Here is a 144179-nt window from a genome sequence, read left to right on the forward strand (position 1 = left end):
GGCCTGGGGCCCTGTACCTTGCTGGTCCCGGTCGCACTCCCTGAGACCATGATTGTTACGCCCTGGAAGAGACTACAGTATACAAACACTTCACAATAGATAGATAGATAGATAGATAGATAGATAGATAGATAGATAGATAGATTAAAGGATAGATAAGATAAGATAAGATAAGATAAACTAGTAGCTAGATAGATAGATAGATAGATTAAAAGATAGATAAGATAAGATAAACTAGTAGATAGATGGATAGATAGATGATAGATAGATAGATAGATAGATAGATAGATAGATAGATAGATAGATATTCCAAAAACATTGCACCATTTTTTATTGAGTGGGTACACACATCAGAGGTAAGTGATTCCATGTATATGAAAACCAAAAAAAAGGAAGAAATCCAAAAGGAAATAGTAAAAAATGCGGGTGCTTTATTATCACTAGCAAGGCAGTCACTTTTTTCACTACATGCTGACATATTTGCTATTATGGGGGGGAGCAGAGTTAGATACATGCATACATAGATAGCATATGGCGGTAACATGCCTCGGCTGACCATAGACCCATAATAGTACTTAACACAAATGCCAAATTATTGGGATTTCTAGACTATTGGTGAAAACTTAGTTGTATTTTCATCATATTTGCCTATATGGCACTTTATTGGTCTCAGGCACGCCACCATACAGACGGTATAAATTATTCTAACATGACACCACTTTCATAAATCGCTTTGTGCAGCTTTTACGTTTTCACGTACTCCTGTTCCATTCACTGCAAAAGCCGAACATGAAATCTATGATTCATAAATATGTTTTTTTGCTTTACGTCCCATTAATAAATAAAAGTCATGTTCTACATAACTACAGATGACTTTAACATAAGCAACAATTGTTTTTAATAATGCATTTCTAAATCCAGATGTAAAGCCTCGGAGTAGCCGGGGCCTCTCTGTAGATGGATTTACAAGGGCCGCTCTATAATCCACAATACTTAAGACACTAAATTATCTCCCATTTGCTCTCTCTTCTTAGCTCCAGCAGTAAATTACAGACGTGTAAATCAGAAGCCATCACTGGGCAGAAATGCTTTACACATGTGTAGACCTTTGTGGTATGTTGGAAACGTCGGACATTGATAGTTGATGGAAGTAAAAAACCCTCCTGAAGCTCCTGTCACTTAATGGTATGGCCCTAATCCAGTGCAGTTATGGATCAGGGAGATAATGCAGGAATGTAGACGGGTATATATAGCAGAGGAATATGCATTAAGTAATATACTAGGCTGGAATGTGTAAAGACACAGATATCAGCCGCTTCTAATATTCCCACTTCTAACATTCCTTTAGAAACCAAAAACCAGGATACCCCTGAGATATAAAGGTTACATAGGCAATAAAATGCACCTTTTGATTTTTTTTTCCTTTAGACATACTTTGGTAATACAATCTTCTTACCCCAAATTCCTTTAACCTGCTAAACCTCAGGGGTTAGGATTCCAAGACCATCCTGGGGAATGAATACATGGGATCACTGGATATATGTGTATTATCATAGTCAGAAAGTGACATCCCAGGAACACAAACAAGATGCAATTGTCCCATGAGTGCCTTCAAGGGGTGTGGAGGTGTTCCTGCCCTGTTCTCTGCCAGGCTTCTATATAAAGAGGACCTTTCACCACCTTCAGTTCTCCATTGTAGTTGAATAGGTGCCAGTTCACTAATTCCAGTGTAGTTGGAATTTTTTTCTCTAGCCCCCCACTGTTTCTGAGCAATCAGTGCTGTTAGGGGGAATATAATAATGTCTGCAGGGGCCACTTGGGGGCATATAATCCTGTGCGCAGGGGCCACTATAGGGCATAATTTACGCCAATATTGGGCATAATAGTGTGTGCAGGAATGCACGTGTCCGTGGGGGCAGGGTTGCAGTGTGTGTGTGTGGGGGGGGGGGACGGTTTTCCTGTGGGGGAGACATTATTTCAGAGTTCCCCCTAAAAAATGTTTTCCAATTTAAGCACTGTCAGGAACCTCAAGTTCTAACATGTCTAGTGAAAGAGGACCTTTCATGTCCTCATGCATATGCAGTTTTATATACCGCTAGAAAGCTGACAGGGCGCTGAATTCAGTGCACTGCTGGCTTTCCCAGTATGTGCCCCGATGATGGAGATATCGGTGCCATTAAGGGAGTTCCTGACAGTGTAGAGTCATCGCGAGGCTGTAAGGGATGCCTCCTCTGACAGTACAGGGCTATGTAGAGTACTGATGGGTAAGGAGGGCATTCTTCACAGCCCAGCGATGACACTAGACTGTCAGGAACGCCCTTCTGACAGTAGGGAGAGATCAGTGCCGAAATTAAGGGCACGGATATCGCCATCATCGGGGCACATACCGGGAAAGTCGACAGTGCACTGTTAGCTTTCTAGCAGTATATAAAACCGCATGTGCAGGAGGACATGAAAGGTCATCTTTAACTGTGTTTATATACATAGAATGTGCACTATGCTGTACTGGTTCACCCTTAGGAGTAGCCACATCCTTGTAGGGTAAGTTCACAGCTGTAAATGTTCTCTATAAAAATGGTATAAATTGTCCTGTGCACGGAGGTCATGCTAGAGGTGTGGACACTCCATGTGCTGTCCAATGGTGCACGGTGCCGCCATATTACATCATATGGCATCTAACAGCACAACGTTACATTTATTCTATGTCAGATTGCACATGATAAATTTTGTTTTCATATGGTGTTATAGGCCTGAGACTGTACATGAGCCCATAATCTGGCAATCTTGCTTTCGGGACATCATTTACGTCCAAACAAGAAGCCGGTCATATAACTACTGTGCGCCTTGTTTTCGCTACATTGTTGCATCATTACTTTTCGCACTGCAGACACATTAAACATTACATAAGTGTAATATATGGACCTGGGGACTTAAAACAAAGGGTCTCAGCTGGCGTTTAAAAAGCTTGTAAAACCCAGACACAAGGGGATGACAAACATTTTACTGCCTGCCATAAAATGCCATTAAATAATGCATTTTGCCAAAGATCATAAAAACCTGATAAACCTAAATAGGATGTTAATGTTTTTTAACAACCCTTTAATATTTAGAACACACTAAAACAAACGCTCAATAAAAATGTTGACTGGTAAATAAGGATTTTTTTTTATGTGTCGGGGTGATATATACATTTAGCAATTTATATAATGGAATAGGGTGTTATAAGGGTAGATTCATAGGTCTGGTCACATACAAGGGGTCATGTAGCATTCTATATAATAGGATCTGAGAATATTTGAGAATATCTTGCCTCATTTTAATAAACCTTAGAAAGTTTAATAATATACAGCGCGTTACTGTATGATAGTCACTTAGGATACAGCTGGCCATGTAAATTACATTCAAAGGGACAAACCACAAATTAATAATGATAATCAGATTGATGGCGTCTGACGGTTGGGACCAGCACCTAGCAGAAGAACAGGGGGCTCAAGCTGCTACCTCCCCAATTATATGGAGTGGAGGTTGTAAAGCATATGAGCATTGCATTCACTCCTATGAGAGCTCTTATTAGTGGTCTCATAGAGATGAATGGACTGGCAGTGCGTATGCAATGCATGAGTGTCACTCCATTTACATGGAGCCCTGATTTCATCATTAGTGGGGGGCCAGCAGTTGAACATGACCAATCAGACATGTACACCCTATTCTATCACAAGGGGATACATTTACGACCCCTTTATCGCCACCCAGGACTCTCCAACTATCTAATGTGTATGGTGGAACCTGACTCCCAATCAGAGTATGAAGGATCAGACAGTTGGATTTTAGGGGAATTCAGCGGCTGCAGTGGTATCCGGCTGTGGCTTACACCCCTCTCCCCATTCAGAAGACATGGAGAAATAGAGACATACAGCTATCTAAAGAGTGTAGCCAGTCTATGGGCTCAAGCTGTTTTATGGCGCCATACAACCTCCAAGTTATATGGAGCACTAATATGGCATTTATAGCAGTCAGTGGGGCAACACTATAGTATGGCGCTACAGATACTCCATGCAAACCTTTCTACTACTACATGAGACCTAAATCCTAGAGTGAGACTGTTAACATGCACAAAGACTGTCTAAATGCACCTTATCCATACATATTCACTGACCCATCCACACTAGATATATACAGAATTTTCTATGAAAATAGCAATAGGTATGTGTGTATGTGTATATATATACACAAACATATATATATATATATATATATATATATATATATATATATATATATATATTACACATACATATAATATATACATATATATACATATATATATATATATACACACACACATATTAAATAATCTCCTGATTATATTCCTATGCCACCCCTGCTTCCTCTTGTGTCACCCCCTCTACCTCATAGATTGTAAGCTCTTTTGAGCAGGGCCCTCAGTCCCATTTTGTGGGTTTATTACTCTGTAGTGTCTCATTTTGTCTGTACTTTAACCCTTCGATTTCTAATCGAATATGTTGTATATATATATATATATATATTTATATATATGTTAATACATTTTATTTACATAGTGCCAACATATTCCGCAGCACTTTACATAAATATACAGTCCTATGAAAAAGTTTTGGCACCCCTATTAATCTTAATCATTTTTAGTTCTAAATATTTTGGTATTTGCAGCAGCCATTTCAGTTTGATATATCTAATAACTGATGGACACAGTAATATTTCAGGATTGAAATGAGGTTTATTGTACTAACAGAAAATGCGCAATATGCATTAAACCAAAATTTGACCGGTGCAAAAGTATGGGCACCTCAACAGAAAAGTGACATTAATATTTAGTAGATCCTCCTTTTGCAAAGATAACAGCCTCTAGTCGCTTCCTGTAGCTTTTAATCAGTTCCTGGATCCTGGATAAAGGTATTTTGGACAAACAATTCAAGTTCAGTTAAGTTAGATGGTCGCCGAGCATGGACAGCCCGCTTCAAATCATCCCACAGATGTTCAATGATATTCAGGTCTGGGGACTGGGATGGCCATTCCAGAACATTGTAATTGTTCCTCTGCATGAATGCCTGAGGATTTGGAGCGGTGTTTTGGATCATTGTCCTGCTGAAATATCCATCCCCGGCGTAACTTCAACTTCGTCACTGATTCTTGAACATTATTCTCAAGAATCTGCTGATACTGAGTGGAATCCATGCGACCCTCAACTTTAACAAGATTCCCGATGCCGGCATTGGCCACACAGCCCCAAAGCATGATGGAACCTCCACCAAATTTTACAGTGGGTAGCATGTGTTTTTCTTGGAATGCTGTTTCTTTTTGGACGCCATGCATAACGCCTTTTTTTATAACCAAACAACTCAATTTTTGTTTCCAAAATGAAGCTGCCTTGTCCAAATGTGCTTTTTCATACCTCAGGCAACTCTATTTGTGGCGTACGTGCAGAAACGGCTTCTTTCTCATCACTCTCCCATACAGCTTCTATTTGTGAAAAGTGCGCTGTATAGTTGACCGATGCACAGTGACACCATCTGCAGCAAGATGATGCTGCAGCTCTTTGGAGGTGGTCTGTGGATTGTCCTTGACTGTTCTCACCATTCTTCTTCTCTGCCTTTCTGATATTTTTCTTGGCCTGCCACTTCTGGGCTTAACAAGAACTGTCCCTGTGGTCTTCCATTTCCTTACTATGTTCCTCACAGTGGAAACTGACAGGTTAAATCTCTGAGACAACTTTTTGTATCCTTCCCCTGAACAACTATGTTGAACAATCTTTGTTTTCAGATCATTTGAGAGTTGTTTTGAGTAGCCCATGATGCCACTCTTCAGAGGAGATTCAAATAGGAGATCAACTTGCAATTGGCCACCTTAAATACCTTTTCTTATGATTGGATACATCTGCCTATGAAGTTCAAAGCTCACTGAGGTTACAAAACCAATTTTGTGCTTCAGTAAGTCAGTAAAAAGTAGTTAGGGGAATTCAAATCAATAAAATGATAAGGGTGCCCATACTTTTGCACCGGTCAAATTTTGGTTTAATGCATATTGCACATTTTCTGTTAGTACAATAAACCTCATTTCAATCCTGAAATATTACTGTGTCCATCAGTTATTAGATATATCAAACTGAAATGGCTGTTGCAAACACCAAAATATTTAGAACAAAAAATGATTAAGATTAATAGGGGTGCCCAAACTTTTTCATAGGACTGTATATATATACATATATATGCCTTTCTTCCCTATATAAGCAACTCATTTTTTTGCATTCGCCACTTCTTCCTAAGCACCATAGCAGGGAGTCTCGGTACAGTAGCATATGATCAGCATACAGCTTAATAATGGCGTATTCTTGTGATGATACAGCCTCGCCATCCATTGCTGCAGCTGTGATGTCATTTTCTCCACATTGACTCTGCTGGGTGTAACTCCCACATGCGCCAGCAGGGGGAGCCCAGTTTGCAGAAAATTCTGCAGATCTCCCAGTTTTTATCAAGAGTATTAACATGAAGTGAATATGACACCGCATTTCCAAAATCTTATTTTAATCAGAAGGGGACCAGCAATAACTAGTTTAAAATGAAACTTGATTTATGACAACTCTTATAATATTTGATGAAAACCTTTAAGATTTATTCTCACAAAAACCTGTAATGGTATACTGAGGAAAGTTTTATCACTAGCCACTTGTGACTGATGTCAGCGCTGGGATTTCTCGTGGGACTAGATAAACATGATTTTCATAGACTTTGATGACAAATGACTATTACTTTAATGGTAATTAGTTTATAATGTGACAGGAATCGAGGCCTGGCATCACTATTAAAGGTGCAGGCTACGTCGGGCTATTTCTGTCACAATTTGCTTGTGTTTTTGCAATGAATGTGATTCTCTTTGGGGAGAACTTGTCCTCTTATTTTCCTTTGTCTGGAAACGCGTCAGCTGAAGGGTAAGGCTGACACTGGTCACGACTCCTATCATGCTACCAAAGATCGCCATGTTGCCCTGCAACAATGAAAGGGCCCTATTGCGACCACAAGGGTGCTGCGACTGTGACTTGTACCCACAAAAACATCCAGAAGTGCTTTTTGCAACTAGAATTTGCAGTCACAGCACTCTATTGGTAGTAATGCAACTCCATTCATTTCGAGGCATCCTTGGGGTTGCAATGTAACTTCATTCATTATATTAGTGAAGGAATCTCAGCATCCTAAGGGTTGCAATATAACTTCATTCATTACAATAGTGAAGTAATTGCAGTCATAGCACAATTGAGGTCACAACGTAGCTCCATTCACTTACATTATTGAAGAAGTTGCAAAGTCGTGCATGCAAGACTTTGGGTCCATGTAAAAAAAAAAACGGTTTCCAGGCAAGAGGCTGCATATGGACACTGGTGGGTACCTTTAAAACCCATTCAAATTAATGGGTTTTAAAGCTGACCGCTGGCAAGCCATTCCCTGTCCAGTTTCCCCAAGGTTTAGGACGGAAACCCCTGGGCGGACAGTGGCAATTGTGTGAACGCCCCCTAAAGTGTGACAAAATTTTGCCAGAAAATTCTTATCCACTTTCTAATATTGATAGCCTATCCGTAGGAGAGGTCATCAGTATTGATCTGCGAGGGTCCAACACCAAGGACTCCTGCAGATCAACTGCTCTAGAACAGCAAACACTTCTCACTTGCCATATAAAGTGTAACAGTGGCTTTAGGTACTGCAGCAATTTCCCAAATGAAGTCTATGTGCTATAGTACCTAAAAGCTCACTTGTACAACAAGTCAGCTCTTCAACAGCAGCTGATCTGTGGGGGTCCCAGAAAGTGAATAACCCCTTTAATACATAACACTGACTTTGAAATGTGATGCAAAGTGGTTTGGTGCATTGCACCACCTTGTAAATGGTTTGTTATCTATTGAGTTTGTGACTGTATGCTGTATTTCTCCAAAAATAACACAGGGTTTTATTTTATTTTTTTTCTCCAAAAAAAGAACTATGGCTTATTTTTAGGGAAGGTCTTATTTTCAGGCACCGCAGCAAATTATAATTTCTGATTTGCTCCGGAAGAATGTAAAATGTTTAGGGTAAGTAACTACAGGGTTAGGCAGGGAGGTATGGATGATTTGAACGGGGCGCCATGCAAGGTGGGGATAACCTTGGTGGATAAAGAGTGGGGGTATCTGCTCGTCAGGAGCCACCATTTTAGTGGCAATGGAGACGTGGTCGATAGAGCATTGTGTGTTTGTATGCAACACCTTTATTGAAACGAGCCGTTCTGTCATTCAAACACAGAGACGTTTCCGGAATAATTTCAACGTTGGCCGTCATGGTTTTGTTCCGAAGTTTGACACAATAATGAAGTGGGTGAATCACTTTCAACGAACAGGTTCTTTGAGACCCGGAACTGCACGAGGAGGTGACCGAACGGTACGGACCCCGTAAAACATCGAAAGGGTGCGTCAAGCAGTTGAATGGTTGTTCAACAGTTGCAGCAAAGCGACTACAGAAGATGATTCAAATTTGCAGAAACATTGTTGGAAAACATGACTGACGATATTTGTAATGGCAACATCCAAGCTACACATTGAAAAAATAAAATTTGAGTTTCGTTGAAAAATGAGTGTGTACTTGTTATTTCAAATCATCCATACCGCCCTGCCTAACCATGTAGAACCCTAATTTACATTGACAATTGATGGTCAGTGGGTCTTAGGCTAAAACCCCATGTTGCGGAAACGCAGCTTTTTTTATTGCAGATTTTGTTGTAGCTAAAAGGAATGAGGAATATATAGGAAATTATTATACTTCTACCTACTGCTCAATCCACTCCTGGCTTTGGTTCAAAAAACCACAACAAAATTTGCAACAACAAAAAAAAAAAAACAGCTGTATTTCCAAAGCATGGGACCTCAGCTTTAAAAGAAACTTACTGGCACTCTCTCTCTCTCTCTAAACACTTTATGATGTGGCAGTGGCTTCATGCCCTCTCTATCTGCTCTCCATAACGTTCTCCTTTACACTAAGGAGGTGCTGTAATGTAATGGCTGAGTCTGTGGAAGCGAGCAGGGATGGCACCTGACATCTGGCCATGTAGGTAGCCAAGCACACAGTATGGTAGGGGCCAGGAGTCGGGACCCAGGTGGCAAAACTCGGAAGGCAGATTCAGGAGGTGGGACACTTGGACGGGCCTCGGGAGACCTTAGGCAGATTTTGCCTTACCATGTCGGGAGACAGTGGAGTGCTTCTCCAGGATGGTTGGGAGCTACTTTATGCCTATTCTCCATCTCTGTGACGTCACATGACATAACTTAGCGCTGCAGGTGCTGACTGTAACTAGGGCTTTTTTTTGGACTAGGGCTTATATTCGAGGTAGGGTTTATTTTTGAAGAAACAGGGTAGTTGCAGAGTACTACGGCCCACCTATTGACATTGTAACATAAAATTGTAACTGGACATAACCATGCAGACTTAGTCCATCTGGTCACCATAGATAGGACAGGTCATTAATTTAGGATCAGTAGGGGTACAAGATGCAGATCCTGCACTGATCAGTTGTTCTCTGCACAGTGTACAGAGCCAGAAGCAGACAGCTCTATACACTGAGTAGTGGCCCAGCGGCATTATTACAGCTTAACTCCTATTCCAATGAATGTACCACCTTAGGGTGCATTCACACTGAGTAAACGCTAGCTTATTTTGTAGAGTAAGGGTGCATTCACACTGAGTAAACGCTAGCTTATTTTGTAGAGTAAAATTACACTTGTAAATTTTGCTATCCCATTGACTTCAATGACATTTTACAGGCGTATTTATACAGGCGTATTTTTTACAGGCGTATTTTTTACAGGCGTATTTTTACACTTGTAAAAAAATATCATTGAAGTCAATGGGATAGCAAAATTTACAAGTGTAATTTTACTCTACAAAATAAGCTAGCGTTTACTCAGTGTGAATGCACCCTAAAATTACACTTGTAAATTTTGCTATCCCATTGACTTCAATGACATTTTACAGGCGTATTTTTACAGGCGTATTTTTTACAGGCGTATTTTTTACTGGCGTATTTTTACACTTGTAAAAAAATATCATTGAAGTCAATGGGATAGCAAAATTTACAAGTGTAATTTTACTCTACAAAATAAGCTAGCGTTTACTCAGTGTGAATGCACCCTTAGGGTGCATTCACACGGAGTAAAATGGAGTGTAATTTGGAGCGTTTACGGAGCATTTACGGAGCGTTTACGGAGCGTTTACGTATACGCTCCGTATACGCTCCGTATACACTCCGTATACGCTCCGTAAACGCTCCGTAAACGCTCCAAATTACACTCCATTTTACTCCGTGTGAATGCACCCTTAGGGTGCATTCACACTGAGTAAACGCTAGCTTATTTTGTAGAGTAAAATTACACTTGTAAATTTTGCTATCCCATTGACTTCAATGACATTTTACAGGCGTATTTTTACAGGCGTATTTTTACAGGCGTATTTTTACAGGCGTATTTTTTACAGGCGTATTTTTACACTTGTAAAAAAATATCATTGAAGTCAATGGGATAGCAAAATTTACAAGTGTAATTTTACTCTACAAAATAAGCTAGCGTTTACTCAGTGTGAATGCACCCTTATAGTGGAAACTTAAGAAAAAAAGGATGGATACATATAGGGGGAAGTAAAGACTGGAGATGCTTACGCCAGTCTAAATTCATTCCCCGATACACCAGAATTACTAAGTGGCTCCGGTCTTGTGCACCAGTCAAAATTATTGGCCACTTTCAAGGCACTGCAGCCTTAGTAAATGTAGTCCAGGGGTTGGGAACCTTGGTTCTCCAGCTGTTGCAAAACTACAACTCCCAGCATGCATACTGGCTCTGCTGTTCTTGGAACTCCCATGGAAGTGAATGGAGCATGCTGGGAGTTGTAGTTTCACAGCAGCTGGATGGTCGAAGGTTCCCTACCCCTGATGTAGTCCATAGATAATAAAGATGGCAGTGACTAATGTCAGGAAGCTGCAGCAAGAGTTAATAAGACCAGACTGGTATGGAAAGGGTTGGATACATGTTAAACAGCCATATAAGTCTTTTTACTTCTTTTGAAGACTGAAAATTTAGCTGCGTCCTATTAAAATCCCATTCTCAGGAATAATATTTGTGGCTCCGGTATAATACACAGTGTTCTCCAGATCACATTAGACAGTGATGTTACTGTTCTGGAAATGGTGTTGGGAATTGCGTAGTCAGCACTTTTTAGAAACATCGCCGGGTTACCATGACAACAGGCGAGCCGGTAACACTTCACTTGCTGCTCGCTTGTTTTATTTATTTTATGGCTCTCTATGAAGTATAGGCCGGAGCGGAGGCCGACGAATAACGTAAGCCTGAGGAGTACAGAAAATAATCCGCTAATAATGATATCGGATATTTGGTTGTATCCCTTATATAGGATCAGAATTAGTATAGGAATTCTTAAATCTATACACACCAAACTGGTACTATGGGTATGACGCCATCAGTGTCCTGTCACTTTAAATCATGCCATATATTCGATGCTCCACAACAGTAAGGGAGGGTTCACACGGAGTTACGTGCCGCGTGATGTTTTGTGGCCGTGATTTTGCGGCATCTATGTGCCACATTACGAGCCAAAATACATTGTGTGAACCCAGCGTAAGATAGTGTGAATGTCTCACAGCTGAATGGCCCCCAAAATCCAGACTGGGGTCTGTGCATGCTACATGTCAACTGGTCTATGTCGTCTATAAGGCTATGGCCATACCAGGATTTGGCCGGAACGCAATAGCGACTACACCATCTTGAAAAAGGAGGTGTTTGCTGAAGTCCCTGTGTATGTATAGTAGGAGCCCAGCACACCCCGAGTTTCTATGGCAACAAAACACCCAAGTAACAGGGCCCTCAGGCCAAGCTCACATCATCAGGTTTTTGCAGGCCGTTTCTGAAGCCAAAACCAAGAATGGATTAGAGAAATAAGGATGGGCAGCCCTTTGGCTTTCTACTTTCTTCAATTTCATGATCCACTTCTGGTTTTGGCTTCAAAAACTTCCTGCAAAAACCTGAATATGGAAACACAGCCTTAGGGTGCGTTCACACGGAGTAACGTGGCGCGTGATGTGGCACATATACGGTGTGTGAGAGTTTGCACGCCGTATACGCTCCTATTGATTTCAATGGGAGTTAGGATCATATACGCCACGTTATTTTGCGGGTGTGATTTTGCGCCGCAAAATAACGCGGCGTATACGATCCTAACTCGCATTGAAATCAATGGGAGCATATACGGCACGCAAACTGTAACATGCCGTATACGTGCCACATCACGCGGCACGTTACTCCGTGTGAACGCACCCTTAGGCTAAGACCCAACGTAGCAGGCTGCAGCAAAAAAAGCACTGTAGAAAAAACCGCGGCAGAAACACATTGCGGTTTTCCCCTCAGCGCTTTTCACAGAAAGTTCCCAGAGGTTTCCGCTGTGGACTTTCTGCTTCAATTATACTAATAGGGAAACCGCCAACGTTTCCATAGCTATAATTGACATACTGCGATTTCCAAAACGGGGCGCTCCCATTGAAGTGAATGGGATGTGTTTTGAAGCACTCGCGTGTACGGGTCTAAACGAATGGCGCGCTTACGCCGTGTGAAGGGGCCCTAAAACACCACTTTTTTTTCCTGCAATGTTTATGCCACATGGGACCCTGACTTTAGACTAAGACCAAACATAGCGAAATGTAGCCAAAAAATGCTGCGAAAAAATGCAACGGAAACACATTTGGTCTCCTGTCTGTGAAATCATTGTTGGTCACATGACACAGTAGAGGACCAGAAGGAAGTGAAAAACTCACAAATACACCCACTGTAAGAAGATTACCTGCAATACAATCTGAATTATGTATGTTCAAGTGAACAACATTTTTGTGGGCACCGTACTTTAAAAAGACTAACCTCTGACTGCCCCTGGGGGATGGTCAAATTCTGCATTGGGGCCTCTGTTTGCAGCTTGTTATGTACTGTTCATATATGGAACACAATCATAAAGCAAAATACAATAAGCTCCCTCTAGTGGCGACTACTGGCAGACAGATTTTTTTATCTTTTATCCTTGGATTTGCAGTGGTCTAAATCATAAAAAGATCTTATAATATTAATGAGCACTGAATATTGTATCTACCAAATGACACCGTATTAATAAGTGAGCATTCACTTTAAGCTGCATTTAAAGAGGGTACGGGAAATCGACTCTCCAGCGACGTCATCATTGTCTGCACGGTGAAGCCGTCGTCGCAGTGTGCACCATTTCCATCATGCCTGTAACAGCTGTCCCTTATAGCCTGATTCAGGTAGACAAGCTCCGCTCTTATTTTTCATACAGGGTCATAAATATTAATGAGGACAGCGGAGATAAATATCTTTGGAGTTTGAGATGTCCCTGCTCTTTATTGCTGACGTGTGAACCTTCACAATGTCTTATTCCTGTATCTCCCCCTTCCATCTGCTGTAGAGAGATTTCACAATCTAGCCTGGAGTTTTACTTGAAAGCTCTGTAAAGTCAGTGCAGATACAAATCCCAGATTAGAGATCGCATTTGTGAAGTATCTAGTCTATAAGCGGGCTCAGGACTGGAGGACCTACAGCTCCATAACTCTTTGTAAGTTGATGAATAGCTTTTTAATCAGCGCCTCTTGTTGGAGACGGCCGTGGTTATGTACCATGTCATATTTTTGTGTCACAGCAATGTTTACTTTAAATATATCTGCGCCATGCAGGCATATGACAAATATAGATATGACATATGGGAAGTATTCTAATGGATTAGGCCCCTCTGGATAAGAAGTGCATGCCATTGTAACTACACGCCTGTCTGTCAGGTATATATCTTGATTATAATAGCCCTTCCTGCTGTTAAAGAGGTTTATGAAAATATATACTAGGGGGCAATAAAGATTTCATTACAACACTAATAATACAACAGGGAAAATACAAGGCTTCTGTGAAGGCTTGAACAGAGTAATCCTTGTATTCAGATGTTCTTTGCTGCACTAGTAACATCTTGGCTCGTGGAACCAGCTTGTCACTTTGTAACAGAGCCAAGATGAAGGCCGAGGCCTCGCGTGGTGTACACGCGGAAAAAACGTGGCGGAAAAAAGTCTAGCAAATCCCATCCCCATATTGTGGTAAAATATGCACAGCGGAAACCCTGCAATTCCAAAACCGTTGCAGTTTTGCAAATCACAGCATCTCTATTATACCTACAGAAATGGAGGCGGATTCCCTAAGGCCGGGTTCACACAGGGTTTTTTGGGCCTGACTTTGATGCAGAATCCATGTCAAAATCTGGCTCAAAAATATGCCTCCCATTGAAATCAATGGGAGCCAGTCATTTCCTTTTTCCGCAAACGGTTTGTTCCTGCTCTCGGAAAAAAAGAAGCGACATGCTCTTTCTTCAGGTGGATTCCGCGGCTGATACAGCCATGGACATCCGCCTCGCGACACTCCCTCCCGAATAGGCACATGCATTTGGGTCCAATCCGGAGTGGAATGGCACGACTAGATGCCGGTGCACTGTATGCACTGCACCAGCATCCAGTCACGGCTAGCCGTTTTTTGACCGGATTCTGAGGCAGCCACGCATCAAAATCCGGTCCAAAAAACTCCCATGTGAACCCGGCCTAAAGGTATAATTGATACAGAAAGTCTGAAGAGGAATTCGCCAGACGCTATGTGGGGCCTTAGCCTAATGGTGGTTGTGGCCCATGGACGTAAAGGGGGGAATTCATCTCGCCCTCTACGCCAGTTTTCTGGGTGTAGAGGGATGATATTATGTTGCACATTTGGTGCAAGGCCCTTTCTTGCACTGAATATGCAACAAAACCCCCATTCCGTGTCTCTTTCGCCACATTCTGTAAATGTGGTCAGAGCACAGTAGGCACCTTGGCTTAACAGGTTCATTATAACTCACACCAGTTCCTAGCTGGCGTAGATTTCCAATCTGGATCAGGGATGTCGAACTGATTTATAAGGAGGAGTTTCTTCACAAATCTCTCATTCCCGCACCAATTGGGGCCCTTTATTGAAACTGGCATATGATACGTCAATCTTAATAAATCTGCTCCAATGTCTATGGTCCCTTTACCAACCATGATAGTTATAATACACTTTATCCATGGCAATCAATTGGAACAACATGAATCTCCTGTTCTTTGGTTTTATAGGGAATGTACCGCTTAGGTTCCGTACCAATGTAGCAACAGCCACATGCATACAACCACCAATGATGACACAGTTATAATACCTATATAAGGCTAAGGTCATATTGGCGGAATCACATTAAACCAGCCCCTTATTCATACAATACCTTTCCTTACTCAGACCCAGCATTTTGGTTCAGATTCTTGATATCTCATGTGTACATGCGCAGTACTGTACTAAAGCCTGTGATCAAGAGGAGAAGTACTGGTACTGTGCATGCACCTTGCTCTGATGGTTAAAGTGCTTGCATGAGATTTCAGGAACTGCCCCATGATGTCACCTCCCGGAAGGAAAAGAATTGTGGGTAGCTCTATACAGTCCACCATCAACTTCTAGCAAGGAAATGCTACTACTCCACCATAAACCTCATTTACATATTTTTTTTAAAAAAAAACAAAAACATTTTAATAGAAAATAACACCTATGCTGCCAGAAGAGAGGTACATCTGTAAAGCTGCCACAATGCCCTATTATTAGGGAGGTGGTAGACTCTCTTTAAGGTATCTATCTGGCTTAAGTGCCCTGGACCATATTGGCCATGGAGCCTACCACCCAAAAGGTTATTCTACAACTGTGCAAACACTACATCTGATCATCAGGGACAGAGGAAAATTGAGGTAAGCGCCTAAGGGGTTTACTACCCTTTTATAGTGCTGTCCAACCAATTGCATGACATAGGAAGAATAAAAACAATTTAGACTATCTCTAACAATACAAAGGTGTATCTGATGTTTTACTGTGCAGCAGCTGATTATGCAGCTTTTACCAATATAACTGTTGAAACTATCTGTGAGTGCTGTGTGCAGAATCTACAGTGTTTTTCTATGAGATACTGTTTCACATTGCTCTCTTCTGCCAGTCAGGCAGAAACTGCATCACATAGGAATACACAGAGTGAGGGGACACTAATCTATCACTTGCTGACTTTACATAGGACTGAGAGCAACAAAATTGTGTGATGTGCCTGTGATAAGCCCCAGACATAATCGGAAATGTAATGTTACCATTGGTAAAAAGGATCAAGACAGACAACCATAAATGGCAGATGAAATAAAGGAGATATACACAATATTCATTAATAATAGCTTATGCTGCTCTGTATAGGAAAAATGATACTTCCCATTTTTATCCTTTATAACTCTAGGGCCAGTTTTTCTTGGCCAAGTACAACCATGTAGAAGAAAAACAGACTACAAAAATAAATGGCTAGTTGGCAGCTATGGTTTGGCTCCTTCAGATTTGCCCATCCCTTCAGACTATATTCCCTCTTGCATAGTACAAGACCCCTGGATGGAGACTCATGACAAATCTGATCCCATAGATTCCAATTGGGTCAGTTTTGTATCTGGAGACACCAGTTTCGTTACTGGAATATTCCAAGAGTAGTACACTCACCGGCCACTTTATTAGGTACACCTGTCCAACTGCTCGTTAACACTTAATTTCTAATCAGCCAATCACATGGCGGCAACTCAGTGCATTTAGGCATGTAGACATGGTCAAGACAATCTCCTGCAGTTCAAACCGAGCATCAGTATGGGGAAGAAAGGTGATTTGAGTGCCTTTGAACGTGGCATGGTTGTTGGTGCCAGAAGGGCTGGTCTGAGTATTTCAGAAACTGCTGATCTACTGGGATTTTCACGCACAACCATCTCTAGGGTTTACAGAGAATGGTCCGAAAAAGAAAAAACATCCAGTGAGCAGCAGTTCTGTGGGCGGAAATGCGTTGTTGATGCCAGAGGTCAGAGGAGAATGGCCAGACTGGTTCGAGCTGATAGAAAGGCAACAGTGACTCAAATAGCCACCCGTTACAACCAAGGTAGCCAGAAGAGCATCTCTGAATGCACAGTACGTCGAACTTTGAGGCAGATGGGCTACAGCAGCAGAAGACCACACCGGGTGCCACTCCTTTCAGCTAAGAACAGGAAACTGAGGCTACAATTTGCACAAGCTCATCGAAATTGGACAATTGAAGATTGGAAAAACGTTGCCTGGTCTGATGAGTCTCGATTTCTGCTGCGACATTCGGATGGTAGGGTCAGAATTTGGCGTCAACAACATGAAAGCATGGATCCATCCTGCCTTGTATCAACGGTTCAGGCTGGTGGTGGTGGTGTCATGGTGTGGGGAATATTTTCTTGGCACTCTTTGGGCCCCTTGGTACCAATTGAGCATCGTTGCAACGCCAAAGCCTACCTGAGTATTGTTGCTGACCATGTCCATCCCTTTATGACCACAATGTACCCAACATCTGATGGCTACTTTCAGCAGGACAATGCGTCATGTCATAAAGCTGGAATCATCTCAGACTGGTTTCTTGAACATGACAATGAGTTCACTGTACTCCAATGGCCTCCACAGTCACCAGATCTCAATCCAATAGAGCATCTTTGGGATGTGGTGGAACGGGAGATTCGCATCATGGATGTGCAGCCGACAAATCTGCGGCAACTGTGTGATGCCATCATGTCAATATGGACCAAAATCTCTGAGGAATGCTTCCAGCACCTTGTTGACGAAGAATTGAGGCAGTTCTGAAGGCAAAAGGGGGTCCAACCCGTTACTAGCATGGTGTACCTAATAAAGTGGCCGGTGAGTGTATATACAGAGACGTTGTAGTATGCATGTAGTATTGCTCTGTTCAGCTTATGGATGCCAGACAGGTATGTAACCTTTTTGTCAGGTGTGTCTAACTTAGGAATCAAAAACTTGACGGATAGGACTGTCAAATGTGAACCCCGCCTTAATACCTAGAGAGCCTCCATGAAGACGTGCACTAAAAATCAAAAAGGAAAATCAATATCACATTGGTTTATTAATCTAAGCTACTTCCAATGAATCCAGTTACAATTGTCAAAATTTTAGCACAATTAGAACATTGAGTCAAACTATTCTATATCCACAATAGGGGGAATTGGGCGTACAATATGGGATGATCGAATATTTCACAAGCCAAGCGCTGTGCCTGCTATCACAACATCCATGTAGGATGGAAAGAAATGCAAAATCCCACATGTTTATTCGGAAAACCTGCCACGGCCGGTGTAGAGAATATAACTAATGATATGTATACGTAATGATAATCCATATGTAAATCTTGACAACACACTGGCCACTTTCCACTCCTCAGGAGCGAGGTCTGAAATTAATAGTCTGTTTTCTATGACCTCTGAAATGTCCTTAACCTTTGTAGGATATGATACAAGCCACTTAGGCAGACTTCTAGTCCTCTACAAGAGAAGTGTTATATGATAAATGAATCTTTGACTCTGACCTAACCCTGCGTCTCAAGTAGCTACAGCTATTGCTAAACATATAAGGCAAGGCAGATATAAAGGAGATCGAAGCAAGGGCTGAAATATTCCCATAAAAGGTGTATAAAGTAGTTCTGATATCTATAAAGGGGGGAGAGGTATGTTCCATTTTATTTCATACAAAAAAGAATACATGAAAGTATGAAAATAGAAATTAAAAAATGTGTATTTCAATATAAGGGATCATTCATATAGCGCGCCCAAGGTGCGGAGCCTACATGGTAGCTGTACAAGAAGTGATAAGAGAGAAGATTTCACACATATGGAGTCAGAGGCAGCATGTCATAGAATCTGCCAGAAATAAGGATCATATGAAATCAGATGCATAAGGATGGACAGGAGTATGGAACGCTAGGAAACGTAGATCTGTAATGGAGGAGTCTGCGTGATTCACATGGACACTCTACAGCAGGACACAAAAGGCAAATTATTACGACTTGTACTCCAGTGTTCTGACATACAAGGCGTGCAAAAGCCACATTGTTTTGTGCAAGTTAGGTTTTTGCGCAAAAAAATAGCAACTTTTTTACACCACTTTCCTGAAAGGGAAAGCCTGGTTCACATCTGCGTTCCGTATTCTGTTTGGGGAGTCTGCTTAGGGAACCCCTGAACGGAATACTGAATGCATTAAAAAGCAGTGAGGAAGGGGCAACATGGTGGCTTAAAGGGGCTCTATCAGCAAAATCATGCTGATAGAGCCCCACATATGCGTGAATAGCCTTTAAAAAGGCTATTCAGGCACCGCTAAAGTTATATTAAACTAGCCCCCAGTTTTAAAATAATACCCTAAAAAAGAATGTTATCTACTTACGCATCGTGCATGCTGGGCGGGCATTCAGGGTCCGCTGTCTTCTTCATCCACGCCTCCTCTTCCTGCGATGTCCTCGGGTCCCGTCTTCCTCCGGCGCTCGTGAACTGACATTGCTAAAAAACTGGCCTGGGCGCATGCGCAGTAGCATACTGCTTCTACTACGGCTACTGCACATGCGCCTAGGCCATTTTTTTTAGCAATGTCAGTTCACGAGCGCCGGAGGAAGACGTAGGGTCTGATACATTTTTCCCAGTGTGTGAAACCATAAAGGTACATGTGGACTTACTCAGGAAGATTTAATAGGACTGGCATATGGCACAGTGGTATCTGCAGCATTGCCATTTATAAAGCATCTTAATAATGGTGCGTCGTCTCAGGACTGTGTCATTTACCAGAACCGAAATCTAAGACTGATATGGCGCCAAGTTACCATCCCCTGGAGTTGGGGCTGGTAGATGGGACTGGCCGTCTACACTATCTATGGTAAGGGCACATTCACAACATCCAATTTCAGCCGTGAAACCCAATCTGTGTTTGACAAGATTTACTGGCCTGCACCTTATACGGGAAGAGGAACTCGGCATTATAGTTATCTATGCTGCTCCCATAGGCATACTGTCCCCTAGTTATTATAGTACTGTATATAGTCGCTGGGGGATAGGGACATCTAGCAGCACAAATACCTATCATGCTAGGAGTCCCTCACCTGACATACTGTTCATGCTAGAAAATCCGGCCATCTCACGGACCAAGTTTCACGGCTGAAACTTGTAAACGTGCGCCCATCTTGGCACAATACACGTGTAAAGAATACACTTGTAAAAATAAGACTCCCATTGACTTCAATAACATTTTTTTACACGTGTAAAAACACGTCATTGAAGTCAATGGGAGTCTTATTTTTACACATGTATTCTTTACACGTGTATTGTGCCAAAATGAGCATGCATTTACTGCGTGTGAATGGACCCTCAGTGTGTATGTAATACCTACTAAGAGCAATATACAGGGACAGAGTTATTAAGACTAGCATTTTAGACGTCAGTCTTAATAAAAGCCTGAATCAGGCATGCCTGATTTATCAAGGTGCTCCGGCTTCTTCGTGAATCAGACACATTCCCATGCGCCAGAATGGTCAAAGACTGGTGTAGATTTCCTGTCTAAGGCCCCATGGGCCGGAAACACAGCGCTAAAGCGCTGTGGGAACAACCGCATTGTAAACACATTGCAGTTCTTCCCGCAGCAATTTGAAGAGAGAGTTCAGAGCGTTTTCCTCTGCATACTTTCTGTTATAATTATATCTACGGGAAAGTCGCTTGCGTTTCCGTAGATGTAATTAACATGCTGCGATTTTCAAAACCGCAATGGTTTTGGAAATCGCTGCGTGTCCGCACTTCCATTTTTTCCGCAAAGTGGGCATGGGATTCGCATGAACCCCATCCACTTTGCAAGTACTGTAAAATGATGCGATTTTTCCCGCGGCGTTTTAGCGTTTCCTGGCCATGGCCTAAGGGCTAGTTTTTTGGCAGCGGATTTTGCTGCGGAATCCGTCTCAAAATCCGTTGCCAATAACGGCTCCCAGTGACTTCAGTGGGAGCTGCTTACTTCTTTTTTCCGCTAACTAGTAGCGGAAAAAAGAAGTGACATGCCCTTTTTTTCCAGCGGATTCCACAGCCGACTCAGCCGCGGCGTCCGCGGCATGAGAATCCCTCCCTATTAGGCCCATTCATTCAGGCCTAATCTGGAGCAGAATCCCGTGACGGGATGCTGGTGCACTGCATTGGCATTCCGTCGCGGCTAGCCATTTTCCACCATGTGAAAATCCCCTAACTCATGCCAGAAAACTTATAAATTCTAAATATGTTGAACCAAGGTGTTCCCACCCCAGGTCTCTCTGCTCTGCAATATTTGCAGAAAGGGGAGAGCAAGGCACAGAAGTGGGAAAGAAATATGGTGGAACAAATGGCCACAATACGTTGGAAAACTGGTGTATTTGGGAGAATAAAGTTCCCCACAGTGAGTCGGAAAAGAAGGGTTAATAAGCCCCGATCACGGCTCCTTGTATCTCCTGTCTGAACTCAAGACCAAATCCTAACACTCGGCACACATAGTAAATCTTTAGAAATGAACCACAACAATTGTAAGCTATATAGCATAGCCGTACTACAACAAAGCCATTTCCGGTGTGCAGAGCATCGGCTGCATTCTGCAGACCACCACTAGTTGGCGCCTTTTGTTAACAATATGATTGTGTGAAGAAGAGAAATCAGGCAAAGCTTCTCTGTGCTTTATAAATAAGACATTTCAGGGATCTCGGGGTAACCGTGGTACAGTCCTCGCCTCCTAATATGTGCAACGTACACAAAAAAACAGGGCGAAATCATGTAAGGAAATAAAAATGATGAACTATATAACCATCAGGTATTTTCAAGCAAAAATCCTGTGTGGGGGAGGGGACCGAGAACACAGTGGAGGGAAACACACACTCTGGATAATTGGAAATCCTGTGACTCTTATCAGCTCGGCACATGGACATTATCAGCTGCAAACAGCCACAGGTAGAGGTAGAGGAGATACTGACATTTGCTGAGAAGTCTTATTTCCTGCAACTTGTAAAAATACAATTAAAACAAATTAAAATCTTTTTCTTGTCGTTTCTCAATATATATTTATTCGCCATTATCTATAGAGCAGCGATATATTCCATTGCACATAGTGGACCGCTATTGTTTGCCTGCAGTGCAGCCCACAATCTAATTTCGGTACAATACACACTAGGACAATTTCATAGACAGCCAATTAACCAATTAGTAATCTTTGGAGAGTGGAAGGAAAGCAGAGCACCTGGAATAACATACAAGGAAGGCTGTATACCAACTACATGCAGTACCATTCACACAACAAGGCGCGTATTAATAGGGCTGCTTTAAACAGGGTTCCGGGTAAGGCTATGCTCACATTGGTAATTGTTATGTCCGTTTTCTGCTCCATTATAGGAACAATAAATGAAAATCACAGCAGAGCTGGACAACCAGGGGCATAGCTATATAGGGTACAGAGGTCGCAGTTGTTACCAGGCCCTGGACCCTAAGGGGGGCCAAAAGGTCCATTTGCCACATTAAATATACCACTATCCTATATTGCACAAGGAAGGCAGGGGCCACATTACAGATTTTGAATTGGGGCCCAGGAACCTCAAGTTATACCTCTGCGGGCAACAAAGGTGCCTGCTGGAACCCACTGACTATACAAGAGGCTGTTGGGTTTCTATCATAGGTCCTAGACAGACTGGTCCTGACACACCTACGCCCCCTAGTGAGCTTCGTTCTGGACCCCCTCCAGTTTGCCTATCAGCCGGGCATTGGGGTAGATGACGCCATCATCCACCTTCTTCATAGAGCTCTCTCTCACCTGGAGAAACCAGGGAACACTGTGAGAATAATGTTCTTTGATTTCTCCAGTGCGTTCAACACCATTCAGCCAGGGCCACTGAGGGAGAAGCTGAACTTTGGTGGAGTGGACCACCACCTGTCCAACTGGATCCTAGACTACCTGACAAACCGCCCTCAGTATGTGAGAGCCCAGGACTGTGTGTCTGACACTGTGATCTGTAGTACGGGGACACCACAAGGTACAGTTCTTACCCCATTTCTCTTCACACTGTACACTGCTGACTTCAGGCACAACTCATCCAGCTGTTACTTACAGAAGTACTCCGATGACTCTGCTATAGTAGGCCTTATCACTGATGGTGACAATAGGGAATACAGAGACTTAAACCGGGTTTTTTGTTGAATGTTGCCAGCAGAACCACCTCAGGATTAATGCTGGGAAGACCAAGGAGATGGTGGTGGACTTTAGTAAACGGAGAGGTGCTCCGACCCCGGTGGAGATCCAAGGGACATGCATTGAGATAGTCAGGACCTATAAGTATCTGAGTGTGATCCTCAATAATAAACTAGACTGGGCTGATCACCTGGAGGCGCTGCACAGAAAGGGTCACAGCAGACTCTACCTGCTCAGGAGGCTGAGGGCCTTTGGACTCCAGGGGATACTTCTTAGGGCCTTCTGCAACTCTGTGGTTACTTCAGCCATCTTTTTCGGTGTGGCCTGCTGGGGGAGCAGTATATCCACAAGGGACAGAAATAGACTTGACAGGCTGATCAGGAGGGCCAGCTCTGTCCTGGGGAGCCCCCTGGACCCAGTACAGGTGGTGGGTGACAGAAGGATACTGTCCGTGGTGACCTCCATGCGGGAGAATAAATCCCACCCCATGTATGGGACCTTGATGGCACTTGGCAGCACTGTAAGTGACCGTCTGCTTCACCCCAAGTGTGAGAAGGAGCTATCGCAGGTCCTTTCTTCCAACCGCGACCAGGCTGTATAATCTACATCAGACCAAACGAAGAGCACTCCGCACAGAGAACTAATGATTATGACTATGACGTCTTCCTTCTTTTTTCTTCTGTTCCTTAGCGGCTATGGACTCCTAGTATATCTTCTCTTCTCAGCATATGTGTGTCTATGTCTGTAATATATTACTGTGTATTATCCTGTATCTGTATTACTATACTGCTGTAAAATGCTGAAATTTCCCCACTGTGGGACTATTAAAGGATTATCTTATCTTATCATTTTATTAGAGCAGGCTCTGGCAAATAAACAAATAAAGGTCTAGAGACCACTATAAGCACTTTTTACCAAAATGTACCTGTTTCTGTACCTGCAATGCCCATAGAATAGTGTCAGTTAGTGCCCAAATAATACCTCAGCCCCTATCTAAATAATTTATTTTAGTTTTATGTTTACTTATATACCACCATCATATTCCGCAGCAATTTACAGATATTGTCAGTCACTGTCCCATATAGGGCGCACAATCTACATTCCTTGTCAGTATGTCTTTGGAGTGTGGGAGGAAACCGGAGTACCCAGAGGATACCCATGCAACCACGAGGAGAACATACAAACTCCTTGCAGATGTTGTCCTTCACAGGATTCGAACCCAGGACTCCTATATACCTATATACAGTGTTCAAATTAAACATAACACTGTCATATATTCTCCAAACAATGCTGTACTTCAGAGCCCAAATGTTATTACCATTCTGTACCCAAATAATACCATCATACAAGGCCCAAATACCATTAAACATAATAATGACGTATATTCCCCAAAAATACTGCCATTCTGTGTCCAAATAATATCACAATACAATGCCCAGATATGTATATTGAAAGATCCAAGTAGTATTAAAAATAACACTGCCATATAACACTTCACTTGAATGGGACTGAACTGCGGAAAGGGTTTGTGACTAATGGCTGTGACATGACAGTCTCAAAGAAGAGGCAGCAATGGCAGGATTCCCCCAAACAATTGATCAGAAGCAGTGACTCAAGAAACTGAAGCTGTAAAAACTGCACTCTGGGCTTAGTCCTAAAACTGCTCTTGTAGGTTAAATGTATACACGGCCCTAAGGCATTTGGGCATTATATGGTACACCATAAGGAACACCAATAAAATATATTGCACTGTCATAAAAAGTTGTGGAGACTCAACCATTAGGTTGTCCATGTCCATCCTGATCCGGACTTGGAAAGCACTATAGTCAGCAAAGAAGTGTTATCTGGGGAGGTTCTTCTATTCTGACCCCAGCACACGTGTAAATGGAACAGCGGCATCCTGCAGACATGAAAGATTACTGGGAGGTGTGAACTGGGCTTTAATACAGTGGTTTGGAGTGGGCTGTATACCTATAAATAGCAGGATCTGCAGAAGGATACTGAACAAATGCACCAATAATAGGATTCAGCTTGGTGCCACAATTCTAACTTGCACTTGATGGCAAGCTTGAGGAAGGAATTGCAATAGCTAAAGCCAAATAGGATGAGGGTACAGGCTAATACTGTAGGGAGGACAAAGGTTATGGCGCCCAAGATGAAAGGGTTATGTTCACTGTACTATGTAAACTTTTTTAGGCTAGGCTCACATATGTTGGAGACTTTTCTCTCCAGTGGCTTCAGTATAAAAACAGCAGGCATCCAACGGACCCCGTTATACTCTATGAAGTCCATGTGTTACCACTTTTAGGGTCTGGTTAGTGACATAGTTAACATACATTTTTTTGTGTGAAAGGGCAATTTTGCTGACAAGCAAACCAACTTCTTAATCCTAATACAAATGAGCTTTTTGGCGCAGCCAGGGTATATCCGACAACTGTTTGTGCCTGTGGTCTCTGTACATTGGGACAATAGGAACTGTCAATCTTTACATCAGAGGTCGGAGCAAAGCAGTGACCATAAGAGAAAATGGGTGGTCTAGCATAGGCAGCCATGCCCCAGGTACACCAAACAGCTCATTTGCATATTCATTAAAAGATTAATTTCTCAGTTGCACATTTGCACTTTGATGCATAAAAGCTACGCTCACTATATCACTTACTGTCTGTGCAATAGAATAATAGAATGGTGGTGGTAGATTCACTTTATAGGGATATACCGATTCTCCAATAGCAACATCTGCAAGGAGTTTGTGTGGGTTTCCACTGGGTACTCCATTTCCTCCCACATGCCAAAAATATACTTATAAAAACATCTGACCTTTGTGGGTGTTGGAGATGAGCGTCAGTACGTCAGCCACTATCTCCCCTACTCCACAACACTCCCTGCACCTTGAGTCCCCGTGAGAAAGGCGCATTACAAATATTTGTCATAACCATAATGAGTATGAACCTGCAAGAAAATAGAAGCGTTTCTTTTTACTTTCTAGGTTATATCAGGGCTTTGTGAAGCACGAGAACGACTTATTTTCGGTTTTGACTTACAATGATCTGTTTTGACATTCGCTTCTTCAGATCATTGCTGTTGCTATGTTTTCAACAGATTCTCTCAGGTATGAAATCTGTGCTATTGAAATTAGCCTGCCACCCAAAGACTCCAGGGGAACTGGCAGCCGAGCGGAGAGAAATCATTAGAATGTTAGAGTAGAACTTTCTGTACAATGTATAGATTGAGAGAGTAGACTATACATTTTTTAGATAAAGTCATTAGTCTTTATCGCTCTACCTTCAGACTGGACGGTATAAGGCTACATTGCTATATATTGCTATATTCGACCTACTTAAATAGATTTCTATTAAAACTGTGACGCTTTATGAAAAAATAATTTATAAGAAAACTCAATGTATAATGGATTTAGCAGAACTATAAGCAGCAGTGTACATAGAGGAGAGAGGACCTTGGATTTCATCCGCCCAATCCTTTAGTTCTTAGCAGGGTCTGGCAGGGGTAAGCCAAGCATGCATGTGTATGGGAAATAGGATGAGCTAGTTGTCTGCCAAACTATATGGTGTAGACCCTTGGCAGCACATGTCTGGCCTATACATGCCCACCTTATAATGACCTACCCAAGGACAGGGAGGTTGAATCCCTGTTTTCTATGCATCTAAAGTTTGTCTGACGTTCACTTTTGCAGGTCTGGATATTAGAACTGGATGAAAGATGAGAGAACTGGTTCATGATCCACTGGGTTCATTGAGAATTTTTTCAAAAATTTGCGTTCACATTTTTGAGTTCACCAACCCCAGGACCGCTACCATCTTCAGGGGGATGGAAGATGCCCATAAGACAGGAATCACAACGGAGCCAAGGAGAGGTGACTATGACCATGTTATGTTTCCTCCTCTCCCCTGGACCTCCTATTATACTCTCTGGTACAAATAGACCCCAAAGTATTATATTAGTGGTTCCAGTTTGGACCAAATAGGTTTAGTCTGAAACCAAACTGCCAGGAGAATCTCGTGACGTTCAACCAACACTAGTTATCATCAGAACATTTACTGATGCTAGGTTCACATTACGGAGACCCCATGTTCGTGGACCCCATAGACTATAATGAGGCCTCCTTGGAGGACTTTTTTCCACTGATTTTAAGGCAGATTCTGCGGTGGAGCCTTCTACGAAGACGCCAACGCAAGCGTGGATCCAGCCTGAAGTAGTATTTGTTTGACACAAAAGTGGTTGACAGCTATTGCTCAGTCATATCAGGAGATAACAATAGTGGCTCACACTTCTCACAGGGGCTAACACTCATCCCTAACAGGTCCCACTTCTCCAGCACATGTGTATGTACAGGTTTTGCACCCAAGGGGCGCTGTTTTCATCAATCCTTCATCTATTTCAGTATATGGAAGTATCCACTTCTCAGAAATTGCTATAGAAAAAAATCTTCCTTTTTATCATGAAAGGATGGTGCTCTCTTTATCAGGACCACTACCCAATTCTGTGATCCCCTTGGTCTGGTATAGGCAATTGTCTACCTACATACAGGGCTGTTATGACCATAAGGTGAGCAGTGCACCTGCACCAAGCCCTATAGTAGCAGTGCCCCCGGACAGCGGGATGGTCCTACATTCAGAGTGCCGCCATGTCATGACTCCAAACCATCTGCATCCTCCAGGGACAGATGAGTTGTATACAGTGAGTGCCGTCCGCTGCCATTACAGGGGCCCACTTATGAAACTTTTGCTCTGTTAAACGTCCCTTCCCTGCAATAATCTGATCTGCTATTTTATAGAAATGCACCAATGTTTTTGTCTGCGTCTTCACTGCAGCTCTTGTGGTTTACAGAATATTTTACTTATACGAGAGAAATTAAAAATCAGCAAAAATTGCAGCGAGACAGAAAGTACAGTCTCCTGAACGCACGAGGATGGGAATGACGGTAGTATTGGCATTACTGTGCATTAAAATGCGGCCTCGCATGTGGTTTATGACAGTAAAATACAAATGAGCATGAAACAAACAGGCAGTCAATAGAAAATAGGCTTATGATTTAGTGTGATGGAGAGCCTGGCGTGTATCTCCATGTAATTGTATTTTTATAGTGTATGCGGGGGTTCATAATTAAAATATGGGCCATAAATAAGTGTGGTAATAATGAGAGCATACTGTGAGATGTAATTCCGTATACCAACTGATTGACAAAAGCAGTAGGATACAAAATAAGTACAATTCATACTGACTCCGCAAACACGGCATATACAGCGCGGCTTATAACCAGCCATGAGGAAGTGCGGATATGGAAGAATCAAATCCAGATTCCAAATCCTGTACATTACTATGGGAATCTCCATGTGTCATACTTTATAGCATATATACAGAGGCTGAAGTTGGGCCTACTGTTTGACTACCTCATTATTGGGGCCTGGCAAGTGGAAGGATTGGAGGAGAGCCTATAAGGACACAAAATGGCATTCCGGGGCAACTTCATTAGGTCCTCACCCATGATAGTCCTGTCTAACTGTTCTGTGCTCCATACATCTTATGAGCGCCATGATGCCACTCACGGAAAAAAGAATCGACATGCCCTTTCTTGAGGCGGACTCTGCGGCTGATTCAGTCCCGGCGTCTGCCTCACAGCAGCACCCTCTGGAGTACACCCATTCATTTGAGCCTACTCCGGAGGGGGAAGCCGCGACAGTCATGGCAGATGCATTTTGGCCCGAGGATGACATGGCTTCCCGCGTCACTCTCGGTGCCAAAATCCACCTATCCGCTCCCCGTATGAACGGGACCTCACACTGTTACTTTAATTGAGTTTGTTGCCGAGTAATTACTCCTTGTTCACCTTGGAACATTCTGGAAAGAGGGCGGCACATTCTTTCCAACCAAATGGGTAGAACCCAGTTGAGCCTATTGGTTGTGCCATAGTCAGTATCCGCTTCAGGTGTTCCGATGCCTTTGGGTGTTTTATCCAAAGCTCCATTGTGGGTTGAAATTGTGGGTATTCAAGATATGATATCATCATGTATTATTATTGTGTTGTGACATTATTGTGTGCTTAATGCCTGAACTGTGCTATCACTGCCTACTATATTATGTCATCACAATGTAGTAAAGGCCTGTACTGTGACATCACTGGGTATATTATCCCTGTACTGTGACATCACTGTGTGTATTATCTCTGTACTGTGACATCACTGTGTGTATTATCTCTGTACTGTGACATCACTGTGTGTATTATCTCTGTACTGTGACATCACCTTGTCCGCTATCCCTGTACTGTGACATCACTGTGTGTATTATCCCTGTACTGTGACATCACTGTGTATATTATCCCTGTACTGTGACATCACTGTGTGTATTATCCCTGTACTGTGACATCACTGTGTGTATTATCTCTGTACTGTGACATCACTGTGTGTATTATCCCTGTACTGTGACATCACTGTGTGTATTATCCCTGTACTGTGACATCACTGTGTGTATTATCCCTGTACTGTGACATCACTGTGTATTATCTCTGTACTGTGACATCACTGTGTATTATCCCTGTACTGTGACATCACTGTGTGTATTATCCCTGTACTGTGACGTCACTGTGTGTATTACAGTCCTATGAAAAAGTTTGGGCACCCCTATTAATCTTAATCATTTTTTGTTCTAAATATTTTGGTGTTTGCAACAGCCATTTCAGTTTGATATATCTAATAACTGATGGACACAGTAATATTTCAGGATTGAAATGAGGTTTATTGTACTAACAGAAAATGTGCAATATGCATTAAACCAAAATTTGACCGGTGCTAAAGTATGGGCACCCTTATCATTTTATTGATTTGAATTCCCCTAACTACTTTTTACTGACTTACTGAAGCACAAAATTGGTTTTGTAACCTCAGTGAGCTTTGAACTTCATAGCCAGATGTATCCAATCATAAGAAAAGGTATTTAAGGTGGCCAATTGCAAGTTGATCTCCTATTTGAATCTCCTCTGAAGAGTGGCATCATGGGCTACTCAAAACAACTCTCAAATGATATGAAAACAAAGATTGTTCAACATAGTTGTTCAGGGGAAGGATACAAAACGTTGTCTCAGAGATTTAACCTGTCAGTTTCCACTGTGAGGAACATAGTAAGGAAATGGAAGACCACAGGGACAGTTCTTGTTAAGCCCAGAAGTGGCAGGCCAAGAAAAATATCAGAAAGGCAGAGAAGAAGAATGGTGAGAACAGTCAAGGACAATCCACAGACCACCTCCAAAGAGCTGCAGCATCATCTTGCTGCAGATGGTGTCACTGTGCATCGGTCAACTATACAGCGCACTTTGCACAAATAGAAGCTGTATGGGAGAGTGATGAGAAAAAAGCCGTTTCTGCACGTACGCCACAAATAGAGTTGCCTGAGGTATGAAAAAGCACATTTGGACAAGGCAGCTTCATTTTGGAAACAAAAATTGAGTTGTTTGGTTATAAAAAAAAAGGCGTTATGCATGGCGTCCAAAAAGAAACAGCATTCCAAGAAAAACACATGCTACCCACTGTAAAATTTGGTGGAGGTTCCATCATGCTTTGGGGCTGTGTGGCCAATGCCGGCATCGGGAATCTTGTTAAAGTTGAGAGTTGCATGGATTCCACTCAGTATCAGCAGATTCTTGAGAATAATGTTCAAGAATCAGTGACGAAGTTGAAGTTACGCCGGGGATGGATATTTCAGCAAGACAATGATCCAAAACACCGCTCCAAATCCTCAGGCATTCATGCAGAGGAACAATTACAATGTTCTGGAATGGCCATCCCAGTCCCCAGACCTGAATATCATTGAACATCTGTGGGATGATTTGAAGCGGGCTGTCCATGCTCGGCGACCATCTAACTTAACTGAACTTGAATTGTTTGTCCAAAATACCTTTATCCAGGATCCAGGAACTGATTAAAAGCTACAGGAAGCGACTAGAGGCTGTTATCTTTGCAAAAGGAGGATCTACTAAATATTAATGTCACTTTTCTGTTGAGGTGCCCATACTTTTGCACCGGTCAAATTTTGGTTTAATGCATATTGCACATTTTCTGTTAGTACAATAAACCTCATTTCAATCCTGAAATATTACTGTGTCCATCAGTTATTAGATATATCAAACTGAAATGGCTGCTGCAAACACCAAAATATTTAGAACTAAAAATGATTAAGATTAATAGGGGTGCCCAAACTTTTTCATAGGACTGTATCTCTATACTGTGACATCACTGTGTGTATTATCCCTGTATTGTGACATCACTGTGTGTATTATCATTGTACTGTGACATCACTGTGTGTATTATCTCTGTACTGTGACATCACTGTGTGTATTACCCCTGTACTGTGACATCACTATGTGTATTATCCCTGTACTGTGACATCACTGTGTGTATTATCCCTGTACTGTGACATCACTGTGTGTATTATCTCTGTACTGTGACATCACTGTGTATATTATCTCTGTACTGTGACATCACTGTGTGTATTATCCCTGTACTGTGACATCACTATGTGTATTATCCCTGTACTGTGACATCACTGTGTGTATTATCCCTGTACTGTGACATCACTGTGTGTATTATCTCTGTACTGTGACATCACTATGTGCATTATCCCTGTACTGTGACATCACTGTGTGTATTATCCCTGTACTGTGACATCACTGTGTGTATTATCTCTGTACTGTGACATCACTGCATATATTATCTCTGTACTGTGACATCACTGTGTGTATTATCCCTGTACTGTGACATCACTGTGTGTATTATGCCTGTACTGTGACATCACTGTGTGTATTATCCCTGTACTGTGACATCACTGTGTGTATTATCTCTGTACTGTGACATCACTGTATATATTATCTCTGTACTGTGACATCACTGTGTGTATTATGCCTCTACTGTGACATCACTGTGTGTATTATCCCTGTACTGTGACATCACTGTGTGTATTATCCCTGTACTGTGACATCACTGTGTGTATTATGCTGTACTGTGACATCACTGTGTGTATTATCCCTGTACTGTGATATCACTGTGTGTATTATCTCTGTACTGTGACATCACTGTGTGTAATATCCCTATACTATGATTTCACTGTTGCACAATCCATGTATTGTGACATCACTATATATAAGATTAAAATATTGTTATTTCATCGATTCAGTCAATTATCCCTACACTGCGACATCACTGCATACATTATCCCTATACTGAAACATTGCTGTGAATTAGCATTATTATAGTAGTGTAACATCACTGTGTATGCTATCCTTTACTGTGACATCACTGCATTTTTATATAAATGTGACATCACTGCCTATATTATCCCTGTACAGTGACATCACTGTGTGCCTGATTTTTACATTGTAACTTTGATGACGTATTCATCCATGGCTTATGTCATTACTGTGTATGTGCTTTTGGAAAGTTCTTACAATTGGCATTTCTAAGTGTATGTATTCACACACTGGTGGGACTATCAAAGGATTATCTTATCTTATCTTAATCAATGCCCTTTTGTGTCTTGTTTTATCAAAACCATTTGCTAAGATTAACAACCAGTTTGGTGAATACATAGGAGCTAAGGAGAACCTACCACTATGTAACTGGGGACTGTTACAGAAGATGGCAGCCAGTGGTTGCCCTTCATCGGAACTCTGCCACCCAAGATTTCTTTGAGGAAGATGGCCACCGATAAGCATAGATAAAATCACAGATAAAATGTTCTCATTTTTTATTCTTCAATGGTGGATGTGATGGAAGCAATACTCAAGAGACACATCCAATGTGCTGTCTGAAGGGGGCAAAATGCCCTGCCTCTGCCTGAGGACGTTTTAATCATACAGGATGACACTTTTTACAATGATTCGTGCCTCATATGGTGACAGATTCATCACAACAATTTATCTGTGTCCGCTCCTCACAAAGTAAAAATGTCTTCTAATCCAGATCATTGTAGTGTAATACCACAGGTATAAGCAGAAGCAAAGCACAGATCATTGTGACCTAGAGAAGGTGCTCCTAAGGTATCATGTGAAGCACATTCATTACACCTGGTTTCTTCATGTTAATGGGTTCCGAAAAGTGAAAGTGACTGCTGAACAATAGGATTTAGTGTTGGGTTTAATCTTTGATCAAGCGCCATGACAGAAAACATAGTGGAGTTGTCAGTAATTCTATTATGGTTATTTAGCTCCATCTTTAAAGGTAAATGAAATCACGAATGGTATTAGACTGCGCCAAGAGTCTCGAAACAGCGAGGAAAGGAGGTAAATCCATTATGGAACCTATTCTAATATAATGTCACGTGTTTAACGGGTCCCTCCACTTTCATTAACACTGTATTAATAAGCAGGACTTATCCTATGCCACCTAATTCTAGTAATCCAGGAAATATCTATATACCGTGTCTGGAATGTCTCGCACACGGCAGAGGGGCTTCCTGCCATGCCACTTTTTGTGGTCCACAGACTGGCTTAAAGGGGTATTCCCTTGACGCTTGTTCACTAACCTGCAGGCTGTTGTGCTCTCTTCACTTCCTGCTTTTCTTGGCACATTGGTGGGCGGGGTTTCACTTGCACGGGATTGGTTGTAAATTAATTACCGCAGTATGAAGCTGATGTAGCAGAGCTGGATTTGAGTCAGTTTGCATTACATACAGAGGTAACGGACTCCCTATCTCAGCCCTTATCAGCCAAATTAAATTAAACGGCTGATAAGAGCTCAGAAATCCCGGAGCTCTCACCTCCCCTATCTGAGAAGCTCAGCTACTTATCAGACACAAACAGCTCAGAGCTGCTCCCAGCCCCTCCCGTCCCCTCTGAGAGCAGGCAGCTACATCACTTGACAAATGAGCAGATAATCCCAAGGGCCATAGAAAGTGTAAACAATGAAGTGAATAAATTAAGATAGCGGCCAAACAAAGCAGTTTTGATAAAGCAATGCATTTAGGAAAAGTCTTAAATCCACATAAACTAGCAGTATAGATAGGATCCTTGTGATGGGACAACACCTTTAATGCACATGACTGAGTGTGCCAAGTTTTCAGCAGAATGCAGTTGGATGACACTCGAAGTGATATCCAAGTGTAATCCGTTATGCATTCACGTCTATAGGGCTTCTGAATCCATTCCATTTCCGATAACACGATGCAGAATCGGCCCTGCCCTACAATGATCCGTGTTATTGGAATGGATATGGAAGCCTCATGGACGTGAATGCATCCCAGAATGCACCTGGCGGACACTCAAAGTGTCATCTGATTACATTCCACTGCCCCATATCGGAAGTACACCAGGTCATCTACTTTAGGTCTTAGGTCTGTAACCTAATCGGGAGCATACTAAGGCAGTGAACATTCAGGACAATGTCATCACTGGACTATCCCATCTGTGCAAGGCCACAGACAGCAGAAACAGAAAGAGGACTCATTACGGGAATACGTTTACGTCCGTTTTAAGGGGTTTTATTGTTTTTTTCTTTTTTAATTGGTGCAAAGGGGGCATTCATTTTTTGGGGAGTGCACAAACGTCAAAATTGCTATATGGGGGACATAAAGGAGGAACATTATGACTATATGGAAGGACTATATACATGTGAGGCACTTAGGTTACATTCACAAGACCGTGTCCATTTATTTGCCATGAAAAACTGAGGAATTGGTCAATTTTTAATGGCCGTTTTGCATCCACTTTGCATTTGTGTCTGTCTTGGATGGTTTATTGTGAGGGCGGGTTCACACCTGTGTCCGGTCTCCGCGTTGCAGGTTTCTGTTTTCTGCCCGAGAAACTGGACAGGAGACTGAAACCTGCAGTCACTTTTCAAACCCATTCATTCAAATGGGTTTGCAAAGTGTCCACCCGTAGTCGTCTTCTGGCTCTCCATGGCGAAACCAATTTTTTTAACCGGACACAAAGTCGGACATGCAGGACTTTGTGTCCGGTTAAAAAAAAACTGATTTCGCCACGGAGACCAGAAGACCCTCACGGGCGGATACTGACTGACGCGTTTCCGTCTCCTGTCCAGGTTCTCTGGCAGAAGACGGAAACCCACAAAGCTGAGACCGGGCGCAGGTGTGAACCCGCCCTGATCCTTTTTGCATCCGTTTTTAACAGGATGTTAAGTGGGAGAAGTCTTCATAGTGGTCCGGGCCAGATGGAGAAAAATAGGAAAAACATATCTGCAGTCAGAATATATGTCACGTGTGAGTTATTGGATTTACCTGTATTACGGTACAGTTACCTATATAGTCCTATATGTCTGGTATTTGATTGGCGCTGTTGAAGCTAATATGGGTGCTGCTTTATGAAGATATGGATGGCAGTACTATATGAAAATCCACGTGTCTGGTACATTCATATTATCTTCAAAATTATAAGTATTTCTGCCTAAAAACCAAATATTTAGCATTTAATAAACGCTCTTGAGTTCTCTGTCCTCAAGTTTTAAAAAAATTCTTGCTGAGGTATACATTTTTGGCGTATATACTCCATTGTTAGCTGCGGAGAAATACTACCTAATAAACGTTAATCTAATAGTCTGCAAAGTGTTATAATCCGATGACCCCAGGTACAGGGCTAGCATATGTCTACTATGTTTTATAATTTTCTAAAATAATCTGATATATTATTCACCCTACACATCACTATATTTGCTCTAAACCAGTGGATTGAAAAAATTAGGGTTAAAATTCTGTACCTGGACTGTAATATCTCAGCCGTGTTGCAGCCACCATCCTCTATATAGTAAATGTTAGAACAATGAAAATATCAACAAATTGACGCGCCTGAAAGATTGTAACAGCTTCTTGTATGGTTGGCTTGCGCCATTTCATGGGATGAGGTCATGTGAGCCCAGGAAACGTTGTTGGCACCAATGAATCATACATCTGAATTATCAACTCCGTTGATAGTATAGATCATGATGATTTATGATGGATGATCGGACGCTGACATATTTACTTGCTGCGAGAGGCTTAACATTACACTTGAAATGTTCAGATTTAGAAATATTATATTTGAGTGCCGTGTTAATACAGGATGAATGGAGTTTTTAGAATATTACAGTATATAACATTTTTGGAGCCAACCAAATATATTGTAATAAAATAAACCTTGTATTTTCTATGGATCCTGAGCTCAAATCTGCATGGAATACAATGTTGCTTTGTATATTAAAGGGTAAGGGTAACTTGCTGATCAGTGGGTGTCCCACCGCTAAACCCCCACCACTTTTGAGAATTGGGATATTTTGCAATCCAGTTTTGGCTGCTTAAACAACACGTGCCATGCCATTCATTTGAATATGGACTGCTGGAAATAACGGAGCAAGAACTCGGCTATCCTTGGTGGTAACTTGCTGTAACTGGAATACTATTAAAGGCTAACTGGCTGGTTGGTGTGTGTCCCACTACTAGGACCCTCACCACTTTTGAGAATTGGGATGTTTTACAGTCCAATTTAGAATGCAGCGACTGCTCGCACAGCACGTGCCTCTCCATTCATTTGAATATGGACTGCCGGAAGTAGCTGAGTAAGAACTCAGCTATCCTTGGCGGTAACTTGCTGTAACAGGAATACTATTAAAGGTTAAGGGGGTAACTAGTTGGTCAGTGTGTGTCCCACCACTAGGACCCTCACCACTTTTGAGAATTGGGATGTTTTGCAGTCCAGTTTTGAATGCAGCGGCTGTTTGCAGAACATGTGTCACTCTATTCATTTGAATATGAACTGCCGGAAATTTCGGAGCAAGAACTCGCCTATCCTTGGTGGTAATTTGCTGTAACTGGAATACTATTAAAGAGTAAGGTGGTAACTTGCTGGTCGGTGTATTTCCCACCACTAGGACCCTCAACACTCTTGAGAATTGGGATGCTTTGCAATCCAGTTTTGAATGCAATGGTTGCTTAAACAACACGTGCCTCTCCATTCATTTGAATATGGACTGCTGGAAATAGTGGAGCAAGAACTTGTCTATCCTTGGTGGTAATTTGCTGTAACTGGAATACTATTAAAGGCTAAGGAGGTAACTTGCTGGTCGGTGTATTTCCCACCACTCTTGAGAATTGGGATGTTTTACAGTCCAGTTTTGAATGCAGTGACTGCTCACATAGCACGTGCCTCTCCATTCATTTGAATATGAACTGCCGGAAATAGTGGAGCAAGCACTCAGCTATCCTTGGTGATAACTCACTGTAACTGGAATACCCCTTTAAATCTCCCTGATACCTACACCTATATGGCCACTACCTAATGGCTCATTTCATTTGGCTTGTTCTGCCCAGCTCTTTCCGCTGGCCTGACAAGTGACTAACTATAATAACATTTGATTTGTTTAGTTTCTGATTCTCAGAAGTCCAAATGTAAAATTACACTAATGTCAGGGCTTTAAGAAAATGATATAAAGCGGCAGCGGCGTGGCTCGTATCGTAAACTGACAGACTCCGAGAGATTATTGCACGGACAATACCCAGCATATGTCAAATGATTTGCAAATAATTTATGTCACCTTATCTTCTATTATTGTTTTTGCAGAGGACATAAACTGTGTCACTAATATTAAATTGTGTCTGCGGGAAAATGCCGAGCTCAGCTCTTCCCCCTTGCTGAAGATGTTGAGCCACCTGCAGAGACTCACATGCATATGGCCCATCATTTGTCGGACAACTTACACAATGTGAAGGTTTTTACTTGAAATGCCAACCTATGTGGCAGATGATATATGTGTTTCCTCAGTCCTGTGATTACCAGCACAGAGCTGTCTTGCAGTGATCCTCACCTCATCAGTTCCACAAGCTGCACTCTGAGGTGTGTGAAGCATTTGCTGCAAGATGCCTTCTGACATGCTGCAAGAAAATAGCATCCCAGTGTGAATATTTGACTGTAGCTACCGAAAAGATTAGGGTCATGATCCAACCGGCAGGAATTAGTATGGGTAATGATTTCATGATGGGAAAGGAATATTTGAAAAAACAAAACGTATTTAAGAGAGGTGGGCCGGGTGCAGAATTGGAAATATCGACCCTTGGTTCACCATTATATGGGAAGTCTCATAAATTACTAATGGGGGGAGCAGCGGGATTTCTTCACCTGTTCCCAAAGCGGCGATGATATGAAGTGAATTTGCTTTCCCTTGCAACATACTATTTGTATAGATTTTTGGGGTCACCAGAAATGTATCAGTGTTACACTATGAATTGCTGGAAGATCCTCAGTAGGATGAACAAGCAACTAGATCATGACAGTCATAGTGAAGCTTTCCTTCACCCAGGGCACAATATGGAGTTTGCAGCCCTGGCCATGTGTCCAATGTCCCTGGACTGGAGAGGGTTGTTAGTATTCCTTGTAGTTACCGTCGTTGCAAGGTTTACCTTTACCTGGGGCAAAGATCAGGCTTCTTGCCCTAGACTTGTACAGTGAAGGAAATAAGTATTTGATCCCTTGCTGATTTTGGAAGTTTGCCCCGTGACAAAGACATGGACAGTCTATAATTTTAAGGGTAGGTTAATTTTAACAATGAGAGATAGAATATCAAAAATAAAATCCAGAAAATCACATTGTATAAATTTTATAATTGTATTTGCATTTTGCATAGAGAAATAAGTATTTGATCCCTCTGGCAAACAAGACAATACTTTGTGGTAAAACCCTTGTTGTCGCGCACAGCAGTCAGAGGTTTTGTGTAGCTGATGATGAGGTTTGCGCACATGTCAGGAGGAATTGTGATCCACTCCTCTTTGCAGATCATCTCTAAATCATTTAGCTCTCTCTATAAGTTTTCTATGGGATTAAGGTCTGGAGACTGGCTAGGCTACTCCATGGCCTTAATGTGCTTCTTTTTGAGCCACTCCTTTGTTGCCTTGGCTGTATGTTTTGGGTCATTGTCCTGCTGGAAGACCCAGCCACGACTCATTTTTAATGTCCTGGCGGTGCGAAGACATTGTCACTCAGGATTTTACAGTACATGGCGCCATCCATTCTCCCACTGATGCAGTGAAGTCGTCCTGTGCCCTTAGCAGCAAATCCCCCCAAACATAATATTTCCACGTCCATGCTTGACAGTGGGGATGGTGTTCTTTGGGTCATAGGCAGCATTTCTCTTCCTCCAAACACGGCGAGTTGAGTTAATGCCAAAGAGCTCAATTTTTGTCTGAATTTTTGGCTCAATTTGATTGGGAGAAGCTGCTGCGGTCAGGTGAGACAAAAATTGAGCAAATTCTCCACATCAGTAATGAGCCGTGTACCTGTGTGTCCATTACATGACCATGGACTGATTTTTATCCACTAGCAGTAAGCAGAGATCTAGGAAACTGAGGAATTGGTACACAACGTATAATTTCAAATTGTAGAACTTTTCATTATGGGCGACTTCAATGCAGTGGTGGACACGAGTACAGATAGATTTCATAGTGGGGGAGGAGACACCTGGGGAAACCTTGACTTAATTTGGGAGATTATTGGATGAGGTGGAGCTGTGGGACATATGGAGGGGAATGAATCCCAATGTTCTTCAGTATTGGTGAGTCTTCCACTTTTAGGACTTTATCATGAATTGGGCTCAGAATTACACAGCTAGAATATTGCTGGTTATTTGGTATTTTTCACCCTAAAAACTTGCTGAGTGCTCGGTTCACACTACTGTTAAATTAATGTCCATTGCTCTCATCTGTCATAGGTAGAATATAGACGGAGCCCCATGTCGGGTGCCCGTCTGCATTCTCTCTCATTTTTAAAAACATGATGGCATATTTTTTATGTTTTTCTGATGGGAGAAAAAATCATGACTTGATGACCAAAGTAACCAAACATGAGATAAGACTGTTTCCATTGTGTGTTTTTTTTTTTACATTAGAGTCAATGGGAAAAGGAAACAGACAGAGGGGTCTCCATCTGCATTTGTTGCCCTCCTACCATGACAGTCCATTACTCTCATCCTACGCCATATGAGAACAACAGAGATTCACAACAGTAGTGTGAACGCCCCCTTATTTGGTTAGACCTACACAGAATAGGTCTATCCAACTGCAACCAATGTAAAATAAATAAATAAATAAATAAATAAAATAACGTTTGAAACCCCCCCTTTCTTCTTGATCCGTCGTTGTATGCAAGTCACCCACATGTACATAGGACTGCCACGTGATCTAGAATTCTGATGGACTGAGGCTTTGCTCAGCAACATCTGCAAGGATTTTGTATGTTCTCCCAGTGTTTGTGTGGGTTTCCTCCAGGTACTCCAGTCTCCTCACTCCAAAGCATTCTGAAAGAGAATTTAGATTGTACGACAAGGACAAGGTCTATAAAGTTTTCTTGTGGCCTGTGGGCATGCTCAGTTGGCTCTGCCCAAGGCCTAGAAGTTTGACCCCTAGCGCCAGAAGAAGACGCGTGAAGAGGCCGTTCCTGAAGAAGATGGAGGCGGCGCTGGAGAGAGTTCTCTGGCAGCATTGGGGACCACCCCCAGTACTGCGAAAGAACTCATTTGCATACCGCCGAAAATTGTGATTTCAACTGAATGGCAGCACGGAGGAGACATCTAAAGGTAGGAGAAGAATAGCCTTTCTTAAGGCTATTCTTATGTGTGATTGACAAAAAAAAATTTTATTTTAATGGTAGAATCCCTTTAAGAAAAAAAATTATTCCTTTCCAGAAGAATAAGACTCCATAGGAACCCCTTCTTTATGCTTTTTAGACGAAGCAAATAAAATATAGCAAGTGACCCGCTGACAGATCCGCTTTACCATAAAGTTAATACCCAACGTCAGCGCAACATAACAATGTGAGGGAAAGTACATTCAATCCCAAACAAAAATGATTTTGTGCTTATCCCGATTTTAGGTCAAAAAAGTGAAATCCAGTCATTCATCACCAAAATGATCCCTTGTAATGCTTCCATGTTTAGCTTAATGTGGCACCTCTGGCCAGCTGCCCTACTAGCACCAAAAATATTATTCCTCACCCAGCAGGTGATAAATAATAACTTCAGTCATGATTAATACCGCAGATTTCTCAACCTGACTAATGCAGAAAACTTAGAAACCTGCAGAACAAGTGTGTGATAATTGTGAGAGCCGTGGGAGCCCCGCGCTGCTTTTAAGGAAAGAAATCCACAGGAAACGAAGCGTTTATCAGTCGTCCAGCTGATCCTAAGAGGCCTCATTAAGCGCATCTCGGATACCCATTTGTACGGTGGAGGTGATCTCCTCTCCACAAGACTGAGTTTTAACTGTCTGCAAGAACACTTTGTCCTTTTCAAGAGTAGCAGCAAACTGGCGCTTGATAAACTTCTCGGCTGGAATATTTTAATGGTTCTGCGTGTTAAAAATTTAAAGGCACAGGCCCCTAAATGCCATAGTCGACTTATTTCTCCTCCAAGTGGCCGGCCACACTCATTTTTGCTTTCAGCATGTTATAAAGAAGGAGAGGTTGAGCAGATTTATGTAATGTTTTAGTATAATTTGTCATTAATTAACTTAAATCTCTGGCCTTTTGGGCTTAGGAGTCCAGTGGGCGGTCCTAATCAATGATCGACAATGATCTCTGTCTGCCTACTCAAACACAGATATTCATTGTAAGAGGACCTGTCGCCACCTCCATCATCTTGTATCTTTCAATAGATTCTGTTCCACTGATTCTGCCATCGTTGGAATTTTTTCTCTAATGTTTATCATTCCGAAGCTATAATTTCTGTTAGTTTCTCTGCTGTCAGGTAGGTGGTCCCCATCTGTCTGGTGGTGGTTGATGGTGATGTCCTGAGAGTTACCCCTGGTTCACATCTGCGTTTGGGGGTCTCCATGCAGACTTCCCGAATGGATTACCAAACGGACTACCGAACACATTTGCAAGCACTGTGCAGTGAATGCACAAGGATCCCCATAGATTATAATGGGGTCCATGTGCTTGCCGTGAGATTTCTGCACGAGTCATGCAGATAGAAAAATAGATTGGTTAGTACTTTCCTATCCACATGTTCCCTGCGGAGATCTCGCGGCAAGCACACGGACCCCATTATAGTCTATGGGGTCCGTGTGCTTTCACTGCACACCGCTTGCAAACGTGTTCAGATTACCGACGCAGATGTGAACAAGGCCTTAAATTAGGCACCTTCACACAGCATTGTTTAGTCCATCAACGAATCAGAACAATGGACTGATAAGCTGATAGAATGAAGGTAGAGCACATTCTGTCTGATTCGGTCATCTGTAATGTTAAAAAAAAAAAAAAAACTAGAGTCCTGTTTATTTTTTGAACAAGCCAATGATGGCAGAGGCAGACAGTCCTAATCCATTCCCTGGTTGCTATGAGAAGCCTTGGCCTCTTAATAATTCAGGCGCAGCACAGGAGTTCCCGAACAGCAGAAATTACCTCTATGCTAAACGGGGACTAACCTAAATTTCAAGGTATAACTTTCGACCCAAGCCGTCCACATCTCAGTCCCTTTGGTCTCTGGTCCAGTTTCATAAGACGTGGTTCATCTTTGGCTCTTCAGAATCCAGAGTGTAATAAGCAGAAACCCAGGGGAGGTGAGTAGACATAACACACTTACTTTACCTTTACTTAGCTCTCCTGAGCTCTATTATGGGATCCAGTGATCTCTTGGAGCCATCTTTGTTCCATCAGAATGACGTCAGCGGCCCCAGAGGAGGCCTGTGATTGGACCTCAGAGGTTATGTGAGATGTGCCAATGTCATGACCCTACAATATAAATAGCGCAATGGAAATTATATACAAAAATAAAAATCACCAAAAATTCTTGATTATAAAAATAGGTCATTTTCTGGTGACATATCTCCCTGAAATGAACGCATACCAATGAACTAACTACATAGTGACAGCAGGCAGTGAGGCCATGGCCTAGGCGGGGTGGGGATACCTTAGGCCATGTTGATCTAGCACACACTAGGAGCAGATAACATTTTGAGCGGATTTTCAGTGTTTGGTTAATTTGTTGATCTAACACCTTATTAGACTGTTCATAAATTGACAAATGATAAGTCAATGATGTTTGCTGATAAGGTAATCACATCCTAGGTCAAAAGGTAAGCTACTTGTGATCTGTGTGACATGGCCGGGTCTCAGCAACCGACCTTTGCGTACTTCTAGACACGAGGAATGTAAGTCAATATCCACAGGGCGATACCCTAGCAAAGAATGGAGTACTGTAATACATTATATAATGCCATGTGTGTGATGGGGGAGTTTTACATTGAGATATCTTCATTACTGAACTCATGTGCGCAAACCTAATCCAACCAATAACACCAAAGGTTGGCTATGATGGGACAGGATCCTAATAGAAGGACCAAGGTCCAATTTTGGAAGGCACCACAGTCATGGGCCGTGCTGGAGACTTGGCCGGATTAGCGCTGCACCTCCATCTTTGGAATGCTAATCTGAGACGGGACTAATCACCTTGTAAATGCTTGTTAAGCCCTGAAAACAGGAGTTCTAGCAAGTCTTGCTGCCCCATGTAAGTAACACTATAATCCCTGGTGTGTGATGTAAATGACGTCGCCTTTGTTCTTCTCCTGTCAGGATCTGAAGCCACTATATGCTACATCTGTACAGGTCTTGGTCAGGGGCTTTGAGTAAGATCAAAAAGAAGGAAGTGTAGTCTTTTATGCATTTGCTTTAGATTTATTATAATGCAGATACAGTAGAGTTCTACGGATACAAAGGATGATCTATTGTATGGACTGTATATAGCAAATTCTTTTTAAGGAATATGACAATTCTCATCGCAAGTTTTCCAAAGATGTACAATATGGCCTTGCTAGGGCAGTGAGGGGCCTTTGGGTAATCTTAAGGAGGAGCTGGAAGAACTGTCCCGGTCGTGATCTTCAAAGTAGTTCTGTTCGATCCTTCGGCAGAAGGCAATGAGGTTGCTGTAGTTCTTCACTTTTTCGCGGAGTTCATCATTAGTCAGCTGAGTGGTGAGGATTGTGAACAGATGTCCGAATACCAGAGCATCCAGCTCAGTGGGTCTACAAGAGTTGGACAAGAAACAGATCAGTGCGGTGCTCAAGTCAAAACCATCTGTGATTTCTCCTAAGGAGGGCAAAACATGGAAAATAAATTCTGCAAATTTTTGCTTCCAGATTAACTCCTTTGATGACGCGGGGGGAACATCGCAATTGCCCAAACAAGGTGCTAAAATGGAGATCGTACAGTATATTCGCCACTTCTCAGTCCACCAAGACCTAATACTATGATGTAATATTATAAACTGTGTATATTACAATTACAATAATTACACTAAAATTACAATAAAAAAGAGACTTACCGCGTATAAATCAGGGGTCCTTTTTAAAGGGATCCTATCATTAAAAGTCATTTTTTTGTCCCTAACACGTAGGAATAGCCTCTTCTTCAGGAACGGCTTCTCCCTGTGTCTTCAAACTTCTAGGCCTCGGGCAAAGCCAACTGCGCATGCCCACTAGTCAATAGAAAATAGCCGCTTACACAGTATTGTAAGCGGCCATTTTCTTGTGGCCGGCAGGCATGCGCAGTTGGCTGCCCAAGGTCTAGAAGTTTGAAGCCACCGCCAGAAGAAGACGCGAAGACGACTCGTTCCAGAAGAAGATGGAGGCAGCATTGGGGACGCCCCTGGTGCTGTTTGAGCGCTGGGGGCCGCCCCCAGTGCTGCGAGAGAACTCATTTGCATACCGATGAAAACCGGATTATATACTGAACGGCGGCCCGGAGAAGACATCTATTAGGCTATTCCTACGTGTTAGGGACACAAAATTGACTTTTAATGATAGGATCCCTTTAAGCAACATACGTGTTATCTAGATCACTTTACCATGTTATTTTACCTCTGATTTACCTGTATGCATTTTTATGTTAGTGCCCCAATGATCTATTTTATCAATTATTATGACAACTTATCTCTAAAATTATGTATGAGATGTTGTCACAGCTCCGCCCTCCAGATAACATAGTTTGGCTTTGTACATGTTTCTTGGTCTTTACCGAAGTTCTTTGGAACTAGTGAAAAAGTTCTCAAGGCTCATAGTAAAAACTCAGCACCATGGATGTAAAGGTGTCCATTCACCAGCAATATTCCTCCCAACCATACACAGTACACGCGTGCTCAGTTGGCCCCAGCATACATGTACTCTGAATGAGTACGCTGCCTGACACCACTGGAGAAAAGGACTGTGTATTCTGAAGTCCAACAGAACTGCCAATGAGGGAAATTCAGGACAGATTAGATTGTCACCTTGGCTAACATTAGTCTTATCTTTCAACACCTTCTCCAAGTCCAGTTCTTTGCAACATTGATCACGTGCACCATTGATTCTGGTACAGGGGATTTTTCATCTAGCACCCACCATTCCCAAGTAATAAGTGCAGTGAGTTTTGGTGCCTGATTTACTATTTAAGCACTGCAGTTGTGGTGCCTAAAATCCTCCCATACAGCCACAATACACAATAGCTCACATGTTTCCGACCTATATTGGTCCTTTAAGTGGTTCTTTTGTGGCCCCAGATAACCCATCATGGAATCACAGTCAGCGGTGACAAGTTACATAGTCAGCTCTACTACATCAGTAGCCAAACATCACTGGACAAGACAATGCCAGGGATTATTTATCAGATTATCGTCAGATTGAATGAAGATTTATTGAACTTAATGGCCATAAATGTCACCTGTGAAGGGGTGAGTGATTGAAAAGGAGCAAAACAAACTTTATGTGCAGTTACAGAGGTGGGATCTGAACAGCGCCCACTGACATCTGCAGCTGCGGAAATAAACTATTTTATCAAGCATTTTATACAGCTTATTCACATGAACATCAAAAATGGCCATTTTTAGAATAGAATAGGGGAGATTTATGAAGAGTGGCACTATCAATGCCGGTCTTCATAACTCCATCACTGACAGAGGGTGCACCTTATTTATGACAAGGTGCACCCATCCCCATTGCCGGTCCATAAATCTACACCAGCCCATAGCTAGTGTAGATTTCATGCATCATTTACACCAGATGACAATAGCCCTGGAAGGCTCCTCCCTCTTGACACCCTGATCACACCCCCTTTTCAGGAAAGTGGCAAAGGAGGAACAGAAATAAAAACAATGCCATTTTTTGTGCAAAACAATTGCAACTTTTTTATATTATAGGCAAAATAAATCTATAATCCGCATCTATTCATGCGTCCTATCAATAGGCTCAAGTCTATCTGTGAAAACGGATACTACAGTCGTGAACAGGATGTTAATTATATATAGTTATCTAACTATATACTTATTACAGTTGTGTGACTATAGCCCAAGCCATACAGAAGCAATCCTCCTGTATCTGGCCATTAATCGAGACAATATTGTATATATTTCATCACCAATGTAATGTAATACACGGGCCCCTGACCCGCTCGCTGCCACCGACTTGCTTTTTTTGGCTTTGATGGATTCTACAAGAAGCGAGTGTTATGATATGCTTTCAGTAAACATGTCAGCATTCGGGGCAGACGACACGTGGTTATCATGTAAACCATTTACAGACATATATACACATACACTACTCATGCCAAAAAGTAATGAGAAGAGTGTGTACATGAAATATAGCTCCACACAACTTAACCCTGGCTTCCAGTTTCGTCCCCGTGTCCTCAGCCTGACCAGTAGGGTGACAAGTGACAACTGGTTCTCACCCATTAAGCCACTGGGACAAACTACATGAATTGGCCGTCCTTCTGCAATGTCCCCTACAGCTTAGGTGCATAAGAATAGACGAGTGCACTTCAAACACTGACAGACAGCCTTTCTATTCTTTTCATGTGTCTCAAATTCCTACCAAGCGAGAAGAGGAACGACATGGTGGTGGCGGTGAGATCCATTTCTGTTGTGTAAATGTCTAAACAAATGGTAATAGACATCACAGTAAAAATCAAAGAGGAGAAGTGGTCCTGTGAAAGGCGCCACTTCCACTTGACAGCCATGAATGCTGTGACCTTGTCACCCATGCAGATGTCAGGACTCCAGCCATACCTCCAGGTAAACGCCACGCTCTGTACTAGTATAGTAAGAGATCACTTAAGGGGATTTTGCTTTTTGGAAAATGGGATTTTAAAAAACAACCCCCTACCACTTCCTTTCCAAATCTTGCCAATCTTTACTTACTGGTTCTAATAAGGCCAAGGAAATACCAAGAAATCTATCCATAAAAGAAGCAAAGAAAGATCAAGGCGCTCACTCAATACTCAATGTAACTTATTAATGGTAATTTGTGAGAACCTTGACCAAGTGTGCATGTGCGTGATACATCCATAGACCATTACCCTACCTCCTGACCATCAATAAAGAATGTTGAATCTTTGCATCTTTTATGAATGGATTACATTGGGACCGTGTTTCTAGGTCACATAGCACCAGTGTACTGAACTAAAAGCTGGGGACATGGGAGTATACCGGCAGAGTATCTGGAAAAGTGTCATTGTGTATAATAGTGCCAATCTGCTTTTCCAATGCCAGGAAATTTCTGCTCAGCAAAATAACTGGAATTGGTGGATCTGACTTTTCTGTTTACAGAGACAGGACCCAGAAGAAGAGACTGGAGATGAGCGAGTAGTACTCGATCGAGTACCACTCGCTATTCGAATGGAAAAGTTTGATGCAGTACCACCATTGATTGGCCGAATGCTATACAGTCGGCCAATCAACGCTGGTTCTTCTCCTACCTTTAGAAGTCTTCTCCGTGCAGCGTCCCCACGGCGTCTTCCGGCTCTGAATTCACTCTGCCAGGCATCGGGCCTGAGCAGAGCCGACTGCGCATGCCCGCGCTACAAGAAAATGGCCGCTTTGACTGTAAGCGGCCATTTTCTTGTAGTGCGGGCATGCACAGTCGGCTCTGCCCAGGCCTGATGCCTGGCAGAGTGAATTCAGAGCCGAAGATGCCGCGGGGACGCTGCATGGAGAAGACTTCTCGGAGGATCCAGCCCAACCCTCACTCCTGGACTTGGTAAGTGTAATTTGATTGAATGTTGCCTACCCCTGAAACGAGCATTTTCCCCCCATAGACTATAATAGGATTCAATATTTGATTCGAGTAGTCGAATATTGAGCGGCTACTTGAAACGAATATCGAACATTTTACTGTTCGCTCATCTCTAGAAGAGACCAACAGAGACCCAAATGGAACATAACCAATTGGGTGCTTGTTCTAGGTGGTCAGGATGTATTACTACTATATAAAATACCAGGTGATGGCAAAATTCCTTGCCAAAATGAGCTGTCCTAGGATTCAGACCCTTTATAATCTGGCGATCGTGCCCCCTTATTAATGGGGTTGCATGTAATAAGACAACCTCTTTAAAGGCTAAAGGCTGCATATAGCAGGCCGCATGGGAAAAACCGCAGCATAAACGCATAACACTTTTTCCCACAGCACTTTTCACAGAAAGTCCACAGAGATTTCTTCTTCTTTATACCTATAGGGAAACCGCCGACGTTTACGTAATTATAATTGACATGCTGCAATTTCCAAAACCACGATGGTTTTGGAAATCGCAGCATTTCTGATGTTTGTATTTTTCTGCAATGTGTAGATGGGATTCACTAGAATCCCATCCACTTTGCAGGGACTGTAAAACACTTCAGATTTTACTACAGCGTTGCCACCACTGCCAAACCAAGGAGCATATGTCACGTGAGGCCTTGGCCTAAAGAGGTTATATTTATGACCTGTCCTTAGGATCATATCTGAATGTGAGATAGGTGGGTGTCTGACACCCGGCTCCCCCTGTCCTCCACAACTAATGACACAGAGAATGAAGCAGGGAGCAGACAGCTTTGTGCAGTGACCATGTTGAAATCTATGGGGTAACACTACAATACCTACACTTGCCGCTACAGTTTGTTAGGGCGAGTAAGCAGCGTGGCTTGAGGTATGTAACAATACCACGAGCCATACTGTCTTGGTAATGGTGATCTGTTGTAGCCTAGGTGTCAGACCCCACATATATACTCCTAAGCATAGGCCATCAATGTTAGAAACCATAGAACCCCTTTAATGAAGCCTACACATGCTCCACTTGTTGCCTCCTCATGGAAATAAACCATCCGGTTCCTCTGTCATGTTATTGTTATATTTAACCATAAGGTATGATGACATCCGACCTATAAATTCTTGGAAAAATTTAGATAATGAAACCTACTTTCTAACTTTGTGCTAAAATGATCAATGGGATGAATATCATGGGAATAATTCGCTCCTGATGAGTTTAGCGTTGAATCGCTGCCATATGGCCGGGACTGTATAACCGGCTTAATGGAATGAAAAGATAAGGTAGGATCATCAAGATGGATCTTAATGGCCTAATGTGATGAGTTCTTTGTAGTCTGATGGCAGTGAACATGTCGTGACCGTGTTTGCATTTACCATCAGACATTATTTGAGCCACTTGTGGACTCTACAAGGATACAACCAATGACGTACATGTGAATATATGGTAATGGTGATCTGTTGGATCCTGGGTGGCAGACCCCACATATATACTATATACCACTTAAGCTGTAGCTACCCGTGTCCAATAACCATATGTAAGGCTGCAAACATCTTGTCGACTAGAAACTGCCGTTACAGTAATAGCAGTATGTATATGTAAGTAGACCGATGCCGGTCAATTTGCCTTATCGTCAATTGTCGCTCTCTGCGGACAATTTATCTTCCAGTGCAGAAGTATAAAAAGAGCAGCGCCCCCTCTGGCGGCCACATCTTGCCACCTATTACGTGGATGGCTATTCTTTTCAATGGCCATGTGTAATGCAGCATTAACCCTGCAGCAGCTGAAATCAAGGGTGACTACATTAGACAAGGTATGTCTTCCTCAGTATTTAAAGGGGTATTCCAGCCACTTAAAATTGATGGTCTATCCTCAACATCAAATACCACCACAGTCCTTATTTCAGGTTCACTATTGCCTTCAATGAGATGAATGTTATACTTAGCGCAGCCATTACAGATTGTGATGGTGTATTGCAGGGTGAACCTTGAAGAGCACTAGGTCTGTTGCCCCTTTAAACAGTTGATTCATAGCAGTGCTGAGTGTCAGACCCCCACCCGTCTTCTATGGATGACCTTATCCTGAGGATAGCCCATAAATGTTATACACCTGGAAAACCCCTTTAAGGTCCACCAGGAAGGTGATTGCTAATAAATGTGCAAAAAGAAATACAATGTTAGTGTTATACTATTGTATATGTTGGAATATTAGACGGCAGATACAACTCATGTAAAATACTTACTGCTTATTGAAGAAATAGGGCTGGGTTCCTAATCTCTGTGAAAGGGCCTGGCAACATTGATCAACATCTTCATAGACCTGAAGAAAGACAAGGAACATCTTCAGAGAACCCAGATAAGACATAGGACTCCATCAGGGGATGATGTTCTCCGTATGATCCAAGCCTGCAGTTTGTTTTGTGTTCACATGGACAAATCCAGTATATCATGTCTTAAAGGGTAGGTTCTGTAGTATACAAATGGAGCTGTATACACTATACATTAATACATGTCTTACTTATTGCATCCATAAAGGCAAGCGTGTAATAATAGGGTGGAGAAGCTCCTAAAAAAAGTAGACCTGTCAGCAGACACAGGGTATCCTGCTACAGTCTGTATCCCGCACTCCATAGATAGAATATAGACAGCCATAAACACAGCCAATAAAAAGGGAGGGGGCGTCTTATGGGGCAGAAGCATTTCTCACCTGCCCTATAACAATGAAGTCCTTTATCTAGTTGCATTGACTAGCCAAGTCACATTTTACTGCCTAGGCCCAAACTTCCTACAGCTACCAGAAATCTTAGGACTTGTGAATATCCTCTAATAAATCTTATAATATGCAGAGAATTCTGTATAACATGTGACCTGATAACAATCACTATGCGACCTGGATCATTTAGTGTAAATTTCTTCACTTGCAAGGATCTGTCAGGATTTGTGTAGGTGCAAAATACTTGAGATGCCTTGAAACGTCAGGCTCAATGTAGGAAGGAAGACATTAAGAAGAAGCCCATATACAACCCATATCCCATAGAGTTACTGATCTAACAAGACTAATAGGGGACCATGTGGTATATTTGCAAGGCTGTGTGGTAATTAAGTGACATGACAAGTCCTGTTTGTAATACTGTAAAACCAATCCTCTGCTGCCACCATTCCCATATCTACCAGATCCCTGCTGCTCCCTACTTCCTGATCCCTTTGTTGACACAAAGCAAACGGCTGCAAATGCCCACTGAGTATCACTGTCTGAGTCAAGTCAACTCTGAATCCAGATTTCCAGCCATGTTGTACATGTTACCACCAGTGACAAGGTAGGTGTCAGAATGGCAACAATACTGGATTGTTGAGATGAGTAGTGCATTTTTTTTTTTTACCCATTCTGGCCCCGTTTCAAAAATTTTTGCCCCCATTACTTATTAATAGTATTATTATTATTGTCATTTCTCTGCAGCCCACCATTGATAGAACAATATGGACACGATCATCATTATTGAGAATAGATGGATAGGGCATGTTGAAATCCAACTGACCCCAAGCATCTGTTTGGGGAGGGTCAGACCATCTCCATACATATAAGATGTTCAGCTAATGCCATCTAAATGAGTAGGTTCAGCCAACACTGATCTAACGTGTATGGCCACGGGTATATCTCAAAGGTGTCGCCACTAAATATGGACTTGAATAGGATGAACAGATATGGAATAGTTAATTTGGAATTTGCTGAATGAAGGTGAGGTAACTTTCTGGTGGTGGCTGTTATGGCATACAATAGAAGAATATACACTCGGACAGACATACTGACCTGTCTCAGGGTCTTTCTTCCCCAGCCAATGGCTTTCATTTTCCTCTTAATTTCCCATTTCTTTTGCAGAACCAGAATATTGTTGAGGGGCCAGGAATACGGCGAGCTATACCGAGGCTGCGTTATCTGAATGGATAGAGAACCACAAAGGCCGACATTTTGAGGACAAAGATAATTCCACAACAAAACCTGTATCTTCCAAAAGCAAATCTCTTCCTATAGAAATGCATAGCTTGCAGCGTCAAATCTCTCCCCTTAAACGTGCCTTCTTCTAAATATATAGAAAATAGCTAACAGCTATATTAAAATTTGCCAGATGTATTGCAAACTGTATGTGCCAGCAGAAAAAAAATACATTGTATCAACTAATGGTATAAAACCTCAATGTTTCATTTATGAGAAGGGACCGACAATTGTGAGCAAAAGTGTTTTCTCATTAAAATTTAACCAAGATAAATGCTTCGGAGTCACTCACCTCCTCGAGTGTAGTTTCATCACACCACTGAATATACAACTGCAAGACAACAAATGAGAGAAGAAAAGATAATGTAGAAAGAAGCAAACCAAGAGGGGGCATCTGCATTTACCTGGGAAGGGGCTTCCCTTTGTCTTCCTAATACTAACCAATTAAAGAAACCTCTAGCCATACATAATACATGTGGACGCTCAACCTCTAGGAATATCTTCTCATATATCACAGCATATACACAAATATATAGGTTTCATAAGAAAGTTACTGTGCGTGTTTTCACAGAGGAATGGAACACTTGTGGGTTTGCTTATAAATTATATATATATACACACACACACACACACACACATATATATATAGATATACACATACACACACAGTGTATAAATAATATCTATGTGTGACAAACACCATTGACATCAAAGCTTTCCAGGGCATCCAAGCTAAGGGATTCATTGTAAGACTACCCAAACCCTGTGGTTTTGCAGTGACAGAGGGGAAGGTCTGATCCACTGGCGCAAAGTCCAGAGATCCAACAAAAACCCCTTTAAGTATGCCCCACATTTTTCTAGTTACCCAAGCCCAGGGATCTCTGGACTCTGGCAGTGGATCAGACCTTCCTCTCTGTTATGTCTCCAGTGCATCCATTGCAAAACCCCAGGGGTTGGGTAGCCTTACAATGAATCCTTTAGCTTGGATGTACTGCAAACCTTTGTGTCCACCATGTTCTTCACCTGACCTCATCTCAGTGCACCGACTCCTCCAAGACTATATACAATATTGATAGATAATCCTTAGATAATGTTGTAGTGGCTGTGCCATGCTACTGGAGCTCAGTCCCCATTCAAGGAAACTGAAGCAGCAATAGTGCGACACAGCCACAGCACAGTGTAGGGACTTGTCCATTACCGACTCCATGCTACGGACCGGTAGGGGTGGCAGATCCCCACCAATCCAATACTGATGAATCCTAAATAGAGACCTTCAATACAGATTCTTAATACCCCTTTAAGACCCTTTGTATTGGGGAACAAACAACATTCCTACAAACCTTCATTCCCAAACACTGCCCTAGTAAATATGCCAATAATCATCCGACACGCTCGGAAAAGTGGCAACTGTTCTTATCATATATGGAACAACAAATGCCACCTGTTTTGCAATTAAAGGTCGTATTAACCATCATCTTAACATTTGTCCCCATATTCATGATGGTTGTTGCATGTAGATCTCTTCAGACACATTGGGCAAGTCAGGGCAGTATCAAAAATAGACTAGAGAGAGGATCGAGGAGGGCAAGTGTCTTTTTTATGTTATGACCCCAGTGGCGTAACTAGGAATGGCGGGGCTCCGTGGCGAACTTTTGACATCTCCACCCCCCCAAACCGACACCGAAGATCTCAACCGACCCCCTCCTCCGCATTCCTGAGCGCTCTATTATGTCCCTTAGTGGCCCTTGCACACAGTATAATGTCCCTCAGTGGCCCCTGCACACAGTATTATGTCCCTCAGTGGCCCCTGCATAAAAAACTACTGTTATTTACCTGTCCCCCGGCTCCTACGCTGTCGGCCTCCGCTGTAGTCCTTTTTCAATGACATCGGATGTCACATGACCAGGGAAGCAGGCCGGGGTCATGGGACGTCAGAGACGTCAGACAACTAGGCTGAAGCCTGCCCAGAGCCTGGAGAGGTAAGTAAGGGTGCATGCACACTACGTAACGCCGGGCGTGTATGAGAGCCGTACACGCCGGCGTTACAGCAGGGCTGCCGAACACTTCCCATTCACTTCAATGGGAGCGCTCGTAACAGCGGCGTTTACGAGCGCTCCCATTGAAGTGAATGGGAAGTGCTCGGCAGCCCTGCTGTAACGCCGGCGTGTACGGCTCTCATACACGCCCGGCGTTACGTAGTGTGCATGCACCCTAACACAGTTTTTTATGTTTCTTACCTCCGATCATTATACTCGGGGGTCCGCAAAGACCCCCAAGTATAATAATAGTCTTTGTGGGGCCCGCGGTGTCACTTACCGATACCGGCCCAGCCAGGATCGGTAAGTAAATAGGGCCCGTTACTGGCTGGAGTCCAGCCGCTAACGGCCTATTAAGAAAAAAACGCAGTGGTAGCGGCTGTCACCGCGCCCCCTAATGTCTCATGCCCAGTGGCAGCCGCCTCCGCGGTAGTTACACCACTGATGACCCCCTTTATGAGTCGATTACTTATATTTTTAATTAGCTGTAAAACCCCCTTTGATGAGATCTCAGTTTAGAAGACACAATTTATAGGACACGGCCTCCTGGTAACTGGTCCTATAAACATTTGATACCTTGTTTTACTGCAAGTAACGTAACGAACAAAAGCATGTATAGAAAAATGGCCATAAAGAATGTTTTCAGAAATAGAAGGGTTAATAGTTTATTTTTTTATCAATTAAACAAAACTGTTAACCCTTCTATTTCTGAAACCATTCTTACTTTGCAGTATTTTTACCACATCTGCCTTAAACTTTTGCACAGTTCAGTCCAAGGTTGGCAAAATAATTCATTAGTAACTTAGTTGTTACCATCCTATTATAGCGACAGTAAATAATAATCGTACAATTAATAACAGTGGAAATGGAGACAAATTGCTTCACATCGCACCCAAGTCCGATATTACAGATTATATGGCTTTCATGTAGAGTTACGTTAATGCTCTCCTGCCGTTCCGGATAGCTGAGTGAGGAGCGGAGGAAGAGCGCTCAGTCATTTCCAGCAGAGACTTAGGACCACATGTGGAATTACTTCAGGCCTGGACTATGAGCTGCTTCAGGATTGCAGACCTGTTAGTGTTATGGATCATACTAATCTGGAGCACAGCGGGCGCAGGAGCGAGACAATTACAGCAAGTGTACATACGTAAGTACATATGGTTAGTCAAGGGAACTGCAGACTGTGACATATTCTGCAGAGCGATATACATTGTATACAGAGACAAAGGTCCGTGTGTCACTATGTATACTGCATACTTGATGTGCAATAAGCTGTGCCAATATGGATGGAGAAACAGATGACCGATCATAAAAAAGCAACACAACCCATACACACCGCAGCTCCATTAATTATCCCATCTATGCCAGATTTCCAGTGTAGATGGCAGTATTGTGGTGTGACCTGAGCGGCACGGCATTGGCATGAGTCCGACTGGCTCTTAAAGAAGTTTCCAGGAATTGGACAACTCAGGGAGGATGCCAAGGAAGGTGGAGGAAAAATAACAAATAAGGTGAAATCATACTCACCTGTCCCCAATGCTCTGGTGTTTGCCGTCATGCGCCATGAAGTCGCCACCAGAAGTCCTGCACCACAATTGACCACTGAGGCCAACCAGTGACCACAGGAAAAGAACTGGTGATATCATTTACATAGGGTTGGTCTCAGTAGACAGGAGTAGCACACAGCTTACATAATTTTTTTTTAGGTTTCACCTTCCCCGGCCTCCTCCTTCAGTTGTCCACTTCCTGGACACCCCTTTAAATTAAGACCCGGAGTGGGGGTCCTGGATGTCAATATTACTAAGGTGGATAACCTCTTTAAAGGACTATTCTGCAGAGTCACTTTTTTTTTTTTGGTATAGTCATAGGTTATTGGAGTGGTGGTTCCCACCTCAGGGTCCCAGGTAGTTACATTCATGGAGAATGAAAGAAGAGGAGAGCATGCATGTGCATTTCAGTTACAGTAATAGGTGACCAAAGCCTACTACAAAATATTAGTGACTGATAAACATTGCTTATAGAAAAAAAAGACGCGTTCAGAACATGTTGTTGTTCCCCATCTCACCGAATGAGCTCGCTGCCAAATCTGCTGTCAGAATAGGTTTAAGCTGCAATAAAATGATTCTCTATTTGTAGAAAACGAAGAGCGCCGAGTGTCTTTGCCCCAATAGCGTGGTGTAACATACCGTACCTCTGCTGTCAGGAGCATATTATTAACAAGTTCCATGTACGCTTTCATCTCTGCCTTCTGGACTTCATCTAAGCCGTCACTAAGCGAATGGCCCTATGCGGGGAAGACAAGTGTTAGCGCCACGTCTTACATGGACATGTGTTTGTAGATTTGTTTTTTGCAAACAGAACAAGAAGACGATAATATGAAACCCTGGACACAGTTACAACGTATCAATTCAACGTGAATAAGTTTCCTGCTCAATCTTGTTATGTACCTGGGGCTAAAGCCACAACTCTGCTTTCTGAGAGCCAGAAGGGTGGAAATGGAAGAGGTATTTGAGGCAGAAGTCTAAATCATATTCCTCTTCCATTTCAACCTTTCTGGTTTCCAATGGTGAAAAGCCAAAGTGAAAGGGTCCTAAGTGGCTCCAACGTAAAAATATGAGATCTCAGTGGGACAAAATTTCTCTCATACATATAGTCTGCCCCACCAGTCTGGATCCTTTAACAGGTGCCGCTCTACTGATTCTGGTGCAGATGCACTTATTTCTCTACTCCCCACAATTCCTGAACAATCCATAGTGTTAGTTTTGGTGCCCGATATGTTATTTAGTCTATGTACTGTCAGGTGGGTGGTGTCAGGCAGGAGCAGACAAAGGGGCGTGATTCAGAGCTCTCTGAACTCAGAATCATGCCCCCCTTAGCCTACCCTTTCCTGAAACAAGAAGCCTAGTTAAAATATCAGGCACCAAAACTAACAGCACTCATTGCTCAGGAACGGAGAGGATTAGAGGAAAAAGTCCAACTGAGCCAAAACGTTGCAGCATGAGGCAATAAACCTACTTCACTTTTTTTCACCACATACTTCTTGGTGTGCTGCCTGCTTTTTTGGACTTATATTGAATGGGACAGATTCTTTTCCCCTATACCTATACTGATGCAGTCAGAGATATATTATATATATGTATATATATATAGCCTATATATGACGATATCTATAATTCTTACCTTGGCTTTTACAAATTGAACTATTGGTCCCAGTTCAGATATGACTTGATTTCCAACATGGATAAAAGGAACTTTGCCTGTTGAATAGAAAATGTCATCATTGTAGACAGATAATATGTAGCTATGGTAGGAGAACCCCTTTATTCTTCAATCCTCTAAGAGAAGTATCCCAGCTATAAAACTAGCCAGTATTGTACTGTTCACATTACCGTTAAGAGCTGCGGACAGAATATGACAGTTTTTGCAAAAAAGTTAGTATTTGGATCTCTTGTATAACAGATCCATCATGTCCAAGCCAAGACACTACTGTAGTAGTGTACTAGAGTATCGGGCTGTCCATACACATGAGATAGGTGCAGGCACAAAAATATATAACCAACAGCTGTTTCAAGAATTTACCCTAAACCTGCAGGAGGGAGAGAAGCGGCTACTGGACACATTGCTACTCCCTGTCTGTCTCGGTTTCCCTGTAACATCCTCTAATGTAACAGTCTAAAGCAGGAACCTCCAGCTCTAAGGGAAAATATGCATATGGAAGAAGCTGACCACCGCCTATGGAGGTATTCCAGTCATAAGGTAGACCCTATCCACAGGACAGGAGGGAACCTGCTGATCGATGATTTTTGGAGCACTGGGCCCCCCGCTGTTCATGAGAACTGGGGTGTTTTGCACACCAGGGGCAAGTCAGAAATGCACGCCACCACTCCATTCATTTCAATGGGAATGAGCAGCGATAGCTAAAGTATAGCACTAGGCTCCCAATGGTCAGACCCCAACCAATAAGGAAGGTACCAGTCTTTAACATAGGGGTAACTGTTATGACCAGAATACCCCTTTAAGAACTGTCACCCCCAATGACAAGCTCCCGGAGAGAGCAGATCCTACCATGCAACAATTTATTACATGGCCATCCATTCATCCATGTAATATACTAGAATCTAGTGTAATAAGTTCCTTTTGGGATATCTGATGATCACCAGGGATTAAAGAAACCAGACCTGCAGGGGTGAGCGGATTGCCAACACGGGTATGATGTGAGAAGGTGTCTACAGTATTATGGGAGGCAGAATTAAAATGTGTTCCCATTTGGCAGATCAGGGTAATTTCTCATTTTTAGGATGGCGGCTAAATAAGCCCCAAAAAGGAGAACTTGTTGCTCGGTAAAGAATAAATAGGAAAACCAGGTATACCGACTTCATGAAGACGCCATCCCTGGCAGATCCAACATGAGCTGTCTATGGTATATCATATATACAAGATACAAGCGGGCTTGAAGAAAAACATTTGGAATTGCCAAAGCAAAGAATGGTTGGGGGTGAAGTGGGCGTGCGGTGTGTGGTTAGGGGGTACATGCGTCCTTGGGTCTCATCCTTCTTGTTTGGGATGGGTGGGCGTAGAGTGGGTGGGTGGTGGGGTTTAATAGTCTTTGGGGTCTCATCTTCCTCTTGTTTGGTGGCAGCTGGACACGTATTGGGCAGCGATCTCCACAGTGGTCTCCTCTTCTCCTAGTAATAGGGTAACACCGAGGACCTTGATAGAAAACTTCCCTTGGAGATAAGTTTTCTTCCTCCATCATACTAAAGGAGTGCGATGACTTCACAGCCAGGGGAGGAAGGATTACCATACGAAGCTGGTAGAGAAATGTGTAGTTCCCTGTGGCTTCACATGATACTTAGAGGTTTTCGAGTGTTCTTCACCAAATGTTCCCCTCAAGCACATGCAGGAAACCTGCTGTTAGACCTGGTTCACACAGAGTTCATGCTAACAGCAGGCTCTGTCATGGTCCTTTTCAACAGATTCCCTCTTCTCTGGCTCACAGTCAGCCTAAGGGTAATGGATGAGGTGCATGGCACCAACAAAGACCTCATCTGCATCCATACCCTAAGTGTATTACAAAAGGAATGAAGGGCTTTTTGAACTGCGAGGAGTCAAAGGTTTCATTCACACTGTACTGCCATGTTGCTGCTGGACAGATCTTTTCATATTCTGGCATCCATATTCAACATTTGAAACCGCCCATACATTCTTCTAGTCGAGGGAAGAAACATAGCGTATCTAAAATACATTGTATGGCTCAGAAAAGTGGGTGACAATCTTTGGCGCTTTATTTTAGGAATCTACTTTGCTCGCCCTCATCACGCAATGCACAATCCTGCTGTCAATCACCCGGAAAAATTCCAAGGAAATAAACAAAACGGGAAGTAAAGAAATCCACTCGAGCGAGGGCGATGTATAAAAACGCAAATTCATCAATGCAAAGCTTCAAAACGCACGCTGAAAATGGCGCTTCATCATTCCACTTGCTGAAAGAACATTTATCTTGCTGCAGATCATCAGTTATGGATGGGCTCGTGACATCAGTTTGGGGATGGGGGTGCTCCGTGATTCACTTTGTGGTGATGGCTATGTGCACAGAGAACTTTGCAGATATAACCATTTACAAAAACTCCGACCTTCCTCCTATTTTGGGGTTTGTTAATCCATGTATATACGTGGCTCCTGACTGCAAGAACAACAATACGGATATCTAATCTGGGGTCAATATTGCTAATGGTCTTGCTTTTTAGAGGGAGACACCACTCCAAACCCCAAGCAAAAGGCGTGAATTGTAGCCACTGAAGATTTCCAGGGAACCAGTCTGTCCTGGATTTATAGCTGAAGTACAACACACCTTCCATTTTGCACTAAGGGTGCATTCACACGGAGGAAAATGACGCTGAATTTGGTGTGGAATCCGTGTCAGATTCAGCGCTGAAAAAAAAGCCCCCCATTGACATTCACTTCTGCTGCTAGCCGGGGGGGGGGGGGGTGTTCAGCGCTGAAATTCCACACCAAATTCCTCACCATTTTCCTCCGCGTGCATGGACCCTTACAGTAAAGCTCCAGGATGGAAGTCACATGAAATTATATTATAAGCAATTCTGGAATACTGGGGTTGCAGTTTTGCAACAGTTGAACGTCATAGTTTGGGGTTGCCTCTAATCTTACTATTGCCATCGATGAGACAGCAGATTGTGCCAAAGAAAGAGTCGGCCAGCTACAATTTAGGCACTTACATGGCCATCCCTTTAGTAAAGGGACATCACAAGCTTATCAGTGTGGCATAACAGGACGGGCCTTCTATGTCCAAAAATAACAGATTTTGTCCCAATGGGCAACCCATTTATCCCTCATATCAATAAAAGACAACCATGACCAACTCTTTGCATCATCCATTAGTTGCCACTCCACTGTTTCTAGCAGAGAAGGAACATTTCTCTAGCCCTCACTACCTTAAGGGTTCGTTCACACGGGGCAAGAGAGGGCGGATTTTGACGCGGAATCCACCTCAAAATCCGCCCCCTCACAATAGAGGTCTATGTAGACCGCTAGCGTAAAAAAGAAGCAACATGACCTTTCTTCAGGCGGATTCCACCTCAGGAAATCAATACAAGTCAATGGGAGGCGGAAAAACCACTAAAGTTTTTTTGCCAAAAACCGCTAGCGTTTTTTGGCACGGTTTTTGGCAAAAAAAACACCTCAAAAAACGCCAGGCCGTTTTTCAAGGTCCGTTCACTGTGCTGGAGGAAAAATTCTGAAACAAAAACGCCTCAAAAAATGCGCCAAAAACCGCCTCATGTCAAAAAATAAAAAAACACTCCAAAAACGCTTCATAATTCCTGAAGCTGATTTTTTTCCTGACCAAATTCCTCGACCACCCTAACACGTGTGAACTAGCCCTAAGTGATCATTTCTGTTAGTTTCAGCACAATTATACTCTACTGTCAGGTGGACAGTCCTTGACTAGAGTAGAGCAAACCAGGAGAACAGGGCCACCAACTAGACTGCAAAGAACATAATGGTGCTGAAACTTAACAGAAATTATTACTCAGGAATGGCGAGGGCTAAAGAAAACATTTCAACTGTGCAAGAATGAGTGGAGAAGTGTCTAGTTAAGGATGCAAAGAGTTGGCGTTGGTGGGGTTGGTGAAAGGTCTTCTAAGTCTCATTAGACATGTGCCATTACTTCCCAGCCTGGCGACACCCATACCAGTGACATCCAGAAAAGCTGGCAGCATAAATCAAGGCCAAGGGGTAGGGTTTGGGTAAGGGTTACAATCCTATCCTGTTCAGATCCTGGACACCCCCTTTAATAAGATATCACTTCTCCATCAGCAGTCAAGAAGTATGGCCGATGATAAACCAACAATAAAGACTTGAACTGTTCTCTAGGAATATGAAATTACTTAGCAAATTTTATTACAATTTTAAAAATTTATGAAACTTGATCAAACGTGACCATTACTTCTATAGTGTTCCCGAATACTCTCTGCTATATGAACATATACATAGAGGTTTATACCAGTGTGAATTATGGACATTAAAGAAAAACAGAGCACGAAATCGAGGACAAGAGATTGAAATAAATAGCCGGCGTGAAAGTGACCATTTGTATGTTTTTCCCAATCTGTTTGTGCTGCGTAGTATTGGCACAAAGGCCAATGTCTCCCCGCTGTACTAACTGCTTTCCAATACTATATCTGAAGCATTTGGCCTTAGCAGCCTTAATAACTCTTCCTCTGTTTTCTTGCTCAAGCTTTCCATTAGTTTCTCTATCAATTGATGCTTAGAGAAAAGTCAGCTCAGCACCTTCCCCTGGAGATCAATATTCTCTTTATTGTAACACCTACAATAGCCGTAGAGTGGTTATTATTTTTAGATATTTTCTTGATATGCAGAGCCATCAAAGACACATTTCTAATGTGTTTCTGTTCTGTAGTGCACGGCTCAGCAGAGGTTACGTACCGTCTGCTTGTACAATCCAAGATCCTCCATATACTTCCACCACTTCCATATCTTTCTCCATTCTACGGATACAGGTGCGGTAAGAATTTTGCCGCTAGTCCTCGCCATTCCCGAGCAATCACTGCTGAGATTTGTGGTGTCTAATATGCTAACTAGGCATCTAATGACAACTGGGCAGTGTCAGGCAGGAGGGCTTAATTCAGTGCAGGTCCTGGGTTCGAATCCAGCCAAGGACAACATCTGCAAGGAGTTTGTATGTTCACTCCAAAGATACACTAATAGGGAATTTAGATTGTGCGCCCTACTTGGGATAATGTTGACAATATCTCCGTAAAGCGCTGCAGAATATGAGGGTGCCATATAAGTAAGCAAAATGAATAACTAATATGGATGGGATACTTGGATTATTGGGTGTTGATGTTGGACCATATTTTTTGCAATGATGTATTTTGTGATCTATTTGGTAGTGTATTCATGCTTTCTGGGATACAAGTTCTTAAGATATAGATTTATTAGATATAAAATGAAAAGTAAAAAAAAAAAATCAAAAAAATGCAATGACTTTTCTGATCACCTTGAACATTTTGGAGTTTTGTTTATCCAAATCCATTCAGCCATTCCAAAGATATAAGCTCTGTTAGTGTTGATGCACATCAAGGTATACTACAAGGGCATCAACACTGTAGATTCGGTCTGTGTGCTGTTGGCCATGCAGTGTTACCTTCCACTTGGCTAGTATATCCTAACTTGCATCAACATTAAAAGGGCTTATATCTTTGGAAAGGCTGAACGGGTTTGGAGAAACAAAACACCAAAATGCTCAGGGTGACAGTGTGCTTATCTGATGTTCAGATCTGGGACAAGTCTGTTTTAAACTGGTCGTCCGAGTAAAATAAATACGGTATTTTTTAAAATAAGGCCAAGGGAGGTGAAAAAAAAAAAAAAAAGCGCAGTCTGGTCCTTCTGCCCGGCTTTCAAAGTGAAACTTGCTCACTGGCTGGGATGTCCCAGTTCCCTTTCCATGAAGCTACTGCTTGCCTCAGTGGTTACGTAACCGCTGAAATCAATCCCAATCCTCAGGAAGAGCCCCCAGGATGTCACAGGTAGTCATGTCACGTGCCCTTTGCTGAGGCTGCTGCTTGGCTTCAGTGGTCACGTGTGGCAGAGACTTCCACAATGATAACATATCACCGGTAGGACCAGACCACGCTGGGAAGCACCAGGAATGGTGGGTGATTTTTTTTTTTTTCACCTTTCTCGGCCTGTTTAAAATATAACATTTTTGCCTGGACAACCCCTTTAAGTTAAAGGGGTTTTCCCATCTCAGTGTCTCAGCACTCTGCCTGCAGTGTCTTCTCCTCCCTCCCTCCTGCTGAACAGGACACAGAACACTTACACAGGGTTAGATAATATACAGATGCTTGCACAGAATGGACTCAGTGTTATCTGTGTGTTTACCTAGAAAGATAACAGATCTAGCTTTATCAGTAAACTGTAATTAGCTGAACAGTTATCCTGCTACACTGAGTAAGTGACATCCGATAGGTCCGTGGTTATAGCAACGCTGTGCAAACAATGGGAGGAATAAGGTCACATTGTAGGAGAACAAAGAAGAATTTCTAAAGCAATATATTTAGGAAAAGTCTTCAATTTACATAAGCTACCAGTATAGATAGGATCATTGAGATGGGACAACCCCTTTAAGACACAGAGCGAGAGGTCTGTAGCACCATCATTAATCCATAGCTTCAAGCATCATAAGTTTGACCTTCCAAATAACAGAACTGGGAGGCAATGGGTTTTATGTTTATGGGATACTTGGCCTTTTGGGACCTTCTTTTAAAAGAGACTACCTACATAGACAACAACTGGAAGAAAAACGATACGGCCGTGTTCATACTTGTGTAGATGGTGTGGGGATTATGTCAAGCCTTCTGGTAGTTTTGATAGCAAGATCACTGATGCAGCAATAAAGTCAATAGGGTCCATCAGTATCAGAAAACGGATCTGTCACAGCCGTCATGCCTCGATTATAAATGGAAGCCATAGCGCTAGTGTGAACAAAGCCAAAGACAAATCACTCATTGTATGGAAGGGCATTATGTTCCTGGCTCGGGTACATAACACGCAGGCTCCTCCAACACAAACAGAATATTTTCCATTTGCTTGAACCATAATATGATCATTTGAGACATTCGTTAGGGAAGGTGACTTTAGCGCTGTCGCGCAGCACATGTACGTGGCCGCAGGCTCTCCGCACTGTGACTTACGCAGCAAAGAGAGGAAAAAAAACAACTTTGCTCGTCTAGTAGCATACAGAAATTTGCAGCTCTTACAGGTGAACATAATATGCTTAGATTTATCATTTTTATAGCCCTTTCAAGCAGCAAGAATTACAAGTTGTGGGAAGAGAAATAAGCGTGCAGAGTAATGCGGATATATTTATGGCTAGAAGGCTCGCGTGGTGTTGCTATGCAGCCCGAGCCCCATTTCACATCCAGCGTCTTCGATGAATACCATGCTTACCAGATGGAGACATATATTCAGCGTTTGCCCTACAAACCACCTGGACTGGCAGATTGCACATTTGTAAGAAGGCCTGAAAGACATTGAAAACAGAAAGAAACCATTTGTTGGCTGATGGCAAAAAACAGATATCAAAAGACAATATTCAGCGGATCATTAAACATGTTTACGAAGATTTCCAGCTCTTCGGCGATCAGTACCATAAGCGCAAAATGTAGAAGCCCGATCAACAGATACGTTTTCCAGTACTGACGAGACGTACGGACGCATCTGAAGGTCTGTGTTATGAGAATTTCCAAAAAATTGCAATAAGGCTGTTCATTTTGAGGAAATTGGACTGAAGATGGAAGGAGAAAGTAAAATGTTTGGCTTGGAAAAGACCGAAATGTACGTGGCACCGGTCATCACGTGACTATACAGGATCACGTGACCTCTGACAGACGGATCCAGAAGGGGTATCACCCACATGCAGCTGTTGCAATGTTAGAACGCAGCCATAGGCCAAGGCCCCACGTTGCGAAAAAGCTGCTTTTGTTGCGGTTTTTCGAGTCAAAGTTTTGGCCATCAAGGGAATTGGAAATATATAGGAAGGTCATATAGTCCTTCTTTCTGCTCAACCCACTCCCAGCTTTACAGCAACATGGAGCCTTAACCTACAGGTGGCAAATACTTTCAATAACCCTCAGTCAAATGCTCCTTTGGCCAGAAGCTATGACCCAATCTGACCAGAGACGTGCATGCTTGGCTCAGCCATGTGTCCTAAATGGGGAGAGAACAGCGAGCTGCTGCAACTGGCCGAAAGTCAATTTTTCTATATATAAGGTTCTCACACATTCATATAAAAAAGGTACTTCAAGCCATTGGGTGAATTTCCATGTTAGTCTTCCAAACACATGACCTGACCAGAGATCTGTTCAATGGCCGTTTAAGAAGATGAGGACTTGGGGTGACTTAACTCAGTCCACTATACCACTAATGGGCAGAAGAATAAAAATTTACACCGGAGGGTAGCTTTAACTCATTGGACTACCTAACTAATCGATATAGCACTTAAAGGGGGTTTTCTGGTCCCAAATCACATTTATCCACAGGATAGATCAATAGTATGCGATCTGTTGGGGACCGACACCCAGACCCTGAACAGATAGCTGATCTGTTAAGTGGCGTTGCAGCAGCCCTGCATAACGGTGGTAGCAGTAATCTACAGCACTTGGAGGCTGCAAGAGCAGAATAGCGGGTCCCCAACAGATCACAAGCTGAAGATTTTATTTAAGGTCAGATTTTACACTCCAGAAGCGCCAGGGACTGATGTGAGTGAATATTGACTGGACATTATTGCAGCATGCCATCAATATCCAATTGGTGGGGTCTCACTATGATGATTCCCACTAAAAGCAGGGATAGATACTTGCTGTGGCTATTGTGGGCTGAGCAGTCAGTTTAAAAAAAAAAAAAAAAAAAAAAAAAAAAAACAACACAGAAGCCAAAAGGGGCATCCATGTGCCTAAACACTGCTCCAACTTCATTCTAGGTTGGGCCTTCGATGGTCATGTATAGTGAATAACCTAGGTATACTGTTAAAACTAGGCGCTCTATTTACAAATTTGCTCCAGTTTTTTTGTGTTTTTTTGTGACATTTATTTAATTCTACACTTACAGAAAAAAAATCTTCAAAAATCAATATAAAAAACAAAAATTTCCCCAAGATGTTAATAACGGAAATAGATGACTGGAAATACAAATAATGACACTTTATTGATACATGATAAATCAGCTGAAATAATAATAAAAAAACAAAAAAAACACAAAAAAACAAAAACACACCATTATTAAACACTACAGCCAAATGTAGCAGTATTATACGATATAAACATATCGGTGGTTAACAAAAAGTTATTCATCAGTTATAATAATATTACAAAATAATCTAATATACAGAGAGCCATCTGCATAGAGCGGACATAGAAGTATATACTACTCTACTACTTAGTATATACTAAGTGATACAAATGGGAACAAACAGTAGATACCACAGATGTACAATAGCGTACAATGATAGACAGACCTATAGGTTACGGCAGTAATAGAGTACAATGATAGACCTACCGTATATGTTACGGCAGTTCCAAATATTTATTTCTTACAAAGAGCCAACCTATTCCATAGTGATGTACAGACCCCCGTCCTCTCTGACGCCAGCTCTTATTCCCAATGGGGCTCACAATCTTTACTCCCTATTTCAGACACGCACCATAGGGTCAAATACATGGCAAGTCAATCATGTGTAGTGTGGGAGGAAACCCGGGAGATCAGACAAAGTCTATGCAGATGTTGGCCAAGGTCTACAAGGCAAATTGTTCTAACCAATAAAGATGGCTGAACACATGAGACTGCAGTCAGGCATAGCTAGTCATTTAGGCGGCAGTGGGCGACCATGTGTTTTAGATGTTCACTTGACCTTTGTTCGGCAGACACTGGGACAAAAAAAAATGTTGGGCATGTTGCTCTTAAAGCGAGTCTGCCACCAGAATACAGTTGTGCAGATAGATTGATACATGTGGCTCCAATCTGACAGTGTTTTCCCCTTGTCAATCTGGGCCTCCATTGTCAAGTTGTTGGAGTCTTTGGAGCAACAAGGACATTGCCACTTACCTCTTTGGAGCAACAGCAGTGCCCTCGTTGCAAGGCTCTACCTGCATGCGGTGTTGCTCCTGCCTGACACCGCCCTTCTGTCAGTACAGACCCTAACTAACAGAATTGATTGCTTGGGAATGGTGGGGGCTAGAGAAAAAAATTCCAACTGTGGCAGTAGTGGCTATTCTTTGATGTAAAGTGCTGAACTTGTTAGAGGTAGTGAAAGGTTTGCTTTAAAGGGACATGTGTACCAGCTTACTCACCTCTTCCCACTGAGAACACATGCACAGTCAACTGAACTAAGAGGAGATGTAAGTCAGGAGGAATAGCTGCCGACCAAAAGAGCTGGCAACCACTACTTAAAGGGGCCCTATCAGCAAAATTCTGCTGTATGAGCCCCACATATGCGTGACTAGCCTTTAAAAAGGCTATTCAGGCACCGCTAATCTTATTTTAAACCTCCTGCCCGTTTTAAAATAAAACTATAAAAACATATATGTAAATCATACCTTTGCATGCACAGGGTGCGGTCGTGCACGATCCGACGTCATCTTCGGTCCCGCCTTCCTCTTCTTTCTTCTTCCAGCGACATCCTCCTGGCTCTTCTCCGCCTTCATCTTCTGTTCTTCCGGAGGGAAGACGTTCGTGAGCGTACTGCACATGCTCGCGTAATTCTAAGGGATACTTAGAACTACAACAAAAATGGCGCCGACGCGTGCGCAGTAGCGCTCCTACGCACGCGCGGGATTTAAATGCAACCCGCCGGAAGAACAGAAGATGAAGACGGAGAAGAGCCAGGACAGGAGGATGTCGCTGGAAGAAGAAAGAAGAGGAAGGCGGGACCGAAGTTGACGTCGGATCGTGCACAACCGCCCCCTGTGCATGCAAAGGTATGATTTACATATAAGTTTTTATAGTTTTATTTTACAACAGGAGCGGGATTTAAAATAAGATTAGCAGTGCCTGAATGGCCTTTTTAAAGGCTATTCACGCATATGTGGGGCTCATACAGCAAAATTTTGCTGATAGAGCCCCTTTAAGGTGAGACCTTACTCCACTACAAGGATCAATTTAGTTAATCTAAGGTAGAGCAAATAAACCCCCAGTATGTCAGATGCTGCTTGGAATAGAAAAATTGACCTGGCTACATTAGTATTGCTTGTAACTGCTTATAACATGGAGATGGATATTACTGCTGAGCTCTTTCATCTATTAAAATAAATAAATAAATAAATATAATTTTATAATAAAAACCTAGCCATGTTACACGCTCATGAGCCTCTCTAATACCACATTGCCGGAGCTCCCCCGCACCATCTACATGAACATTTTAGCCGCACACTTACAAATCAGATCTTCCTCTCCGACTTGCATGGTATGATTAATGGAAAATTAATACACGGCCTATAAACGAAGTCTAGCCTGTGTCCGAATTATTTTATATGCGTCACGTGGTGTTTTAGCGATGGCTCAGGAGACACTGTGTCTGCATTACAGTGGGGTCTGTGCCGATGATCTAAGGGCTTTCAGACTTCTACTTATCAAACAATGGATAATAGAGTCGGACAGCACAGAAATGACAAAACTCTGCTTGTGCAGCCAAAAGGAAGTGAAGCAAAATAGATTCTTGGGAACGGATTTAACACGATGTCTCAATAGCCATTAGTTATTTAACATTTGCTCTTCCAATTTAATGTCAAAGAATCTGAAATACAGTTCACAAAGACATTCATAAAAAGGGAGGAAATGAGGGATTAGGGAGTTGGTCCTGGGCGTTATTTTCTGGACAATATGTTAATGTGTTACCTTAAAGGCGATGTCTGGGACTTAGAAAAATTAACAAACAAAAAAAAAAAAGTTTTTGTGTTAAATCTTCCACCCCCCCCCCACCCCCCTTAGTGGCCCCTGCCAGTATTTGTTTACTTGCCCTGCAATGATGATTTCACCAACATCATCATAACTGATGCACTATACATGCAAGCATCATTGCTAATAATGTGCGGATCCACAATTGCACACAATTACAGACCTGCAAAATATGGTCATACGAATGGGGCTTTATAGAGCTTTCTGCTCCACAGTGACCCCCACACAGTACAATCAGCTCCACAGTGGGCCCCACATAGTACAATCTGCTCCTCAGTGACCCCCACACAGTACAATCAGCTCCACTGGCCCCCACACAGTACAATCTGCTCCACAGTGACCTCCACACAGTATAATCTGCTGCACAGTGGCCCCCACACAGTATATTCTGCTGCACAGTGGCCCCCACACAGTACAATTTGCTCCACGGTGGCCCCCACACAGTATAATCTGTTCCACGGATGGGTTCCCAAAGGGAGGGCTCTGAGTGCCACCTCTGGCACCACGAGTATAGGGTATCACAAAGAAGTCCTGACCAGCACTAATGTCAATAAAGCAATTGGCATGAGACAGAAACTTACTATTAGCTGCAGCAGTATGTCTGTACTTTCTTCTCCCCTCTGACTCTCCAAGTCCTTGCTCTCTGCTTCCCGAGCCCCTCTCCATAGACATCTATGTAATTTGATATCTCTGTGAGTTGCACTCTGTTCTAACAAAACAGATTCAGCACAGATCTTAAGAGTGAAAATCAATGTAGGGACCCTGATAGAATATATTATAAAGTTTTCTATATTCACTCGAACTGTTGATTATGAAAAGTTTGTGCCCATTTCAAACAGAATGTACTAAAACAGACATAGCAGTAGTGTCTGGTCCCTTTTAAAGGGTTTGTCCAGTTACAGACACATAGAGTGTTGTCCAAAAGTATTGGCACCCCTGAAATTCTGTCAGATAATACTCATTTTCTTCCAGAAAATGATTGCAATCACAAATTCTTTGGTATTAATATCTTCATTTAATTTCTCTTCAATGGAAAACCACAAAAAGAATTGTCAAAAAGCCAAACTGGATATAGTTCCACACCAAACATAAAAAAGGGGGGGGGGAACAAAAGTATTGGCACAGTTTGAAAAATCATGTGATGCTTCTCTAATTTGTGTCATTAACAGCACCTGTTACTCACCTGAGGCACCTAACAGGTGGTGGCAATAACTAAATCACACTTGCAGCCAGTTCAAATGGATTAAAGTTGATTCAACCTCTGTCCCGTGTTCTTGCCTGACAGAATTGCAGGGGTGCCAATACTTTTGGCCAATACTGCATCCCTTGTCCTTGTCCTCTACCTCATAGATTTTAAGCTCTTTTGAGCAGGGCCCTCAGTCCCATTGTGTGAAATGACGTTCTTTGTTATGTATGTCTGTATCTGAACCCTATAAATTGTACAGTGCTGCGGAATATGTTGGCGCTATATAAATAAAATGTATTATCATTATTATTATTATTATTATAAGGCGCAAGTGTCCAATCGCTGGGGGCTCTAGCGATTAAACGGACAGGAAAACCAAAAGTCCTCCTAAAACTTTTTGTAAATGGAGCACCACTGCACATGCATGACCGATGCTCCATTAACGTCTAAGGGGAAGTGGGCGCATTACATTCCTGGCAGCCCCATACAGCCGAATTAAGTGCTGGTCACAAAGCCCATTGATGATCCATTCATAAGAAGGAGGACTTTTGGTCCCCTGTCCTCCTGATCACTGGGGGACCTGGCGATCAGGCCCCAGCAATCAGACACTTATTCCCCCCTGTAGATAAGGGTCCATAAGGGGACAACCTTTTTAAGGCCCCTCTTCAGTCTTTTATTTTAATGCTCAACCCCTTAGTACACAGAATTCTGCAGGAAAATGAGAATCTAATTTCACATACCGGGTGTGTCCTTCAGTTTACTGAGCTACAGAAAGGGTCCCCCAGCTTTTCATGTCATCAATAGGCTGACCCCACTCATGGACACACCAGCCGGAATTCACTAGTTATTTTTGTAAGTCTAGGACAGTCTGGATGTTACACTCTTCTAGACCTGCATAGAGACCAATGGGACCCATTCTGCAGCTTAATAAAGTGATGGATGCACCCCCTGTGACTGATCCATCCCCTCATTATATCCCAGTATAAACTGGGCTAAAATGGAGAAAATTAAAAAAAAAAAAAAAAAAAAAAAAAAAATGTCTGGAGCAGGGCTTTAAACTCAAGAATTGTCTGAATGTTCGCTTCTTTTTATGATCCCTATAGAATTATGATCTATATGATCAAAGTGAGAACCATCCTGTATGAATGTCAGAGACGTATAGAGCATATGGAAGTGGTGGAGGGAGCACTAGATGTCGACAGGTACTGCTGGATTGAGACGTCAGACTAATTGGAAAAGTAGCGTTCTTAGTCTTTGAGTGTCTCTTACGTGATTGTTTTACCTCCATGACCTTGACCGGGGCCTTATGAATCATTAAGCACTTCATCTGACATTGTAGAAGTTACTTCTCAACATGTTATCCCAAAAAAATGAAGCTTCCTGCTGTTTCCGTACTGTGAAGATGGTTTGTTGACACTAGATGTAACTCCGATAATGTTACTGATGGGAATGTCTAGTCATCAGCAAACACAGTACAACAGAAGGCAGCGACTGCTAAAGAGGTGCCGCGGTGTGAGCAGCGGGAAAAACTGCCTGCAAAGAGCAAAGCTGCAGAGAAGTTTTACTACGAAGTGATCAAAACAAAGGCCATCAGGAATAAATCTGGATACAATTACCGGTATATTGTATGAATTAATGATATATTCCAATAACACAGTAACGCTAAAGCTATGGCGGCTACTATAGGCGGGGGCAAAGATGTCCCAACCCAATTCCTGTACATGTTCAGAACCTTCTATTATTTGCGATATAACTTATCAAAAAAACTAAATTTTTCATCTGCTTAAGAGAATGTTTCAGCCACAGAAGCCGCCATAGAGCAGGGCAGGTAAATAGTTATCAACTCTGGTGTCCAGATAAAATGTTTATAATTAGATGATACAATTAATTATTAATATTATATAATTAGATACGTTGTTTATTACATAGTTACTTTTATAGGAAGTCAATCGCTGGCTTTTTTCATGATTTAGGCCCTATACACACCTGCGTTCTCGTCTCCAATAGGACTCCCCAAACGGAAACCTATACACATAAAAAAGCGGTTACCTAAGGAAACCCGCGGCCCCCATACACTATAATGAGGTCCGTTTGGTTTCCGCACAAAACTTGCAGAGAGAAAAAGTCTTGCAAGCAGCACTTTTCTTTCTGCGTGTTTTGTGCAGAAACCACATGGACCCCATTATAGTTTACGGGGTCCGCGGATTTCCTTGGGTAACCGCTTTTTTCTTCATATAGGTTTCCATTCGGGGGGTCCCCAAGAGGAATGGAAACCCGAATGCAGATGTGAATAGGGCCTCAGAGGAGCGTTACTGCCTCACATGGCTATCATTTATGAAAGTCAACGGTGGTGTTTAACCTAACAGCTCTACAGCCCTATCATAGACTGCCTCAAATACCCCCATACATTCATCTTGCAGACTACCTGCCTCAGATCTTCACCAGAAGCCCACCACTGCAGAACTTCTGTGTCACACCCCAAGTAATAAGAAGTCGCCTGCATCCAAAACTCGTAGTCCTTTACTGGAACTAATACAAAATGACACTATGCGTCGGCCGATAACAAGAGTCTTTAGCGAGAGTTTAAAGATCCCTTTTGTGGGGCAATACATGATGTCAATATAGAACCAATTGTTTTGGATGATTACTTGGAGTATTTTAGGTCTGGCGTGAAACTGGACTGTTCAACAGATCATAAATGCCTTTTCTGGCCATTGCATTCTGGGTGACTGACACATATCCCTGATGATGTCGCCATCCAAACTATACACAATGCAACGGAGCTCAAAGCATCTGCAATGTTGTCCATTGGCCACTGTAAGAGCAATCCTCAGCAGTCGTCTCTCTAAGACCCGCATTAAATTAAGATAACTGAGAAAAAAGCAGCATGTGGATAAAATAAAAGTTTTTTAAAAAGTTGCCGCATCAGTATCCTTCATCCATTACTTAACACCATACGAAAACAGCTGCAAGGATCCTTGAAATTTGGACCACATCCCAACTAGAGAAACGATTCTAAATGTGTTACTTTAAATGACTCCGGATATTAGGAGCTCGTGCCAACGCATACACATTCAATGGTGATTACCGCCTTGTTTGGGTTCACTTACGGCACTTCTTGACAAACAGATGGACAGCTGGGATAGTCAATGTACAAAGCTGGTAATGATGTGATAAAATACAAAATGTATAAAAGGATATAGAAGCTAAAACTATGGCATGAAAGTCATGAATGTGATCCCAGCCCTCAGATGGTGGAGACCCCAGCAATGTCCCGTACTAACATGTCCATCAATATTAACAATGCTATACTACACTGATCAGCCATAATACTAAAATATTGTGTAGGTCCCTTCATTCTACCAGAACAGCTCTGACCCTTAAGGTGTCCATTATCCTGCTGAACAAGTCCACTGCCATTGGTGTACACCATTGTCATGAAGGGTGCATTTACGTTAATGGTAGGTATTACTTTGACATATATCATCAACATGAATGCCAGGACAGGAGTGGACATGGGCACCATGAGGCAGTTGCCGCTACACACTTCTATACACACTAAAATTGCGTTGCGTTGTGTGTTCTGACACCTTTACTTTTTCTTTTATTACTGTGTACCAGATTGACTAACCTTACCTCCACACATGCATCAGTGACCCTTGGGCACCCATGACCCTGCTGCTGGATTACCAGTTGCCCTTCTGTGGGCCACTTTTGGAAGGTACTAACCACTGCATACTGTCATTTTGGAGGTGCTCTGTCCTAATCCTCTAGACATCAAAATCTGGTCATTGCAAAACGTTTTGCGGATACTTATGCCAGCCCATTTTTTCCAACACATCAACTTTAAAGGAGTTGTCCAGAATCGGAAAATTTTTGATACTGATGACTTATCCATAGGATAGGTCATCAGTATCAGATCTCGAACCTAACCAAAGTGATGCGGCTGTTGGAAGTCATATGCCAAGTATATGGCAAAAAGCAACCTCACTGAATAGGAGCAATGCTGCTTCCGGCCATATACTTAGTATATGAATCCCAGGGGCTACATCAGCTCATTACTTTGTGTTCAGGTGTCGTACCCGACCAATCTGATATGGATGACCTATCCTATGGATAAGTCATCAGTATCAAAAATCTTCACAGTTCTAGGTGCCACTGCTACATTGTACAAGGCTCTATACACTGTATAGAGCTTCCATTCCATACAGTATAGTGGTGGTGCCTGGAACTGCAGACCTGTTCCTTTTCACTTGCATAGGAGCAGGGCAGCTTCCGGACATATACTTAGTGCAGGTCCAGCATCCATACCAGCTGGAGTCAGGGCTCGAGTGTCAGACCCAGACAAATGACTGATGAACTAGCCACAGTATTAAAAATCTTCTAGTCCTGGACCTCCCCTTTAAGAACTGACAGTTAAAGGAGTTTTGCAGCCACTAATGCATATTTCGTATTGATAGGTAATAGGCCATTAGTATCAGATATGTGGACGTCCGACACGCCAACTCTGCACAGATCATCTGTTCTGGCAGATTCCAGGCACCAAAAGTAGCTGCAGTGCACAGGGAGCGTGTGCAGTCTGCTCCTATTCAGGAGTTGTGGAAACATTTATATGAAACCAAGAGATAAACCATCTCTCCGGGGGATAAAAGCAGATGGAAGTTTATTTAGAAGTGAGGTTACAGCAAAAAGAGTATAATAGATAGATGGATGGATAGATAGATAGATAGATAGATAGATAGATAGATAGATAGATAGATAGATAGATAGATAGATAGATAGATAGAAAGAATAAGTTAAACAAGAAGTAACTACAGAGACCTCCAATAGGACAGAGAAGTCTGGCAAATGTCCCAAAACAGGGTTTTTTAAGTAACATTTCTGGAAATCATCCATCAGAACGTCCTCTTACAATTAAAGTCACTCTCTTAGTAGATTTATACACGTGACATGTAGTTAACATTATGCGGCCTAAACATTGGGCCTGTCTCACTTCAAGGCATCACTTATCAAACTATTTTGATTCATCTATCTTAAAGGGATTCTATCATTAGAATCCCTTTTTCAGGCCTACCATGTCGGAATAGCATTCCCCTACCTTTAGATGTCTTCTCCGCGCCACCGTTCCGGTGATATTCACAGTTTTCACAATATGCAAATGAGTCTCCAGACAGTACTGGGGCGGTCCCTCTGCACTCAAATGGCACTAGGGGCGTCCCTTGGGCTACTTGCAGATTCTCCAGCGCCGCCTCCATCTTCTTCAGGAACGGGTCTTCTTCGCGTAGTCTTCCAGGGGCTAGCTTCAAACTTCTAGGACTCGGGCCTAGGGCAATGCCGACTGCGCATGCCCAACAGCCACAAGAAAATGGCCGTTTACACAGTATTGTAAGCAGCCATTTCCTTGTGGCCAGAAGGCATGCACAGTCGGCTGCCCAAGGCCTAGAAGTTTGAAGCCACCGTCGGAAGAAGACCCGTTCCTGAAGAAGATGGAGGCGGAGCTGGAGAGTTCTCTCACAGCATTGGGGATGCCCCCAGTGCTGTTTGAGCGCTGAGGCTCGCCCCCAGTGCTGCGAGAGAACTCATTTGCATACTGACGAAAACTGGATTATATACCGTACGGCAGTGCGGAGAAGACATCTAAAGGTAGGAGATGAATAGCCTTTCTTGAAGCTATTCCTACGTGGTAGGCAGAAAAAAAAAAAAAAAGTTTTAATGATCCTTTAAGGCTATCCCGACATGATAGGCCTGAAAAAAAGATTCTAGTGATAGAATCCCTTTAAACAATGTTTCAGGACTCGCTAACTGGCCACTTGTGAAATTTCAGCAATAAAGGAATTGACAGTATACATATACATCATGGGAATACAATATTTTACCAACTGATTATTAGTAAAAACTATAACGATTATTTTTCTTTATCGCAAGTAATCAGAGCTGAACTGCAGTTCCCCAGCGCTAAACAGCGGACGGGGCGGCAGCTCTGCACCTATTACATGAAACTTAAAGGGTAACATTCCCTTTAACTAGAAGCCCAATGTATCCCACCCCTTAGCAGATGCCACTGTCACTGGAAAAAAGAAAAAAAAATCAATGTTTTATTGTTCTGGCTGAACGCATACTGCTCTAGCTCATGGTAAAATATGTCAAACCTTGGAACGGCGCATCAAAATCCAGTTTCCCCGTGATCTATACAAAGCCTTTAATTCAATGACGGTAATTGTGGCATCTATAGTTTACCACAACAAGGGGTCTTAATTATGTTTGTGTCGATTTTCAGCAAAATAATTTCTTTTATACCTGTGAATTGAATTTATAGGAAAGTCAGGTTAAGTTTGAGAAACAATTTATTTTGTGCCGGCGCTGAACACTTCAGTAATGATATAATATAATTGGTGCAGGATTTAGAAAGAGTAAATTCACTTGTAGCACAGGGGAGGTACGGAAGATAAATGAAGATTCTATTCATTTAGCTGTAATTTCATCTGAGGCCTCTATGAGAGATGGTCGCCCTCACAGAGGAAAACTGCTTATCTGGAAATCTAGCGCAGGTACAGAGGATGTCCTACACACGCCAAGGTGGGATTCACAGTCAATTACACCGCCTTCTAAATTATACATGCTACGTCCATATTAATGGGGGAAATCAGGACATTTTTTTTTTAGCATCTGTGGCTTTGTTTTTTAGGTGGAGAGCTTTATGATGGATGAGCCATGAAAACTAAAACACAAGTTGACATAATCACGTTCAGAAATAGATGTGAAAGTTCTTCCAGCCTGAACTGAAAACTGCTATCCAGGCGAGAGCGGGGTATTGCCATGTCATCAGCTCCTGCTTACACACGGCGAAGGATATGGCGATGTACGGACCGTCTCACACGGCGTCATGAGCTAATATACTATGGATGTCCTGCAACCCATATTCACTAATGGACGGCATCTGACAATAATTTGTTGGGGATGGTTTTACCATCATAGACTTAAAGGGGTCTAGGGCTAAAATATTCATCATGACCTCTCCTTAGGAGAAGTCATTATTATCCGATTGGCAGTGATGTGACATACAGGGATCAGCATAGGTCAGTTCCAGGGATCATGAGATACACAGTCCAGTCATATTAATGTGACCACCGCCTACTTTTGACATCAACGTTAAATAACCAACGGCAGAAGGTGCGTGTCATCAGCCATCTGGGTGCACTCATCATTGTGGAAGGCACGATGGATCAACACAAGTATGCATCTATCCTTGCGGACCATGTTCACCCCTACATGTGAAATGGTTTTCCTCAGTATGATGGCATCTACCAGCAGGACAATGCGACATGTCATAAAGCTTGCAGTGTACGTGATCGGTTCGAGGAGCACCAGGATGAGTTTACTGAACTCCCTTGGTCAGCAAATTCCCCGGACTTGAACCCAATCGAGAATCTGTGGGACCACCTCAATCGGGTTGTTCGTGCCATGGATGCTCAACCGCATAACCTAGCGCAGCTGGTCATGGCACTGGAGTCGGCATGGCTCAACATCCCAGTGATCATCATCACAACATCCCCTCTCTTCCTGCACGTCTCGCAGCGGTCCGCTCTGCCAAAGGTGGTTATTCTGGATTTTGACAGGTGGTCACATTAACATGACTGGACTGTGTACATCCTCTTACTGTATACCAATTCTATCCATACACTTAACGCACCCCACTCACCGGTCATACTAGGCTACACAGGGGTGAAGCAACCCCAACACACAAAGCGGCCACCACTTGCCACCTAAGGTTAGACAAGACACCAGCGTACCCAAACCATGCACAAAGAGCACACAAAAGGGATAACATGGCTGGCGATAGTTATTCTTTTACACATATAAAGTCAAAGGACAATCCTATTAAATTTTAGATTTAATATACACAAAAGGGTACAGTGCATTACAATAAAAAGATGTAATAAAAAAAAACATATACTTAAAAACAATGTACAATAAAACGGACTTACAAAGAATTGACCTGTTTTGACTGTTGGAGCTCGGAGCAAGAAATGGTTAGATCACACTAAGATGTGTCCCCAAAGAATGTGACCAAGAGGTCATGTCTGCCCTCATATTAATGGGTCCTCAGGTCTCCTCACTTCCTGTAACCTTCCATCAGTGATCTCATAATTTATATTTTTTTTGTTAAAAATATAGGGCTTTCATCAGAAAGCTCCCAGTTTATCCAATTTTGCAATGTCTGCTATGATCAACACACTTGACCTGCTATCTACAGTGACCTGTATTGAGTGTTCTTCTTGGGACTTATTGGTCATCTGTCTCCTAGCTTGTGGATTGAAATAAATATTCCAACTGTGGGGAAGGTAGCACAGTAGTAGCGATGGCGCAGATCCAACCAGACAAAGACAGGGATACAGAATCTGGTGCAAAAAGGTTTATTTTGTATTAAAAAAAACAAAAAAAAAAACAACAACCAGCAAAATAAATATGTACCTTTACTTTAGGTACAGAATAAGCAAAATAAAATACAGCCTTAACTTTAGGCAAAAATGTGAAACAAAACCCTGCTCGTCCGAGCACTAACGTAATCAGTATGAAGGTAACTATTGTGTGGTTTAGTATCAGCCACCCAAACAAAATAGCACAGTACGGTCTCACCAGACTTTCAGTATCTCAGGACAGACCCAGCTGCCTCCTCTCGCTCCCAGGATCTGCCCTCTGCAGCCTTTTATGGCCCAGTAACAAGCCCAGGACCCGCACCTGGGATAAGGCCTACTCAAGACCCAAACTGGACTACACATATGTCAGAAACCTGGGGCTGAAATATCGGGACTCCAGCACTCTGCCTGTCACCTTCTCATACAACACAGGAAACTACAGCACAGATAATTACACAAAGGTCCAATCTCCTAACTACACCCATGAATGAAGAAACCCTTACCTAGAAGGAAATTCCTAAAGGGATACAAAACTCATAACACGATATATACATATTTCATCACAGTTGGCAATATGTTTGTCCTAGGGAACCCCTATAGGCTGAAGTCACATCTCGGAAAAACTGTGTTTTTTTTTGTTGCAAATTTTTAATGCATTTTTTCAGTCAACCTCAAGAGTGGCTTAAAAAGGAATAGGAAATGTATGAGGAATCACTTCCATTTTCTATTGGGTTTTCTGAGACTTTTGAACTGGGGGATCCAACACCTGTGACCACCGTAGATCAGATGGATGAAGCAGCAAGCCATGTGAGGGTACATTCATTGGTTACATGGCCTCATTGCAGTTCAGTCCCATTCAAATGAACAGGATGAGCTGCAACACCGAGTACAGCCGCTATACCAATGTACGGTTGGGAGATTAGTAAGTGATTCTAAGGATAGGTTGTTCATCTGACAGCTCTTCCTCCCAACTCTAGTCTTTCCATACACATGTACTGTCAGCTTGGCAAAGCATGCATGTGTTCTCAGTCCTTCCTAAACTCCCTATGACTAGGTTCACACAATAGAATTTGAAGTTGAAATTGGAGGTAGAGTCCACCTCAAAATCTGGTCCAAATTGTGGCTGTAATCTGTTACCAATAGGAGGCGGCATTAGACTTTTCTTTTTCCCTCTCCATATTCCTTCATGTGACCCTATAGCTCATCATACACCCATGTGCATATAATCTTAATACGAAGCAGTTTTTGGCACTTGGACATGGTCAATTAAAATAATAATAATAATAATGGCGTCCATAAGTTGCCATTGAGAAACACTCATTTACTAATATCTATACCAGTTTTTGCGTTGTCACTCCAGCAATGTTCCAGCAGCAAAGAACACATATGATAGTGTATGTGGCTGGGACTGTAGAGCGGTACAAGTCTGTAGCCACAAACGGTCCTGCGATTACGTCTGTCTCCCTGTTCTAGTGATTGATGGGGTTCAAGCGATCGGTGTTTTCTGTGGGATAACCCTTTTTGTAAAGCCCTAGAATACATCTAGGGTATATTAAGGCCTCATTCACATCTGCATTCAGGTTTCCATTCGGAGGGTCTGCTTGGGAACCCTGAACGGAAACTTATACGCATTAGAAAGTGGTTACCTAAGGAAACTACACAGACCCAATAGACTATAATGAGGTCCGTGTGGTTTCCCGCACCAAACTGGCAAGAGAAATGCATATAGGTTTCCATTTGGGGGATGCCCGAGCTGACTCCTTGAACGGAAACTTAAACGCAGATGTAAATGGGGCTTAACATGGAGGAATTTGGATAAGATTCAGACTGAAATCCATGAGTCAGTCTCCGTTAGCCAGCAGAAAAAATAATGTTTGACCTTTCGGCCTACACAAAATTTGCAAATTTTGCAGTGGATTGGGTAAAAAATAAATCTGTTTTTGCATTCCTGAGTAAAAAAATATGCAAATCTATTCTCCAGGATGTAATTAGGAGAACAGTGCCTCTGTATGCCACCCTCTTTCCAAAAGGAACAGATTCCCAGCTATGGACAGTGCTGTTTAGCCTATTGGGCCTCCTCAGCATAGCGCAGGGATACTGATTTGGCAGAGTGAGAGACTATAGACCAGGGTCAGGGGATAATCATAGACATTAGGGAGAGTGTGTGCCTACATAGGCAGTACAGAGACTTACAACTCCGCCATGTGAATCTAGTCTTAGGGAATATGGGTTTCGATACCATGAAGCAAGGTAGGAATGGCTTCATAATCATCAGAATGGAATGGGGCATCTGACCCTCCATCAGGAGAAACTTGGCCTTTACACTTGGGTCATGTGCATGAAGCCTAAGAATCAACATTGCCCAATTGCAGAAGAAAAAGGATGTTAAATGGCATGATACAACACATCGGAATGGTTTTTTTGTCCATAGCTCCCACTAGTACATATCCGTACCATGCCTTGAAGGGGCTCTATCATTAGATTTTCCGGTTCTTAGATAAACATATGCCTGAATAGCCTTTAAAAAGGCTATTCAGGTGCTGCTAATCGTTTTTGGACACCCCTTCCCCGTTTTTCTGAGTTACCGTTAAAATGTATATGCAAATCAGTCCTACCGTGCACAGTGGGTGTTCCGTGCACACAACCCCCCCCGCGTCATAGCTTGTTCACGCCCTCCTCAGTTCTTTGACTTCCTCCTCCTTGCAATTCACTGCCTCCAGCCCCGCGGTTTCGATCCAGCACCATTTTCCTGTAGAGAACATCGCGACCGTACTGTGCATGCTGGCGTAGTTCTCAGGGGAACTGAGCAGTTCTCTGCACAAAAATGGCTCCGTAGTAGTGCTCCGGAGGGAGCGCTACTGCGCATGCACGATATTTCGATCCAAACTGCCGGGCTGGAGGTGGGGAATCGCAAGGAGGAGGAAGTCAAAGAAGAAAGAGGGCGTGAACAAGTTATGACGTGGGGGGGGGGGGGTGCACGGAACACCCACCGTGCACGGTAGGACTGATTTGCTTAAACATTTTAACGGTAATTCAGAAAAACAGGGGGGGGGGTCAGAAATGATTAGCAGCACCTGAATAGCCTTTTTAAAGGCTATTCAGGCATATGTTTATCTAAAAACCGGAAAATCTAATGATAGAGCCCCTTTAAAAGTCACTTTACACAGTACATCTCAGAATACCAACCTAAAGGGGGGGAAATACAGGCACATCGTATTCAGGCCATGTTTTTCTCATTGAAAATTGGGAGACTTCAGATAAGAATGTGCTGTTTTGTATTCTACAGCGAGCTGCGCTATAAACTGATATCTCGCCACTACTGTCATTTGTTAGATATCTTTATAGATCAAAGAATATGCACAATCCACAGTCTGAATCTGTATTTAATGAACTTCCTATAAAAATCCTTTGAGGCTATTTGAATCTGATATTTTCATAAAGTGACCACATATAACCATGGCTACTATCAGCTGTCAGCGAGGCTTATTAAACTAAAGGATGCCGATTCAATACGCACACGGTTTAATTTATCATTGAACTGACAGATAAAGCAGCAGAGCTGTAGTTAGAGGAAACTATATCAGGTTACTACAGAGAGTACCTGCATATACGGATGTCTGCGACCACGACAAACCCCTTTATCGGAGGTCATCTATAAGGTGTCCTATACAGAATGTATATAGCAATTTATAGGGGGGGGGAGTCTTAAGCAGGCTGTATGTGTAAGGATTTTATTTTACCCTCGCAGTTATAATAGAGAAAGAAGTACCTGCTGGACTTTTCCTTCTGTAATCCAATAGGACAGAAGAAAGATAAACATGGCCTCCAGGTTTTTTTTGTTTTGTTTTTTTACATTACAGTGAATGGGAATGAACAGAAACGGAAGTGGCTTCAGTCACTTTAAAGGGAACATGGAAGGGCAATCTGGAACACTAAACCAACCATAGGTCCTTTATGGACGGGGTTTAATACACTATATTGGATCCTGGCACATGTGCAGTGAAGCCAAGGTGCACTATTCCAACTTCCCCAAACTACTCTGGTACCCCAGTGCCTGCACAGAAGAGTCACTTTTTTTAATACAGGAATGGACAACTTTATAACAGAGCCATATTGGATACTAAACCCCTGGTCCATAAGGACCTATGGGTACTTTACTATCCAAAAATCGCCCAGACTGGTTCCCTTTGCGTTGCTCTGACCCAATGAGAGATGAGAACAACAGACTTCACCGACAGCAGCATAGGCCCAGCTTTACAATGTGGATGTTACTAGAAGTGGACGTACTGATAATGGCAAAATTATATTTTGAAAACAGAAAATATGTTGTTCCAAATTATTATTACATAGAATTGAGTTTTTGATAACATTCAATGGGTCATAATGACATTAAAGGAGTTCTCCCATCTCAGTCTTTCAGCCAGGCTGTGTGCAGTGTCTGCTTCTCACTTCCTGTATTTCTCCCCCTCCTGCTGAACGGGACAAACAACACTTCTGCAGGTCAGATAATCTGCAGATTCTTGTACAAAACGGACTCAGTGTTATCTGTGTGTTTACTTAGAGAGATAATAGACCAGGCTTTATCAGCAAAGTGCAATTAGCTGAACGGATTGTCCTGCCAGCACTGAGTAAGTGACATCACTTGTCCTATCTCCCAGGTCCGTGGTTATAGCAACACAGTGTAAACAATGGGGGGAATAAATTCACATACCAGGCAAACAAAGGAGAATTTCTAAAACAATATATTTAGAAAAGGGCTTCCATTTACATAAGCTACCAGTATAGATAGGATCCTTGAGATGGGACAACCCCTTTAATATCACTTCTAAGAGAGATCTGTTTATTTGCTGCATGCGCAGATCAGTTTACATAGGATAAAACACATCATAAAGGGGCTGTGCCATGAAGAATATTTATCTCTCCCCAAAGGTTGGGGTCAGACCAATCCTGAGAATGGGGGAGTTGTGCATCCCCTGCGGCTAAATGTAGGTACGCCCCTTGTTGGACAGGTCGTATCTGTGCTCTTATTCACTTAAATTTTAGAACTGGAGATAGTTGAAGTACAATACTTGGCTACTGCTGGTGTTCCCATTGAAGTGAATGGGTCTGTCCAGAACAGACATGACTACATTCAGCCAGTGGCTGCAGTCAAATTGAATACCCAACATAGGTGAAACGCCCCAATTCTCAGGATCAGAGGGAGTCTGCCCGCTATTTTTTCTCTATCCTAAACAAGACATTTATATTTCCTGATCAAATTCCATATTGATATAGTAGCCATCCTTTGAGATGACTTTAACAACTCTGACTTCCATTGAACTTGTAAGTCCATGTATAGTTTCTGCTTGGATTTCATTTGAGGATGCCACTATTGCCTCCCAGAGCTGCTGCTTTGAGGTATATTGACGACCATTCTCATAGAGCTTCCTTTTAAGGATGCTCCACAGGTTCTCAATAGGATTGAGGTCAGGAGAGGACGGTGGCCAAACCATGATTTTACCTCCTTTTATGCCCATAGCAGCCAAGGAGTCAACGGTTTGATGAAACGGTGTATTGTCTTGCATGAAAATTATTTTATTTTGGAAGGCTCGATTCTTCTTCTGATACCACGGCACCAAATGCTCAGTTAGGAACTCCATGTATTGTTCAGAGCTCATTTGGGCACCATCAGGGATCCTAAAGGGACCTAACATCTCGCTTCCCAATATTCCAGCCCAAACCATCACTCCGCTACCCCCTTGGTGGCATTGCAGCCATCCCGAAGTCCATCCATCAGGACCATCCAGAGTAGCACAGCATTCATCGGTGAATAAAACCTCTTGAAAGTTAGTCAGCTTATATTTCTGAGCCCACTGCAGACGCTTTTCTTTGTCACTTTCGGTTAGGGGTGGCCAAACTGTAGGTTTAGCCATAGCTGCCAGGTTGCGGAGAATCCTCCATCGAGAGGTTCGCGCCACTCCAGGGACACCAGCAGTCTCAAATACCTGTTTACTGCTCTTCAGTGGCATTTTTACAGCCGCGCTTTTAATAACATGAATTTGCCTGGCAGAAAGTTTCCTTAATAATCCTTTATCAGATCGTATTCGCTTGTGCTGTGAATCGCTCACAAATCTTTTCACGGTTCGATGATCTCTCTTTAGTTTTCGTGAAATATCAATTGTTTTCATGCCTTCTGCAAGACATTGTTCTATTTCATGCTTTTCATCTTCGGAAAGGTCTTTATTCTTCCCCATGTTGCTAGAAATCGGAGACTTACTTAATAAGGTGGAACTTTCCCTTTAACCAAGAATACCTGACAATCTAAATAACAACGCTCTCGGAGTCGGATATCAGAACTGGTAAAAGATATAGGAAATAAAACAAGGCACTCGAAGCATGTGCCACAGCTCAGTTACCCTCTAAACCCATCAGAAAGATCTGCACAAAAAGTCTATCGGGCAAAAAAGCACTTGTGTATGAGCACTCTTGGAACTACAGTCTGCAAGTTGTGCAAATAACACCGTCATCAAAGATGGGATTCTTTACTGTAAGAGCAGTGAGACTATGGAACTCTCTGCCCCCAAGGTGTTGCGATGGTTGATTCATTGACCAAGTTCAAGAGTGGTTGAAATTCTAGAAAAAAAAAGAATATAAGAAATTATGGGTACTAGGTTTCTGGAGAGTGGACAATGAGACAGCAATTTATTTCCCTTAAAGGGAGTCTATCATTGGCTATATTGTTTTTTAAATAAGCATATCATAATGGCTATTCTAGGCATACCTTTCATTCATTGATCCTCGCAGCCGATTTTTAATTAACCCGGTTTTCTTGATATGCAAATTACTCTTCAGGGAGCACCAGAAGCCTTATCCCTGTTCCCTGAGCACTGCTGCGTCATCAGCTGCCTTAGTTTCTCGTCGCCCTCTTCTTTACAGATAATCCCTTCTTCACTGCTTCCAGAGCAGCTAGTCACGTACAGCGCATGTGCGAGATTTTAATCGTGCTTTAGGTGTAGAAATAGGGATCGTCTGTAAAGAAGGGAGCAGTAAGAAAACTGAGACAGCTGATGACGCAGCAGTGCTCAGGGAACAGGGGTAAGGCTTCTGATGCTCCCTGAAGAGTAATTTGCAGATCAAGAAAACCGGGTTAGGGCGGGTTCACACCTGCGACCAGTCTCCACTTTAAGGTTACCGTCTTCTGCCTGAGAAACTGGACAGGAGACTGAAACCGGCAGTCACTTTTCAAACCCACTCATTTGAATGGGTTTGCAAAGTGTCCACCCGTGAGGCAAAACTGTTTTTTTAACCCAGACACAAAGTCGGACATGCAGGACTTTGTGCCCGGTTAAAAAAAAAAAAAAAAAAAAAAAAAAAAAAAACGGTTTTGCTGTGGAGACCACATAACGCTCATGGGCGGACACCGACTGCCGGGTTTCCATCTCCTGTCGGCAGAAGATGTAAACCCACAAATCCTTAGTCTCTTGGAAGAAAAGTAGATGACCATAGTCTTTTTTGGTCCACAATTAGTTTCCATTAAAGCGGGCCGGCCTGTCACCAGGTGAGAAAAGACCAAAGACGTACATCTCGTAGGCCTTTGCACCATAAGGATTTTGGTGTTTTATTTATTTCAAGCAGCAGCTCATGCAGCAAAGAAAACCTCTGAGTCATTGGCTGCTATGGGCATAAAATGAGAGAAACTTATGGCGTGGCCGCCATCCTTAGACATAAGATCTATGAGGGCGAGAGGCACTTCACATCAAATCAAGGCTATTCTGGCATCCTGCAAAGAAATTCAAGTAGAAACTATCCAAAAACTCACAAGTTCAATGGATGCAAGAATTGTGACGGTGATCTCATAAAAGGTCACCCATGTTAACGTGTAACTTGTCCTGTTAAGATCTTTTTGCGTGAAAGAGCTTTCGATTTCAATATACGTCACCTCTTAATGTTGCAAATTCAACAAATGACCGTTTTCTGTTCTTTTTAACCTATAAAATGTTTAGAAAATCTGTTGTGCAGAATAATTTGGAACACTGGATTTAGATTTTTTTTAATTTGTAGATAAAAAAAAATCATCATCATTGGGAGTTTATCCAATAAAATTTGACTAATATAAGATATAAACATTATACTGACTGTCATACTGTAATTTGCATAATAATTTAGAATACGGCGTACATGTAGCAATATTTTCAGCGAGCGATCGGCGTCCATAGGATAAACCCCCATCTCTTTACTACTATTGTATGTGCTATGACCAACCTCCTGCTATATTAATACAGCACTCTGGCACTGCTTATTCACTAAGTAACGATTCCTCCAGTATATAGAAATTCATTTATTATTATCCTAGACAGACGCCTGTCATACAGATATAATGGAGAAGTCTCACTATATACTGATATACACTTATGGAGAGTGGGGTATTCATACTGTCCTCCCAGCAAGCAGACATGATACTGTCTCTAGCTGTTCCTATGATGCGGTGCTGAGGCATTATGGGATTAAATCATATTTCTGAAAAAAAGCGAAATCTAAAAATCCAGATGATGTCTGATCAGAAGCAGAAACAATGCTGAACTTCAAGTATGGGAGTGCAATATACATAAAACTATATAACTTCTAACTTCAGGAACTGCCTCTCTCTGCGTTTTCTTCCAGCGCTGGCTTCAAACTTCTAGGCATGCGTAGTCGGCTCTGCCGTCGGGTCTCAGGCTCTGCCTACAGCCATTTTCTTTTGGTCGCTTACACCGTAAGTAAGCGGCCATTTTCTTGTGGCCTGTGAGCATGCGCAGTTGGCTCTGCCCAAAGCCTGGAAGTTTCAACCCAGCTCCGGAAGAAGATGCGCAGAGAGGCCGTTCCTGATGAAGATGGAGGCGGTGCTGGAGATTTCTCTTGCAGAATTGGGGACGCCCTCAGTGCTGTTTGAGCGCTGAGGACCGCCCCCAGTGCTGCCAGATAACTCATTTGCATACAGATGAAAACCCGGATTTCTACCGAACGGCGGCGCGGAGAAGACATCTAAAGGTAGGAGAAGAATAACTTTTCTTAAGGCTATTCCTACGTGTTATCAAGAAAAAAAAAATTGATTTTAAAGGTAGAATCCCATTAAAGAGATTTTCTAGGTTGAATAATTAATTGCCTATCCTTAAATCAATTAAAGATCAAAAAGGGTATGACACCTACATAATTGGCCAACCTCCTGTTCCTGCAATGGGTATGCCTTGCATTACAGATCAGCCCTTTCACTTGAATGTGACCGGAGAAGCAGGACAGACGTGCGAATTGTGTTGGACATACAAATAAGGTGTACATATCTCAATAGTATGCCTTATCTGGCAGCAGCTAATCTTCTGTGTGAGTAAAGGATTGGGCATATTAAAATCTAACATGCCTGATCCCTCTGAGCCTTCTAGGAACAGTGTCACACCAATACAGATTAGGGCACCGAACAGCTTCAGGGTCCCTCAGATTGTGTCAGCTTTAGGAGTAATACAGTTTAGGGGTAACAAGCTGGAGGACTACAAGGACCAGTTACATATAAGGGTAACTTCACATGGCGGAATATGTAGAGGAATTCCTCTTCATTTTCAGGCCACGATCTGCCCACGATGGGATGCCACTACCGATTATGTCCAGATGATTGGGTATAACCGGCAGCGAGTCTCCAGCCGTGGCTGAATCTGCAATGGCATCTGTGACCAGATCGAGCAGGACACTTGTTTTCAATGGGAGGACGCTGAAAAAAAAAAACAACAGGCAGAATCTGGGCGGAATCTGCCGCCGATTCTATGTCAGAATCCTCCCCCAAATCCACGGCAAATTCCTCCATGTGAACCTACCCTACGACAACATTTACTATCCAGATGTTCACTCTGTTAGCCATGATTTCACATTTTCATTCATTCCTTTCCAATCTATACTACTTGTACTTGAACCTTAACAGGTCGGGACTACATAGAACTACAGACAGCGGCCTTGATGCTCTGCAGAGCTTTAATAGCCATTCCTCTCCAGTCTGTGGTTTTATTGTTATAGACACTTCTGAAATATTGATAATCCTCTACACAGCAAGAGTCTACGCCTTAGCTTAAAATACGCTTATATGGATTTTGCCTGCTCTTCTCACGGCTGTCTCAGTTAAAGGATGACCTCAGGATAAAATGAACTCAGACTAAACTAAATAAGGCCGTGAACATTGGGGAACGCAAGGCTAATGGCCATCCCATGAGTCTTAGAGGACTGAAGACCATTAGGCCTAGAAGTTTGATTGAGTAGAACTTGATGAAAACACCACAGACAGCTCAGCGGCAAACCCACTGTGAGGGCTCGATAGGCGGACACCAGAAATAGTTAAATGTTCCCATATTAAATATGGATGATTTCAGGCTTGCAGCATTGCCTATCTTTAGAAATAATGTATGGAGCGAGGGTGAGGAGACATTTGTAGTCAGGTCAGGACCAGTGAATAGTTTCACCCCGGCAGATGACCTAGGTTAGAAGATGAAATAGTCTTTGTTGAGCTCATGAAGTGAGGGGTTGGATTTGGCTGCAAACCTGAGACGAGGGGAGGCGGTAGGTCGCAGCTGCAGATTTTTAACAAGGTAGTGTAGGGGAACTTTGATTTCAAGAATAAATCATTACCTGGACAGCGAGACAAGATGCATTGTCAGACAGCAAGACCTGTTCACCTGAGGAAGAGCAGAAGACACAACAGTGTTACCAATGTGAATGTGCAGGAATATCGTGGAACAGGAGGCAAATTTATAAATAGGACTTGTTTTTTGATGATTTAGGAAAATTAATATATTCCACGTGTCAGCAGTTTTCTGTATCGTAGAATGAAAGAAAAAAAATTGTCACAAATCTCAACCACACACTGCAGATTTTTCTTCCAGAAGACTGACATGTGCAACATCAACTTCTGCTGCAGATTTTACACTTTTAAAACCAAGGTGAATCCGCAGCAAAGTTTGGTGCTTTCACATCACGTTTTTCACGAAAGGGCTCGTTCACATCTGCGCCCGGTCTCCGTTCTGCAGGTTTCTGTTTCCTGCACAAAACAGAGCAGGAGACGGAAACCTGCCAGCATGTTTCATACCTATTCATTTGAATGGGCTTGAGAAGTGTCCAGCCGTGTGCGCCGGTGAGCGTTTTATACTCTCCGCAGCTAAACCGTTTTTTTTTTAACTGGACACAGAGTCGGACATGCAGTACTCTTTGGTTTAAAAAAAAACGGTTTCGCCGCGGAGATATCACTACCTTTGTCAATAGACTAGGGAGTTCTGTAGACCAATGAGGGTGTTGCTGCTTACCTTGTTGGTGCAATGCCAACACCATCATTACTCCAAAGACCTCATTTGCATGTTGATAAAGACAGAGAGGTCTCAGCAATGGACACACAAAGGGAAAACGGATAGTGTTTGATCCACGTGACCCTAATCTTTCTCCAGGGTTGGGTTGATCTGCTCAGTCCTGGTGACAGACTCCCTTTCAGAGAATGGGGCTGCCAATGGCCAGGAATGTAGCTGTACAGGGAAAGCTTTCAAGGGCACCCAGTGCGACAACAGCAGCACAATCCCATTATCCTATGGATAGTGGTGGTCAGAGATAGGAACCCACTGATAAAAGTGATAGCATATTCTTGCTATATACCATCACTTTATCACATAGAAATACCGCTTAAAGTAAGGGTAGCTTCCAATCTGGCAGAGTCAGCCATGTATTACATGTTATTTTACACTGCCCCATCACTGGCTACTACAGGGGAAAAAATATGATAAAGCAATTGTAGTCCTGATTAAGAAATATTCTTCCATTTTGAGTCTAGAGCTCCTATACGGACCTGTGTGCATGTAGTCTGATTTTGCAGTCAAACCGTGATTCGCCCACGATGAGATGCCGCCGCTGCTTATGTCTAGATGAATGGGCCTAATCAGCAGGGAGTCTCCAGCTGTGGCTTCCGTGGCTGAATCTGCAATGGCATCTGTGACCAGATCGAGCAGGACACTTATTTTTTCAGCATCCTGCTGCAATCTCTACCTCCCATTGAAAACGATCAGAATCTGCTGCTGTTTCTGGGTCGGAATCCTCCCCCAATTCCACAGAAAATTCCGTGCATAGGGTAGGCTAGCAAGAAGTAATTGACGGTGACTGCAGTATCAAAATATAGGGTTTGACTACGATTGATCACCATATAGCCATATAGGTCAAAATAACTGCTGTATACTCTAAGTGAAATTGGTTGTGAACATGTACATAGCCCCTTTCACTTCATGTGACCTAACACTTACATCCTCTATTATCAGAACCTCCCACGCTCATATACAAGACTTCTCCCGAGCTGCACCACTTCTCTGGAATTCTCTACCCTGGACAATAAGATTAACTCCCAATTTCTACAGTTTCAAACGCAAACTAAAGACGCATCTTTTCAGACAAGCCTATCACAATTTCTAACGTAAACCCTTAAAGGGGTATTCCCACGTTGCATACTCAGCAGTCTTTACTGCTGTAAAATCTTCTTTCTTCCTGGTTTCTTGCATCATTTGGTGGGTGGGGTTTCACATGCAACCTGCCGTTTAGCTCCACCTCCAAATTCGTGTGTAGCTCCACTCACCCATATTGGACTATGAAGTACAGGCAGGAGCAACTCCATTCTGTGTTACATACAGAGACTGCCTGTCTCTGCCATAATGAACACAACTGAATTAGCTAGCCTGATAACTGGGAGAACAGAAGAAATGAAAGCAGCTCCTCTCCTCTATCTGAGAGCAGGGAGGTAGGTCACGTGGTGTAGACACAGGAATAGCCAGAAACAGAGGCTCGCTCCCTGCACTTAGCCCCTCCTCCCTCCCCCCTGAGAGCAGCAGATACATCACTTGACTCATGAGCAGCTAAGTCAGGGCTGTGACAACAATGAATTGAATAAAGTAAGATAGTGGACAAACAAAGCAGTTTTGCTGAAGCAATGTATTTAGGAAAAGTCTTACATTCACATTAACAAGCAGTATAGATAGGATCCTTGTGATGGGACAACCCCTTTAACCCTCCTCTGTCCCCGCTCCCACATTACCCCACATGATATGATGTCATCTCAGGATAACTTTATAGGTCCAAGCTCCATCCACATGTTAAAGGACACGACTGTTGACGGCTCATAAAGTCTTATGTTTATGTAATGACAGTCACCTCTATTACAAAAGTGTCTGACCTCTGTATAAGCAATGCCGCCCCTGCTACCTCTTGTGTCACCCCCTCTCCCTCATAGATTGTAAGCTCTTGCGAGCAGGGCCCTCAGTCCCAGTGTGTGAAATGACTTTCTTTGTAATGTATCTTTCTGTCTGTATTTGAACCCTTCAAATTGTACAGTGCTGTGGAATATGTTGCCGCTATATAAATAAACATTTTTATTATTATTCTGTGTGATCCCACCTACTCATATCCACCATAAAATGACTGTCTGTTGCCGCTGATCAGAATGTGAAGTGGCCTCAGCCATTAGTTTACATTGTGTGAACAAGACATACTTGAGGCTCTAGGGCTGCAGTGCAAACTCTATTCCTGGGCTTGTGCAAGTAAATGCAGGAGAGTCTACAGAGCCTTGTAGTAACTGCAACCGATATAGCTATGGTGCGGGGATAGTACATGCAGACAATCGAGGCGTATTCTATTAACACTGTACATGTAGACACCCAGAAAAGGTTCAGACCATGAGCAGTGACCCCGTCGGACATACTTCTGTTCGGGTCATATCTAAACAATCCCATCACATTCACCATCTCATGGCATAAGCTGCCTTCGGTTAATAAAAAATGATCCGAAGGAAATATACCGAAATCCTCACGTATTGTTTGACCTCTATATCTATTCCATACAAATCGTTTTAGCAGAATTAGGAACACAGCGCCCCCCATGACAAGCAAACGATTATGCAAATGTGGTTCTCTGCAGCAGCACACAATAGCCCAGAACGGTTTCCAGCTGATCTTCGCTTAGGTGCGGAGGATGCAGGATAAGGAGGGAATTATTCCATTATTCCAACATATAAAGCCGATTCCATATAATAATGTATTGTGCATATACAGTATACAGCGGGCTCTGAGATCCACTATCAGAGAGCGTCCCTGCAGCCGGTATTGCACACGGCAGTTCAAGACCCGCAGACAAAAGAGGGATGACAGGATCACTGCAATAAAAATTCGCTGCCTAAAAGACTACAGGCTGCCATGTATTAGTCTTCATTACTTTGCAGCCTTCTGACAATAGTAGCGGGCTGCAGTTCACCAAATGTGGGCAATAATGTAATCTGATGATATATGAAGAGCTGCTGAAGGGAGCAAGGACCACTCCAGCCTGTGTGGATTTTAACAGCTCCTTCTTTATCAGCCCCTCCACCCCTTTTCCATTAACCATGACACTTCCAATAAATGCTGGCTCAGCTTTTTTTTTTTTCCCCTGCAGTAACCATGCCAACTATACCTGCCTCGGTATAATTTTATATAGCCATCGGCAGCCACATTACCAAGTCAATAACAGACTGTTGGCGGTTTGGGGGGAAGATTTTGCGAGGCGGTGCTGACATAGAACGCCGTATATTGATAATTAACCGGTTTACACAGAGCTCTGCGCACCAGGACTCATCCCCCGCACCATATTGTGTTTGCCATTATCAAGGCTCGAAACAGCCGGTGATACAATAATGTAAAGTGGATTATATTATTCAACCCCAAAAATACATTTCAGTTCAGCTTTAGGTTAAAAAACGTGTAATGCTGGAGACGGTATAGTAGGAGATTATGAAGCAGACAGCAAATGCATATAGACATGGACATACATATAGTACGGTGCAAATGCTTTAGACAGGTATGTGGGGGGGGGAAGCTGCACAGTAAGAATGCTTCCAGAAATAAAAGGGTTAATAGTTTAATTTTGCCAATAGAAAGTAGAAATCTAAATGCCACCAATATTTGGTGTGACCTTTGCTCTTCGGAGGAGGAGTCCTGGAAGTGATGATATGCCCCCATAGAGCCCTGATCTCAACATCATCCAGTCTGTCTGGGACGACATGAAGAGACAGAAGGATTGGAGCAAGCCTACATACACGGAAGATCTGGGCTTAGTTCTCCAAGATGGTGGAACAACCTCCCTGTCGAGTTCCTTCAACAACTGCAAGTCTGCAAGCGTACCAAGAAGAAGGAAAGAAAAAGGGCAAAGGTCACACCGAATATTGAGGGGATTTAGGTTCCTCTTATGTTCACTCACTTTGCATTTTAGGAACTGAGAAAAATGAACGAACAAAACTTCTATTTCTGAAAGAATTCTTGTTTTGTCTAAAACTTTTGCACAGTGTTGCATATAAAAAAAGAGGATTTTAAACAAAAGACCGTGCCAATTGTGCCATTCTCTCAGTCACAATAAAGGGCACCCCAAGGATCCCCAACATTCAAAGGAGCCCACTGGGAGCTGGTGGTATCCACTGCCACCCCCTACCCCTGTTTGAATAGGGTGGTTGTTGGCTATTTCAGTCCCACTGAAGTGAAAGGAGCAGCAGTGTATATACATGACCGCCACTTTATTTTCGTGCCCCCACTAATCAGATACCCGTTACCCTAGTTTACTTTGTGGTACAATCCATTTAGGAGAATTCCCCTCAATGAGTAAATACATAGAGGCTGGAAATACAGTTCCCCTGTACAAGTCCTTGTCATTGAGATAGCTGCACCCTCTCCCAGGACCCACAGGACACATCTGGTCTACCACTAGGGTACGGTTGCCTTTTAACAAATCTCATCGCTGTATTTTATAAGCAGGACACATTTCTTGACTGAAGCAAGTACTTACTTTTCAATGGCTGGTAAATGGTAGCGTTTTCTGGCCATGGCTCGACAGCTGTGAAGGAAACAGAAGGGGAGGTAAATTATACACAACATTACCAGGGTTGTTATATCTGTAAATGATCCATCTACAGAAATTTACTGCATTGATCGGGAGGCAGAACATACTACCCTGTAACCTCAGGAGCGAAACACATCGACAACCATCACCTTGGATCATGGTGACCTGTTCGGTCCCCAGACCCCTTAGATAACTGTTGGGAGAGCTCTTCCCTATATATATATATATATATATATATATATATATATATATATATATATATATATATATATATATCTCTTCTCAATCTGGCAGTAGGTTATCTTATGGCAGCTTATGATATTTCCCCACAATAACAGATTGGGCATGCTGAAATTCAACATGCCCACTCCTTTCCCTCCCTTTAACATCTGCCATTAGGAAAGAGTCAGGACAAAACCATTTATCATATATACTTGAGTATAAGCCTAGTCTTTCAGGAAAGTTTTTGTGCTTATAAAAGCCCCCCTCGGCTTATACTTGAGTCAAGCAAAAAAAAAAAAAAAAAATATTTTTTTTTTTGGTGGAGGGGTGAGGGGGGTCTATGACCAGGCGCAATAGTAATGTATAGAATCTCTCATATGATAGTGGGAAAAAAAAAAGCTTTAGAAAAATATAATAAAAAAATAAATAAAAGTTGTAAATCCCTCCTTTCCCTAGAATACATATAAAAGTAGAAAATGACTGTGGAACACAAACACATTAGGTATCCGTGTGTCTGACAGTGCCCGGTCTACTGAATATAGGGGATCTGCAGTGCTCCTGTTCCATCGGGAAGGGGTTAATAGGAGCACTGCAGATCCCCTATATTCAGCCAGGCTAAATTCCAAGTGGGGGAAAAAACCCAGTCCTCAAGCTCAGGGAAGGGGCAGACAGACAACCAAAACACCCCCTCCCCTTCCCCACACACAGCAACTACTGCACCCAAAAACTCCGACCATTTTAATTTTTGAAATTTTCCAGTAGCTGCTGCATTTCCCCCCTCGGCTTATACTGGAATCAATAAGTTTTCCCAGTTTTTTGTGGTAAAATTAGGGGCCTCGGCTTATATTCGGGTCGGCTTGTACTCGAGTATCAGAAGATTGACTATTTCCACTAGAAGTGTCAGGATCGTCTGACCTTCATCTAACGTGTATGGTCATCTTTAGGCCTTGTTCACACACTGGACAGCCCAGGTATCAGTAGTGCAACCGAGGTCATAAAAGAAAAACACAGTAAAAAATGACATTGCAACGTCAGACAACAATGGAGTATTATAGAAGTACCATCCAGCAGTATATACCGTGTCTATGCCTCTATTACATATAACTGTAAGGACACCATGTGCCGCCATACTGACTCCATGCACGCTATTGACGGCTAATGTAACCAAAGCTACACGTTGCATCTCTATGTACAGGAGTTCCTACATCACCAGGCTTTGACATTGCTAAAGTATTAACCATTATTAAGATTACTACAGAAAATCTGCATTCAGAGGTCGTATTTTTATCTGGCGGGCGCCAAAATGGGAGTTTGCGCTATCAATCTAAGGCAGGAGGTTTCCCTGTTTTTCATTCATGGCTTTAGCTAATATTTTAATCCAAGAACTATACAGACCCCCGCAGACTAAAAATACAGGAAACTTAAGAGGACTTGCACCTTCCTTACAGACTGGCACAGTAAGGGTTACAGGCAGCGCATAAAACCTGCAGCATCACTCTCCTGAATTGTGTGCGCAGAGGTGAACAACATTTGCAGAACAGTAGGCCTGGAAATTACACATTGCTACAGCTCTGTCATATTTCCAATCCATCAACTTGATTAATGTTATAATAACTCCATATAAACTTATCATTCACGCTGTAATGAAGTCAATCCCAGCCTTATTCTTGGACTACTAAACTCCTCTAGGCACTTGCACAGGTAAATAAAACAGTGGCCATATTGCAAAGTATCCGGTGCATTCAATTACCAGACATTAAAGAGATCCTGCTACACCTATAGAGCAGGGTATTACAGTATCACAAGGGTGAAGAAGGGTTAAAATAAGGGTGGTCATTTACAGGCAATATTCCTAAAGAATAAAGTGTTATACGTACCCTTCCTTCATTATTCCTATTATAACATGCAATATGGAAATCAGTGACCTCGTACAGGGGAGGTTTAGACCTAAAACTGCCCACATATGGTAGAAGATGTATATTGACAGATGGCAACCCCTGTTTCAAATTAGTTCTAGGCCAATATGGGCATGTGGATGGGAGCCTAGTAGGGACAATATGGGCATGTGGTTTGGGGCCCTGTAGGGACAATACAGGTTCATGGCCTGGGGCCTAGTAGGGACAATATGGGCATGTGGCTGTAGGCCCAGTAGGGACAATATGAGCATGTGGTTGGGGGCCCTGTAGGGACAATACAGGCTCATGGCCTGGGGCCCAGTATGGACAATATGGGTATGTGGCTGTAGGCCTAGTAGGGACAATATGGGCATTTGGCTGGGTGCGGCTGTAAGGACAATATTGGCATGAGGCTGGGGGCATAAAAAGGGACAATGTAGTGAGGATAGGTCACCAATTAAAGATAGTTTGTGGTATAACATGCAGGTCCTGACCAATCAGCTGTTTGAACACTGCTGCCCCTTCAGTACTTACTAAAAAAAACTGTGGCTGTGCTTGGTATTGCAGCTCAGCCCATTCACTTAAATGGGACAGAGATGTGATCAGGCCATGTGACCAATGAACGTAACGTCACATGGTCTGTAAAGCAGAAGCAGTGTTGGACCCCACAGATCTTCAACTGATGTCCTATACTATAATTAAAGGGATTCTACCATTAAAATCAAATTTTTTGTTGATCACACGTAGGAATAGCCTTAGGAAAGTCGTCCCCAATGCTGCGAGAGAACTCTCCAGCGCCGCCTCCATCTTCTTCAGGAACCGTCTCTCTGCGCGTCAAACTTCTAGGCCCCAGGCAGAGCCAACTGCGTATGACCTCAGGCCACAAGAAAATGGCCGCTTACTTACTGTGTAAGTGGCCATTTTTCTTGTGGCCTGTGGGCATGCGCAGTCGGCTCTGCCCAACCTTTGAAAGAAAACGCGCAGAGTGGACATTCCTGAAGAAGATGGAGGCGGCGCTGGAGAGTGCCCCCAATGCTGCAAGAGAACTCATTTGCATACCGACGAAAACCAGATTATATATCGAACGGCGGCGCAGAGAAGACATCTAAAGGTAGGAGACGAATAGCCTTTCTTAAGATTTTTCCTACGTGGTACCCAGAAAAAGAGGAGTTTTAATGATAGGATCCCTTTAATGTGCCAAGTGATAGTTCTGGTGAAAACTATGCGACTGGCGAGTGGCATATACGCTAAACAAGTGAATCCTAGACATTTAAGAAGAGAACCCCTTTAACCTCTACCTGTTTCTACAGTAGTCTAATCTGGCAGATGTAACAGATATAAAAAGCCCTTTCCATTAGTCATAATCAATATGAGAAATATATGGTACGATGGTCATGATATAGTGTCCAACATCCGCCACTTCCATCCACATTTGTGAAAGGGCAGATCAATTTTATAAAAGAATCCCAAAAATCAATGGGCTAAAACCTCCCGATACTAGAGGTCAACCCCTACAGATAGATAGGACGGATGACCCACCGACGCGGCGATAAAATGAACTCGGCTTGGCTTAAGTAAAGATGTTCTGCGGTTTGAGTTATTTGAAGATCTGTCAAGGTTTTTCAACACTAGACAGAAATACAAAGCCGCTTTGTGAGGAACTAAAAACCCCTAAGGATAATATTTGTTTTTCCAAGAAGAAGCCAATTTATCATATTGAAAGTAATATACATGTTCCTAGATATTTAACAGATAGAAAATTCATTATATACTTCACCCGACTAAGTAGAAGACATTTTCTAATAACTTACAGTCGGGATTGCAGTTTTGGTCTTATTAAATTGATTTACAAGACCAAGAAAATTAGTCTTAAGCAATTTTAATAGAAGTTTCAAAGTCTGAATGTTTGTTAGATATATTGATGATTAAATGTTCACTTGCCAACCGGGAGGAAAAGTCGAGCACAGACAATTTTATAGCAGAATCTATTACATCTTAATGTCTTCCTAATTAATCAGAAGGAGAATTGGATGGCTCAGAAAATAAACATCTGAGGAGAAGGCAATCTCCTGAGGAGAAGACATTACCGAGTGTGTAATGGATTATCAGGGGCACGCAACCATTCCTGGTCCAAGGGGGACACGTCGTCAGGTCAAGTCTCGATGCCAACTCAACTCGATGCTCGAGTACCGTGGAGTTTGTTTGCCCCTACTAGTAACTAGTGTTGAGCGAGTAGAATTCGTCGAATACCTCGCTGGCATAGGAATGCGTGTAATCGGCCGAACGCCAAGGGGTTAAACGTTTCGAAGATTCGATGCGTTTAACCCAGGGGTGCTCACACTTATTCAGCATGTGAGCTACTTTATAAACTGACCAAGGGATAAGATCTACTACCCACTTCTTGTGGGCGGGGCCTGTGGGCCGGGGCCAGGCGGAGCGTGAGAGCAGGAGACATCTCTCCGGTGTCTGATTGTTCACAGCGCAGGCTGAGAATCATCTCTGGATACTGGCAGGCCAGGGCCTTGCACTCGTTCGCTGCGGCGGCCCTGCCTGCAAGTGTCCAGAGATGACTCTCAGCCTGCGCTGTGAACAAGCAGCACCCCCACTCCCTTCATCCCTAAGAGCGGGGAGCGTGTCATCCAGCTGCTGCTGCCCGGCCTATAAGCGCAGGCTGAGAGTCATCTCCGGACACTTGCAGGCGGGGCCGCCGCATCCCTGACTGCGAATGAGTGCAAGGCCCCGGCCTGCCAGTGTCCAGAGATGATTCTCAGCCTGCGCTGTGAACAAGCAGACACCGGGAATCCCTGGCTGCATCCCGCGATCAACCCATACATCCTTCGCGATCGACCGGTAGATCGCGAGCGACGTATTTGGCACCCCTGGTTTAACCCCTAGGTGTTCGCCAATTACACGCATTCCTATGCCGGCGAGGTATTCAACGAATTCTACTCGCTCAACACCGCTAGGAACTAAAGCATGGACCAAAATGTACTCAATATCAGGTACTTTGCGGTACTTTTCCCCTGCGGGAAAAACGACAAAAGTGGTCCCAAGTGAGAAAAAAAAAACTTTAAAAATGAAATGCTGGGTAATTATGACCTAAATCAAAATTGTGATTAATCAGGTATTTCACCTCGATTACAATTAGTGGTGATTATTTAGGTCATGCCTCTTCTATATCACACCCATTTTACAATAGGATTATGTGTTAGGTGATCCTCGGATGATTTACCTTGTGAGGTTCACCTAACGGTTTACTTCAGACTAAATGTGGCTGAACGGGAAATTTAGATCCGGAACTGTTATAAGCTGAGGCCCAGGGGAGGTGATCAAACAGGGAAAGCAGTGTGAGGGCGGGTTCACACCTGCGCCCGGTCTCCGCTTTGTGGGTTTCCGTCTTCTGCCCAAGAAACTAGACAGGAAACAGAAACCCGGCAGTCAGTGTCCGCCCGTGAGCGTCTTGTGCTTCTCCATGGTGAAACAGTTTTTTGTAACCGGACACAAAGTCCTGCATGTCCGACTTTGTGTCCGGTTTAAAAAAAAACGGTTTCGCCGCAGACAGGTACAAAATGCTCACAGGCGCTCACTTTTCAGATCCATTCACTTGAATGGGTTTGAAAACGTTTTTGAAAAAAAAAGAAGTTGTCCTAGGTGGACCGTGGAAACGAGTCAAGTGTTATGCGCTGCAATTTCTATCACTTCTATAGACTGTTAATGCAGTGGCATTGAGCATGCTTATGGTGGTTCCATTCAAATGGACAACATGGGATTCTCCATTATCATGAATGGTGGGGGTCCCAGCGATCCGACATTTATTACGAATCCTATAATTGGCGACAAGTGTCAATTTTGGAATCACTTCTCAAGAATAAATTAGGTTACATTAGAAACATGGCAGCCTGACATATCCATGTGCACACAGCGGAGACGCAATGTGGCTGTGAAATGCTCCACAGTACCAAAAACAGAAAATTGCCCCACAGTACTTTGTGGAGTAACCATATAGCGGTACGTGGGCTGACTACAGGGCTTTAATAATGAATACCCGACTAACCTGGTTGGGGATATTCTGTCTGACAACTACAGTTGTCATTTGCCATAGTCTTAAGTGTTACTCGCCTCTCTCCAGGGAAGCCCTCCACACCTCATGCTATGCCGCTTGCATCACTGGTGGTCAGGACCTTGCTATAGAAAAGTGACGCTTGCCATACCCATAAGATATGTTGGATGGATCCACCAATTTTCTTTTATGTCTGGGGGTCTCCCGAATCTCCTGACAGATTATGGGGGAAGGAACCAGCATGTTGAATTTTATAAATCCAATCCTCAGTTTCCTTAGGAGAGAAGTCTGGCTGTGCCCATTTAAAACATCACTGAGTGTGCACATATAAGGGGGAGTCAAGGGGAATAGCTGTCAGGTATTGAATGTATATAGGTCTCAGTATTAATGACCTCACCATACACCGCCTTCAGATCCATCCTGAGGGGTGTCCTTTACAATCGGCCCCATAATTTAGTCTGTGTCAGTTTGGTCATGGTATATAGATGATACACTGTAAATACCTTGTTGCTTGTTCTGCTCAGAGTCGGATTGGCATTGTGTGACAGTAACCAAAGTGAGAACCGCATGGCGACAGTCACGGCGTGTCATTGTCACAACCCGTTATGAATAGGATTTCAGTGGAGACGATCTCACAAATTCTCATCCGGAGCAGCAATCGTTAATGGGGGTTTTAGGAACACGTTGATAATTTCAGAGGTGGGCATTTTATTCCCTAAGCATAAATTTCTGTTTCTCCATGTGTAAAACTGTGAGAAATTTCCCTGAGATGATTAACTACTGCACGGGCTCCTGCAAAATATCAATAGCAAGAAAGCAGATCGCACAGTCGAGAAGTCAGTGGCTCCAGAAAGCCATATCTCATTAAAATTATAAGAGCGTGCAGCCAGAAAGAACACAATTAGGAGAGTTTTGATTGGCTGACTTGCTAGCCCGGACATGCCAGCCAGTTCCATAGCGCGCAGGCTTAACGGACTGATTCACTGCTCCCCATTTCATTACTCCAAATCTCAATTTCCTCCGCTGATTCTCAAACGACTCCAAACATCAAGACCAAGCCAAAAAGGTTAACTATTTACAAGGAGACACAATCCACGTTAAATATTTCCAGCACCGGTACTGAGCTCAGGGGGGAGATACAGACGTTACGTTATCACAGCACAATGTAGGACAATATAGGACATCAGACCACCAGTGTTTCCTTATGGTTTACATTCCCATTAGGGGATCCTAATCACTCACACACAATTTTTTCTAGCTGACACATCGGAATAGCATAAAGAAAGACTATTCTTCTCCGAGCCGCCGTTCACCTACAATCCCGGTTTTTCTTGGTATGAAAATTAGCTCTCGCAGCACTGGGGGCGGGCCTCAGTGATCAAACAACACAGAGGGTGTCCCCAATGCTGCGAGAGAACTCTCTCCAGCGCCGCCTCCATCTTTGTCAGCAGTGTCCTCTTCATCCTCTTCTTCCAGCGGTGGCTTGTAACTTCTAGGCCTCAGGCAGAGCAGACTGCGCATGCCCACAGGCCACGAGAAAATGGTCGCTTACAATACTGTGCAAGTGGCCATTTTCTCGTGGTCTGTGGGCATGCACAGTCTGCTCTGCCCAAGGCCTAGAAGTTACAAGCCACCACCGGAAGAAGAGGATGAAGATGACGCTGCTGACAAAGATGGAGGCGGCGATGGAGAGAGTTCTCTCGCAGCATTGGGGACTCCCCAAGTGCTGTTTGAGCGCTGGGGCCCGCTCCCAGTGCTGCAAGAGAGCTAATTTGCATACCGAGAAAAAAACGGGATTGTAGGCAAACGGCGGTGCGGAGAAGACGACGAAAGGTAGGAGAAGAATAGCCTTTCTTAAGGCTATTCCGACGTGGTACGTAGAAAAAAATTGTGTGAGAGTGATAGGATCCCTTTAATATACCTATATTATGCTTGTCTGCCCTGGGTTGTCTAATAGAATACCCTAAGGCTTAGGCCCAGTTCATATCTACATTCGGAGAGTTCGCTTGGGGACCCCCCAAACCGAAACCTAAACGCATAAAAAGCGGTTACATAAGGGCACCACACAGACCCGATAGACTATAATTGGGTCTGTGTGATTCTGCACAAAACATGCAGAGAGAAAAGTGCTGCTTGCAGGACTTTTCTCTCCACATGTTTCGTGCGGAAACCACATGGACCTCATTATAGTCTATGGGGTCTGGAGGATTTTCTCTACATATGAAGTAATGATATATGAGAGGTGTGAACATGTTATAACTGCAGACGGTGTCCAGGTCTGGGAAAAAACTGCTGACACCAAGTGACATCTGAACTAGTCTGCACACAGCAGCGGCCATACCAATACTGCACATGGCTCACCAACTTCACGGGACAGAGTCATCAGAGACAAGTCTCTTCACAGAGATCAGAAATTCATGGGTTAACCAACATCAACCTTACGTCTACTTTTATAAGACCGCGTTCAGATCGCTCTGCATGTGACTCAGTTTATGTCACAGGTTTTTACCGCACCTTACAACCTTTGCAAAGCTGTAAGAAAGGAAATTCCCACCATGATTTTAGAGGGGAAACATGCAAAAAAAAATAAAAATAAAAAATTTGGGTAGTCTGAGGCAGCAGCATTTAAAGAAACCATGGGAGAAAACCAGCAAGGAGTCGCCCTGCCTTAGGCCTCATTCACACAGAATTTATAAGCCAAAATCAATCAGGGTCTTAAGCAGCTTTTCCACAACATGAGGATTCAGCCCTAGTTCACACTAGTGTATTGTGTTTAATAGGAGATTATAAATCACAATCAGATCCTTAATATCAGTCACTGATCCTCACCATGTCAGTGTGATCAGGAACATCAGAAAACACGCAATATTGGAAATGACAAATACTACAATCATATTAGAAAAAGCGCTTGTGCCCGGCACGACTTGTAGAATGCAACTATAGTAAAAGCAGGATGGTGATTCAGTCTGTTGCGCTTTGCAGAAAATTTTTTAGCAATGTGTGGATGGAATTCGCTAGAATCTTAACTGCTTTGCAGGGACTGTAAAGCCCTACAAGGGTACTTACATGTTCTAACTGTCTGATTAGTTGCCATCTCTGAGACCTACAAGGTGTGACCTGTATAAATAAAGCAGCAAGTCGCACATGCCTGCTGCCTATTCATTCATGTCTATGGAACTGCCTGAGATAGCGGAGTACACAGCCACTCAGATATCGAAAAGAGTCCCACAGGGTTGAATGGAGGGGCAGGACACATACGCAACATGCTACGAACTTTATACTGTTCCCAGACCCCGACCAGTCAGTAACTTAGGCCATAACTAATCATTACTGGAACTTCAGTTTGATTAAAAGTTTCCTACGCAGGGCTGTGGCGTCAGAGAAGAAACACAATGACTGAATCCAATACAAAAATAAAAGGATTACTTCTTGCGATCCACCGTAGTGCTAAATCCTCACTGTTCCCTCAGGCAGCCTTTGCTTGGCTTTATTTTCCTTGCTGCTTTATTATGTTATTTACATGCAGTAAATCTGAAGACAAACTACATTCCCCATGATTCATCTGCCTGCTCTCACACTCCTTATATGCTGCTCGCACAAGGGAGTGAGTTTGAAAACGAAACATCACAGCATCATGTGACCTCAGAGGTGGGAGCGATTTATTACCTGTGATTTCGCTGCAGGAGGGAGAGAGAGCAGGCAGATGAATCATGGGAAATGTAGTATGTCCAGAGATCCACTGCACGTAAATAGCAGTGATACAAGGAGCAGCAAGTAATATAAAGCCAAGCAAAGGGTGCAGAAGGTAGGGTTCACACTACCATTGGATTCTGTTATGAAGGGATCCGTTTAAAAAAAAAAAATGGACACCTATCATAAGGGACAGTAACTGATAGCTATCAATTACTGCCTGTTATAAGTCCATTGCCCACAGACTTCAATGTTAAAAAAAAAATAACGGACACTTACTTTCCGTTTTTTACTAATGGACAGAAAAGTCCTGCGTGTAGGATTTTTTTTGTTCACTGGAAAAAAAACGGACTTGGGTGTAAATGGACACGATAAAATCCCATTGAAATGAATGGAAATTTTAAGGGATTTCTGACAGTTCAGCTACTGTCTGTTGCTAAAATCTTGTTGTCACATGCATCATTCCTGCAGCCAATCACAGGTCAGGTATTGTACATACACGACATCACTGAGGCCTGTGATTGGTTGCAGTGATGATGTACATGACATCATCACTACAGCACTGGGGTAGGACAGCCCATCAGTACTAGAAACCAGATAACACCTTTACCTGACGAGTCCCGGGAGCTTCTTTTTTAGGCCATTTTCTGCTTAGTAACTTTCTCAAAACCTTGGACAACCCCTTTAAATTGTTTGCAGTGTGTCCAATAACAAACTTGCTGACTGTTTCCAATGATGGCTAGCAGAATTGTGAATGCAGCTCTGGATTATAACACAGGCTGTAACTGAGGGTCCCCATAACACAATGTATATAGAGATTGACTCTGTAAAGTCCCCATCCACTCTAATGATGGCCACAAGACTGTGATCACAATAAAACCAATGCTCCAATATCAGAATCATTACCACATGAAGCGAATACAATGCACGTGTGGTACTACAAGTCCCAGCAAACCATGACAGGTTACAGCGGTCTCTATGACCACCTGCGATAAATGTGCCGGTATCCAGCACTAAGGGAGTGTTCAGACAGGGATGGCAGTCATGTGTGCATTATGTTACTGCCATCATACACACAGGCTCTAGTGCAGACACAGCGCGTTACCTGCTATCTGCGACACAAAGGCGTCTGTAACCAGAGACATTGCCGGGAATCCTCCGGTGCACATGCAAGGTTAAGGTCACAATAACAGGAAGTCAATGAACGAATGACAGCACGACCCGGGACTACTTCCTGCAATATCCAAGGTAACGGGGAAGTCACTGAGTGTTAGCCGTTTGCTACTAAATAAAGTTTATCAAATAGAAAAAAAAAAAGAGCAGGCTGTTTGAGAACCGCGCTGAAGGGAAAGGCAGGATGGTCACGTGACTGGGCTGACTGACAAGAACTCGCACAGGCCATCTTTGTCATGGGCAGCTCGCTGTATTGCAGGGGGGAAGTGAGGGCAATTGTACCCAATATGTAGCGGCCTCTACAGTGCTAGCCAAATGTAACAAACATTTCAAATTAAAGCCTTTTCTCATTAAAAAAAAAAAAAAAATACATGAGATATGTTTTTTTGTTCTTCTGACCTGTATGATGTTTTAGTTACCATTCACACTCACATCAGAGATCTTCATGTTAGACCCTGCATCTCAAACCAGCCCAAAACCTTATTTTGTGTGACCTAATGACATCAGCAAACCAATGTACAAGGCTTAGTAAATTCTTGTAGATTTTGTTCCTTTTTTTATGTAGATTGTGAGCCCCACATAAAGCTCACAATGTACATTTTTCCCTATCAGTATGTCTTTTTTTGGAATATGGGATGGAAATCCATGCAAACACGAGGAGAACATACAAACTCCTTGCAGATGGTTTTTTGCCCTTGGCGGGATTTGAACACCAGGACTCCAGCGCTGCAAGGCTGCAGTGCTAACCACTGAGCCACCGTGTGGTCCCCTCTTATAAGAATTCTAAGGAATGTTTGTGGGATTATTTGTTCTCACGTTTTTAAAATAATTTTTTTTCTGGGTTTTTCGAGTCCTATAGAAAATACTATGGAAAAGCCCATCGCTAAAACTCATCAAGAAAAACTAGAATACTATGATTAATACTGCTATTTTCATAGAAAGGCATTTGACCCCCTAAAAAAATTGCACCAAAAGGACAACAAGAATAAAACACGTTGGGGGGGGGGAGGTAATTCATCAGTTTTCTGGCGTAGAGGGACAATATTGAGGCACACAAGCAGCAATGCCCTTTCTTGCACCAAACATAGGCCACAAGCAGTGGCGTAACTAGGAATGGCGGGGTCCCAAAGCGAACATTTGACATTGAGCGACCGCTGTAGTTTCTAGAACAGGGCCTTTCAGGCTTTTTCTACTGGAGCTTCAGCAGCAACATCATCATGGAGATGGCTCTGGTGATAAAGTCCAAGCCAAAATTGAAAGTATTGCTCAATTTTTTTCCTAAATCCAGTATGGCATTAAAATAAAGATAAAAGGAGCCGATTATGTTGTTAAAGAAGACCTTTCACCACCTTCAACAAGTTCAGCTCTTACATCAATTAATAGCTGCCACATCTACTCTGACAAGCACAGTTGAAATTATTTCTGTAGACCCCACCGTTCCCGAGCAATCATTGCTGTTAGTTTTGGTGCCTGATATGCTATTTAGTCTCTGTACTGTCAGGTGGGCGGTGTCAGGCAGGAGCAGACAAGGGGTGTGATTCTGAGCTCTGACATTGGCTGCCTCTGATTGGAGCTCTGAATTACACCCCCTGCCTGACACTGCCCTTCTGACATTACAGAGCTTAAATAGCATATCAGGTACCAAAACGAATAGAACTTATTGTCCAGGAATGGTGGGGCTGGAGAGAAAATTGCAACTGATCTGGAATCTGTGGAGCGGTGCCTATTAACAAATATTAAGAACTTGAATTATTAGAGGTGGAAAAAGGTCCTCTTTAAGTCAGATGCTGCTGCAGCCAGAGAAGGTCCTCTAGAAGAGACCATCATATAAGTATCACACCATGAGCTCTACAGGTCTTATAGAAAATTTAAAAAAATTAAAAAAAAAGCATAACTTAAAGGCCCTATTGTTTATGACAGTGATCAGGAACAAGATTTCATAGGAACACTTGCTCCCAGTAATTGGCCTGGTTAAGGACGCATACGGCAACTGTGACACAACAGCAATAGGCCGGTCATCTAGGTCGCTGCTGTTTTCTATTATACTATGAACAACTTATTGCTTGCTGCTTGTTAGCAGTTGCAAACCATAAAAGATGCTCATTTCTTGCCAATGCAGCCTGCTGGGTAAAGAGGGATTTGCTGCTATTTGTGTAACTGTATGGGAAGAATCACAGTAGCAACTATTTGCCCACCATACAGTTTGATCGGCCAGTGTAAACGGCCTATGCCAACAAGTGGTGTGTTATATTGTCAATGTGTGCTTGTTCATGCTCACATTTATGTTGATGTTGCTTTTATAGAAGGAAACCATAAAGTAGTTCTTTGCACCATAAATACAGCAGTACCATATGCACCTGATTGACATACATATAATGGGATCCATCCAGTGCTGTCACACACTAGGCAGGAATCTGTGACAGGTTTCAAATGAAGCTTTCAAAGCAAATGTAAACAAAGTCTTACTTTGCCAGTGTTTAGGCCTTATAGTATACCACCTATAGTTTAGCTTTGTAGTCAGGTAGTTTATATACTTTGGAATCTCGAGAAGAGAAAAGCTAGTGATTGCAGATATTTTTGGTGTTTTGCCTAGGTTATTATAGCTTTTGTTATCAACCTTGAATCATGGAAATGTAATGTGTTTCTAGATTATTTATCAATATTATTTCAAGGTGCAATATCCTCTTAACCTCCACTTTGCGATATTGCGTTCGCTGCCATCCCCGTGAGTCAATAACGCTCTCTTGGATGCCAGGTAGTCTATGAATAACTGTTTATCACGTTTTCTCCAAGTGTATCACTAAATATATTCCTGCCATGTTCTAGATTTCATGCATAATTCATCAGGAGCCAATGCAAGGCTATAACTGGTGGAAAAATGTGATTAGCAAAGGCAAAATTATAATAGTTATGATATAAGAAAAGGGGAGATTGACACTTTCTATTATAAAGTAATATCCCCAGCCCACCCTCCATGTGTGCACTGCTTCACTGTTACGAAGATGTCAGCAATGCATTTAATAGTATTATGAAGTAGTCTGCCATACCCAAATGAGGGTATGAGCTTAGGTAAGTATGCTTTTCATCTTATAACATGACTAGATACAGTATGTCATGTTTTCTTTGTAATTCTACATATATTGCATGTTACAAGACTCAGGCATTTCTGTTAGCCACTGCTTTGCATTATATCAGTCGCCCTTACAATGTTTTTTCACAGAGTTCAATTGAAAGCACATTGCCGGTAGTAATATTTGGCCTATTTTTTCATATGCGGTTATCACTGACTGCTTTATTAACACTTTGTTGTCAGGGGTTTTGGACAATTTGTTCAATCCAAGACTATTTTCACAGTTTTGACATATATTAATGAAGATCTATTTTAAAATTAAAAAATTAAAGGGGTGTTCCAGCTCCTTAAATATTGCAGAATGTTAATATTACAAAATGTATATTCACCAATGCATTTGACTTAATCGAAAATCTCTCTTTGGGTTCTTGGACTTTCTGCCCACACATGAATGCGTCAGCCAATCAGAGAATCACTGCAAAGCCACTGATTGGCTACATTGCTCAGGGTCAGGCCAAGGGTCAGGAAATCAAGGGACCCAAGCAGAGAATATCCCCTGAGTCTCCAGCCTACCAGAGACGTGAGTAGGGCTGTGGAGTTGAAGTCACAATCAAGCTATGAGAGAATAGGGTCATAGTCAGTACTTTGACCTACCAACTCTACATACCTGGAGGTCAAGATACAGTCCTTTTTATTTTAAGCCCCTGCAGGGGTTAAAAATACAGGTTGGAACACCCCATTAGCCGGGAATCATGATTGGGTGCCTAGTTTTACTGGGATCTGTGACAGGACCAGGGCAAAAGTGGTAGAAGGAGTGTACATTTCTCCCAGGTTCCTGTCATACACGTTCTAGATGCAGCTGAGAAAAGCTGTGTTCTTGGCTGGAGGGTTTTACCAAAACCCTGGAAAAAAGGTCTAATTGCTGGAAATGGCGGAATTGGGTGTGTTTATACTCCATTCAGCCACTCCAGGTTTTGAGATGTGTGGGGTTAATTCCTGTGTTCCTGAAGGATGTGTATAAAAGGGCAGAGAGCCTACAGGTATATGGCTCTATCTGCTTCTCGAAAACCCCTGGTGACTGATACTGCTGTATTTTGTGTTCAGGGAGCTGTCCAGAAGGCCCAGCTCTCATAGTTAGGATACTTGTTGAAGGTAGAAGCCGGACGGCTAGGATTTTATTTTGTATTGTTTCCGTTTTGTTTTTTCCTGGAAAATTACTAATAAAACTGGTTGCGTCCATTTGCACCATACTTGGCTGAATTGGACTTTCATTTTTGTGCCAAAAAGTGCTCGTCCATCTGAGGAGACGACGATCCCTGAGCTAATCCCGTTACAGTGCCTATGTGTGATATAGGTGTGCCCAGTATAGGTGTGCCTGTATCATACATAGGCAACACAGTAAGGCTAGTCTATAAAAAAGAAGTACCTGCAAAAAAATATGGCCAAAAAAAAGGCAGCTGATAAATAATCCCAACGTCTCCAGCTTCAACATAAAATGATTAATTATGTTTAATTATTTTATACAATTATTGATATTATATAGTTACTTAGATGTATATGTATATAGTTATGTATATGTGTATGTGGGCAACACATTGGCTCAGTGGTTCGTAGGGAAGACCTGGGTTCAAATCCATGGAGTTTGTATGTTCTTCCCATGTTTGTGTGGATTTCCTCCCACGCTACAAAGATATACTGATTGGGAATTTATATTGTGAGTAATGGCTATACCTGTATAGCTGCAGAATATATTGGCACTTTATAAACTGTTGTACCATAGTGTAAATTTTCATAAAAATTCTGATCTGGAGCTACAAGTCTAACCCAAGCAGAAAATGGTATACAAAAGAACATGTAGTAATAACATTTCATGGTGTGCAGAGTTCATATGTACCACATGCCTATGTCTGCATTCACATGTGTTTCTAAAAATGGAGCTTTAAAAAAAAAAAAGTAACAACGTTACAAATACAGGATATAAACAATGTAACAAGCGAGTATACCTGAGGGGTAATTTATCAAGCCCTGTAGTCCAGTTAAAAACTACCCCTCACAACAACACATAGATCCTGGTTCTAGATATTACCAAAATAATTTTATTTGGCTTTATTGATCAGTACATTTGAGAATTTGTGTAATCACATTGTTCTTCATTTTACTTCGTCTTTGCTGGCTGCAGGCTAACATGTTCAGCATAACTAATATTCCATTGTAGCACTTACCAATTATTCCCATTCATCATTTGGTTACCTTGTGTTACATTTTTGCAGATTATATTTCATTGATAGAAGGGAGATCTGAATTTGCACAATCCTCCAATGTGATTGGCCGGTAGGTACAACAGGGGAAATTTAGTAAAGGGATTTTCTCACAAAGACATTCATAGCATATCCACAAGATATACCCTAAATGACAGATGTGCTCACTTATCTCTAACATGAACACCCTCCCCAGGCTTCATTACCCAGCTCTCCCTCACCCAACTTTACTCAAATCCAGACCATTAGCCATGGTTGGGTTTTACAATAAGAGCACATCTCTCCGTGCTGTGCTGTTTCTATAGCTCCCATAAAAGTGAATTGGAGTAGCGGAAACAAGTAGCTCACTGTTGTCTTCTGTTTCTGTAACTCCTACTCACTTCTATGAGCGTTACAACAGAGTAGTTCAAAGAACTTACTATTTCTGTACAACCCAACCATCCCGGACAGTCTGGATTTCACTGTCAGCACAGATGGGATAAGAGAGCTGGAAAACTTAGCCTAGGAGAATTCATTTTAGAGATAGTGAATGGTCAAAGTGGTGCATTTTAGCACATTTTTGATGCAAAGAGCCGTAATTCAGAATTGTGTCGCTTTTGCACCATAAAATTAGCTTCATCAGCTCATTAAATTCCTACCAATGTTCCTTCCTGTAGTGCTATATATACCTCCACTCATTGCTACGGCTTGCATCCTGTACATTATGGGAACAGGCATAAGGGGAGTCTGTCAGCACAAAATTGAGATATAAACTTACCACTGTACCTTGTAGGGCTGTCAGCACAGTTTACAGTGTATTTCTCATTCAGGACACAACTGGTGACGGCTCAGAAAGTTTGATGTTTGTGTAATGACAGTCACCTCTATTACAGAATTATCTGACCCCCTGTATAAGCAATGCCGCCCCTGCTACCTCTTGTGTCACCCCCTCTAACTCATAGATTGTAAGCTCTTGCGAGCAGGGCCCTCAGTCCCATTGTGTGAAATGACTTTCTTTGTAATGTATATTTCTGTCTGTATGGCAAGAAACAAAGTAGTCAGCGGCACTACTGCAACAACGCTCGTATTCACAGTCTCATATCAATACTGGCAAATCTTCTGTCTAACTAGCAGCCAAGAGCCATGGAATAAATTAAATCCCGGGGTGGTGCTCACTATGAAAAATACTAGACAGGCAGTGACATATCGATGTAAATGTAGAAAACAGGGCACTCACCTGCCACGGGATACATAAAAATTCGATTTATGTATCCCGTGGTGGGTGAGTGCCCTGTTTTCTATATTTACATCTATATTTCTGTCTGTATTTGTACCCTACAAATTGTACAGCGCTGCAGAATATGTTGGCTCTATATAAATAAAATTTATTATTATTATTCAGGACTGCTGCTACATTTTTGTTAAAAATTGTCCTTTTATCCCTATGAGCAGAAAAGGGCTTTAGGGCTGTGTTTTTCCATAATTGGGCTTCACTATCTGCTGCAGCTAGCTGCCACTCAACTCCACCTCCTCTGGTTGTTTCAATCAGTTATCATTTGCAGGATCTCTGTGCTGCCTGTGGCAGAAAGCAGTATATATGCTAAAAATCCATGCAGACCTAAAAATGCTCACAGCTTGGAGGCCAGGAAGACAGGCTGAGCGGAGACTGAACACCGGAGAAGCCCAGGAGAATGACCTAAATCTGAAGGGGTTAGCATCAGGATTTCTGTTCCCAGGAGGTGCATGGCAGAAACTTTGAATCCTAGTATAAAGCACTTACACTTCTACCTTCTGCTCAATCCACTGCTGGCTTTGGGTCAAAAAACCGCAACAAAATCTGCAACAAAAAAAGCTGTGTTTCCTCAATGTGGGGCCTTAAAAGGGAAAGGGAAATATAAAGAGCGCACTTTTACTTTTCCCTTCTGCTAAATCCATTCCTGACTTGGGCTCAAAAAAAAAAAGAAAAAAAAACTTCAGCAAAATCTGCATCAGAAAAACAACTTTTGCACAACATGGGGCACAAGATTCCATTAATATGAGATCCAGTTCCTGAAGCTGGGAAAGCTGTGGCCGGCTAGATGTTTTCTGCAGGGAAATAGGAGAATTATATGGTGGCCATGATGTAGTCCGACCTGCGGCTTATTAGTGATCCCCTGCTCTGGTACATGGAGGTGGCTACGGACCGATAAACCCCTCTCTCTGACATCTATAGGCTCTGAAAGGACATATGGACATAGCTTGATTTGTTGAAACAGCCTCTTTAAGGAAATCATTATGTCTTTGCTATCTTTAGACACTGCCAAATTCCATCTATCCGGTATCATGCTGGCAAAACATGAAGGTCAAGTGTTATGTAGAACCGAGAAAAAGAAACTTCCCTTCATAGTGTGATCCTGATGGGAATCATCATATCGAGGTTGAGCAACATGAAAAAAAATGTCTGTCATCAGGCTTGGAACATAAACGTGCCAATGTGTATTCAGCTCTTTATTCCTAACCTTGTTCTAATAAGACCTACACTGAGGTGGACTATGATGTGAGATGTTATCTAGAGTATATGACATGGAGTGATTTATGGTCTGGAGCTTGATCTCTTGTATCTATAGTTTCAGAATCAAAGGTGTTGAATGTCAAGACTTTTCACCTTAAATAATCCATCACTTATAATCTTTGTTTTATGATTAGATTTCATATAAGGGCTAAATTCTAAATCTATCAGCTGCTTCCCATTCTAAGAATAGTCTGCTAGATAAGATGGCTGGGAGTGTTAACTCAGATCTAGATAGATAGATAGATAGATAGATAGATAGATAGATAGATAGATAGATAGATAGATAGATAGATTAGAGAGACGGATGATTACATAGATAGATGGATGTATAGATAGATAGATAGATGATAGATAGATAGATAGATAGATAGATAGATAGATAGATAGATAGATAGATAGATAGATAGATTAGAGAGACGGATGATTAGATAGATAGATAGATAGATAGATAGATAGATAGATAGATAGATAGATAGATAGATAGATTAGAGAGATGGATGATTCGATTAATGATGGATAGATAAGATAGATAGATAGATAGATAGATAGATAGATAGATAGATAGATAGATAGATAGATAGATAGATAGATTAGATGATAGATTAGAGAGATGGATGATTCGATTAATCATGGATAGATAGATACGATAGATAGATAGATAGATAGATAGATAGATAGATAGATAGATAGATTAGAAAGCTTCCAGTGCGTATGTTAAAGGTTTTTTTGGGGGGACTAAAATATTGAGCACCTATACTTAGTACACCCTGCACTCCCACCGATCAGCTGCTTGAAGAGACCACAATGTTTAGACAAGCATTGAGGCCTCTTCATTGCTTACCAACCACAGCGCTGTACATTGTACAGTGTTAGTGCATGGTATTGCAGCTCAGCCACATTCATTTGAATGGGACTGAGCTGCAAACTGGTCATGGGACCAATGAAAGTGATGTCACATAGCTTGTGAAGCTGAAATTACTCAATGGAGCTCCATTGTTGCTACAGTCAGCTGATGTGTAGAGTTCCCAGATGTTGGACCTCCGCAGAGCTAATGTTGTTGACTTATCCTAAGGACAGGTCATCAATATTTTTGTCCTTGAAAACCCCTTTAAACCCCTAGGCGCTCAGTAAAGGGGTTATCGAGGTTAGTAAAATGTTCTTCATATAACAGGATTTTTCAATCTAAAAAACTAATATACATCATGTTAAAATTTACCTGATTTACATTCAGGTCACATGACCACATTTGTGACGTTTCGTTTGGAAATTCAGCACCCCTCCCTGCAAGCACTGAGGACTGTAAACAAGATGTTACAGCACCATGTGATCTGTTCAAGGATATCATTCGGCAATGCCTCTGCACAGTTTACCTCTTGGAGCCGTGGCAATAGATAGGAGTAAGAAGAAGTGTACACAATGCTCCTATGATGTTGGTGCATGAGGCCATGGAAATAGGCAAGGGGGTGGAGCTATATGATTTAGATGAGAGGAGGGGGAGTAGAGACAGAGGGTGGGTGGCTTCCATGTGGTGCTGTGACGTTGTGTTTGCAGGCCTCAGCACTTGCAGGGAAATATACTGAGCTTTAAAATGAAGGTCCAAGGTGCTCAAGTAAAGCTCAATGTATCACCAAATCCTTAAACAATACTTTGTATCAATACATTTACAACAAAGAGAAGACAAGGGCAAAACCTGCAACAAGACAGTTTTGGAATGTGAAATCCATACAATCTAATGAGCATTACTAATACCTGAATGTTGAATGAACACATTTAAGTGTATCAATATACCCAATGTCCATTCAATTATTAATAACTCTAGTCATGAGAAGCATTATTCTAGTCTCGGGAGAGTCCTGGTTAGGATGCGGAGAGAGCGAAGCATATTTCTGCTCTAGACATCACTGCTTAATTATTTCATCTTCTGCAAAGCTACAGACTTTTTAGGAGCTGCCACTTTTACAGCTTGATGGCAACAGCTAAAAGGTAAAGTAAATTTGTATTTTCTGGGTGATTTTTGTTGGGAAGGGAAACTTTTTAGGTCAGAATTAAGGTTAGGTAAAGAACTCAATACCCAAAACAGAGACATACAGTAGAAGAACATGGGGGGGGGGAAATTATCAAAGAAAATGCACCAGAATTCTATCGTAATTTGTGCAATAAAACCAGATAACACACATTTATCAAGTGTTCTGGGGGTGCAGCATTGTGAGTAAAGGGCATGGCCTAAGTGACCTACCTCTAGAATGGATCAGCCCATTCCAGCTGACATCTTGGATTTGATGGTCGGGTTTAGAGATGAGCGAACACTGTTCGAATCAGCAGATCCGAACAGCACGCTCCCATAGAAATGAATGGAAGCACCTGGAACACTTTGCCGGTGGCCGGTCGCTTAACCCCCCCATGTGCCGGCCGCTTCCATTCATTTCTATGGGAGCGTGCTGTGAGCATGCTGTTCGGAACGGCTGTTCCAAACAGTGTTCGCTCATCTCTAGTTGGGTTCACAGATACAGTTCAAGAGTTATATGATTTTGTGACAATTATAGTAATGAAGGAAAGTTATAAGAATAACGTAGAACAGTGAACTACACTTTTTACCCATCTCACAAATTTCGGAAACAGCATAGCTCACTGTTTTATGGTGTATAAAAAAACACAAAACTTGAGTCTTTAGTAGTCAATACCTTTTTTAATGGCTAACTAAAATGATAACAGATCACAAACTTTTGGGATAACTTTGATCCCCTCCTCAGACATAGTCAAGTTGTTTTTTTTTTATATTTCATACCCACTGGCTAACATGGGACAAAAACATATTTTTTCCTTATATTGTTTTATGGTGTTCCTTTAAATCCCATTCATGAGAACACCATAGAACAGAAACAGTGTAGCTCAGACAGTTCAACCTGACAAGCAATGACTGCCTGGATTTGGCTTTCGGTGGTATAAGATGATCCTGGATGAGGTCCATGCAGTTCTAGAGGCGGAACATGCACCCACCAGATATTTATATCCTATTCTGTAGCTATGCCATACATGTTTATCATGGTACTACCCCTTCAAGCCCTAAATATTGCATAAGGAGATGTCACAGCAGAGCTTAATAAACTCTGCTACCATAGCTAAGGAATAATAGACAGAATCACTTTACAGTATATGGATCCTATTCAACAGAACTTCTATAAAAAGTGTGGTCTATGAGCAGAAAACATCTTACCTAGACGTTGCTTTGTTTTTTCTCTTTGTGATCCAGTCATAGCTTTGTCATCAAAAACTGCACCAAGGTCCAGTGTGAACCTGGTCTAATCCAAAACTTGGTGCTCTCACACATGGCTAACCTGGGATTACTCTGTACTAATACAAGTAAAACAGTTTGCAGAGGGAAGTTGATCTAGTCGGTCCTCTCTTTTCCTGTTCTCAATACATTGTGATAATCTCTTTGAACTCCACTGTTGTCCAGGCAATTTCACTTTTCACCTACTCCTACCACATTGACAGCTAGCTTTGTTAGCTTATGCCTCCCAAGGCGGTCATTACATCAATCCTGTGTTGTTCCACCCACACTTACACGTATTACATTATATTAGTGCATACAATACCCATTCATCACATGACGTTTACTTTGTAAAATCCTACTTAACATTTTCTCCTTTATTCCCCTCTGGCTAGGTATTGTGGTTATTCACTTGGCCTAGATGGATTCCCTCAATGAAATTCTTATTGTATCCTTACTGTCGAGTACTTGGCCACAGAGGAATCTGAAAAGATGCTTTGCTGGATGTGTAGTCATTTACCAACTACACCTAGGAATTGTTCATGTGGTTTGTATGCAGAGTACAGGACAACCTACCAAATTATATGAATGTTATTATATTTAGAATTATTATTATTATTATTATTATTATTATTATTATTATTATTATCATCAACATTATTTGCTCTGGACTCCATAAAAAGACATTTTATAACTTCTTGAACTTTGTTGTTTGCATTAAAGGGATTTCCCACTAAGAACACTTACCAGACATTGACATTTATTGAAAGGCTCAGATTGTGCTCAAGGCAAAAAATGTGGAGCATACTATACAAAAAATATAAAAGGATACAGTCTATCACAGACCCTCTCCAAAAGGGGTCCCACAACCCATCTCTTCTACCCTCTAATCCAAAAGACCCTGCAGGGGTTAGAAATTGATAGAATTTAACCCATCTAGCTCCTACCTTACGTCTGGTCTACCACCCCCAGTCCACCAAGGAGGAGGTGAGGATCCTGATGCATACCCCTCTTACGCTGGATTCACACCAGTACTTGTACTACATTTGGGGAATCCGTTCCCCTCTCCGCATGAAAAATGTGGAGAAAAAAACGCTGCTTTTTCACCACTTTCTGGCGGAAACCAATTGGAAACTACAAGGACGCCATTATAGTCCATGGGGTACGTGGTTTTCCTAAGTTAACTGCTTTTTTACACGGAAACCCAAACACAGATGTGAACCTAGCTTTAGACCTCAGTAGGGACATCTCATAATGTCCCTCTTGACAAGTGATGTGAACACACAGTCAACTTATAAAACAAATAGGTAAAAAATGTGTGCCGTGTCATAAAAGCCTTGACCACTGTTGGTTCCGTGTGGCCCCAACAATTATATATATATATATATTATTGTTGGGGCCACACGGGACCAACAGTGGTCAAGAATGTCCTCGGATGCCCTATTCACAGTGTATAGGACTGATGGAGATAACTGAATACAGGGCTGCTTTAACCATAGGGCAAACATTCACTTGCACTCGGCTATAGTGGGGGGGCCTTGGTATGGGGGGATAATCCAGCATTTTGAGCACTGTCCCACTGTTCCAGACAGTAGGCCCATGCCAAGCCAGTATGTCCCAACTTCAATTCATCTGCATCCTCCAGGCACAGATAAGTTTAATACAATGGTGAAGCAGTGAGCTGACTGCGTCCTGCTTTACCTTTTGGCCTCTGACTCTTGCTCCCAGCATCTTGTTAACAGTAGACATGATGTAGTGACATCATTTACGCACCTCTGTGAGCAGACACAGAAGAAGAACTGGAAAAGGTGAATATTAGGCATTTTTTATTTTGTCTGAACTTTTGTACTGTAAGCACTAGAGATGAGCAAACAGTGAAATGTTCGAAATTTGAAATTCAATTCGAGTAGCTGCTCAATACTCGACTGTTCGATCGAATATCGAACCCCATTATAGTCTATGGGGAAAAAATACTCGTTAAGGGGGAAACCACTATTCGACTCAGGAGGGTCACCAAGTCCACTATGACACCCCAGGAAATGATACCCACACCCTGGAATGACACTGGGACAGCAGGGGAAGCATGTCTGGGGGCATCTATGATTTCTTTTCAGGCTAACTTTATCTGTCCAAGCTCCATCCACATGTTACAGGACACCACTAGTGATGGCTCATAAAGTTTTGTTTGTGTAATGACAGTCACCTCTATTACAGAATTATCTGACCACTGTATAAGCAACGCCGCCCCTGCTACCTCTTGTGTCACCCCCTCTACCTCATAGATTGTAAGCTCTTGTGAGCAGGGCCCTCAGTCCCATTGTGTGAAATGACGTTCTTTGTTATGTTTCTGTCTGTATTTGAACCCTACAAATTGTACAGTGCTGCAGAATATGTTGGCGCTATATAAATAAAATGTATTATTATTATTATTATTATTATTATTATTATTATTATCTAACAAGCCCAAGTCACTGTATTACGTCGGAATCCCTGTCAGCTTGCGGGGAAAGCTCATCCCAATTGAAAGTCCAGCAAGATTTGGCCATCCAATGTTCATAAGTGCAAAGATGAGACAAAAAAAATTACTGGAATATTGAGTGAAAAAAGGAACTTTTAGGATTAAGTAACAAGTGTTATTTTTGGCAAAAGTCCAAAATATCTTTTGAACAAACAAGGAATGAAGCACAGAGGTAGCATTAATGTATTTCCCATCTGTTTTCTATCACAGACCTCGGATAGTTTCCCATCATTTGTGGAACTGGGAATTTTGGATTCTATGTTGAAATTCTGTAGCAAAATGTTCATCTAGCCAAGGTTATCCAGATTCTTCCCAGGGCAGTAGTAAATAAAAATTGATAGGGACCCCATCCCAACTCTGAATAATGTACAGTATACAATGCCTAAGAAATGCTATACAGGGTAGATCTCGTCTGGCCACCGAAGGTCGGTGTAGGAAGTCTCTAGTTATTGAAGGTTGGGAAAGCAGGAACTAATCTTAGAGGGAGTCTGTCATCAGAACAGTCCCTATTAAAACTATACACATGTCAGATAGCCAGGGTTCATGTGAATAAACCATTTTTACTACTTCCCAATTGGTGCACTCATTGCTGAGCTTTTTTCCTGATATGTTAAGGAGCTATTTGGTGCAATGAGAGAATCACGATTATCATTATCACGCCAAAGATCTACCTCCTGGATATGACTGACCAGGCCAGGCAGTGTATGTTTCTATCATAGCAGGTAGGAATGGAGAGACTGGGTAGTGGTAAGCATAGCATAGCAATGGTGAAGCCCTCGTTGGAACAAACAGCTAAATAGCATATTTAACTTTATGATCCAAGACAGCCCCTTTAAGGCACCACATTCCATTTTCCGTTTTCCGTTTTTTTGAGCTAAAGCTAGAAGTGGATTGAGCAAATATTTTTCCTATTTCTTCTGTAGCCATTCTTGGCTTTGACTGAAAGAGCCCCAACAAAATCTGCAACAAAAAAAGCTTCTTTACCGCAACGTGGGGCCTTAGGCCGGGGTCCCACGGGCAAATCGCAGCGCTTCCAGTGCTTCATGCAAATCCCATGCCCACTTTGCGCTTAAAATCGCAGCATGTCAATTATGTCTATGGCTTTCCCGTAGATATAATGGTAACAGAAAGTCCACGGAGGAAAACTCTGTGAACTTTCTGTTCAAAGCGTTTGGGGAGTCTGCTTGGGTGACTCCCGAACGCAAACCTAATCCGCATAAAAAAGCAGTTGCCTTAGGAAACCCACAGACCCCATAGACTATAAAGAGGTCTGTGTGGTTTCCGCACCAAAATTGCGGAGAGAAATGTGCTGCTTGCAGGACTTTCCTCTCTGCATTTTTCATGTGGAGAAGGGAACGGAATGGCCCAAATGCAAATATGAACAGGGCCTCAGTTGTTAATATTGTTGGTGGGGTCAGTTGTACAAACAATCCGTCATCGGTCAGAGGGCCACATTACAGCTGACATGTATGGCCAGCTTTACTCTGAAAACCAACCAGGACAACATGTGCTTTAGGCTGAGGCCACAGGTTTCAGAAAAGCTGCATTTTTTTTTACTTTTTTTTTTTTGTAGCAGAATTTGCTGGGGGGGTTTTTGTTTGTTTTATTAGCCAAATCCAATCTGACCTTCAAAAACAATGGGAAATATAAAGTATTACTTCTCCCTTCTGCTAAATCCACCCTTAGTATGGCTCAATAGACTGCCACAAAAACCACAGCTTTTACACAGTATGTGAACTCAGCTTCAAACAGTGTTGCCCAACCAGGCTATCCTGGAACCCTTGGGTTGCTTGAGCCCTGATGAGTAGAGATGAGCGAGTAGCATTCGATCGAGTAGGTATTCGATCGAATACTACGTTATACGAAATGCTCGTACTCGGTCGAATACCACGCAGTAAACATAAAAGGCGTTTACCGGGTGGTATTCCACCGAGTACGAGTATTTCGAATACCGTAGTATTCGATCGAATACCTACTTGAACGAACACTACTCGTTTATATCTACTGATAAGGAGTTCCCCAAAACTCAAAGACCTGGCACTTTTAGAAATGGAAGACAAACCGAATTGAGTAGTTAAAAGATGTTTTGCAAATCAGTAACAAAATCTGAGTTAAATCCTAGCACTTCATTGTGGCAGGAATGGGCTCCCCTGCATAAGGCTGAGGTATACAGTGATATACAGTAAATCTTGAATGTTTTCTTGGGCTTCTTGTTAAGTCTTCAAGTCTCTCCTCCACACATGGCTAAGATGTTGCAGATTTTCAGGGCAGATTCCATTCCAAATTGAAACTCTACAACAAGAGAACAGTTACAAGGTGAGTGGCACCATTTAAGAATATGTCCAAGTTGTCACAGATTTCTTCCACATTTCACTCATTAAATTGTCAGGGACATAATGTGCAGCAAATTCATCATTAAAACCTGCATATTAAGTTATGAAAAAATGTGAGAAAAGCAAAATATCAAAATATGTTACTGCTGTGGAGAAGTAGAAATAAGATATGCACTAATTTTAATTATCACTATTTATTACACTAATATTTATATATAGGAATGAATGTATGGAATTATTTGCTTGCCAACATTAATAAATATAGTATTAAATATGTACTTTTGCACCTGTTTTATTAAAGTGAATATACATTATGCAAGGATGGATGGATGGATGGTTGGAGAGAGAGAGATAGATAGATAGATAGATAGATAGATAGATAGATAGATAGATAGATAGATAGATAGATAGATCTTTTTCCTATATATGGTATGATAACTATTACATAAATAGACACTATTAAATATCACATGGATAGATATAGATAAATAGAGGGATAGATAGAACATTTTTCCTATATATGGTATGATAAATATTACATAAATAGATATTAGCTAATATTACATAGATAGATAGATAGATAGATAGATAGATAGATAGATAGATAGATAGATAGACAGACAGATAGAGCATATTAAATATTAGACGGATGATTTTCCTAGATAGAATAATATAGAATATATTGTATATATAAAGTAAATATTTATATATAATACAAAATAATATCTATTCACTCACAATAAATATACATTATTTGGCAGTCTGTGGGGAGAAATATATATATATACATTTTATTACTGATTCTGTTTCAGTTTATGAGCGTATCAGCGCAGTTCACACTTGTATCTCAGGTATCATCTTGAGTTGCCCCCTGCGACCTCTGTGTGACCCTGGCGTCCTGCAAGGACTGTGGGTGGGAAGATGCCATCCTGTTGTCACACAGTGTCACAGATAGGCTGGACTCAGCTTTCTACAGAAATAAACATTTAAATGGCAGCTTGTTCACTGAAACTTCCTTTGCCAAATACACTTTTGTCTCTTGACACATTTGATCTCCACAAAGGACACCTGAGATGTCATTTACAAGTAGACAGCCTCTTTTCTCTGAGACAACTCACTCTAAAGTTTCCCAAACTCTGTATACATGGCTACACTTTGTGTCCCCACACAGCTAGGACGTCTTGTTTCCTAAATGTGTCTTATTTTGGAGGGAGAGGATTCTGATGCTTATCAAAGAAAGAGACATTGCAATATCAAAGGCCACCAGGGGAAACCTGGGGTCATGACTGAGGTGACTTCTTTTGATGTGACAGACCACTCAGAAAATCTGTTGTTGTAGTCATTGTGGTTATTTACATGAGATTGCCAAAGACAGATGGTGAGAGGTAAAGAAATTAAACTAGAGATAGTGTCATATATACATATTTGGTTATATGTCCACAAACCTAACCCTTATTGCACTATATATTGTGCAGGAATGAACTAGGAATAATTGTCGGATTGTCAGAGTATCAGAATGACGGATTAAAGGAATTGTCCTTTATTCGTCTCTTTTTATCACACACAGCCTATACATATTATAGTTACCCACTATGTGATATACATTACAGGGGCTATATAATAGATAACATAGATATTTTGCACTACCCACCCTGGTGACCCCCTGAACTTGTTGACACGTGTGTCTTTGATTTGATCAGGCTTTTGTCATTCACACTTGGAAAGTGACAATTTCTAATTCTCCCAGTCAGATCCCCCTTTGAAGTATTTCAGTCCTTTTATATGCAAGGGGATGAATCCAAAAGAACAACCAACCTTACACATACACTTGGTTATTTTTTGGATTAGACAGTGTTCATGTTCCCAGGCTCCACTGCTGGTGACCTTATCATCCCCTTATTGACCATACAAGTAAGTTTAATCTGCACCCCTAAATCCCAACTATTCTCATTGACCACACAAGTATATAAAGGGGTACAAGTCTCTAAACTGTCCCACTAATTCCCAAGTATCCTCATGACCACATAAGAGATCACATCCTGTTTACTTATAATTATTCCAACTTTATTTTGTATTAAAATATATATTTATATACAACAAATACAATTTTATAAATTCAGCCCTATGGCCAAATAATACCTGAAGTCTCCAAAGTCCTTAAGAATTGCATATAATCATTCAGGCACAAGGAAAAGCCATCTCACAAGTAATAGTGCAAATGTAAATAATAGTAAGAAGGTAGTTGTGTAATAGTCAGTCTTTGGTCAGAGGCTGCATAGATTCCAGTACATTAGGATAATATAGGGGTACATACATGGCATGACCCCCAATAGTAAACATAGTGTAAACATAGTTCATCGGCAATGATAATTGTTTTGTCGCATGCGATATGTTCTGCATATACTGCATAGTATAGAATGGAGTCACCATTATTATATGTACATCTATGTGATAAATAATGCCATTCCTGTTGCAAAAGTTTCTAGTGAATAGTCCTGATTTTTAACCCTCTATGATGAGACCTCTCTGGGAGGTGAAGGGGGTTCTGTCTTATGGAGGGACTTCTGCTTAAGATCTGCACAACCAGGTCCTGAAGATGTGGGGCTGGGCAAACCCCCTTCCCTTTCCCTTTTCTTCTGTTTCATCCTTCGGTTCTGGAACCAGATCTTGACCTGAGTGTCGTTCAGTTGGAGAGAGTTTGCGATCTCTATGCGCCTGGCTCTGGTCAGATACTTGTTAAAATGGAATTCTTTTTCCAGTTCTGTTAGTTGTTTGGTTGTGAAATTTGTCCTCATTGTGCTGGAAGAGCTGAGCACCCCACACTCTGGAGGAACTGCTGCAAAGCCAATGACACAAAGGGTTACTATAGGATTCACTTTGACAGAAAGACGGAAATGTTTATGTTTCTTGTTGTTAAAGTGTAACAAAACTGATACAATATTGTAAAGATAGGATTGTAACACATTGTATATACCTGTAATTCATTGGTGTGATAGTGGGATGCCTATAGACAATAGATAGATAGATAGATAGATAGATAGATAGATAGATAGATAGATAGATAGATAGATAGGAGATAAAGATATTACATAGAGATGGATAGATGATAGATAGATAGATAGATAGATAGATAGATAGATAGATAGATAGATAGATAGATAGATCGATAGGAGATAAAGATATTAGAGATGGATAGATAGATAGATAGATAGATAGAACATGACATGAGCAGATAGATAAAAGATAAAGAGTTCCCTATATAGTAAAAATACAGATTTTTTTTCTGTGTGCATATATATATATATATATATATATATATATATATATATATATATTGAAATATAGGATGTATAGAATGTATACAATTTTCACTATATATATATTAAAAAAGAATATTAATAGAGCCTAGGTAAATAGACATATAGATGATGGATGGATAGATAGATTAATTATACTTTATAGATTATATATATTATATATTTCCTTATATAGCATAAAATATTGTATGTTTCTGTATGCATAGTATGAAATAAAGGATACATAGATGATTTCCCTATACAATATAAAATATTGGAGGTTTCTATTTAAATGGTATGAAATAAAGGATAGATAGATAGATAGATAGATAGATAGATAGATAGATAGATAGACAATTTCTCTATATAGGGTAGAAATTATTGGACAGATACACTTACTTTTCTTTGGAGCATTTCGTTTCACTTTCATCCAATCAAAGGTGTTGAGAGCTGCTTGGGTCTCAGATACTGGAGAGTTTGGTTTGGGATAAGAACCAGAAGAAGGCGAGAAGTTCTGAAAGTTTCCCGAATATATGTCTAGTTGTTCCTTACGTGGAGTCATATGATTGTCTTCTGCAAGGGTTTTGTAAGACAGCTGTCCATTGAGAAGGAAGGGTCCATTTGCTGGGTAGACAGAGCTGGTGTACTGTATATGACCTCCTGTATCCTCCATGGGGTGAGTAGATCCGTAGTTATAGTCATATTCAGAGCTGACAGGTAGATAGTTATAATCTGCAGGTGCAGCTGTCTCATAGGGAACATCCAGGCTGCATGGGGCATAAAGTGCTGGAGCCTGGTGTGCAGGCTGATGGCTAGAGGTCGGGTGGATACCAAATGATAAATTCCCCAAGTGCTGATTGTCAGGACCATGTCCAGAGTAGGTCTGTAAAGGAGCATTTCTTTGGTCACCTCGGCAAAATTTGGTTGAGAAAGCTACAACATCCCCAGGATAATCCAAGTATGTATTCATTTCAGTCAAAGTCTTAGATGGAGCAGTTATAAGTCCTTAGGGGGTGACCTCACTGAGCACTTGGAGCTTCACCTGATCTTGTCTTCTGGACTGGTCTCATTGCTGAGGAAGTAAATATTGGCCTGTATGGAGAGGTGGTCACAAGCTGCCTGTCCTCCAATCAGAAGCCTGGCATGGCTGGGGTCCAGGTGGAGCTCACAGCTGGGGGGAGTGGGTGTCAATGGCTGGACATTAAAACTTTCCAAATCAAAGATCTCAGATGACCAGACGTCTATGTCTCCTCTTGCAGAGATCAGAGTCCCCTCCTTCATCAGATCTATAGGTTCTCCTTTTCACCAAGCCTGCCCATACCTCCAGATCCCCTCTCCCACCATCAGCTCCCTCAGCAGGTCTCCTCCAGCATGCTTCCCCTTACCAGACAGCTCCAGCACTGTAGAAGGTAAACTCCCTGCTCTCCCTGACAGCACCTCTGCTTGTGATGAAGAGCATGATAAGACTGTAGTTCTGGAGAATTTCTCTGCAGATCAATACCCTGAAAACTCTTATGAAACGTATTTGACGGTCGATCTTACACTTTACATTATTAATTATATTTCATTATTTGCAGACAGATGCATTTGTAATAAGTCCCAGGCATCAGCAAGTCCTCAGAAGAAGCAGCACACACTGTGGATTGAGCTGTGTGCATAAAGTGCAATGTTGTGCTGCTGCTTTCAAGGAACTAATAGGATGATGATGATGATGATGATTGTGGGAGTTAAATGCTTTGCTCCCATCTCCCTTTTTAGTAGTGACTACAGCTAATGGATGTGGTGTAGGGTTCAGGATGCTAATGGCTCTTCTGCTGTCCCCTGGTAATACTAGAAGTCTCCCTGTAAGGTAGAAAGCATTGGGCAGTGGGAGGAGGACACTGGAGAGCAGTCAGGGATCTCTGGATCTTAGGCTTTATAGACAACAATAAAACAACGTGATTACAATGCACTGGAGACAAGAACTTCCCTTATGTCATTATACTCAGTGCCTGACCCTGCATTAAATCACACATGGACTGGATGATGTCTCTTCCTTGTGCTGATATCACACTATTGCAGAAGACCAGAGCTGCAGAAATACATCCTTACCTGCATAGTACTTGTGGAAGTGGTTTAGGGCTGATGCAGGTGGGTTTTATGGCATCTCCACTGGCAAGTTGTGCAGAGCAAAGACCTATCATATCACTTTTATTTGCAAAGCACCAACATATGTAGGGATTGTAGGGTTATAGGTTAAACTTGATGGACTAATGTATTTATCCAACCTCATCTACTATGTAACTATGTAACTATATTCCCCAGCACTTTACTTCTGAGAGGAAACCCCTTTAAATAAAATCAGACTTGACATAGTAACAACTGAGTAACAATAGGAATGAGAATCCTGTTCACAAGAACTTACAATCTAGGAGGAAATAGGGGTGATGCAAAAAGTCAAAAGTGCTTTTTACAATGAACTGCATTAGGGTGCAAGGTGTGTGGGGCTTGCTATTGAATTAAGTATTTAGGATCTAAGGAATAATGAAGAAGATGTGGGAAAGTCTGTTTGTGTTCAAGTGTTTATGATGGTGACAGAAAAATTGTGTTTCCGGTGTTTTGTGCATATACAGAGGGTATAAGATGTGTATGTTTATGTGTAAGAGGTTGTATGTGTAAACTTTTGCTATATTTGTTGCCACATGTATTTATGTGTATGTAATTATGCATGTATGTATATATGTGATTGTATATGGATATACTTATGCATGTACTATATGTAAGTATAAAGATGTCATTATGATCATTTAACCATAAGACGGACATTACTATTGTCCTTATTCATATCTAAGCCTGTAGATCAGCGGCTCTCAACCTGTGCGTCGCAACTCTGGCAGGGGTTGAACGACCAAAACACAGGGGTCGCCTAAAGCCATCGGAAAATACATATTACCGATGGCTTTAGCTGCTGAGAAGTCGCACTACTGTCTGCAGCAGCACTATTCAGCTGGAACGCACGCCGTTATGAACGCGCATTCCAAACTGAATGCCTGCGCGCATGCGCAGATGTGATTGCATCATCCGTCCGGGATTTTGTTGCGGTTTTTTGAGCCAAAGCCAGGAGTAGATTGTGCAAAAGGTAGATGTATAACAACTTCCTATATATTTCCCAATCCTCTTGCAGCCATTTTTGGCTTTGGCTCAAAAAACTGCAACAAAATCTGCAACAAAAAAAGCTGCGTTAAAACAATGTGGGGCCTCAGCCTAAAAAACTTATGATATATATCCAGTCTTTGAATCTATATAGCAAAGTGAAGCTAATAACTGATCCCATAGTTTCACGGATCAGTATGCGGGCCGATAGTCCAATATGCGGGCCGATAGTCCAGATGGCAAAACGCAGGACCAGTCTTATTTCTGTCCAGTTTGGTGGCCATGTTCCAGCAGCTCCTATTCATTGAATGAATGGGGCTGCAGAAACATGGCTGATGCATGGGCTGCACACAATTGACATGAACCAGGCCACCGGGCAGCACACGAATGACATACACCGGGCCAGCGGACAGCACACGAATGACATGCACCAGGCAGCATACAGTTATGTGCAATTAGCCTTAGTTTGCACTATTAGTAAATCTGAGCCAATGACTGTCAAGACCATCGTGGCATCAGTGTTGGAAATGTTTCGATTTAACAGGTGAGTAATGGTTATTACTAAATTTCCCTATGGTGGGACTATTAAAGGATTATCTTATCGTATTTTGTAACATTTACTGCAACTATTTATTAAACTCTCAGACAACCTCCTATTAGAGCCTGACAACAGAAGACCATTGATTACTTTGCTGACAACCTAAAACTACCCTGGTCATACACAGCCATAGTCCATGTCTGGTAACACAAGAAGACTGTTTATAATACAGGGATACTATGTAACCCCTTTCATTGCAATCAGAATTGTAGCAATTATCCTCAAGTGAAACAATTGGCGCAGGTTCCTTACATGCTGTGATAACTGGAAGTAATCTAAACCATCACCCAAAACACTGTGTTGTGTAAATTCACCCATTGGGATGAGGAAAATATTGCTGAAATAATTCAGTCGTTACATTTCCCAACTTTCGAAAACTTATAAAATGATGTCTTTTATTGTCTATTACTTAGTAGTCTCCAAAGTAACATAATCATTATGGCTCGCTTCTTATTATATCAGTGATACAATGTTATATTAGTTGCATTTACTATAATATGCAGTCTGTGTCCAGGAGCTACAATCCATTGTGCTACTTCATAGCCAGAGTCGGAGTTACAGTTTATGTAGTCGGGGACAGTTTTAGGTGGCGCTGGAGTCAGAAAAAAATTTACCAATTCAACTTCAGCTTCAAAGTAAAATGATCTATTATTATTATTATTATTATTATTATTATTATATTAATTTGATATATAGTTTGTTTCAAATTTACTTTCAGAGGAACTGACTAGGTTTTTAATGAACCTTCGGACTGACCATTGGCTGCCATTTATGAAGGAGTCGGAGTCAGGCTGTGAGTTGGAGTCAGTGGTTTGGCTTTCTGACTCCACAGCCCTATGGACAGCAGCTATCTTCTTGTATCCAATTGATGTTCTTCATTAAGTTTCCATAAATCTGTTTCCTGGGGGGTTGTAAGGATTTAACCACTGAAATAGCAAGAAGATAAATGTATTTCTGAGCTGGATATATACCATAATGTACAGTAAACCAGTGCAGGCATATATGAGATATACTTATACTTATCTCTCCTTGTGGTTTTCATCCTGGGAAATTCTGTATAGCTCTTAAAGTAATGAAGCCGATATATATTAGGAAGTGTGGCTTGTCTGACGTGTGTTGTACGTTCATATGTTAAAGGGGTATTCTGGTTATTTCAGGTTTCCCCTACCAACAGAATGGGGGGTAACTTGTTAATCAGGGGCTGAGATCGCCACTGATCATGAGAATAGTGATCCCCTTTGTCTTTCTGATTGGAGATGCAGGCTAGGCCTGGACGCTGCCCTCCATTTATTCTGTATGGCACAAGTACATTGCTTGGCTACCTATGGCAGTCCCCTAGAAATGAATAGATCAGCAGTTCACCTGCAAGAGGGGGGAATTAGACCTCTTTTTTAGTGATCACCTGGGGTTCGCAGTCAGATCCTGTAGCTAGAGAATACATTGTTCTCATGGGTGTCAATAGTCAATTTAAAGTATGCTATACTATATTATACTATGTTGCACATTACCTTTCTGCTATTTACTCATCCTATTCCACCATAGGTCCCATTCAAAGCTGATCTGCAGTACCTGATCTGGCTACTATACAGAAAACGGAGCTGTCTGCTTCCTGCTCCATTACACAGGTCAACAAAAAAAAAAAATTTACTGGTGTCCAAAATATTTTAATGAATTTGGGGTATTTTTGGGGTGCTGATTCTGAATATGCTATCAGTTTTGCCAGATTGGCTCAAGTTTTTGAGATTTTTGGTATCTTATTTATAGCACTTGTTGGTAAATGCGACGCATCATCTCATTAATTTCTTTGGATTAGTACTTGAACTGAGCAGTTCTCAATATAGTTTTTTGTTAATTAGTGTTCTAAAAGTTTGTTCATAGCTTGATTTTTGCACTAACTTTATGTTGTTGTCTGTTTTCCAATGAAAAGCATGAACTCATCAAGAAGAAGTTGTCTTAACGATCCAGACTCATTCTGTTACATTTGTGGTGAATATACACTGCAAAAACATAGAAGAAACATAACAGACTTCATAAAAAAAGTGTATTTGGCCTATTTTGAGGTTATGCTTGGGGACCAAGACAAGTCTTGGGCACCACACATAGTGTGCAAAGCATGTATCGAATTATTACGAAAATGGAGCAAAGGACAAAGAAAAAGCTTCAAATTTGGTGTTCCAATGGTGTGGAGAGAGCAAAAAAATCATCATGATGACTGTTATTTCTGTGCAGTGCAAGTGCAAGGATTCAATAAGCATAAGAAACGAAAATGGGAGTATCCTAACATGGAATCTCAAATCTCAAAAACTTGAGCCAATCTGGCAAAACTGATGACATATTAAGAATCAGCACCCCAAAGTTACCCTAAATTCGTTGAAATATCTTTGGCCCCAAAAATGCTGTTGACCTGTGTTATTTGCACAGTTTCTGAGAATAGCTGGTTGGTGGGCGTTTATGGATAGCTCAACAATATTTTTAGCCCAGAAAACCGCTTTATCCCTAAGACCCTGACACCTCTTCATTATTTAATTTGTGATAAACTGAATGGAAGGGAAAAGGAATCTGAGACCAAGGAATCCATAATCATATTGTCCTATACTGACCCACACAGTTTCTAAATATACAGATGTAGCAGAGCTGAATTTGTACTTTCTATGTTCCCTTTATATAATAATAATAATAATTATTATTATTATTATTATTATTATTATTATTATTATTATTATATAATAACTATACTTATAGCAATATAATAATAATAATTATTATTATACTTATAATAATATAATAATTAATAATAATAATAATAATATAGTAATAATATTATACTAATAGCTCACAGAAGTGACAATCTTTAACTTTAGTCCTATGGAAACGTATCTTTAAAACCATTATATTACCCTTTTTGTGTCTTCTGTGGGGCTTACATGTTACAAAAATTATCTTCTTCACTTGAGACACCTACCAAATGGACAGCGTTAGGTACAAGTCAGAGATTAAGATACAAGACGGAAAGTCCAAGGAGCCATTTGGACTGTATAAGCAGCAGGCTTGCTAATACATTTCATGTTATGTTGAGTTGTGACAAACTCAGCCCCGCTACATATGTATAAATGATCGCAAATCAATTCACTGCAATGAATTATTCAGCTTCCTCTCTAAATACATTGTTATTCTTATTGTACCAAAGTACAATAACATTTAAGTAACAAAGAGATAGGGTCAGCTTATAACACATCTCCAGAGACTAGTGAGCTCGGTTATTTCTGACTGCCGTAAGTATTTTGTGTGGCTAATGTATCCCACTCCTCAGCATTGTAATAGGTTATTGTACTAGGGGTGCTTTCTGGCAGGAGAAGGCAGTGTATTCAATCTGAAGCTAGTTGTTTATATATCACATGAAATCTCACATTGCACATTGTATCAAGACTTTATTCTCATTGTTATTATGTATTTTCTGAATGTATTATTAATAAATGACATCCGTATGTCGCCCGTACCTCCACGCCCCCCATTCACTGGCATCAAATGGACAGAAATAGGACCCGTCTTGAGTTTTGCTCCTGGTTCATACACGGGACCCTGAAACTACACGGTTGTGAATATGGAAATGAATGGGTCAATGCGCTGGGAAAAACACAGCTAGCACATTGATAGTGCACATGGTGATGTGTATGAGGACTTAAGGTCATTTGTCTACACAAGTAGTCTTGGCGCAGCGTTTTGTGGTTGTTGAACAGCTCAGTTAGCACTTCAGTGACATGACATCATATACTACATAGAACATGTTTTATAACAATATAAGCACTAGGAGTGGATCATAAAGCAAGGATAAGTAAAATAAAATACACACATACATATGTATATTAATGACCCAACATGGATAGGACATTATTACTGTACTGAGATATCATCTCTCTATACAGTGGCATCATCTTGTATAATATCACTGTGTGTACTATGATGTCACAGGAAACATAATTCCTGTACAGTGACATCATTGGACATATAATCCATGTACTGTGACCTCACTGGCACGTTACCCCTCTACTGTGACAATATTCGGCATTATGATTGTACTGTGACATCACAGGGCATAATATCCTTACAAAGTGATGTCACTGGGCCCTACATCTCTGCTTTGTGACTTCCCTGGGCACACAGCAGAATCTCAATGTAATGTTGTCATATTATGCATTATGTCTATGCTGTAATATCAATATGAGTATAGTGCCTGAAAAATTACATGTATGTATTATTTCTTTGCTACAGTATAATATCATTGCATGCATTATGCCTATACACTGTGTGCATTATGTTTGTACTAACTTTTTTTTGTAGCCCCCACCGTTCCAGAACAATCAGTTCAGATAGTTTTACGCTACTGAGGTTCTCTACTGTCTGGTGTGTGGTGTCAAGCAGGGGGTATGATTCAGGGATCCAATCAGAGGCAGTTAGTGTCAGAGCTCAGAATCACACCCCTTTGTCTGCTCCTGCCTGACACCGCCCTCCTGACAGTACAGAGACTAAATAGCATATCAGGCACCAAAACTAACTGCACTTATTACTCAGAAATTGTGGAGACAGAGAATCAATTCCAACAGTTTTGGAATCAGTGCAGCAGTGACTATGAAGTGATGCAAAGATCTGGATTTAGTGGAGGTGGTAAAAGGTCCTCTTTAAGGAACCATTGCAGCTGCACTGTCTGCCTCTCACTTATTTTCTTCGTGTCTTGGTACTAGAAATCAAATGAATACTCTAAATACATCTAAAAAATCCCCTTAAGGGTGTATCAGTGTAGAATAGCCAAGCATCTTTTTTACTTACAAGATCACGTCACAATACACAATATTCAGCAAACTGATATGACATCTTGGGACCACAAGTTGAGTCGGGATCCAGCTGTCATCCTGGTTCTTTATAGTCTTTGTCTACTTTGGCTTTGCATTCTCCTGAGCTCACCAGTAGAGGTCCCCAGTGAAAGTGACCAGTGCAATATGTCACAGCTGAAAGTGACCAAAATCCAACATATCTTCAACCTCATGAGCAAACATCTGTAGCCATGTCCAGTGCCAAAATACAGCCTGGAAGGATCAAGTGACTACTGTAAGACGTATACAGCATATATCTACCTAGGAAGGCTTCAAATGCTAACGGTCCCTGATTCTCTTACCACATCATGATATTGATATACTATTGATGCATTGCATCCAGCACTTTTCAGCTTAAACTGGCAAACTATTTAGAAACAACCAGTCACTACATGGAGTAAATATACAATATACTTCAGGAACAGGATATCTGAGCCGAAAAAAATACTGAAAAATAAGAATGCTTTCAAAAAAGTATTGATAGATTATTTGTGTCAATTACCAAAATCCCATCAATATTTGGTGTGACCTTTGCTCTTTGGAGGAGGAGACCTGGAAGTGGCAATGTGGCCGCCACAGATCCCTGATCTCAACGCATTCAGTCTGTCTGGGATTCCATGAAGAGACAGAAGGATTGGAGCAATCCAACATCCACAGATCTGTGCTTAGTTCTCCAAGATGGAACAACCTCCCTACCGAGTTCCTTCAAAAACTGTATGCAAGTGATGGAAGGCAAAGGGCAAAGGTCACACCAAATATTGACGGGATTTGGATTTCTCTTTTCTTCATTCACTTCATTTTGCTGATTGAAAAGCTGTTAGCATTTCTACTTCTGCTATGCAGCAATTTGTCCGTGCCTAAAACTTTTGCACAGTGCTGTCACTCACTGATATGATTGCAATATCATTGCTATTTGTGTATGATTCACGACCTCCAGTCCTAGTTAATGTAATGTGCCTCGCACTTGTAACACATCTGGCGATTCTTGGCTCCCCTCTGTAACGGTTGCGCAGCTGGAGTCCGAGGCTTCGATCTTCTGGATAGGAAGTATCAGGTCATCACAAGGAGAATTTCCACTCCGTGTGCAATGTCCAGCACTTCTCAGCTGAATTACTCAGTGTTTCCCCAGCACTCAGCTTGATTCTCAGCCTGATCATCATATTGAGGTGCCATCTCGGCTCATGTACAACCTCCTATATACAAAGCTGACCTCAGACTTCTGAACAGAAAATAACTGGTGCAGTGTTCACTTTGCAGAGAGCTTTGCATTAACGTTGGTTATTATTCCCGTCACATTTCTCTCGTCCTCATTTCTTATTTTTATGACCGTTTTTCTAATTTACTTTGCTGCAATTTTCATTGCTTTTAACCACAATTTTAAATGAAACTTCTAGAAATATTATCAGAACTGTTGACCCAAATATCTCCTCGTATCATGTAATGTGGAACATAAAGTTGTTTAATAGGATTATGGCTGCAACTAATTAAAAGTCTTAAAATGGATGAGAATTGCAAACTGGAGGCGAGAAGGGCGCCCCCTCTGAAGCGTGACTTGTCTGCTGTGTATTATCTAAAGATAATGCTGTCGTGGGCCGGTGATGTCACACCAAAACTGCAGGCAAAAGTACTATTAGGTACAGACGGGGGCGTAGTTTTAGGGTAGGCCCCACTACTGCCCCCTGTAACCCCAGGGGCCCCAAAGGTATCTTTTCCACATAAAATAGTCCACTGCAGTGAGATATCTTACCACTTAAAAACTATTGAAAATTTCTGTACCGCAATATAGTTTACACATGGCAGGATTGTGGAGTCAGAGTCGTGGCCAGTTGGGAGAGTCAGAGTTGGAAACAAAAAGTTACTGACTCCGACTCCTAGCTTCATTATATTTACTTATATTATAGAATTATTGATATTGTATACTTAATTCCATGTATACTTTGTTACATATTTACTTTCATAAAGTAAATTAGAGAAGCTTTGTAGATTCTGTCTGTCCATAGCTGTCAGCCTTTTATGAAGGAGCTGGACCAGGAGTTGGAGTTGGTAGTTTGGATACTGACTCCATAGCCCATCGCACATAGTAAGACTTTGCTACATCTGTACATATCAGTTCTAATATTAGAGTCTTCTTGTATGGCAGTGACTGTTTGGGCCCCCTCAGATATCAGGGCTCTCAGTTATGATTTCTACCTCTGCACCTCCTACAGATACACCCCAGTTTGTTAATCTTATAACTATGCATCATAATTTCTATATGTTCTGATTAGAGATGAGCGAGTAGTTAAATACTTGATATTGGTTTCGAGTAGCCCCTCAATATTCGACTACTCGAATCGAATATCAAACCCTATTATAGTCTATGGGGGAAAAAATGCTCGTTTCAGGGGTAGGCAACATTCGATCCAACTGAACTTACCAAGTCCACAAGTGAGGGTCAGGCTGGATTCTCCAAGAAGTCTTCTCCGCACAGCGTCCCCCCGTCATCATCTGGCAATGAATTCACTCTGCTAGGCATCAGGCCTGGCAGAGACGACTGCGCATGCCCACACTACAAGAAAATGGCCGCTTACAGTCAAAGCGGCCATTTTCTTGTAGCGCGGGCATGCGCAGTCGGCTCTGCCCAGGCCCGATGCCTAGCAGAGTGAATTCAGAGCCGGAAGACGCCGCAGGGACGCAGCGAGGAGAAGACTTCTAAAGGTAGGAGAAGAACCAGCGTTGATTGGACAACTGTATAGCATTTGGCCAATCAACGCTGGTTCTGCATCGAATTTTTCCATTCGAATAGCGAGTGGTACTCGATCGAGTACAAGTATTTCGAATACCGTAGTATTCGATGGAATACCTACTTGATCGAATACTACTCGCTCATCTCTAGTTCTGATGCATCCGTCTTCTTATCTGTCAATGACCATGTGATGATAGCCATATACTTACCTTTACCACCCCCTGTCTGTATTCTGCTAGGGTATATGCATGTAGTTTGGGAACCCCTCTGTTAGGCAGAGCATAGAGGAGCTACGTATTATCGCTCGTTCTCTGAAGGACATCAACATGACTATGCATTATATGTATTTCTATAGGGAAATAAAAAGAAGAAAATATGGAGCTCTGATCAAGTAGTATGTTCCATCAATAAATATCTGCATAGACCTTATCCTGTATATATGTGCCTAGGATAGGTCTACTCGACTGTAGGTGTGGATCATGGTCAGAACAGCTGCTATCCATCCTCCTTCCAAGTGACTCCTTTCTATCATCAGTACAAGAAGAAGATGGACAAAGTCCAGCTGAAGATACTAGAGGATTCCTGATGCTCGGAGTGCACTGGATGACTAGACTAGTAGTTGGTGAATTATTCGGCTGTTATTCAGTGTTGACCAGCTACTAACTTGGTCGCTCAATGCACTCTGGTGACTCTTAGGTCTGGTTCATATCTGAGTTCGGTATTCCATTCGGGGGGTCCCCAAGCGAACGTATTAGAAAGCGGTGAGCAATTAAACCGCACAAACCCCATAGACTATAATGTTGTCCATGTGTTTTCCGTGCAGTGCCCACATTAATCATGCTGAGAGAAAAGTACTGCTTGCAAGAGGGATTATCTGGGAATCTTACATTGATGTTCTATGCTTAGTCCAACAACAACTCAATCCCATTCAAGTACATGGGGATGAGCTGCTATATCCAGCACAGCCGCTATAATATGTCTGACGTGCCTGGAATCGAGTGAAGAGACTGCAGCACTCATTGAATGCTGCAGCCTCTTCCATCAGCTGATCTGTGGGGGTCCCAAGAGTTGGACCCTAGCTGATCATCTATTGATGACCCATTGTAAGGATAGCTCATCAATATATACCTCCTGCAAACCCCATTTAAGAGGAAGATCTTATTCTAGAGAACACTGAAGGACCACTTTATCCACTGGAAGTAAGCGGAATGGATGACAGCAAACAGAGATCTCGAAAACCATGAGGATTTGAAAAAGAAAGTATATTGGAAAATTATATGTAAAATTATACGTACAATGGCTCTTATTTGCTGAAACTGGACCAGCCCTTTTAATAACACATTGCATGATGTAGATTACAATGTATCTATGTGTCAATATATGGAATGATAGAATAGTTTGTGTCTCACTATATTTCTCTTAGTACATGGTCTATACGCAGCACTCCGCGCCTGTTATTACTTGGTGACACGGATAACTAATTACCAACCTCATGATCTTTAATAAATGAAATATCTGTTTTGTCCATGGAGTATTGAAATGAAATCTCCCCAGTCCTGGTCTCTTCTGCTGTGGTTCCTGGACGAATCCCAGCTGGCCTGGGCCTGCTCTGGAGTAGGAGGGACTGATGTAGAGAATAGAGAGAACATGGCATGATTGATGGCGGCTTAATAGAACCCCACTGATCCCTGGCAGGACTGCAGCAGTTACTTTAGCTGCTAATTTATTGATAGTGTATATGTATTTGGTGGGTAACCTGTATGGCTCTGCTATCAGTGACCTGCAGTCATCAAAAGCATCTGAGCAAAAGGAAAAGAGTCCAGAAATTAAATGCAAACCCATGGTGAGAATAAGAGCCTCAGCACCAGAGCCGATTGCGTTTTACTTTATGCTTAGGCCTGTGGGATCTATCTTGATTACTCTGTCTCCTTAAGAAGACTACCTTTGCATACTCGCAGACCATAGATTCTCATGCTAAAGATTCAGGAAAAAGAATATGCCAATAGGTTCTTCTTGGTGGAAAAACTATTTGCTTATACTTTTACTAGAACTAACAATTTAATAAATAGTTAGCAGATGGGAGAGCCGACTGTGCATGCATAGAACGTTGAAGCCGGCACCGGAAGAAGAGGTGGAGATAGGCTGTTCCAGACGAAGGTGGAGCTGGTGCTAGAGATTTCTCCTGCAGCATTGGGGACGCCCTCAGTGCTGCGAGAGAAGTCATTTGCATACAGAAGAAAATCAGGATTTCTACTGAACAGCAGTGCGGAGAAGACATCTAAAGGTAGGAGAATAATAGCCTTTCTTAAAGCTATTCCGACGTGTTAGTCAGAAAAAAGGGTATCCAAAGATAGGATCCCCTTAAAGGGATTTTCTGGGCTAAAAATATTGATGACCTATCCTAAGGATAAGCTATCAATATCAAATTAGTGGTGGTCTGACACCCAGTACCCCACACCGACACCGATCAACTGTTCTAAGTAGCTGATACACAGAGAATGGAGCAGGAAGCAGACAGCTCTGTCCTCTTTGTAGTGGTCAGACCAGGTACTGCATTCACTTGAATGGGAGCTCAGTTGCAGTGACCTAGTTCTGCCACTGCAGAGAGAACAGTGCTGTCTGCTTCCTGCTCTAGTCTCTGTGTGTCAGAATTAAAGGGGTACCAGGTCCATGTCCCCATATATCTGATATTAGTGACCAATTTTTAGATAAGCTCTGCCATATTTTAGCCCAGAAAACCCTAAGCTAAGGCCCCCGCGGGACATCCCACAGCAAAAAAGCACCGCGGAAAAAACGCATGGAGTTTTCCTCCCTGGACTCTCTCTTACAATTATAGCTACGGGTTAACCACCGGCATTTCTGTAGGTATAATTGAAATGCAGCGATTTCCAACACAGCGCTGGATTTTGAAATCGTGACATGTCCAGACAGTGGTTTTTACTACAAAGTGTAGCATGGGATTTGCTAGAATCCACTTTTCCTGTACTGTAAAATGCTGTGATTTTTCCTGCGGAATTTCCGCCGCGAGAAAATCTCATCATTTCCGTCCTGTAGGGCCCCAACCTTAAAGTCCAACCTGTATATAACAAACGCTAGATTAGGGCTACATGGTGGCTCAGTGGTTAGCTTTGCAGCGCTGGAGTTCTGGGTTTGAATCCGACCAGGGACAACATCTGCAAGGAGTTTGTATGTTCTCCCTGTGTTTGTGTGGATTTCCTCCCATTCTACAAAGACATACTGATAGGAAAAAAGATGAAATAGTCTCTTATTTAAATAAATATATCCAATAAAATAATCCAATAAAGAGACACTAAAATAAATTCGCCATCAAGGTGCCCATGCACATAAGCACATAAGGTGAATGTCAGCCAAACTCTCCCATTTCAGAAGGAATAGTTGACCAACTTATGTGCGGGGTGGTTTCTTGACTCTCACCCTATAGTAGAAGTCGTGGGAAGGAAGCATTGGACATGTTATGTTTCGATACGCCTGATTGATTCATCATCCACAGGAAACCTCCAACAGAGATATCCTTCTTATCTCTCCCTGCTGGGAACACATGCACGCTCAGCCAAGTGTGCAGTTACACACATCAGGAGGAATCGCTATGTAAGATGTATGCTTAGCTCTAGCTATGGAACCATTTAGCCAGCAGTTTTAGAATTTCATGTGTTCCCTCCACTTCAGCGATACTTGTGTAATTGCCAGGCTAAACAAACACAGTCTGACAAAAGTTTACAACCGAGCGTCTTTGTATCCGTGGATAATTCAGGACTGTTAATGGGAACCATTGAGATAATTCCCCAGAAAATTGTATATATCCTGGCTGGGCAGCATCAATCACAAGGAGTATATTTGTAGTACTCCCGGGTAAGAAAACCTTCCTAACATTATAACCCACAGTGTTTCCTTCCATGTGCTTATAATGTTTTGTCTGGTTAGTAGAAATCATTACATAATATAAAGCACATTCTTCATGTAATTGGTTAATGATGTGCTACATACTGGGGAGATATAGAGAGGAGTTGGGAGCGGCCATGTGTCAGGACTGTCATCTGTACAAAGTATTCCTGCTCTGTATTCTTCTGTGACATGTACAAGGTGAAGCACATGATATGACCAAGTACAACTACAACAGGTTTAGCCTATAGTTAATATGCAGAATTATTTTGTTATATTGTAGACATTGCAGGCATATTGCTAGGACATGCCACTAATGTCCGGCCAGCAGGGAACTGTCCATGGCTAGAATAAGTGTCAGCCATATTAAGAAAGCAATGTCCCTCTTTGTCTCCTGTCGGCACAGCTTGTCTTATTCCAGTTGGTCACATGGTTGGCTATTGACTATAATTGGCCAACTATGTAGCCCACGAAGAAAGCTGAAGGAACCTGAGACAAGATGAAGTCATGGAAGAATAGTCGGTACAGCACTATCCTAGTGCAGCTGCCACTTTATCCTTGCAACTGGCCGAGATAACAAAGGATAGACCCCTAATAAAAATTGGTACCATATTCTGCAACCAATATGTCTGGACAACCCCTAGGCCAGGGGAAGGCCACCTTCGGCACTCCAGCAGTTGTAAAACTACAACTCCCAGCATGCATACTTGCTCTGATGTTCTTGGTGCTACCATAGAAGTGAATGGAGCATGGGGCAACATGGTGACTTAGTGGTTAGCATTGCAGCACTGGAGTCCTGGGTTAAAATCCCACCTGGAAAAACATCTGTAAGAATTTATATGTTCTCACCATGTTTGCATGGATCTCCTCCCATTTTAAAAGACATACTGATAGGAGAAAAAAAAAGTATATTGTGAATCCTATATAGGGCTCACAATCTACATAAAAAATAAATAAAATAAAAACGTTAATAGAGCATGTTGGAAGTTGTAGCTGGAGTGCTGAAGGTCGCTGATCCCTGCCTTATGCTATTCCAAAGCACTGCTGAAATGGATCATTCCAAAAAAAAAAGATAGTGGGGGAAATTTATTAAGACTGGTGTTTTCTATGCCAGTCTTGACTGGTGCAAGGAGGACCTCTACTATCAAGAGGCTCCAGTCTTTTAATAAATCAGGCACAAGCCTGTGCAATGGAATGGAAAACTACGCCAGTCAGGAACTGGAAAAACTTCCTGTGTAAGGCCCCATGTAGCAAGCTTTGGGAAAGACTGCGGTGGAAATGCATTGTCTTTTTTCCTGCAGCATTTTTCACAGAAAGTCTGCAGGAAATATGCACCACATTAACTCTCATCAATGCAGAAAACTGGTGCAGATGGATTGATAAATTCTCCCCTTTGTATTCGGAAATATGGCTTTTCATGGGCATCACTCTTCTATGCACTTATGCCACTTTATGATTTGGAACACACGGACACATGAACCCACATAACTTGAGATATCACATCCAAATGCTGCAAGCAAAAACATGATAAGCGGAGAGGTGGGTGCTGCCTGTGTGTGCCCCAAGGCCCCCTGAGTTGCTAATTCATAGTAATACCTGATATAATCTTTAGCCCAGGTGCTGAAAAATAATTGATTGCTTTTGCACGTCAAGATGTTCTGCAGGGGATAAGATCCCAGTGGATCACTGACTGTTCACAATCTGCCAGGGGCCTCTGTTGGTTTCGGTTGCTATTTCCAAGAATAAAAAAGGGATTGTAATTTGTATCTCTCCACTTCCTGCTAAATCAATATACATATACATTAATGTTAGGGTAAAATAAATGATTGTTGCCCTGATGTGCGGCTTAGTGATTAAGAAGCAATTACTACAATTATAACATGCCTTTAATTGAGTACCAATTATGCTAAAATTTTGTGAAATGGAGAGCAATAGCCTCACTCATGTTTCACTCTGAATATGACACACAATAAATGTGAAGACAACGCAGAGTTAAGAACATGCGGCATATTTATCATCATATTAAAGGAATTTACTCATCTTGATATATATATTGTATATTCACACTTAGGCTGTGCCTTAAACATTCACTTTTTGTAAGCAGAGGGATCCCCTGACCCATATCCTACCAGGGAAGCGACATATTGAATGCAGAGTTAGTTGTGCGCATAGTCAAGGCTTCTCTAGTCTCGAGTCTATGGGACCTACAGAATGATAAAAGAATCACCTGTCTATTCAGTGTCATAACCTACCTGATAGAATGGAGAATGGTGAGGACATACCTGTGTGAGATAGAAAGTCAGGAGAGGGACTGTAGCTAAATAGATAGATTATTGTCAAATATCTGTCACATATCACACAGTCAGGTAAGGAGTGACTGTTTTATGAGGATGCTCAAGACTATACAGCAGACTGTTATTATAGGGGTTAGTTCAGACTTCACATCCAAACTAATATTATGGGGGGAGGTCCAGACTACACAGCCAACCTGTTCTTTCAGTGGAAGATGCAGGCTACATGGGGTGGTCCAGACTACTCAGCCACACTACTGTTACAGATGGTGATCCATACTTCATAGACCAGTATTGGGCATCCTCCAGACCACCCGACCGAACTGTGTCCTAGTGGGTGGTCCAGATGACATGGGATGTCCAGCATATACCGCCAGACTGCTGATATTCTAGACTGCTCAGCCCATTACATTAGGAGGGCATTACAGACTGCACCATCCGACTATAGTTATAGGGAATGTTCCAGGCTACACAGTCAAACTATTGTTACAAGTAGTGCAGGGGCAGATATACCATTGGTGCAACTTGTCAGTCGGCCCTATCACCTTAAAGGGGTATTCCCACCTCACATACTCATCAGTCTTTACTGCTGTAAAATCTTCTTTCTTCCTGGTTTCTTGCATCATTTGGTGGGCGGGGTTTCACATGCAACCTGCTGTTTAGCTCTGCCCCCAAATTCACATGTAGCTCCGCCCACCCATATTGGACTATGAAGTACAGGCAGCAGCAACTCCATTTTGTGTTACATACAGACACTGCCTGTCTCTGCCATAATGAACACAATTGAATTAGCTAGCCTGATAACTGGGAGAACAGAAGAAATGAAAGCAGCTCCTCTCCCCTATCTGAGAGCAGGGAGGTAGGTCACGTGGTGTAGACACAGGAATAGCTAGAAACACAGGCTCGCTCCCTGCACTTAGCCCCTCCTCCCTCCCCCCTGAGAGCAGCAGATACATCACTTGACTCATGAGAAGCTAAGTCAGGGCTGTGGCCACAAAGAATTGAATAAAGTAAGATAGTGGACAAACAAAGCAGTTTTGCTGAAGCAATGTATTTAGGAAAAGTCTTACATCCACATTAACAAGCAGTATAGATAGGATCCTTGTGATGGGACAACCCCTTTAACAGCATCTTTCTACTGTCTATTAGAGTGTGGATAAATGCACAAGCGAATATCACTCCGCACAGAGAACTAAATGATCCTGAAGTCTTTCTTTTCTTCTTAGTTGCTATGACTCCTAGTATCTTTTCTATCTGCTATTCTGAACTTGTATGTGTTCTTTCTTGAATTATATTACTGTATTATCCATGCTGCTGTAACACACTGAATTTCTCCATGGTGGGACTATTAATGATTATCTTATTTTATAAGCTAATGAACATCATGGTTAACTATTACTGGTGGATTGTAAGAGAGACATGGGGGTATATTGTGCTGAGATACTGGAAAACAAGGGGCCCATAACTTTTCATGTACAGGAGCCCTCACTTCTCTTCCCCTAAAATGTTGGTCCAGACTACAGGGTATGCTCCAAACTATACAGCCAGCCTGTATTTATAGAGTCCAGGGCAGATTCCTCAGTCACACTGCTGGTATATGGGTGCTCCAAACGATTCTCCTTTTTTTTATTATTTATTTAGAGACTGGGT

General features: G+C 42.1%; 2 protein-coding genes across 2 annotated transcripts; both read right to left on the reverse strand.

Moving 5' to 3' along the window:
* Window positions 1-43827: 43827 nt before the first annotated feature.
* On the reverse strand, window positions 43828-105827 carry MTX2 (metaxin 2). The gene is made up of 10 exons (XM_075284157.1): window positions 105672-105827; window positions 94646-94693; window positions 89447-89493; window positions 64721-64793; window positions 57410-57486; window positions 56421-56513; window positions 52486-52524; window positions 52011-52136; window positions 50446-50522; window positions 43828-44176 (listed from the first exon to the last, which is right to left on the reverse strand). Exons 1-10 carry the CDS (start codon window positions 105733-105735, stop codon window positions 43966-43968), a joined length of 855 nt encoding a protein of 284 aa, XP_075140258.1. The 5' UTR covers window positions 105736-105827; the 3' UTR covers window positions 43828-43965.
* An 18402-nt stretch (window positions 105828-124229) lies between these two features.
* HOXD1 (homeobox D1) lies at window positions 124230-125985 on the reverse strand. The gene is made up of 2 exons (XM_075285455.1): window positions 125415-125985; window positions 124230-124555 (listed from the first exon to the last, which is right to left on the reverse strand). Exons 1-2 carry the CDS (start codon window positions 125983-125985, stop codon window positions 124230-124232), a joined length of 897 nt encoding a protein of 298 aa, XP_075141556.1.
* Window positions 125986-144179: the final 18194 nt, after the last annotated feature.

This window comes from Leptodactylus fuscus, chromosome 8 (genome assembly GCF_031893055.1).
Source record: "Leptodactylus fuscus isolate aLepFus1 chromosome 8, aLepFus1.hap2, whole genome shotgun sequence".
In the NCBI taxonomy this organism is placed as follows: Eukaryota; Metazoa; Chordata; class Amphibia; order Anura; family Leptodactylidae; genus Leptodactylus; species Leptodactylus fuscus.

Bases quoted from the DNA above. Each gene is read 5' to 3' on its own strand.
- MTX2 (XM_075284157.1), bottom strand. From the start codon at position 105,735: ATGTGCACCGGAGGATTCCCGGCAATGTCTCTGGTTACAGACGCCTTT. The intron at 52,137-52,485 runs GTGAGTGACTCC...CTATCCATTCAG, and splicing joins ATGAAACTACACTCGAGGAG to ATAACGCAGCCTCGGTATAG. The intron at 44,177-50,445 runs GTAAGTATTTTA...CAACTCTTGTAG, and splicing joins CCCTATTTCTTCAATAAGCA to ACCCACTGAGCTGGATGCTC.
- HOXD1 (XM_075285455.1), bottom strand. From the start codon at position 125,985: ATGAATACATACTTGGATTATCCTGGGGATGTTGTAGCTTTCTCAACC. The intron at 124,556-125,414 runs GTAAGTGTATCT...TTGGCTTTGCAG, and splicing joins ACGAAATGCTCCAAAGAAAA to CAGTTCCTCCAGAGTGTGGG.